This window comes from Mustela nigripes, chromosome 7 (assembly GCF_022355385.1).
Source record: "Mustela nigripes isolate SB6536 chromosome 7, MUSNIG.SB6536, whole genome shotgun sequence".
In the NCBI taxonomy this organism is placed as follows: Eukaryota; Metazoa; Chordata; class Mammalia; order Carnivora; family Mustelidae; genus Mustela; species Mustela nigripes.
The window spans coordinates 85291488-85409661 of record NC_081563.1 but is presented as its reverse complement, the minus strand read 5'-3'; the positions used below and the strand labels follow the sequence as shown (position 1 = coordinate 85409661).

The window sequence follows — 118174 nt, the reverse complement described above, 5'->3', positions numbered from 1 at the left end:
AATTTTCTTTCAGGGGCGCCTGGGTGGCTCAGTGGGTTAAACCTCTGCCTACAGCTCAGGTCCTGATCCCAGGGCCCTGGGATTGAGTCCTGCATTGGGCTCTCTGCTCAGCGGGGAGCTTGCTTCCCGCCCCGCCCCCCGCCTCTCTGCCAGCTTGTGATCTGTCAAATAAATAAAATCTTAAAAAAAAAAGAAAGAAAGAAAGAAAGAAAGAAAGAAAGAAGAATTTTCCTTTATCAGAAGAAGCTGCTGCTAAGTACTATTTTGGCTTCTAGTCTTCTCTAAGTTTCCCTTTTGTTAGAAGAAATCAATTGAATAAGAGATCGTTGTAAGTTCAAAAATGTAAGCATCAGCACAATCAAAATTTAGAAATTCATCTGCAATCGATGGATTTTAAAATACAGTGAATAAGCCTGATGTTTTCAAGAGGCGTTACAATGCTCTTGAATCACCCAGATTAAAAGGGGGACCGGGGAGCAGGAATCCCATTCCCCTCCTCGACCGCTGCGTTTAGCTGCTTATTTGATTGTAAACGACTCCATCTTGTGGTTGAACAACGGTACTCGTAGCTAGAACTCGGGACACTTGTCACCGTGAAAATCTCTGCAGGGAAGTTATGAATGAGCTGTAAAAGATCTAAACCACCCCTAAAGAGAAAAAGTAGAATGTACCGATCAGTTCCTTGTCTAGAGAGATCTAGACACACATATTTTATAAGTCACATATAAGTACCTACTAATTGCGCATTCTTATATGTAAGAAATAGTAGTTACCATTTGCCTGCTTTCACTTAAAATAAATCACCCCATCTCAACAGGATTCAGGAGAGCTGATCAGTGTTTGCTTAACAGGTTGGAGTAAAAACGGAATATTTTCCTAACAGGATAACCACAACTTCGGTGATCCTTGCCTTCCTCATCTGTTATTGGGGGGGGGGGGGGGTGTTGCGGGGCGGAGTCAGAGTTTCCACCAGGGAATCCTGATTCCAGCCCCCAGTCCTTCTGGTGCATGTGGTCTCACACCATTCCGCACATTTATGTTGCCTCCCTGGGGAAGCATTTGGTCTGCAACAGTTAGTAAATGCTTCTTTTTTTCCTTTTTTAAAGATTTTATTTATTTATTTGAGAGACAGCATAAATGAGCATGAGTGGCGAGCCAGCGTCACATGCCTCTGTAAACCCCACAGAGGTCAGTGGGTCAGCGCTCACTTTCTCCTCGAAGCAGTTTGGACTTTTGGGGTCAACACTGAACTTTCTTCCTTTTTAGTCTCTGTTGCTTGGCCTAAATCATTACACCGACACAAAACAGATGAACAGGAGAAAAACGAGTTTTAAAAAGTTTGTACCTATGGGAGATCACAGAGATAGGAGATTCAAAGGCAGGCAGCTTCCGTAGCTTTGAAACAGAGAAACAATTATTTGTGAAGAATTGACAAAGGGGGTTGGGCTTGAGGTAGCAAATAAAGGAAGAAGCAACAAGGTTTGTTCATCCAGCAATGGTGGCCCCGAGGGCCCTCGTTGGGCAATCAGGATGTCTTCTCCCTTCTAGGTGCAGGGACGGTGGGGAGTGGGGGATATTTCCTGCTTTCAGGGGACAAACGAGGGTGCGAGGGTCCTTCCTGCACTGGCTGTTTCTTAAATGGCTTTCATGCAAACATCATCGACATACCAAAGTGACATATTTGGGGGTGGCCTTCCCTGGGCCCCATCAGTTTCTTCCTCTGAAACTTCCCTGGAAAGTGCACCCTTTAAAGGTGAGCTGGTGACCTGGAGAGAGCAGAGTCAGGTTCGTGGGCGAGTGGGAAGAGGCCTGTGAAGGGAGAAAAGAACGTAGACTAGAAGCAGGATGGACAGAGATGAACAGAGGGAGGAACGTGTCCCACAGTCCATTAAACCGCCTCCTAGTCCTGGGACTCCATCAGTCCAATGGACGAGGCTTGTGCTTCATTTATTGGATGGGCAGAGCTCATCTTTCCTTACAGTAAGGTAAATTAGACTCTACTTGACCCATCTGATTTACATAAAAACAGCATTTTTCACCGATGATTGCATACCCTTCTGATCACCGGGCAGTGAGAACAGGATGAATCTGGAGGACAGCGGAAGCGAAGCTGTTAACTTCTGACTCGCTAGCTCCCAAGTCCCCAGTCTCGTATGGAACTTGGACTCTCTCACCATGGAAATAGGTAAGATCACCTTTCGCAATGCATCACTCCCACAGCCTGGGACTAAGGTCCTCTGTGCTAAAAAGAACCTGCCGCGGGGATACCCAAGCCATGTTCTAGTCTAGTGTGGCACGACTTCATGAACAAAGGGGCCCAACTCTGCAATCTGCCTGGTGTTTAAGGCAGTGTCTAGTGACGGAAAGAGTCAGGGGTCTGGGTCCACATTGCCCTGACCATTTGGGTGGGAACACTTTATAGACCTTGTCGCCACATAAGGCCAAAAGACCCGTGTGATTCAAAGACAAGATCAGAGCAGAATCTGTAATATCTGAGATCTGGGGCTTTCCATCACCTCTGCTACTAGTAATGTTAGCAACCACACGTTGTCACTTTCTCTGTAGGAGGATAACAGGTTGCAAAACATCGGCCACAAGAAGCCTGCATGCCAGCTTTGGCAGCTCGAAGTCTCAGTTTTGTTTCTTGGCCAAGTTAGTCCACATTTTCTTGATTCACTCATATATAGTTTGGGGTGTTGGGGAATCTAATTGGGGAGCAGCTGGGATACCCCAAGTCCTACAAGGGTGGCCTATGAACCATCTAAAACAGGGAGTGATTTGGCAAACACCTGTGCCAGGGGACATGGTGCTAGAGTCACTTTTGATGGTCTTGACATGTTCATGGATGCCATCTACAGACTCAGCCCCCAGGGTGTGTCCGCAATATCGTCCTATATCGTCCTGTCATCGTATGTCACCCAGGAAAGGGCCCCCTGGCATGTGTTTTCAATAAAAAGGGAAACATTTTCACCTTTTGTCTTTTTCTGGCCAAGGAACTGTCCTTGAGCTTCTCTATAGGTTTCCCCAAAGTAATTTCCGTAAGTGACCCCGAATACAATTGTAAGCCCTATGGAGGGCTGACAACAGCGAGTCCATCTTTGGGCTCCACATTCTCACAACCTGCAATGACTTTCCTGCAATGACTTTGCCTCCTGTGATGTGGAGTTTCATGGAGGCCCTGCCCCAGGTGCAGGAAAGTCTGCGCTGAGCTTCCCGGAGCACCCAGAAGGCTCCACTTTAGGTAACTAGTGGAGCTCCTCTGGCGCACAGATGGCCCCACTTTACATGGCCTTGTGACCCCCACCGCCATGTTCCTCATGCTATAAAAGCTGGAGATTAAGGCCAGGACTGGAGGTCGAATGGCTGAGAAAGGTTCTGGTTTTTTCCCTTTCCGTAAGTTACCTCGAATGTAATTGGAAGCCGTACGGAGTGGCTTGCTTCATTTTTCTGTCTCAGGGTCCCTTCTCAGGGTGGAGGATAGCTTCCTGATCCTCCTCCACCCTCTGAGAATTGGTGAGCCAGGCACAGAGTGAAAACAAAACAAGCTCGGGTAAAAGGGGGGGTGCTGGGGGCAGCCCGGGGCCCACATGGGTCAGGGGGCAGCTAGGGGTCCGAGCAGGAAATCCCCAGCCGGCCGGACCCCACCTGTGGGGAGACTGGGCTGGTATGGGGATGGGGACACCAGGCAAACACCTCAAGGAATGTTCAAGATCCCATCGGAAACCGTGGGGGAAAAGCAGCGGAGGGGAGAATAATCAAGCTGTTCCAGTGATGGCTTGGTTATTGACCTGAGGGTTACGAGATGCCAGGAAAAGGGAATTTGGAGTAAGGAGAGAATCAGAACGGACCAGGGAAGCGTTGGCTTTAGAAAAGCCCATATGAGCCCCAGGCTCTTGTAATGGGGGTGTTATGTGCAAGAGAAGGCCTCGGAATGCTGGCAGGAGTGGGCACAGGGTCAGGGACCTACTGAAGGGAGACAAGGTGTGTCTCAGGAGAGCTGGGGGCCCTGGGATGGAGACTGCCCTGATAAGGAGAACTCGGTCTTGAAGGAAGAGGAGGAGGCCCTTTGATTCACGTGGAGAGCCAGGCCAGTCGTGAGCCTGGGCATGACTGAGAAGAACGCCAGTCAGAAGACTGCTGTGAGGGAACATTCTGCCATTGAATTAGTGGAGTTAATGAGCCCCTTTAAGCCAAAGGGCCAAGAAGGGGTGGCTGTCTGTGGGTCAGGAGGGGGAGATGGTATTGTATTAAGTGGGTTTGAGATGCTGGAAATGGCCTCAGGTGCTGCTCCACCTGCCTTGGGAGGAAGGTTGTGTGCCTCGGGCTTGGGCGCCAGCACTAACTTCAAGGATGAGATCAGCCTGCCTGAGATTGAGGTAACCTGGCCTGGAGAGCTGTCTGTTCATCCCCTCCTTCTCACTGGCTCTCTCTAGAACAACTACAAGAGATGATACGTGAACTGGGAATGAGGCATGCCATTTATACCCAGCGTTCTAGAGGCCCAGACAGCGAATGGTTTTACTGTGGTGGGAAAGGCTATATCAGGCCCCAGGGGGCTGTGGCACGGGGCTTATGGATCTGCCCTTTCCCCTGTGGTTCATTGGCTCATGGCCATGGTAGCCGCTCTGGTGGCAGTTTTAAGTGAAACCAAAAGATTCTGTCACAAGGGAAAGAGATGGGTTGAAAAGTGGAAAAACAAAGGACACTGCCAAGGACAAAATGGCGGACAGAGGGCCCATCAAATTCTCTCCTAAATAGCTGTGGCAAGATCTAGTATCATCTGGGACCCTGGGAGAAAATAAGGACAAACAATCCAATCTGGCCTTCCCAAGCTCTTGTCTAGGGGAAAGCAGTTTACTCCCTTGAAAAAGCCTCAGGAAAGCCAAGTGCCTCCCTGAGGGCCCTTCCACTAGCAGAATTTCAGGGGTGGATCCCCACAGCCTCCACTCCTCCCAACCCCTCTACCCCCACGTACTAGGGGTTAGATCAGCATTGCCCTCTAGTGCATGCCCTCTTTTGCACTTACAAACACACTGGGCAAGCTCTAATATTCACTGGCTGAATGCACACTTACCTATGGAAACCCCTCAACATTTCAGGGAGAAATAAAGGCTATTAATGGTTATGGGCGAGCAATTATTAATGACTCGAGTCCTTGAACTCTCCAAGCAGTAGAAACTGACTGGAGTCAACAGGAATTTCCAGGCAAGGCTTTCACGGGGGCTCATGCTTAAGCATGGGGGAGATGGAATAAGGGAAAGGATCCTTCCTGCTGGTGTTCTACACGAAGGTCCGGGAAAGGTTGTGAAAAGACTAAGGAGGCGGGCAAGGAGTGATGTCTAGGTATGGAGGAGTGGGGAGAGATACAGGAAGTTGGGTGCACGTGGGCACAGAACATGGTCATCATGCATTGATTAGCTCATTAGCATGTTAAATCTCCACTCCTGGGGGTGATTTTTAGTATCATAATGAGGGCAAAAGTCCATGGCAGGTTAATGCTGGGGTCCACCTTGGTGCAGACTGATTTGGTTGGGTCTTCTGGTCTCTGTAGTTGAGTACCTCCTTCGGTAAGCATCCTGCTTCCACCTTCCTGCAAGACATGCTACTTAGGAGGCATAGAGGGCTCTCTAGCAAGGAATACTGGATTATGTGGTCAGGGTTGAGGGGCCTGGAGTCCAGACCCTATCGGGTCTCAAAATTGTCGAGGTCAGACAAACTAGTCTCTACCTACAGACAAGCAGGCTTCCTCCCCACTGTTTTCTAGTGCATATTTACCCCATTCATGAATGTATTTGGGTTGTAGGCGTTTTACAGGTTCTAGATCCAACTCACTGACAGGTGAATTTGGGTTGTGTATGAGTAGAAAACCCATCGTGGTGAGTCGTGCAGAATGGTAACCTCTTTAGCTGCTGGTTCTCAGGGACAAATATAAGACACCAAAACCTACCCAGAATGAGATTACTGCCACTGTGACCAAATTAGAGTAGGCAGGGGTCCACAGGCCCACTCAAAGCCCATTCAGTAGTCTGGTTGGGCCTGTAAAGAAATCAAAAGGGACCTGGCAAATAGCAGTAGATTATAGGGAACTCAATGAAGTTGTTCTGCCCATCCATGCTGGGGTGCCAATATAGTCTTTCTTATATTCAGAGAAAGTCATGGCTTCTGTTAAGACCTACCTTTTTTTTTTTTTTTTAAGACTTTATTTATTTATTTGACAGAGTTCACAAATAGGCAGAGAGGCAGGTGAGGGTGGGGGGGAAGCAGGCTCCCTGCTGAACAGAAAGCCTGATGTGGACCCAGGGATTATGACCTGAGCCAAAGGTAGAGGCTTTAACCCACTGAGCCATCCAGGCCTCCCAAGACCTACCATTTTTTACTGGGCCTATCTAAAGCCTTTTTTCAGCATTCTGTTAGGGCTTGAATCCCAAGACCAATTCGCTGTCCCATGGAACAAGAGAAAGCAGACCTTCCAGGGGTTGCCTCAAGCATATCTCCATAGTCCCGCGATTTGTCCCAGGATAGTAGGCAGATTTTTGGAAGACTGGATTTGCCAGAAAAGATTGTGCTTTCTCATGATATAGATGATGTCCTGTTAACTTGTGGTGACTTAGCCTCCCTGTCTCAAGCAGTTGCATCTTTCCAGGTGTACTTGAAGTCCCAAGGATGGGACATAAAAAGATCCAACGGCCTAGTCAAATGGGTACCATCAGGCTTGGGAAGACCCAGGTGATGCTGGAGGTGGTCATCCATAAGATCTGAGCCTTCCCCGTCCCTAACGTAGTAAAGGAATTACAAGCTTTTGTTGGTTTGTTGGGTTACTGGAGACCTTTTCCATTTTCCATCTAGAGCAGATATTAAGACCTTTATATGCCTTGGTTAGGAAGGGAAACCTATGGGATTGAAGTGCTCGCCAACAAGAGGCTTTCTTAAAGGCAAAAATGGTAGGAATATTGGTGGGGTTAAATGGTAGGGTATACCTAGGGATATCGGTGCCTGATGAATGAGGTGTGAGTTCATTTCCAGAAGGGCTTGGCTGGGGCTCATGGCAATGGCAAAATACAAAACAAATCCTGTAAGGATTCTGGTCTCTATTATGGAAGGGAATAGAAGCTGGGTATAGTCCCATCGAGAAACAACTAAGCTGTTTATCTCTTACTGCAAAAGACAGCAGGACTGATGGCTGACTTGCCCGTGATAGTAGTAACATCTCTGCAGGTCAGAGAATGAATTTAGGACATGTTCAGCAAACCTAAGTGTGCCTGTGCCCAGGAAAGCACCTTACAGGAATGGCCCTGTTACCTATAGCGGACATGATGGCTCCCCTCGGGCAAGTAAAGGAAGGATTAGACCAGCCTGCAGTAGACACCAGCATACTGACACCTGTTGTCCGGGAAGCCCACCTCTTTGGCATTCCTGGCTATTCTGCTGGATTCTGGTGGACTTTGGTTCAGAAAAAGCTATTTGGGAAGTAGGCACTAAACCCAATGTATTTATCCAAGTACGGGGTGTGTCCGCTCAGTGCCCATGCACACCAACACTGCCAGGCAGTCATGAGGCAGAACCACAGGCTGCTGACTCCTGACCCTGATGGCTCCTCAGGTGATGGCTAGAACATATTGGTTGGACCACACACCATCCTTTCTCGCTGGTCAGTGGATGGCATCAGCCCTCTGTCAGTGCTGGAAGGACACAAATTGGCACTAACCTGTGTGGACACTTCCACAGGGCTTGTATAAACCTTTGCCTGTAAAAGAACAGGTGTGGGAGGATGGGCAAGGGGAGAGAGAGAAGAAGAGCTAGATCTCAAGCAGTCTCCCTTCTCAGGATGGAGCCTGACATGGGGCTTGATCTCACAACCCTGAGATCATGACCTGAGCTGAAGCCAAAAGTGGACACTTAACCAGCTGAGCCACCCAGGTGCTCCTCCACCCAACCCCTTGACATTGGTCAGGGCCTAACACGTGCGTCTGACTTCTGGACCTCTGACACTTGGTGCTGAGATAGAAAGGTTAGTATGGGTACTGACAGAGATGACTGTGTACAAGTGAGTCACACCCTCTCAGATATGGAGGCACATAATATATGGCATCCTCCCTCAGAGAAAATACCTAAACTAACAGGGTGTTGAGGCATGGGGACTGAAACACTACTGCGTTGCTCCAGATTGAAGACTTGTCCATGGCTATGGCCTGTAGAGCATTGGTCTGATCGCCTCTGCCCTCAATTGCTGCTTTTCCTGCCTATCCAGTCAGCAAACCTCTCTCTGTCACGGACCCCCATGTACACTGAAGTTCTCAGTCCCTCTGTGGGAAGGACCTCTTTACTGGTTTGCTGGGGGAACCAGAATTCTGAGTTTTTTCTTTGGGCTTAATGGAATATTAATGTTGCTGTCGTGGCACAGGGATGCAAGTTGCCTCCTGATATGTGGCTCTAGGGTCATTGTGGAAGAAGGGCGTGAGATTGTTTGGGCTGTAAAGATGTTGGGGTGGAGTGGAGGGGTGCTGACAACATGGACTCCATCTTTGGCGTTACATCTTGTTCATGTGCTCCAGTGACTTGCCGCAAGGCCATGTGTTCTGAGGCCCATGGAGGGAATGTGTGCCCTGACCAGAGTGAGGAAGGCTTGTTCTGATCTTCCCTAAAGTGGTGCACAGAGGGCAGAGCAGTGCCAAAGGCCCTGCTTTGGGTGATTAGTAAAGATCCTGTAGCACAGAGAAGGCACCTGTTAAAAGACTGCCCTGTGACATTACCACCGTGCCCCTCACTCCATAAAAGCTGGGGATTAAGGTTGGATGGGGCAGGGAACAACAGTGGAGAATGGCCCTGTACCTCCTGGATTGTCTTCAAGTCAGTCAGTTATCTGGAATAAAACTCTGTGGACAGTATCCCGGGACTTGCTTCATTTTTCAGTCTCAAAGTGCCTTCCCCATATACAGGATGCTTTCCTGACCTCTTCCACCTCGATCACCATCTGTTTCAAGAGCCTGGGAATTCACTCTAGAAAGCCTTCCTAAAGCCTCTAGAAAGCCTTGCAGGAATTGTCTTCTAATTATCTCAGAAGTCATGAGCTGGGCTGTCTTTGGCATAGCTTGTTGAATCTGGGAGGATTCTTCTTCTATGTTCATTGTGGAGTTGGTGGTCAGCAGTACCTCATTAGGTTCTTCCCAGCGAGATAGTCATGTGTGTTTTCTTCTAAAGACCTTGAGGTGTATTGGTCTCCTGGTTGAGCTGGATGGCAAGGCTTGGCCATCAGTGGAGGCCATGCCCCTTTTACCTGTTGGTGAGGCGCTGCAAGTATACCAGTTAGTTCTTGTGTATAGCTAGTCCTCACACCAGATAGTGCGTTTAGGTTGCCACGTGTTCACTTAATCCAGTCATGGAGCTTTATAATGCCAGGAGGCATTGGGTGTCCAAACACTATTTCAGAAAGGGTCAATCTAGGTCTCCTGCTTGGAGTGTTCTGGATCTTTATAAGGGGCAGGGGTAATGCATCTGGCCATTTAAGTCTAGTTTATTGACCAGGCTTTCCCACAGTCCTTCATAGGGCTAAATTTTATGTTCCTGATGATGGAGGATGGTATGAGTCTGAAACAGTAATGACCATCCCCAGTCTCTGCAAGCAGGTGGTTTCTCTCTGCTGTAAAATGGACTCCCCAGCCTGACTTGATCTGTAACAGAATAACAAAATGTGGGATTGTTTATTTTTAATTTCTTTACCACTATTGTGGCATCAGTACATCTGGTCAGATAGCATTCAGTCCATCCACCAAGGATACAGACAAAAACAAAACAAGTCAAAACAAAAAAACAGGTGCTGGGTGGCTTAGTTGTTGGGTGTCTGCCTTCGGCTCAGGTTATGGTCCTGGGGTCCTGAAGCCTGCTTCTCCCTCTCCGACGACTCCCCCTGCAGTATTCCTTCTCTCGCTGTGTGTCTCTGTCCAAAAAAAAAAAAAAAAAAACTTTAAAAAAAAAAAAAAAATAAAAAAAATTTTAACCCCCCCCCCCCCCCAGAACCCAAAAGACAGTGGGAAGAGCCCAACCCCGGGGACAAATCTATAAAATCCATTCACAGCACTGCCACCACAGGAGCCTTGGAGGACCTCCTAGGGTATGTTGATTTTTTTTCTAGAAATTCAGTGACAAGTGGATACTGGGAAATAATACGGTCAGCAATTCTGTGGTTGCCAGAGCAGGATCAATTGTCTTTTAGTTCCTTACCTATCTCCCGTGTCTGCACATATGTCCCATTTGGGTGGGAGAGAAGAGTAAGCCAACAAGTTCAAAGGAAGAGACTATGGAAGTCTGTCTGGCCCAAGATTTAATCCATCTGGTAACTTGTTTGGCACATTTTGGTATCCATTTGTCTTTTTCAGATTAGGATAGGGAGGTGTAGGGGGGGCATTTGCCTGAGAGTCGGTAACACCAGTCAAGGATAAAAGGTGGGCTTAAAAGTTGGGTGGAAAAAGGAAGGGTGTTCTGTTTTGGGCTGCATACTTCGCAGCTCTGGGGGCCCGATTGCTTCCTAAGGGTATAACATCCGTTTCCTTAGTATTGGTTGAGCAGTGAAGAATGGAGATTTTAGGAGGAAGAGAATAGCTTGAAATAAGGCAGGAATCATAAGCACATTAGCAACAGGAGCACTGCAGAGGTGAAGAATCCACATGATTTCCAAATTGTGCCAATAGCATGGCAGACCCCAAATGTCTTTCTGGAGTCAGTGTAAAAAGTGGCAGTTTTCCCTTCCCCCAGTGTACAAGCTGTGGTGAGCACTAGGATTCAGCCTCTTGGGCTGATTTCAGAGTGGGCAAAGAAGGAGTTGCCATCAGTGTTTCGCATGATGGCATAGCTGGTTTTTACATTTTACATTTTGCTGGAAATTTCATTTACAAGAGTCATTACAAGTTAGAAGTGAATCTGGGTTGTCTGAGGGGGTGTCTGGGAGCTCCTCCTATGGCAAGCCAACCATTATGGCAGGGGTGGGAGGGTTGGCTGGTAGGATAGCTGGCTGGAAAGCCTAACAACCATGGAAGATGGAGGATGGTTAGGAGAGCTAGGTTGTAGGTGGTCTGTCGCTATGTAGAGAGGTACCATGTCTTATGACCTTGTCAGAGGGCAGATACTTCATGGGGAACATAGGCGAAAAGGGGAGCCTAACTCAAGGCTTTATCAATCAAGATGGTGGCCATGGCTACAATGCATAAACATGGGGGCCGTGCCTGTGCCATAGGGCCTGACCCACAGGAGCCCCCCATGAGCAGTACCCCACAGGATGAGCCTGAGAGGCAGAGGCTGTCCCAGGACCCCATTGTTTTCATGGGTTATAGACAGAAATGTTTGTCAACATGAGGTAAGCCAAGAGCTGGGGGTGTGGACAATGGTTATTTTAAGGCTTCAGGCTGGCCAGGAAATGGGCTCTGGGGTGTCCTCTGGGAGGAGGACAGACAGGATTAGCAAGGGTGGCAAAATTAGGAATCCATTGGTGGCAATAACTACTTGCCCGTAAAGATTTATGTGACTGTCTTTTGGTTTTAGGGAGGAGGATGGGCAAAAGTGATTCAAAGCATTTTGGGGGAAAGCCTTCAAACACCCTGAGGACATCTCATACCGAGTTTGCACTTACTGAAACTTGGATGGGCAGGCCTTATGGCCTGGTCCAGCTGGTGCCTTTTGGAAATGAGAAGGTGTCTCTGAGAGCGCTGTCCTGGTGTGGTTCTAGCACAAAACTCACCACCATACTGAATGAAAGCAGAGCCCAGTGTGCAGCCTATGGAACCCAAGTCGGCTGCAAGGACTTGGGAGAGCGGGGAGGGAGGCCAGTCGTATCTTTGAGGTATGCGAGTCCCCGTTAACTGCTCCCTAAGGCAGTCTGGAGTCAGGATGCCGTGGGGCTAGAGAGAAAGCCGAGCTGAGGTCAGCTACTGCAAACCAGACGGCCTGCCTGGGAGAGGAGGTAAGAACAGTTAGCTGGATCAGAGCCCTGGGGTGCAAGGGGGTGCAGGAGTTTATGGCTGTCAGATCTGGCACACGTGGACAGATTTGGCTCCTTTTGACCTTCTTTCTTTACTGGCGAAATTGGAGCATCACAGGGTGAGGCCCTAAAGGCCAGGGTGATCTGCTGTCACCCAATCTCTTGTGAGTCCGGGATGGGGCACCAGGCTGCTGCAGGGAAGGACTTGTTCCTTTCCAAGAAACACCCCCGCTCAGCACTCCATCACAACCCAACTTCACTCGTGTGTGTGGCCCAGAGAGCAACAGGGCATCCTTTAGAGACCTGTCCTCTTCAGAGGAATCGGAATCAAGATGAGTTGCAAGTTTGGCGGCAGGGCTGGGAGATGGTGTGTCTTATGGTGACGTTAAGCTTACACAGCAGATCTGTATCAGGAAGGTTTGCTGATGAGGAGCTGGACCCTGGAAAGGCGTGCGGGGTGCCAGGAGGGCCTGAGGATACTGGGCGGGCTCGAGAAGGGGGCCGTGGAAGAAGGTGCCCGGAGTCTCCAATGGCTCGAATAGAATCAGGTGACAGGCAGAGAGGAATCCTCCGAGAGGATGGCGGAGTCCCACCAGGCTCAATTGAAACATCCAGTTCTGGGTCCTCTAGTTCCAATGGAACAGTGGGCTTGGGTGTGAGCAAGGATCGGCTGACCCCATTCAATGATGCGAACTGTCCCACAGGAGGAGACAAACTGAACTTCCGGGGACGTGGGCCCCCGGGGGATGGTTTCTTGGACCTTTCTCTCTGAAGTGCAGGACGTTATTCTTCCAGTGTTGTTTTCTATAATACCTGCAAATGTCTGGAGGCAAATCAAAAGGGTCACAGTGGCCTCAGAGTAGCTCTGAGCATTACAAGTTGCAGAGAAAGAATGGTTGGTTTTAACATTTTCTCCTCCTGCTCAAAGAATTTAGTAGCTATTTCACTTTTAGGCTGGCTGGTCTACCCAACTATATTACTTTGAAGGTGTCTCTTCATATCAGGGAGAAAGTTTCCTACTGAAGGGGAAATTTAAAGAGTTTCTGGGCTCAGAACTCTGGGCTCAGTGCAGTCATGTGTTTGAATGTGTAAAGCATTCAGCAAAGACCTTTGGATATTCTCCTTCCCTCCGAGTTTAGGGAGAAACCTCTAAGATGGTTACCATCAAGCCTCGAATATCTACCTCCTGCTGGGCCATCCCCTGGTCATTTGCAGAAGGACCTTGGAGAATTTCTGGCCATCTGTTTCCTCTGCAAGGGGGTTTTTGCAGGGGGCTGTCTGGCCTGCCTGTAGGCACATCATCATCAGGGGAGGTGTTCTCCAGCCAGAACAGGTCTTTGGGAGTAGGGTGGTGGATGGCCACTAATCTTTCTAATTCTGCTCTAAATTTGGTAGGATCTTCTAAAAGTGGAGGTAAAAGGGCTTTATCATTTCAAAGGTCTGCTGCTGTCCAGAGGACATGAATTCTTGGTGGGGAAGGGGGTCCAAGATGTGTCTGAGGAAGACCCTGGATAGGCAGGCCTGGGTAAGCAAGGTCTGTGTCTACACGTAGAGAGCCCTGGAAAGTAGGCAGGGCCATAGGGGACAGTAAGCGAGCCTCCCCGCCTGCCCTACATGATTCAGCTATACTCCCCTTCTGACCATGAGTGTTTCCACGGGCAACCTCAATGCCCTGGGCTGGGAAGTCAGGCCAGGGTGCCTGCTGTAAATCACATAGGGAAAGGGAAATTAAAACAGGCAGCTGGGGGCTGAACGAATTTTTCTGGGGAACTTGGAAGAGTTTGGCGAGCTGGCTTCTGAGAAAGGGGATTTTGACCCAGGGCCTGGAGATCAAAAGATCTTCTGGAAAGTACGGGGACAGGGAACTTGGGGTAGAGGGGTGCACAAGAAGGTGGAGATGGAGAATTTATGGCAGATGTGGATCTGAATCTTTGTTCCCAGTCTAGTTTCTGTTCCTTCCTCTTATTGAGGGAGCTCCAAAGGTTAGCCATTATACTCCTCGGTGCCCTGCTCTCAGGCCGGGCTTCCCAGAGATACCAGCAGGTAGCTCTGGGGGAGGAGCGCTCATTACTGGTGTTTTTGAATAGAGATACTTTTCCAACTCAAAAGATCCATCATCTGGTCTTGGGCGAGTGGGGTCTCCATTAGTATATTTATTCCAAACATGACTCAATATCCAATAAGCCTTTTTAGTGGAAGGACCTGGAGATAACATCCCACGCTTAGGAAAAAATTCAATAAATCTTAACCGTGGGTGTAAGAGGCATCTCCAGAGTGGGCACAGAAGATGGAACCCCCACAGTCCAAGGTGTCCTGGACTTACTCTGTGAAAACACAGACCTTGGTAGTCACGGGGGAACAGTGTAGTGAACATGGTGTCTCAGGTCCGTCTCGGGAATGCGCAGATCTGCAAGTCTGTGACACCAGGTGAGTGTTTCTGGAATGGGGCTTATGAGGCTTTTCTAGCACTAACAAGACAACGAAGGCTGGGACTCCTTATAACCCACTTCCCTGAGAGCAAGCGTGGAAAGACTGAGAGAGTGCTGCTGCCTATGACCTTGTGTCTTGGATCCCCAGCCTCTTGGACTGGCCACCACTGGTACCTGCCCCTTCCAGATGGGGGCAGACCAGAGGAATACTCTCTCATTGGTCACAAAGCCAAGCTCTCAGGCCACAGAACAAAACCGGAAAACCTCATGCAGTTTTTTTTTTTTTTTTTTTTTTAATTAACATACAAGGTACTCTTTGCTTTGGGAGTACAGGTCTGTGATTCATCAGTCTTACACAATTCACAGCACTCACCATAGCACATACCCTCCCCCATGTCCATCACCCAGACACTCTAGCCGTCCCCCATTCACCCCCCTGCAGCCCTCAGTTTGTTTCCTGAGATTGAGTCTCTTATGGTTTCTCTCCCTCCCTGGTCCCATCTTGTTTCACTTTTCCCTCCTTTCCCCCCACGACACCCCTGCCCAGCCTCTCAAATTCCTCATATTGGAGAGATCATATGATAGTTGTCTTTCTCTGATTGACTTATTTCACTCAGCATAATACCCTCTAGTTCCATCCACATCATTGCAAATGGCAAGATTTCAGGGGTTTTTTGATGGCTGCATAATGTTCCATTGTGTCTATGTACCACATCTTCCTTATCTGTTGATGGACATCTAGGTTCTTTCCAGAGTTTGGCTGTTGTGGACATTGAGAGAGGATCCACAGCAAAGTGGTTCTAAGTAGAGGCCAGTCTGGCGAGAAGCGTGATCTCCTCAGTGTGAGGCCGCTCATAGAGCAGGCTGATGGGGCCTGTGCCTGTGTCCCACCCTATGAGTTTCTTCCCTGTGACAAAGGACCTAAGAGACGGCCAAAAGAAAACCATGACCGCCTGAGGGGGGAACAGAATCAGTAAAGAACAAAGGTACCCCTAACCAACCTTTACCCAAGGAGCAAAGGCACGCAGGTTATTTTCTCCTGCTGGGAAGAGGGCTCTCACCGTTGTGCGTCTATGGGACCCTGCAGGCAGAGCAGGCTGACCTGGGAGGAATTTCACGTCTGTCAGCACTTGTCAGGGGTCCCAGGGCTCAGCCATGACAGCCCCAGGGTGGTGGGTGGTGGGTGGCGGGTGGCCGGTGGTGGTGGGGGCAGCCTCCTGGCCAGCCGAGGTCCCCACCCTGGGCGCCAGCACCCTAGAGAGGAAGAACGTTGTTTCCTCCCTTCCAGGTTCTGTGGCTGGCCTCCTAATTCCACTGACACGAGACAGAGGAAGACAGAGGAACAGGAGGAAAACTTTAATTTTGTCCATATGGGGGTGGGTCACAGAAATAGGAGACTCCCAAAGTGCCCAAAGCCTTTGAAACAGATGATTATTTATGGGAACAGGTAAGGGGGTTGGGCTTGGGGTAGCAAATTAGCGAAGAAGCAACAAGGTTTGTTCATCCAGCGTTGGTGGCCCCGAGGGTGCTCCTTGGGCAATCAGGATGCCTTCTACCCTCCAGGTGCAGGGATGGTGGGGGGGTGGGGGATATTTCCTACTTTCAGGGGACCAAGAAGGGCCCAAGTGTCCTTGCACTGGCTTCCTCTTAAATTGCTTTCATGCAAAATCATCAACATACCTATCTAGGGAGAGCCTACCCTGAACCCCATCACACCTCTGCCCCTCCCATTCTCCAGGACATGTCCACACCAGAGACTTGAGATTTTGCTCAAGTTTGCCGGGGGTCCATAGGACCCTGGAAAGCAGAGCCAGTGGCTCCATATTTCAGACTAGAAAGCTGAGACTTGGTAAAGGCAGTCAGGTTTCCTGAGCACCTATTAAGCACCAGGCCCCACCGGGCTCAGTGTGGAGGCTGCAGCTGTCCCCTCGGGCCTTTGCCCTGGCCCGGTCCTCAGCTCTGACTCCTCTCACAGCCCCAGAATTCTGACTTGGCTTTTTATAACCCTTATTGCTGGCACCAAAGGAGTGCTTAGAGGGACAGAAGGGGCCAGGCTGCACCAGCTGGCACATTGCTCCTTTTGTGATAGACCATATTCTATGAGGCATCAGTAAGGAAGGCCTTGAACTCTGGCCAACATTTATTCCCACCCATCCTGGGAGCCAGGCCCTGGGGCTCTGAAGATAAGCTGAACAGTCTCCCTGCCTTTGTGGAGCTTTATCTCACTGTCTGGTGGGAGATAAACACACAAGCAGAAACTCACTATTGAGTGCTGTGACTGCTCCAAGGGGCAGGTATTGTGGGAGCAGAGGGGAGCCGGTGGGGGCAGCGGGGCCAGGCCTGGGCACCTCAGATGGCTGGTGGGAGAGTGTTGTAAGGAAGAAATAGGCCCAGAAAGGTGGGGAGAGGCCCCCTGACCACTGGGTGGTAGGGAGAGCACGTAGACCGTCTCTACAGACCTGCAATGACGATTTCTATTTTAGGACAACCTGGGATAACACCTGTGAGCGTGGTCCTTTTGTGTGTGACTGCTGCCTTGTGGGGTGGGGATAGGACCTGCTGGCTTCCAGCTGCCCCCCCCCCTTTTCTCTTAAGATTAAAAAAAAATTTATTAGCAAGCACATAAGCATGGGAATCAGCCGGGGGAGAGGGAGAAGCAGATTCCCTGCTGAGCAGGGAGCCCGGCGTGGGACTCGATCCCAGGACCCTGAGCTCATGTCCTGAGCCTTCAGGTTTGAAGGTTGAGCCACCCAGGTGCCCCCAAGCTGCCCCTTCTCCTGCTCCATCTGCATGCTGCTGTGGGAGAGGCCAGAGTTCCTACACCACCCCAGCTCCCTGGAGCCAGCTGGAGGTGGGCTTGAGTGTGGTTTCCCAGCATCAATGGGAAGCACCTTGAGGGCCTGGTGAGATGTGAGGTTTGAGAGCTGGTGGGAGTGTTTCTCACCCGCAGGAGCAGCAGTTGTGCAAGAAGGGAAGGAGGCAGAGGGCACAGATGGGGAGTTCTGGGAACCCTGCATCCTGGAGGCCCGAGGGGCTGCTCCCCCTTCCTGCAGAATAGCTGGGCACCTCTTCATGCAAATAGGCCAGGTTCCCTGAGAGCTTTCTGAGAAACCCTCTTTGCAGGTGAAAGATGGTCCAAGTTTGGGACATTTGTGGCCTGGGACCAGGAGAGTTCTCATATGACTGACATGGTCCTCGGCTCCCTTAACTTCATCCATTAGACCCTACTAGGAAAATCTGCCTTTTCTCAGCCACTTCCTCCCCTCCCTTCGGAGGAGCAATGCTCTAAAATTGCAAAGGAGAAATTCCACATAAGAGCGGGGGACGCCGTGAGAGAAGTGTTGCTTCCAGAAGCCAGGATGGGGAGCACTTACCAGAAGGTTGCCTACAGTGGTGCAGAGCTTGGTGTGTATCTTTTCTGCCTGACCTGGAGGCAGAGATCTCCCATGGTAAGGCTGGCTGCCCTGGAGAGGTTTCAGTCTTTTGGGGAGAAATACAGCCAGGTGGTGGGAAAAGGTAAAAGGAATCCATCTAGATTTCTCATGAACAGATTTCAGAGAGGGCCCCAAAGTGGTTCTAGCTTTTGTTCAAGAAAGCATAAGCAGCAGTGATTTAATGAAAAGTAATAGGGATTTACCCCCTGCCCCAGCAATAAAGGGGTATTCTCGATTCTCTTAAAAACATTTCCTGGAGGGAACTTGACATCACCAGGGTAGGTAAACAGCGAATAGAAATTGAGCGGTAACACAGGAAAGGGATAACAACCCTAGAACAGTCAGAGTGTAATGGGGCCTTTTGAGGCTGAGACCTCATTTGAAGTGGAGATTTTATTATGATTCAGGTACAGGGAGGCCATCAGATCAGGTGACTGCCCCCAGACTGTTCGGAGGAGGGGGCCATGCCACACCACACAGGGCCACGCAGAAAAGAGCCAGAGATGGCTAGGAAGGAGAAAGAGCAAGGGGGAAAACCTGGTTTTTATTGTGCTTTCTCAGGGATGGAGTGCATGAGATGGTGTAAGCAGGCTTAGGGGTGGCTCATTTCGGAGGGCTCTGAGACACAGAGGCTGTCCCTTGTTGTAAGGCGTGTGGCTTTGAGGCGATGAGGGCTGGTGGACACAGCAGGTGGCTGGGGGTGTGCACATGGGGCTGCCTGGTTTGCATACAGGAGGTGGGCTGGCGGCAGGTCCCGCCCTGGTCAGCAAGGCCCCAGGATGTCAAGACTTACCACGGGTCTCTTACTACAGGTCTCTGTTCCATAAATCATTTATGTGATTTACATGGTGAGACTTGAAGTGCCTTCTAATCCTAATGAAATACTCAATTGTTACATTAACTCAATTGTTCATGTACATATCACTAATTTTGTTGATGATTTTAAGTTTAAAAAGCTAATAATCTGTGGCTGAAGAGAAAGCAATACAATGATAGGACTTGAATTCTTTTAAAATCTTTTCCAACACTTGGCTCCTCGGCAATAACTCGCAATCTTTTCTCTGTGAAATGGCAGCAAACATTCTTTGGTAAGACTCTGCACACAGTACTGAGCTTCAGTCGTTTTTACTGATTAGTGTTCAGAGACTGTCTTTCTTAATAATGCGCAGTTTCCGCCACAGACGTAGGCTAAGAGAAACTTCCGTTTTTTCATGAGTTTGTTCACTGAAGGGGCAGTCATTTCTGTGAAGGGGATGACAGCTTCCACTTTTTTGGTTCCTCGCCTGTTAATTCTGGGGACCGTGTTACAGCCCATGCAGGGCATGTAGCATCAGTATTTGTAAAACCAACCTACTGACTGCTCTTCAGAAACGCCCGTCCTACCTTGCTGGTTGGCAGCGGCTATGGCTCTGAGCCCCTCCTGAGGCTGCACGCATCCGACACTGGAAGGTTCCTGAATCTAGTCTGGCCTTGATACTCTCACAGACACGACACGGAGACACTCGGTCGGCAACACCAAATTGCTCCCCCGTTTGCGCCACCGCGTTCGAGTTTTCTCTGGGTGGCCCAAGAAGTCGGTGCTACAGAAGGCGGAGACTCATACCCAAGGACCTGCTCCTTCCTTTCGCAGACCACTGGCTCATACCAGTGCCTCTCCTCTAGCCCTCTTGCAAGCTCGTGGATCACCATGAACTTTTGTTTCACCGCATAGGAGAAGGTGAAAGAGGGATTGTTTCCATGAGAATAACCAATGTTTACAGAGCACTTCCTGTGGCGGTCGGAGGTGTGCTGCTGTCCTCCCTACGTCAGGAATGAGTAGTCGAGGTGGGAGGAGGTCGGCTTGCCCAAGGTCACACACGGCCTCCAGGAACTGTGTCCTGAAGCTTCCTCGTACCACCACTGGGGGTGGCCTTGTACTTACTTTATCCTGCAAGTTTGTGATGAAAACCCTACACGCTGCCTTTGGAAGGTGTATTGGGTAGAGGCCCATGGACATGTCTCCCCAACCCTCTCCCCCACCTGGCACAGCACCCCTCACCAGCATCTACCGCATCTGCTTGGCCTCACCCACAGCTTTCAGTGCTTCGAGCAGAGCCCAGGCTTATTTTCCTAAAAACAGACAAAAACGAGACTAAAACCCAAAACCCTTTTTATATCCATGGTTCCTACCATGACAGAGAAGGGCCCCCCTGGGCATCTTGTGAGCACGATGGACCAATGCCCATCAAAACCTCGGGAAGGATTCTGAGGTTTCATGCATGCCCCAAGGCATGGGGAGCCAAAGAGAGTACTACTTAGGAGTTACACTGAGATAACCCAGTGATACCGAGAGGTGTAGGCAAACTGGGGGAGTCCTCAGTTTCCTCAGGCTTCATCCCTGGACTCACACTGCTGTTCACACCTCACCTGGAACCTTCTCCTACAGGCCCCTGGCCCACTCATTGTCCTCCCAGGGATCCCATCTTGATGGCATGGCAGTGACACCCCTCTCTGATATGATGATGGCTCTAGAGTCCAATGTCACTTGGCCACTCTCTCACTGTGCAACTTTGGGGAAGTGATGTAATAATGTCCCTGGGCACGATTTTTCTCAGCGACTATCTAACAGGGTTGCTGTGAGGATTCAACATGTTCTCATTTGTAAAGTACTCAGAACAGTACTTGGCACAGAGAAAGGACTACAGAAACATTAGCACTAAACTATTATCTGAAGGCAATCATCTTGTCAAATGCCTATTTAAAAAAAGTTCTTATCAGTTCTTCTCAACGCTGCATACATAGTGGGTGTTCAGAACACACTCATCAAGTTTCTGAGCAAGGTGGCAGAGGTCAAGAATCAGAGCGTGGAAAGCTCAGTGCCCAGCTCCTGCCCTAACCACTTGTTTGCCGAAGAGCTAGCCTCAAGCTGAGCAAAGAAACCAGTGCCTGGACCAGCTCTAATCATCTTCCTTGGTGGCCTGATCCCTGCACTCTGAGGGCACAGCTCCTGAGTGGACAGCCAGGGCTGTCCCACTCTGTCTTATGTGATCCTCACCAAAGGGCAAGTGGAGCTGGCAGGGCAGACTGCGACCTGCTGCACACACAGAGCCCCAACTGTCCACCAGCACAGGCAGCTTCCTTCTCCAGGAGCCTCTCTGGTCAGCCCCCGACTTCCTCCTTCCTCCACTGTCACTGGTGCTGCTTCTGGCTCGTCTCCCTCCTTCAGGCTTTAAACTTCTCTTTTGTTTCTCCTTCTTCCTGCCACACATCCCTCCTTGCTGGTTCCAGCCATGTTTCCAATGTGTCACCAGGTACTAGCCTCCCAACCCGGCCACTGGCCTGATGCCCCTTCTGAGTTACAGCCCCTCATTTCCAACTATCCCCAAACACCTGAAACTTCATCCCAGCCCCTCTGGTGTCACTGTCCCCTCTGTCGCCAACTGCCCTTCCTATAGTTGCATTCTCTGCACTACCTGCTTGCTCTCCTACTTGTATCTGCCCCTGCCTCCTACAGCCAATCACCAAGCTCTGCTCCGGCCCGCTCTGGGACATTCTGCACACCCACCCCCATTCTGGTCCCCATTCCTTCAGTCACAGCGGCCTCCTGATGGGTCCCCTACTTCGAGTCCCTCCTGCTCCTGCAACAACTCTGATCTTCCTGAGGTAGACACTCTCCCTTGGAGGTTCCTGAGAGCTGCCTCACAGGGAGGTGGGACCTAACACACTCTTTTGTTACAGGCTGACCCTCGTATAGTGTGGGGGTTCGGGGGCCAATCCCTGTGCAGTAGAAAATCCATATAGGACTTCTGACTCTCCCAAACATAACTACTAATAGCTTACTGTTGACGGGAAGACTTACCCATAACAAATAGTTTACTATGAATTTTGTGTATTATATATTTCTATAATAAAGCTAGAAGAAGTGTTAAGAAAATCCTAACATACACAGTACTGTACTTACTGGGGGAAAAAAAAAATCCAGATATAAATAGACCAATGCAGCTCAAAGGTCAACTGTTGGGCACCTGGGTGGCTCAGTGGGTTAAAGCCTCTGCCTTCGGCTCGGGTCATGATTCCAGGGTCCTGGGATTGAGCCTCACATCGGGCTCTCTGCTCAGCAGGAAGCCTGCTTCTTCTTTCTCTCTTTGGCTGCCTCTCTGTCTACTTGTGATCTCTGTCAAATAAATAAAATCTTTAAAAAAAAAAAAGTCAACTGTACTGTTTGTTATGATCTTACCTAACAGTTAAAATATTTCAGAGTCATGTTGCTTATAGTTTGAAATCCTTGTTCTAATCTCAATCTTCATGGCTATTTCCTTGAAGGAGAGATACCAGGCTCAGGCATGCCCCGTGGGCAGCAAGCGCAGACACTGCTCTGTGATGTCCCAGGTCGCCCCAAACCTGCACCGCACCCTCCACAGCAGCAGCACCCCCGCCTGCTGTGCCCCCCACCACCCCAAACACCCGTGGACTTGCTTTCCGCCTGTCTTTCTCCTGTTGCCAGGGTCTGCACTGCCGCCACCTGCCCTTGCTCCTGTCTCAGCCAAGTCTCCTGTCCTCTAGGGCCCTGGCCCGTGGCTCTGTTACTGGCTTCCCTGCACCAGCACCCTGGTCATCCCCACCCCCCAGATGTCTCCTCCACGAGAAGCACTGGCGGGTGCTTGCCGAGACCTCAGCGGACCCGTGCCACACAATGGCGGGACTGCTCCTCAGTTCCTGCTCGTCGAGGTGACAGCACGCTCTGACAGAAGCGGAACAGAAACTGCCCCAACTCCACAAAGAATGCTGTAGAAAACCTGAGCGCGTTGCCTACGATGCCATCCGAGATGAACAATGCACTGGGTACAATGTGGGGGTGCCTATGCCCTCGTTTTCCTCGGATTACCGTATGGTGTAAGGATTTCCAGTGTATGTACGCATTTTAAAAAACAAACTTACTAAGAAATCAGTTGTCCTAGAGAAAGGACAACTGAACATCAAGGATCTAATTTTTGAAGTATTGTTTTTATTAAAACTATATTAAAATGGATTTAAGGCACCTGTCACCAATTACCTTCCCCCCCAAAAAAAACCTATTGCAAAATTAAAACAAAGTTAAAATCCAAGTTTCTTATATTAAATAACTTTTGAAACCCTGTAACAAGCTCTTCAATTTAATACTTAGCTCTGACCGAGGAGTCCAGCTGTGGGCAGACACCTGTCTATGGTCTTTCCGACCCAATGGAGGCGATCACAGAGCCCACCCCAGGGACGCAGCCCTCCCCACCCCTACCCTGCAAACAGCCAGGGTGTGGCAGTCTCTGGGCAACCTGCAGTCTAGAACTTGCCACCTGGGTCCTCCCCTTGCTGTTCTGCCTCTGTGAACTCCTGGCCTACCCACCTTCCTTCAGAGCCTCCGCATCTCCTTCCACAGGCACCTCTGCTGAGCCCTCCATGGGCTGGGGGAGCGCTCCCCCAGGTTCAGCATCTTGCTTATGCTACAGCAGGAAGCGGTGCAGACTTCACTGTTAATTTCACCTGGCTTACCTTTCCAGCTTTACTGAGGTAGAACGCACAAAGTTGTAATGTATTTAAAATGTACAATGTGATGATCTGATCTGCAGTAGTCCCCACCTGTCCCCCCTACTCCCCGGCCCATCTGTACTTTCAGATACCCAAGGTCAACCAGAGTCTGCAAGCAAATACTGCTCCTCCTGCTGGATCGTCAGAGGGTTGGAAGGGGCCTAATGCTGTGCCCCAGGGCTCACATCCTTCCCCTTACCTCACCTCCTCCCTGTGGGCAGTTCACCATCTCACACCACCATGAGGAGGGTGAGTACAGGACAACAGGGTATTCTGAGAGCTACCACATTCACATAACTTTTATTACAGTATACTGTTACAACTGTTCTATTTGATTACTAATTATTGTTGTTAATTTCTTACTATGCCTTATATATAAATTAAACTTTATCATAGATATTCATGGATAGAAGAAGAAAACCTGTCCTATATCAGGTTCAGTACTATCTGTGGTTTCAGGAGTCCACTGGGGGCCTTGGGATGTATACCTGTGGATGGGGTGGGGGGGACTACTTGTATGTATCCATGGGTTGTGAAAGGTTCCTACCATCCAGTTTATTAACCCACCCATCACCTCCTAGTTACCCCCCAACACTTTTTTTTTTTTTTTGGTGATAGTGCTTCAGATCTACTAGGCAAATTTCCATTATAGAATACAGAATCACACACCATAATCACCACCTTAGATCCTCAGAACTAAGTCATCATCTAGCTGAAAGCCTGTATCCAACCTGGAGGGCACTGTGTTTGGGGAAGTAAGCTGGAGTAGACAATACCACACGTATGTATGTAGCCTCTCAGAGCCGAACTCCTACAAACAGTAGAGTAGTGGCTGCCGGAGCCTGTTGTCTGAGGCTGCTCCTTGGGACACTCGGCAGTTCAGCCCTTTCTGGCTCCTGACAGACTCCCACAACCGACCTCATTCTCAACAAGCATTCTCACCTCTCATGTTGTAACAATGGCTGTAGGGGAAAACAAGAGAATCAGGAGAAATGAGTTCTTTCATTAAGTTAGCAGTGTAGCTCTCAGGTCCCTTCGTTTTGGAGGCTGGGCCTTCTCATCCGCAAACTGAGGTTACTCAGTTGACTATATGCTGTTGAATGTTCCTTTCATATCTAATATGCCAAGATTCTATGAATCATGCTTCTAAAAAACTACCTTCTGAGAAAGTTTAAAAAATAAAGCAGAATGAAGTTAAATATTTTTTAAAAATTATGTTTACAAGGTAACCTTTACAAAATAGCATTTAAAAATAAATCCTCTCCCAACTCAAATGCCTGATAGTGTTGCCCTCATACCAGCCAGCAAATATTTATTGTATGTCTGCCGCATGCCAGGCACATATACACGGCGTTTCCTCTCCTTGCCCGTGAAAGAACACTTAGCGCTTCTTCCAGGTAAACTTTCTGCGGGCTCCCTCTTGGCCTGGCTTCTTCCGTTCTCGGACACGTGGATCGGCAGTCAGCAGTCCAGCTGCGGTGGAGAAAGAGAAGTCTTTATGAACCATGGAAAATGCACGCTGCCTAGCAGGAAAGCAAGCAGACCTGTAATAATTTACCAGCCCAGTATAAGCGTCAGGACAGCAGTTTGCTCTCACTCTTTTAGGATGGTTCCCCCATTTCAGAGACCAACACCAGGTACATCATTTGAGTCTGTTCTTCTCCTAGGAGGCCTATGGCTCCCTGTAGGTTTTTTAAGCCGTTCCACTAAAGAGAAGTCTGCTCTTGGGTGCACGGTCACTATTCACTATGACTGCACTGATACTGCCTGCTTATTATTACTGATGTGAAAGTTCTAACACAGACCAGAAGCAGAAAAAGACACTATACAGCAAAGTAAGAGGAAGTAGGTGGACACTGTAGACTTAAGAACATGAATATACAAACATACATATACAGTATGACTTAACAAACTTCTAGAAGCGTTCACTCTCCTAACCACAAAGAGTGAATATGATTTCTAGGCAAGTGATGAGTTTCTCTCAGCAGACGCCCCGAGTAACATGCCCCTGAGGTGGCCAGAACCACAGATTTCAAGAATAGCAGTGATGAGAAAGCTCTTACGATGCATTGATAAATATGTAAACAGACCATAGTTTTCCTTGTCTTTTTTACTCTTTACACTAAGCACTTCTCCTCCCTGTAGACAAGCTGTGCGTATCTTATTAGGAGTATTTGAATGGGAGGAAAGCAAAGGCAAATTTCAACCACTTGTTATATACCCCTAAGTTTTTGCATTTACTTGTCTTTAATAAAAAGGGCATAGAATAAATATTTTGGACAAAATGCAGACAAGACCTGTCTAAATTCCAGTTTGAATTGTAAGTAATAATGCTTTATTACTTTTCAGTATGCCCACTAGGTCAACCTGGCAGAATTATGAAATAAGGTCCTACAAGTTACTAGAATGACCAGACATGAACCCTACAAAACAGCGAATTGTTTATAAGCGAATGGGTTTTTAGACACTTCAGGAGTCAAGCAGCCTAAGCTGGAAGTGGCGCCTCTACAGTGCAGCAGCTCACGCGGGAGGAGACCGGCCTTCTTCCTTGCCCAGAGAGGCGCTGCATGGCCCAGTGGCTCGGTGACTCGCCCGGGCCACACAGCTGGTTAGTAGTGCCCCCAGTGTTCTCTCCCGCTGGCCAATGGTCCGAAGACAGGCTGCATCAGAAGTGTTGAAAGCAGCGCCCTAACGAGCGAACTGATGGCCTGTCCTTTCCCGCGCCGTGGACGCTTGTACTTGTGGCGAGGTGACAGAGTCACCCAGTACTCAGTCATATCACAGTGGAAAAAAGGAAATCTCCAAAAATGTCGGAAAGCTACAGTATGGGCTTCATCATCACATCTAACACAAGTCCTGTGATGAAACAAAAACAGTCACTGACCCGTCTGTTATCCACCACCACAGAGCGGCGCTCGGACCCTGGCTCAGTGGCTAGGCCGAGGAGGCAAAGGAAAGCTTCCCTGATGTTGGGAGGGCTCTGTTTCTTTTCCTAATTCAAATTCCCCTCACAGAGCCCAGCACGGAAAAGCGCGGGTACGGCTCTGGAACATAGAGAAGGGAAGCCAGCCAAGGGCAGGCCCGTGTAGTTAATGGAATCTTTTCTGATTTTGGGGAACTGGCGCGGGAACCAGCGAGCACTCCCAGACAGGGTGGAGACAACCACCCTCTCCGCAGCTCCTACCTTGTCTCATCCACTCGACCTCTTCCTCGGTGACAAAACTGCACAAGGCTCTGGCCACCGCCAGACGTATGGCTCCAGCCTGGGATGACCGCCCACCGCCCAAGACCGTACAGGTCGTGTCATGTTTTCCAAGTCGATCGAGGAAGTGGAAGGGGAACATCAACTGTTCTCTGGAACACATCGCAAGCAAAGGCAGCTCACTATCGAGATAGTTGTGTTCTCCGCTACTCGCACTGTCAACATTCACAGAAAGCGTATCAGGCACACCGGTGTGCCTGCTTCAGTCACCCCTAACAGGAACACCTCCTGGTGTTTCTGACGTCGAGAAAGCTCTGCAGACAGCCACATGTCGTCGTCTTCTTCCTGGATAGAGCAATACACACCCTCTCACAATTGAACCCTTTTCTCTCATGAGAACCATGCAAAGCTTGAAAATAATCTTGTAAAGAAGTCTCAGAGCTGGGAAATTCCACTAATCAGCGGCATCTCCCTGGATTCGGTGATAAGTTATCGAATGCCAGTTACAGTCACTAAACCAACTGTCCCATTACATACCTGTGTGATGTAGGACACATCCTGACGTGCTTTGTGTAGTTATTAGAACCACATTCAACTCCTCCCCCTCCCCACCCCCAAAACACCTCTTCCTATGACTGGTTCCTGAAGTGGCAGGGCCAGGCGACACAGCACAGTGTCAGGCGACACAGTGCCAGCCAGCCGGGAGTCCATGCCTGGCTGGGCCCTGCAGGCACCCCAGGAGTGGACAGTGGAATTCAGAGATAACGTGGCACCAGACCTTCTCTTGCTCAACCAGCAAGTGTCTGTTGAACACTATTTATGTCCCTGGTCCAGTCACCACTGTCTCTGTCACGTACGTTGATCTTGCTATTTTGCCCTAATATCTCTAATGAAGATTTAGGAAAAGCCGATTTGTTGTGCATGGACTTGCTTTTTCTGACAGTGTAGCTTTCTAGGCCCTGAATAAAAAAGCTTATTATACCACAGTGATGCTGAAAGATACGTAAAGGACATTCAAGTGTTACTCCTCAAGCTACAGATGGACAGAACCTTCTCTCTGAACAAGAACCTTCCACGGTTAATGAGAATCTGCAACAGGGATGCTGTTTTAACAGGGATGAAATGACAACAAACACAGGCTCGAAACTACATAAATCCACACTGTTTTTTTTTAATAAAGCAAACCAAATAAAAAATAGGAATTTTATAAAAAACAGAACTGTTCTAGTAGCCATAAAATCACAATAACTAAAGAAAATTAGAGACTGATAAAGTAATTCCACCATTCCACTTTTCTAGCAGGGCAAGACAGGCCAAGACAGGCCAAGACAGAATCTATGAGATTGCCATGTGGACGAGTGTGTGGGGGTTTCTGGGTTGTCTGACACAAGTAAATGGTTAGTGATATAAGTGACATTACTGAGCAGTTCTGGTCACCCACTTGTTTGGGAGCTTAAAAACTTACCTGTGTTAATTCCTAAAATTCTAAGATTCCCTAACAAATGCTTATATAAAGAAATAGTGACAAATTCAGAAAAAACACATTCTCTAATCTACTCCAGATACATTAGAGTGACTGAGCCAAGGGTCAAGGTAAGACAGACCACCCAGAAGGGTCTGGACAGTTGGGAAGTCGGTGCACACTGAGGAAGAAAATTTATATGTAAGTGTGATCCAAAGGATAACAATTGAAGATGACTGTATATAGCTATTGATTTAACTAATCTGGACTGCAAACAAATCTGTGCAAAAACAGTCTTCCTCTGCTCTCGGGCATCTCCAATGGAATCCTAACTTTAAAAAATCAGATCTATTTTGCTCTTTATTATCTACTCAAAGTTATTTTGAAAAAAAATATAAAACAATCTCATTTCTATCCACTCGGAACAGAACTCCTTATGGCACCAATTCAAAAGCTTATAATTCAGCATATGTACAAATGCATGATCTTTTTGATTTTTCTTCAATTGCTGAGAATGCTAACCTTATCTCCCTTATTACATGGCTAGTGATGTGTGAGGAACATATTTCTTTGGGACAGATGATCAAGAGTTGCATTAGTGGTTGGCTGACAGAGCAAAGGCCTTTCCAAATCAGAAGGGTTATTAATCTTTGTATTCCACAGTACTGGGCACTTAGTAATAAATGTCTGTTGTATAAGTGAAGGAAGGAATGAATGAACAAGAATTTTCTGATAACACTGGGAAGGCAACACAGTCAACGTTCATTCCCAATGATCTATTTGTGCAAAGAGCCTGAAGAAAGGACTCTGCAAAGACAGCTAGCTAGTCATCCAGCTGACTTACAGGTGAGCACTGGAGAGATCAAGTCCAACTCTCCTACGCTAGAAGACAGAACTAGAAGCGAGATCACTTGATAGCCATGCCCAATCCCTACAACCACTTTAACATGATGAGACGGTCCTGGTGCCCATTTCTGCCAAGACTCTTGACTTAGGCTTCCCAGTCAGAGAGGAAGTCTCTTGATGAATGATATAATATCCTAAATAGCTCTGTCTTCACAACTTCAAAAGATGGTATACACCAACAGTCCTCAAATAAATGCCTGCTGAATTCAAATTGGAAAATACGTTCTAAGGATACCACTGAATGATGAGATCAAGCCATAACTGAGATTTATGGTTAAATCATCAGGAGTTATATCTGAAAGCAAACTAACTGGTCAAATGCCATTTCCCCAAGCAGTTTTCTGTGCTGACGTTCCAGGCCTCTCTCTGGCTTTTAAGGGAAAGAAGAGCTTCCTCTACCCCTCTCTCTGTGAGAAGGATGGAAGAATTAGTCTACTTCATTTGAATGGAGATAGAGTGGGTTACTCCTCGACGCAGACACATATACCAATGAAATAAACATACATTTCCCAAAGTCATTATTCAGTCCAGAAACTTCCACGACATTAACAGCGTCCTCTTTTCCTTACATAAGCACTGAGATCAGCAGAGCTTTTGCCCCTTTTCACCCTAAATAGTGCACTACACATTCAGGAAACAGGAAGATTATGGAGGTGGGCCTAATCATGCAGAACTTGTGTTACTTGTGGATAATGACAGTAACTACTAGAAAAATAATAACCGTCTCCAAAAGAGGCCTTTAGATAGTGATTCACAGAGATCGAAGATGAGCATATTTAGAGGACATGAATTGTAATACTTATTTATGATTAATGTCTATTTCTCCACGGGATACAAAGCTCAAAAAATAAAACTGCCATATTTGGCACCGGGAACTAAAGCAAAGCCTGATGAGCTCTTATTTTAACACATCAACGTCAGGTTTCTTTGCTTGCTCAATATGTAATCAGTTTCCTCTGAGTAGGAAAAAAATTCAGAGTGATAAAGCAGATTTTTTCTGGTATTTATGCTGTTAAGGGCCAAGGTTGGTTTGTGTTGCTTTGTGCACATATGCCCTCCAGCTAGGGAAACAGAAGGTGGGACTCGATTCTCCTCTCATTTTGGCTCAGTCTGCATTTCAGACAAAAAGATACATCTAAAATACTCAACTTCCAGTAGGATCTGATGGAGACAGGAAGATTCAATTAATGAGGAATTCTACAGAGGCCTTTTCAAAATCTGGTAAATGGCATAAAAAAGATAGTGACAGCTTCCCTCTAGCTAGTTTGATTTAAATTAATTACATCATTCAGAAATATATAATCAGAAAATCACAAGCCTTTTTAATAAATATAAAGACAAAACGCAAACGCAAAACGAGAAACAAACCTGTCTTGTGTCACTGGAAAATAAAGCAGGTAATCAATTCCATTTACTTTTATTCTTCCACTTCCATGCTCATAAACAACTGCTTCTGCTTTTGCGCTCTTTCTTTTACCTTTGTAAATATAAAATTTCTATTAGTAAAAATCTTCAAGGCGAATGTTCTGAGATAGGTAAAATGACATTAGATTTTCTTCCCCAGAAGGACAATATACTATTACACTATATGTAGGAAAGTTCTACGAGTATTACAAGTCAAACAAAAATAAAACAGGCAAACTACACCATAATCAATGTAATAGAGCTTACTATGGGGTAATTTTGTTCCTCAACTCTATTTTAGGAACACCATAATCATTTAAAATTAGTTTCAACAAGTGATGAAGTAATTCATATTTATTAACCTTACTTTAGAAAAACAACCAATTTACAGTGGTCTTCTTTGATAATAAGGATATATCTAATCACAGAACTTAAAACAAAATATGAGTAGTATGATACAATATAACTGGTAGAAATGAAAAGAATCCCCAGCAAAGGTCCCATTTCTTTGAAGTGCCAAAGGAAGAGTTGAAGGTTTATTATTTATTAGGCCAGGCCTTAAGAGCTGTGTCAGAATGAATGTCTGCGTGGCTCCAAGGAACATGCGAGGTTGATGGCCTCAAGTTTTCAGGTCTCATAGTTTTGGTATCTGATAAGCAGGTTCCCTGAGCATTTTACAGGGGAAACCTTTACTACAAACAGTTTTTGTTTCTGGTAGTTGAAAATGTGAAAATAAAAAGATTTCATATAAATCTGTAAAAATAAAAAGTGTTAACATGATGGGGTAGGTACGCATCCACATTTTTTCTTGGGACATGAGAAGGTTCAGATTTTTGAAACTTCAACAGTCTTAAGAATTAGAATATCCAATGTAGCAGTAGCAAAAAAACAAAAACAAAACACCAAAAAAACCAAATGAATCAACTGAATACCAGGGAGTGATAGCAAGTAAAAATAATTGTTGTTTCTCAGTTTTCACGAAATTTATTTTCTCCCCACAGAATGTCATTACCTTCGCTGGTGCTGAAGGCCATTCCTTGCTCGTCATACTGCACAGGTTCAATCAGGTGTTTTTTTGATTGAATAGTTACACTCCTACGGAATCTCTGTACAAATTCTTCTTCGGCACCACAGTGCAGTGTCAATAACCTTTCTAGCAGCCGAATGAACTGTGCATACTGCAGACAATAAAATCAAAATTCATTAGAAGATGCAAGTGTAATTGCATTTGCTAAATTTTTTCTATTTTTGTATACCTGATCTTTCCAATGTTGCTTTTCCTGATGAATTTTGACAGGATGACACTCCCGCACCTTCATGCTGCTTTTAAAACACAGCATGCAGACACCGCGCCTCCCCGTGTAGCCCTCAGTGCCCAATCTTTTCTTTTGAGAAACAAAAGAGACTTACCAAGCAAAGAAAAATCAGTTTCTCTGTATTATAATTACATGAAATTGAGGTTTAAATTCATTTTCAAAAAATATTTAGATGATCTTCAAGTGTAATTTCTACTCTTTTATTAGCTGGATCAAGAGGAGGTTTAAAAATAATTTCCAGTTATGTATAGTAAAATGGGGAGAGTTTTGATTTCGAGAAAATGCCCCTCTTAAATTATATTTCATAATACATTTGGCAAATATATCTTTAGCTGTTCAAGCTGTGTTACTTTAATGTTTATGATTTCCTTTAAAACCGAACAATCAAGCTATTTAAAAATTCAAGAGATACTTGACTTAAAGGGCAACCTCTTGAAATAAATTATCGCTGCTACTCTGTGCGTTTTTTTTAATAGTTCTCGAACATGTGATTAGAAAGTAAACAACTTGGTATTAACCCCTTAAAATTAGACGCCAGAGTAATCATTCTAAAGTGTTTATGCAGAAGGAGACAACTAATACTCGAGATCCTTAGTTAATGTGGAGTGTGAGACCCAATTTTTGATAACCTTATTTGTGTTTCTGTCGACCCTAAAAATCATATGCCTCTGTCGCCTCTGACTTTATCATGAACATCTGCCATTAATAACCTGAAACATGGAGAAATCTCAACAGTAAGTTTAAAAAGATTGCTTCAATTACTGCTTCCCGTGCTGTCACAATAAAAAAGGGGAATTTTCTAGGTAAGGGTGACAGACTTCGCCACCTGCGGTTCCTGGACTGACACAGCTCTGTTCTTTCCCTCCATTTCCAGGCCTGTGCCCTCTGCTCTCAGCGGTTCTCTCAATTCTACTGCACACTGACCATGAGCATACAGAGGGGTAGCTACAAGTCTGGCACGGCCTTTCTAATGCGCTGGGGGAAGAAGTCCCTACCTTCCTCATCTTGATACCAGCCAGCAGCTTCAGGATTTCTTCTGCTATCCAGTACCCCAAAAGTATAGCAGACTATCATCTACGCATCTACTGTCTATGCATAAGAGATATATACATATCATTACGTGTATATACAGAAAATGCATATATTTGTTTTGTTTTCCCAGTTGCACACCTCTGAAAAAAGTCCTTGGGATGTTTTCAAAATGGAAAAACAGAACCAAGAAACAAAAGCCAAACTTGCATTATTTAAAAAAAAAAAAAATCAAAGCAACCAAAAAACACAGGAAACAATGAAATGATACACTAAATGAAGAAGCAAAGAGAGATTTTTCAGTTAGATCCAAATGCAGCAATAGTGACTTGGCAGTTAGGATATTAGAAATTAACTCCAGATCTACCACTCAACAAATGCCTGACACCTTGTTAAGCAAATTGCAACATTTCCAAATCATTAATTTCTCCAATATGTTAAACGAGAAAAAGAGCAATTTAAATACATGACTTAGAATCAACATGGGTGGCAAGGTACTAACAATGTTAGCCAGTGCCATGGAAGGAAAAAGCCTTCTTGGAACAATTTATGAAACTTACACTCAAATATTCTACAAATAATCTAAATTTAGCACATCAACATATTTAAAACCATCAAATTTCCTCAGATAATACTGGCACATATTAGAGCACTTAGCAAAAGAGCACTCCAATTAAAACCTAAAGCCCAAACTTTATAGGGTAGAAGACTCATCTGGGGAGCTGGTTAAAAATATGAATTCCTGGGTGACACCCCTGGAAATTCTGAGCGAGGGCTGAATCTTAGGAAACTGCATTTTCTAATCAGTTTTCTGGCTTCATTTAAGTGATTCTGACATAGGTGGTTTCGCAGATTCCAAGATGAAAAATACCGCCCTTTTAGAAACTACACACAAGTAGGCCAGGGAGCGGCAAACTGCACAAAGGCAACCATGTGCTCCCTTCTTTTTCTACTTAACCTGTGATAACTCCTTACACTTGTCATTATTAGCTTGTAAAATTAGCTCTCTGCTTTACTGAAGGAGATGAAAAATGACACCTGCCACGTTTCCCAAGAACCGCTGGCAGAGGACTGCAAGGGCACTTGTGGATAGGAGGATCTGGACAGCAGGCATGTCACCTTCCTGACCGCAATAAGGCCCCATGGCAGAAAATGACTATAAATATGTTTCAGAAAGGGAACTGTCTTAACGAACACCTGCCCCTGAGAAACATTGCTGTGAGATCCTAAATACAGCAATTGTCTACATTCTTACTGTACAAGGTCCCCTTAAATTTAAAAGATTAATTACTCACATCTTGATCTGATAGTTTTTCCACTAACATTTCTTCTAGTTCCTCCTTAATCAGCCATCTGCTGCCAATCAGGTCTCTGTTAAAATATCACATATATTCTCTTTTAAATTAACCATGCAATTAGAGTTCTATCACAAAAGATCCCACATGTAGTAGCAATTCTTGATTGGGAAACAAATTTTTGTATTCCAGAGCATTAAAATTTCACCCAAGTGAACTATTTTTGAGAAGTGTTATTTCATTCCCTCACTCTACTTTAAAAAAGACACCCAGTCTAGCAAATGTTTTGCTGGAGGACTTAAACATGCTCTTGTGGAACTCATCTGATACACCAAGATACCAGGTTTCTTAAAAATTAACACTGCACTTATTTTTCACTATTTACCTCAAAGGAGAAGCAATGGACACAGAGTTGGCCTGCCTGTGGAATAAAGTAATCATCAAGTCCAAGTAAAGAGCTAGCGGTCGTGTGTACAATTTTGAAAAGGGATTCTTGAAGACTTGTGTCTTCTGCATAAGAAGTAGTAAGTGGGGGCTGCCTGGGTGGCTCAGTGGGTTGAGCCTCTGTCTTCGGCTCAGGTGATGATCTCAGGGTCCTGGGATCAAGTCCCGCATCAGGCTCTCTGCTAGGCAGGGAGCCTATTTCCTCCTCCCTCTCTCTCTCTACTCGCCTCTCTGCCTACTTGTGATCTCTCTCTGCCAAATAAATAAAATCTAAAAAAAAAAAAAAAAAAAGAAGTAGTAAGTGAAGCAGCAGCCCAAAATCACCCAGCTGACAGATCTATCCTATCCCTGTCTGTCCAATGGAAGTCCAAATCTTAACATTTATAGGCCTTGTTTTTGGCATTTTAGTAAATACACAGCTATATAAACAAAAATTCTGAAGACCTCATCTTCAAATATAAGTGCCATTTAATTCATAAATCTGGAATGAAGATAAAAATAACAGCAGTTACATCTACTTCCTCCCAAAAACTCACAAAAAACTCACCTGTTATTTTGACCCCTAAGTTTAATGATTAATGCTGAAACAGGGAACACACTTGTAAGCTTTAAGTATGCCTAAATACTAAATACCACCAATGACAAGTGGCATGTTTTTCATTCAAAATTTTCATGTATTCTAATGCAAGAGAAGAACTTACTTGGTTTCAGTTTTTTCTGAAAATAGACCTTTGGCTTGCAACTGACTCTGACGTTTTTCTGCTTCTAGTAGCTTTCCATATGCTTCCTGTGGCAAATAAAATACATGCGCTAAAATAAGAGTTCTGGTACATTATGACTTCTATTTCATATTTTCCCTGTGAGCATTCCTCAGTTCAGAAGGGACCTCCTCACAGAATCTGGCTGCACAGCAAATAATACTGAAAATACTTTTTAATTATACTGTTTCTCAAACTAAAGGACAGTGGTGTAATTTCAATGAGAATTTAGTATAATACACAATAGCATACATTAACCGATTTTTAAATAATTCTGTAAGATATTTACTCTATAAAGAACTCTATTAAAAAAAAAAACTCCAGTGAGGTTGGTAAGCACAAAAGAAAGCTACAAACTATTTTTCTTTAAGTTCCACAAACAGGACAAAAAATTATCCTGTTAAATTTATACAGCAATATGCACTTTAAATTCAGGGAATTAACCAGCAAAGTTATGGTATTTACAGCTGAACTACTTATCTAATATTCAGTATTTATATAATATTTAAGTCCTCACCATGTTAGTCTATATCTTAAAAAGTTTTCTATTATATTTGTTTTATTATTTGATTTCTTTCCATTAATTTACTTCCCAACAAAGTCTTGTAAATGTATGTCACTTGTTAACTTGTAATATAAACAGGGGGAAACTGCCATTTTGTTAGAACTTGTAAAATGCAATAATCTGGCAATGAACAGTATCAATAAAATATTTTCCAGGAAATCAGTTTACAAAAGTAGAATCATGCAAGTTGTCTCCTAGTTTTTTGACTGAACAAGTGTTCACTGAGGACTCACATGCAGTATGTGTGTATTCACTTACGATTTAACATAATCTACCACACTGATACCTCATAGTAACATTTTCAAAGGATGAGCCAGAGATGATATAAATGACATTTTTACCCTTGCTGATCATGTCACCTTCCAATATCACCAGCTACTGTCCAATAATGAAGATACAACCAGTTACTGTAGACATGTCAATCCATATCCCAGTCTTAGTAATTGCAGATTTTGGAAGGGCAACTTCTTGTGGGCTCTGATTAAGCTGCCGTAAAATTCACAAGGTTGCTCAAGAAGTTTGCTCTAAAAAAATGGAAAGTGTCTCTTTGCACAGGTCTCTGTCTGTACGAGCATGCATACATTAACTGCGTACATGGGGATCTCAAACAAAGTGAAACCATCACCAGTTCGGTAACTGCAAAGGTCAGTTCCCAGGGAAGCAGCAGCAGCACAAGAGTAGAACTGGTTAGAACCGTAATTTCTCAGGCCCCAACCCAGACTTTCAGATGAGGAACCTCTGGGGTGGGCCCACTGATCTGTTTTAATGACTCCAAGTTACATACACTGACTTTTGGATCTAAACACTAGACGTACCAGGAGCCTAGTACAACATAACATAACAAAGGGAAAAATTCAGTTAATTCTATTCTCTTGTTCATTATTAAGTGTAACAGTCTCTACAGCTATATCCATAGTACAAATCCATTGCCTGTGGCAACAGAACTACAACAGTCTACCCCCAAGAAAGCAAAAATGAATGTGAACCATCCACATGTAATATGTATACCTGCTACTCAACTTAAAACTCTACAATTTATCTCCAAAGAATTGGTAAGCCTCATTTGACTAGCTGTGTAATTTATCTCCCAAGAACTGGTAAGTCTCATTTGACTTATAACTCATTTTAGAAAGCTAAGGTACTGGGTTGTGACCCCAACTGGATACTGTATCAAAAAAAATTCTGTACACCTGTTTCTAGAAAGGAATTCTCAAATGCTCTGACCAGGTAAAATAAAGGAAGAAACAAGAACCCACAAGAAGTAGACAGACTCCACGCACACTGCATCTCTCTGTACACCTGGCCCCAGGCTGTTGGCAGGCCGGGCCCAGCCACACTGCTACACCTTGGGGATCTGGGGAACAGAACAGGTCTCTCTGGTCCGCTCGAATCTGGACGTTCTGAGGGTACGGAAGCCAGAGATGTAGTATCTTTCAAATCCAGCCAGCCAAACAAACAAACAAACAAACAAACAAACCAAATCCTAGAGAACACCACCAACAGTAATAAGATGCCTTCTCTGGTTTGTAAGGCTGTTAATTTCTGGAATAACTACAGCAACTATGAAAACAGTAATAATAATGAACCTGCCTCATCATCAAATTTTGAGTCACTTGTGGACTGCTAAAGTAATCATCATTTTCCAATGACTCTGGACCAACTTTAAGTCCATGCTCTTCTTCACATTTTTTTTTCCACTGTGCCATTACCTTCCATGGTTATATTTAGCTCCAAAATCACTTGTAAATAGTGCAAGTGAGATAATCAGAAAAAATGTGTACTATGAGAAAACCAGCCAAAACCAGTACATGTCAAATTTCAAACATGGTAAATTCACTTACAGCAGATGCTTACACTTTGATGGTTGTAATCCATCGAACTACATAATTCATACATTTCTTTAAATAGGAAAACATGCATCAGTATTTAGCTCAGTGCCTGACCCATGGTAATGGTCAAGAAATGACAGCAGGGGGAGGGATGGCATTCAAGAGTCTAACAATGGAAACACTTTTACTGGTGGACCATTTCTATTTATTCTTTCTCTTCTATATAATAAGACCACTCTAGAGATTCTATCTGTTAGAGACAACAGCTCTCTGGAAAGTAGAGTCTATAGCTTTAGCTCCCTGAAGAGATGTGTACTAACCTGCATCAAAAAATCCCAGAGGGTATAAAATATGTCAGGAACTGTCAGCATCACAGATTATCACTGGTAGCTTCTGGTATATTGTTAAGTTTCCACTTAATTTTTAAAGGACACTAGAGAATTAGCGTGACCCCACCCATACTAAGTTTATATACAGTATTTAATAGTATAATTTTCAAATATGACAGGAATAACCCAGATGTGAAATGCTGAATCATTAATCACAGCTATGATTAATATTTCATAAAATCAAAGCAAGCCTATCCACCCCTCATGTCATCAGATTTCCATAATGTATGAGTCAAATTTAGAAGGTGCCTAATTTGAAAATACCAGATGCTCAGGTTGCAGAAAAGGGATGCTTAAACGAAATCCTTCCAAGAGCATGAGCAATATGATTTTTTAGTATCCTTCTCAAATCTGTTTTGGCTAGGTTAATCATGTAGAAATTCCAATTTTAGGAAGGGTAAACAAATAAAATTTCTTGTGGGGGTGGTATAGAAGTCTATGATACCCAAATGATACCCAAAACATACAACAGTGAACTGACAGTAACTATCCTCTTAGATACTAGTTAAGTAAGAGGAAAGTAATGGACTTAAAATATGCGTTTGTGGAAAAAAAAAAAAAAATCACAGAAAATCAGATTTCCTAAGTAGCAATCATCCCAATTTTTGGCTACTGGCATATAAATGAAATAAAATGAAATAAACATAATACGGAATTCATTTATCACAGTTACTGCTATTTATCTAATGTTTCAAGTGACATATCACACACCCTTTGCTATCACTTTGTGAATACAATACACTGCATATATAGCCTTAACAGAGCAGGCAGAAATGTCACCACCACCCTGCAGCTTTTTAAAAATCAGCACTCTGCACAGTTTTAAGGAGTTATTTCATAATACCTCATTTAGAGAAGGATCACTGTTTTAACTCCATTTTTAAAAGATAAGGGCACGAAATCAGAGATTTTAAATATTCACCACAAGGTTACAATGATGATGCAAACTACGTAAGAGTTCTGTGGCACTAAGTCCCAGGACTTTTGTTTCTTGAAGTCTGGGATCTTCACATAGTGAAGTCACTTCTAGGGCTGTTGTTCTCGTGCTTTATGAACACAGACGGTTACTTAAGTCATTTAAAATAAACCAGATAATTTCTAAATAAGCCAGGCTTCTTTCAAAAGGCAAATGAATCCCATTTATGCATAAGTTATCAGGATTAGAATTACTTGGTTTTCTTTCAAATTTTAACCTTTTTCTTTTCACTTCAGCAGAGTAGTTTAAATAATATATAATGATCTATTTATTCCTTAACTTCCAACTTTTTTGGGAACAGATTTCACCTGTGGCCATGTAATTCCTTCAATTTACAGAAATCCTTTGAAAATATTCCACTGTTTACTATAAAGTGAATCCTAAAATATAAATGAGGCTTATAGATTTAAGAAGCTCAACTCCTGGTGCAGTAAAAACTGCATCAAAAAGAGATGCACAACTGTATCACAGAAATTGGGGTGAGGGAGTTTGTGTGAAATGTCAGCAAATGCCCAAGGTATTTGATAACTGATTTCTTAAATGTCTGTACGGCCTTTTCCAAGCACTGGTCTCATGGAACATTAATAGGGGCTCCGGGCAGCAAAGGTTCCGTGACTCAATGTTTGAGCAGCAGCAGGTTACCGCAACAGGCTTCTTTACTGCCACACTTTATAATGCTATCCCGTAGCTCCTGATGGAGTTTCCCAGGACTCAAGGGGCAGCACTGCCAAACTCACTTCATGGTAGAACCTTTGTCATGAAGAATATTTTATTAACTGTGTTTCTTAGCAAACTTTGGGAAAGGCTGCAGTAGACAAGCCCAGACTAAATGAATCAAATTTTATAAAAGGTTTCCACTTTGGAGTCAAATAATCCCTTCCCGTAATGAATTTTAAATAATTTTCAATTTGCTTATAGTGAGTGAATTTAAAATTTTTCAAGAATGTGTATATATTAATGAGTAAACCTGAATTAACATTTTTCCTACAAGTAAAGGCTTTACCCAAACTCAGCCATGGCTGTCCAGGTTGTAAATGTCTTGCTCATGGGTAAAACCAGGCTCCAGCTGCTGTGGGCAAGGGGAGCCACCCCCCTGCCCCCGCCAGACTGGCAGGCCCCAAGGGCAGACAGACCACCCTTCCACCCTGTCCCTTGACTGTGCACACATGGCTTTCTCCCTCATCTAGACCAAGGCTATTCACAGCTCAGCTGCGCCATGGCATAGCATTTTCTTTAGTGCACACATACCTTTATCCTCTTTAAAAAGTCTTCCCTTTCCTTTACACTTCGGCTCAGTTGTTGCAGGAAACTTCTCTTCTTCTCCCTCTGTTCATTCCTTCTGCTCCTGAAACCCTAAACTCAAACTCTAAATCATGTCTGAGAAGTATACAAGTTCTACTCATCATATGGCCATTAAGGAAATGGAAAGCCATCCATTTCTGGTGAGAAAAGACAGATGAGCCAATGCCATCAAGCGTGGAGCTCCCTTTTCAGTACTCAAGGACCTTCTGAGAAACTTCTTAAGTCTCTTACTTCTTTTTACTTAAACTATTTTGTACTCCTTAAGACACTACTTGTTTGTTCAGTCCTATACTTTTTACATTACATATGTATCCCACATCCACTACAGTGTAAAATAAGTGGGTTTATACTGACTTTCCCAGGAACCTGAAGACATATATTATATCCATAGGAGAAAGGCAATCCCAAGGAAGGGGGGCAACAACCTTTGGAAAGTAACACATTTACAAAAGCTGAGACCGCTACGGATCAGCACGTTTCCTCCACTCCACTTCACGCTTTCCTATCATACTTCACATCTGGGCAGGAACAATAAATTGCTTCTTTCTTCTCGTCCTCATCTTCCCTCAAAAACCTCCCTGCTTCTCCACGAAGACCGGATGGACTGATGACAGGCCAATTGGAAACAGTGTTCACTAAAGCACTGGAGGTTATCCTTAACTATAAGCCACACAGGGACTCTCTTGTATTAGTTGCTGTGAGGTAATACATAAGCCTACTACACCAACAGTGACTAAATACCAAAAAGAGGAACTGGCATTATTACAGAAGACAAAAAGGTTAACTGATGTCAGAAAGGTCTCCTGGCCAGAACTGCACACATATTTGAGACCCATGAGGTTTTTTGTTTGTTTGTCAAAAAGCTTGGCCCACGACTGCCATGCCTCACAAAATTACAGTTAGCTAACCAGAAAACCTAGTTTGCCTTAGGGTCTTTTTACGGTGTCACATGGTAAGAACCTGTATCAAAAGAAATGGCAACGGCAAAGATACACTTCCAAGTGTTTAAGGCCTGCCACAGTCTTTGGGGGTCGACTCCTTGTTGCAGTGGGATCACTCTCCCACAGAATCGAATGGCATCCTTACCGCCCTCCCCACCCCAAGAGGAGGCAGAACAAAGGAGTGAGCTAACACATGAAGCAGTTTCAAGTTTTATCCTTTTTTTCTTTATACCCGATGCCTGGCTTCCCTACAAAACCACTTCTGTAAAGTGACCAGTGGATATTTAGTCACAGTGTTTCAGAGTAGCAGAGGGTCTCTAGGAGGGTGATCAACCTGCACCATCTAGGAAACGAGGCTGGCACGACCACAAGCTGTTAAGAGCATCGGCCATACAGGAAGCTGATGGGCGCAGATTTAGGAAAGCATTTGTCCTTTTTTTTCCACGCATACATTTACTTTAAGAGTCCATAAAAAGTTGATTTAGAAACGTAAGATTTTATTAATGATTTGAATTAAAACACTCAGGTCAAACCAAACAATCTGTCATTCATACATGCAAACTGTTCCCATAAGCACTACAGCAAATGCTAAGCCCCACACTGCCTGGGGAGTCAAAACACCCGACACAATGAACAGACCTAAACTACAGAGTTGAACTAGAACAGAAAAGCCTGAAGAACTCAGATCTATGTAACAGAAACTGTATTACTCAGAACAAAACAACAACAACAAAAGAAAACCCTTTATTAATCAGTTGTAATTTGACATCTTCAGTGAGACTACGGTAGTGAAACCGACCGTTTTCTTGAGCAGTACCTTCCTAAAACACAGAAACCAACCCAAACCGATGTTAGGACCCTTCTACAATGTGTAATTTCTTCATTATGATGGAATGCAACAAAATATCTTGCCCTTGGGTTGCTCAGTTTCAGCCCAAACAAATGCAAATGGCTTGTCAGCTGACAGCTGTTTGATAAGGCTCCCCTACAAGACCTGCATACTTTACTTTTTTCCGTGAAACTCGGGATGAAAGGCAGAAGGCAGGAAGAGAATTAATGTAGCATACAGTCTAAAGGCAATGCTACAACCGTGATTAAGTAGAAAAGTTAAAAGGCACAGATTTTCCACAGCTTCGCTGCGTGCAACCCATCCGTGTAACAAGTTGACAGGCCTAGCGCGTCAGCTCCATCATCCCCTCCGACAGCTAAAACGCAGCATTGCATCCCTTTTCAGAGAAAATTTGCGTCTGCACCATGAAGCGTTGTACATTATTTCTTAGCACTGCAGGGGGCTCAAGTCCATATGGAACCTTCACAAATATTACCACAGATCAAACCAGCGGCGTTTGGAGGCAGATTTGACATACCTATTTAAATGAACAGCAGGAGTCCTCGGGCAGCCTCGGGCTGCGGGGGAGGCTCGGCGGAGAGCCAGCCGCAGCTCCATTAGTCAGCAAAGACACACTCTACATTTATCATTCATTTCATTTCTGCCAGGGCAAGAAGCTCATTTGCCCAAGGTCAACAAAAAGCGAAAAGAAGGTTTTCTTTTTTTTCCCCAAGAAATAAATGTACCTGACAAGTGGGGATTTTGTCCTTTGGGTTTGTGGAGCACAAATAAACACCAGAGAGTTCTAAAAAAGCCGAGTGAATGTGTGCCTGGGATTCAAGCAACCTGAAAGCTGACTGAGGCCGGGGAAGCCCGGTGCATGTTTTTGCAATTTTTTAAAAACCGTATAATGAAGAAAATAAAACTTGACACCATGTTCTTAAAGCAAGATAGGTTCTGTTGTCCAAAACTGGGTATTAGCAGCTAGCCATTTTATTCGTAATACCCTAGGGAACCCCCAAATTTGCATGCTATCAGACACTCAGAGCACTGAAACAACAACGAGAAAAAGCTGCTCCCGGTACACTCAAATGCAGTTGCAAGTCAACGTGTAATAAAACCATTTCTTAGGTCTTTGGAGGGCACAAATTCTAGACTCATAATGCTGCATTCGCCTCTGAAAGGCAAAAACTGTTTAGGATAAACAAAAAGTACAGACAACAATTTGCCCATGGCAAACGCCTTACAGCCCCTGACAGCAGCCTTACCCTCCACGCACGTGCGTGCCTTATGACTGAGCGGAGCACCCACCTCCAAAAAATGATCTCAATTTTTAAATACCAGCATTTTAAAACCAGACATTCAGATATAAATTCTATGGTGTTTATTTACCTTTAGCAAAAATGGTTAGTAAGATATAAAGTCTTTCGACATACTGCCTTACCTCTAGAGATCTTAATTTTGCTCAGTCTGAAACATACTAGGTAAATCCTGAAGCCAAGCAAGATCTCTGCTACAGTCACTTAAGCTTACAGTTCATATTATTAATCATCGATGTAATATACTTACATGCATTAATGAATAATACGACTGTTTGCCGGTATAAAAGAGAAAATGAAATGGACGGCCATCTTCTCCCCACTGGATCGCTAATAAAAAGCGAAATGAAAATAAGCAAAAATAAAAATTTATAGGTATATTTAACTGAAGTTAGGAGACATGTCTACAATTCTGATTAACTTTTAATGACAAAACAGCGTTAATATTTGGAATTTTAGTATTTGGTTCAGCATGTTTAACATGCTGGAAACTATTTAGGATATTTAATATTTCACACTCATTAACATAAAACTGTTCATAACTGATAAAATATTCCTGTGCAGTTCATCATGAGAATTTCTAGAACTTGTTTTAAATAAACACACATAAAATAGCAAAAAATCATCTTGTTAGAACAAAGAATTTAGGTTTGGCTAAAAATACAACACACTCCATATTCTTAAAAAGGGACGCTGATAAAGTCAATGATGTCATACATTCAGGAAATTAGGAAAAGGCATAAAACAACAAAGAAAAAACTAAATGGATTTTTCCATGCCACATTATTTGATCCAACTCTGTGGTAACACACCTCTTAGAACTCCAATGTCTAAAACAGAAGGGCCCCCACAAGGTGTTATGTGTAATTCCTTTTGAAATACAGATGGTCATTCACATCTAATAAACACCAAACAAACTGAGGAATGGACTCACTGTAGTAAATAAACCAAACCTGACTCCACATCCTTTGCCCTTATTTCTACTGTTGTTTCTTGCTTAACCATTTGTGGGAACTTCAATATGTTAAAGGTACACTCCTCTGTCAATTACAGAAGTTGAAAACTCTTTTCTCCCAATCTAACACTCACTTCTTAAAAAAAAATTTTTTTTTAGAGAAAGCATTTTTTTTTTAAAGGAATGAGGTCCTTTATCTTTTTTTTACCCCCCCATGGGGAGGGTATGTGAGACAAACACAGACAGCCTTAATGTGTTGAAATCCTTTGTCACCCACCTTTTACTTTGGTTTCCAGTGTCTTTCATAGTCAAGAAGTTTAAAATATATGCATACTGTAGAATCTGTCACTTTTCTCTAGAGCATGGTTTATTGGCTGTTTCTCACTATCACCCCTACTAAGTGACATCTTGGATTGAATGAAATATTATGAAATCAAGTATATACACACGGACTTCTATATACTCACACACAAAATGAGGCCCACTCAAAAACCCCTCCCAAGTTTCTTTAATTGCCTCCCTCCCCATGAAACTTCAATATCACAAATATACCATAGATCTGTTGATGTATACAGAGGTCCTTTGGAGGGTCATAAACATTCTAGCAGTTCAGCCTTTACTCACCTCCTATGAATCCATTTATGTCCCCTCAGGGACAATATCACTTCTATGGAGAGAGCATGCTTTAAGACTTTGGGATTTCTAAAAACTATTTTCCTATATTTTCTTCTGGAATTTTTATTTTTATCGTGCTCAGAAATTTCATCTATTTGAAATCTATGTTCATCAGGCAGAATCCAAGTTATTACCTTGTGCAGCAAAGAGAGTCTTTGTCCCATCAGTTTTTTGATACTACACTCTCCCGCTGAGTCAAGGTTTTTTTTGTTGTTGTTGTTGTTTTTAAGATTAATTTTAGAGAGAAAGAGAGTGCACTCAAGCATGCACGAGCAGGGGGGAGAGGCAAAGGGAGAAGTGAATCTTAAGTACACTCCATTCTGAGAACAGAGCCCAAAGTGGGGCTCGATCTCATGACCTCGAGATCACGAACTGAGCCAAGACCAAGAGTCAAACGCTTAACTGACTGTTCCCATCCAGATGCCCCACTACGCTCTTGTGTTGAAATACCACCTGTACAATAAGTAGGATATTTCTGCTTCTGAGGGTAACTGACATTACACACAGGACACTTTAAGTGAATATATTTAAAACAAAGACCAAAATTTCATAATAAATTCTGAAGAAAAGTCTTGACAGGGATTTTAGCTTGAAAAAGAAAACTAGATTCTTATATGCCAAAGGCAGTGGATAAATTAAATACTTCTCCAACATCATTCTCAGACTTCATGAAATCCTGCATATTTTCCAATAGTTGTAACTTCACTATGCAATCCATTTGCATTGTATGTAGTGTTAAAGGAGTCAGAAAGTGCCTAAGAAAGACAAATATCATTGCTGCACATAAGACTCTACTGTAAAACTTGGGAGGGGTTTTTGAGTGGGCCTCATTTTGTGTGTGAGTATATAGAAGTCCGTGTGTATATACTTGATTTCATAATATTTCATTCAATCCAAGATGTCACAGATTTTAAGATGCCCCATCATGTGTCTTATACAAAGAAGGAAGGAGAAAATGCTGAACATCATGGTTTACGTTAATTGTAAAATTAATCCTGTGGTCAAAAATGTTAAAACTGAAAAACTCTCTTAGAATTCACAAAAAATGACATTAACAAACATGCTGATGCTGAATACTCTAATCTGGTCCATTGGTCTGTCAGGACACTGCAACACCACCACCTTGGACTAAAATAAGCTTTTGCTACATTTGATAGCTGATAGGGTAAGGTTCCTACATTACCCTTACTTCTTTTTAAAAAGTTCTCTCTGCTTCTTACACATTTACCCTTTCAAATTAAGCTTATAAATATCTCCCAAAAGTCCTACTGGGACTTTGATTAAAATTATATTACGTTCGGGGGCTCCTGTGTTGCTCAGTTGTTATTCATTTGCCTTCTGTTCGGGTCACGATCCCAGGGTCCTGCGATCGAGCCCCACATCGGGATCCCTGCTCTGGGAAGCCTGTTCTCCCTCTCCCACTCCCCCTGCTTGTGTTCCTTCTCTGGCTGTGTGTTTCTCTGTGTCAAATAAATAATAAAATCTTAAAAACAAAACAAAACTATACTACATTTGTTAATTTTTAAGGAAGTAACTTTCCAATATCTTTCCTTACAGAACATGAAATCTTTTTTCTAGCTATTCAGACTTTCACCTATGAGGTTTATAATTTTATTAATTTTCATATTTACTACATAATAATTTTCCTAATTTTCTACATAAAAACTCATGTATATTTTTCTAAGTTTTACCTGTATTTTAGTTTGTAGTGTTCTTGATACTGTCCCTTCATTTAACTATGTTTTCTATAAAATTAATTTTAAGCGATATGCCCTTCTTTCACTATTTTTTCAACGCTTTTTTTCTTTTTTTTAAGAGCAGTTCACAGCAAAGTTGAGAGGAAGGTAGAGATTTCCCATATACCATCTTTGCCCCCAAATATGCATAACCACATCCATCATAAAACATCCCCTGACAGTGTGGTACCTTTGTTACAAGTGATGAATCTACTCTCTCTGGAGAATTATTATCACCCTAAGTCCACAGTTAACAGGGTTCACTCCTGTACACTTGGTGACTTTGGATCCAGTACTATAATATCATACAGAGTGGTTTCAGTGCCCTAAGGATCCTCTGTGCTCCACCTACTCCCCTTAACCACTGGCAACCACTGACCTTTCCACCGTTTCTGTAATTTAGCCTTTTCTAGAATGTCATATACGTAGAATATAGTAGGTAGCCTTTTCAGATTGGCTTCTTTCCCTCGGACATTTGCATTTAAGTCTCCTCCATGTCTTCTCATGGCTTGACAGCACCCTTCTTTTTAGTGCTGAAGAATATCCCATCATCTCTACGTACCACAGTTTCATTACCCATTCAAATGCAGAAGGACATCTTGGTTACTTTCAAGTTTTGGCAATTATGAATCAAGCTGCTATACACCTTTCTACAGGTTTCTGGGTGGACCTAAGTGTTTAACCGCTTTGGACAAATACCAAGGAACACAAATGCTGGATCATATGGGAAGAGTTATATTTAGTTTTGTAAGAAACCGCCGAACTTTCTTTCAAAGTGGCTGTACCATTTCTGCATCTCCATCAGTGATGAATAAGAGCTCCTGTTGCTCATCATCCTTGGCACAATTTGGTGGTGTCAGTGTTTTGGACTTTGGCCATTCTAAAAGGCCTGTAGTGGTATCTCACTGTTGCTTTAATTGGCATTTCCCTGAGGTGAAGCATCTTTTCATGTTTACCATGTATATACCTTCTGTGTTATCTATTAAGAACTTTGACCAATTCTTAAATTGGGTCGTTGGTTTTCTTACTGTTGAGTTTAAGATTAAATCCCTTGTATATTTTGGTTAACAGTTCTTTATCACATACATCTTTTCCAAATATTTCTATAATCTGTGGCTTGTCTTTTCATTCTCTGGACAGGGTCTTTCTCACAGCAGAAAATGTGAATTTTAATGAAATCCAGCTTCTCCTTTGGTGTTGTACATAAAAAGCCATAGCCAAACCTCAGTCTTCTGGGTTATTAATTACTGATTCAATTTCTTTAATTGATATAAGCTTATTCAAATTGTCTACTTCTGGTGTAAGTTCTGGCAGATTGTATCTAACCTACAAGGAATTGGTCCATTTCTTATAGGTCATCACATCTGGAGGCACAGAGTTGTTCATGGTATTCCTTAATGGTCTTTTTAATGTCCCTGATCTGTAGCAGTATCCTTTCTTTCCTTTCCAGTACGAATCATCTGTGTCCATGCTCCCTTCTTTCAGCTAGCCTGACTAGAGGCTCATCGATTTTATTGATAAAATAAAACTGACGTATAAAATCTATTATCAAAGAACCGGTTTTTGTTGATTTTCTTCACTGATTTCTTGTTTTCAACTTCACTGACTTCTGCTATGATTTTTATCGTTTTTTCTTCTGCTTACTTCAGATTTAATTTGCTCTTCTTTGTCAAGTTTCCTAAGATGGAAGCTTAGACAAGTGATTTTTAGATCTTCTTTTCTACTATACACTTTCACAATGCTATCAATTTCCCTCTGAATACTTCATTTGTCCACTGTTTTTATAAAGATTAAATACCAGAATTCCCTTGCCACAGACAAGGCTGAAATTGATTGTTCTAGACTCTTTCAATTTATTTACCTATGTCTACCTACCTACTGATATACAGAGGACTGTCTGCATGTTTTTTAAAAACACAAATGGTATTAAGCTGTATTTACATTATATACTTCTTACAGACTATTTGTCTTCCCCTGCCCCCAAAATTCATGTTGGAGCCTAATCCTCCATGTGCTGGTATTTTGGTATGGGGCCTCTGGAAGGTGATCAGGTCATACGGGCAAAGCTATCATAAATAGGATGAGTGCAGTCACAGAAGGAACCCCAGAGATCCTAGGCCCCCTTGTAAGAACACAGGGAAAGACAGCTGTCCATGAACCAGGAAGCGGGCTCTTGAAGTGAATAGATTTCTTGATTTTGGACGTCCAGCCTCCAGAACTAGGAGAAATACATTTCTTTGGTTTGTAAGCCACCCACTGTACAGTAACCTGAATGGACTAAGACAACACTACACCATTTTCACTTCCTTTTCTCACCCAACAGTGTGTCTCATTTGTACTAATGCAACTGGAGCTGCCTTTTTCACTTTCAATTTGGGGAGTGAAAGAGAGGGAGTGGGAGAGAGCGAGCAGAAACGCATGAGTGAGGAGCGAGGAGTAGGGGTAGAGGGAGAGGGAGAGAAAATTTTAAGTAGGCTCCAGTGTCTGTGCGGAGCCTGATACTAGGCTCGACCGCACAACCCTGAGATCATGACCAAGCCAAAATCAAGAGCTGGCTGCTTAACCGAGACCGAGCCACTCAAAACCCCTGGAACTAGCTCTCTCTTGATTATCAGCACATTACTTCACAGTAGATTCTCCGACATTTAGTTAGCTACCCTATTTAGTGAACATTTAGACTGTTTCTAATTCTTTGCTAACACATACTATTTACAATTTCTAATCTGGTAAGTGATAATGATCTATCATTGTTTTATAAAACACTGTTTCTGATCTGATAATTCTTATGTTTACTGGTTACTTGTATTCTCACTTATGAATTGACTATTTTCCCCTTTGCTTACTTTGTCGGATGCTTAACTGACTGAGCCATCCAGGTACCCCTGATGCTTGCTTTTTAAATTTATACTGCCTTTTTTCTAAAGAGAAGTTTTGAATTTTAAAATAGGTAATTTACAGATCTTTGTCCTTTTCATTTTTTTGTGACTTAAGGACATAATATTATCCATTATTTGATAGTTGTATGTTTAACCTTCAACTAACAACTTTAATTCTATTCTAGAGTGTGAACTTCTTAATTCCAAAATCATAATGAACTTTTAAGTCTTGACCCAATTCTGTCATGTTCTGGATACACTCTATTTTTTTTTTTTTTTACATTCCATTGAGTGGATTAAGAAATAGGACACTTCTGGGCCACTTGTGTGGCACAGCTGGTTGGGTGCCCAGCTCTTGGTTTCAGCTCAGGACATTGCCTTGGGGTCAGGGGATTAAGCCCTGTGTTGGGCTCTAGTCTCAGTGCAGAGTCTGCTTGAGATGCATTGTCTCTCTCTCTCCTTACCCCTCCCACCTGTGCTAATTCTCTCTCTAAAATAGGTAAATCTTTAAAAAAAAAAGGGGGGGGAGTGGGGGACACTTCTGTCCACAGAAATGTGGATGCCTGTCCCATTTATTTTTTAAAGACTGCTACAAAAATAAAACAGAAAATGAGAATAATCCAAATGCTCAGCTGAAGAAAATCATCCTTAGTAAAACCAATGACAAAACAGAAGGAAAGTGAAATGCAACACTCCAAACTGAATTAAATATTTTCAAACAAGCATTTGGGTTTACTGGAGGATACTCTGCATCAAATCTTCAAAATATGAGCCCATAATGGACAAAAAAACTGAAAGTAATGAAACTTGATTAAACTCAGAGAAGAATTAGGAAAAAAGCTAAAATCATCAGAAATGTAGACTGATTTATATAGAAGAAATAGATTAAAAGAAGAAATAGAGGGGCGCCTGGGTGGCTCAGTGGGTTAAGCCGCTGCCTTCGGCTCAGGTCATGATCTCAGAGTCCTGGGATCGAGTCCCGCATCGGGCTCTCTGCTTGGCGGGGAGCCTGCTTCCCTTCCTCTCTCTCTGCCTGCCTCTCTGTCTACTTGTGATCTATCTCTGTCAAATAAATAAATAAATAAATCTTTAAAAAAAAAATTAAAAAAAAGTTTAAAAAAAAAAGAAATAGATTAGAAGAATAGATTGAAAACATAATAAAGGACACTGGAGGAAAAACTACAAAGACCATCAAGAAAATGAAAATGAGACAAAGAAAAAATGAAGATGAGTCAGAAAGACAGACTAGAAAACAACCAAAAAAGGAATAAAATTTACATAACTGGAGTCCCAAGGGGCAAAACAAAGTGAAACAGAACTAATATTTAAAACTATTAAAAAAACCTTCCTGGATATAAAGAACTTGAATCTACAATACCGAAAGAGCTCACTGCCAGCACAATAAGCTAACTTTTCATAATCAACTCAATGTCATACTTCCACAAAGCTACTAAACAAAGGTAAAGAATCCTTAGGACCACCAGGAAAAAAGATTAAATGACTTATAAGGAAAGAATAGCTGGACTGATCTGAGACTTCTCAAGAACAACAGACAAAGCAGGACAACAATAGCACAGCACTTCTAAGAAACTCAAGAAAGTGTGAACCAAAGATTTTTCCCTCTAGCCTAGCTGTTCTTCAAGTATCAAGGCTATAGGAAAATAATTTTAAACACGTCAGTGCTCAAGAAACTTTGTAATCTATGACCTCTCTTTGAAGAATCTACTAGAAGATGAACTCCATTCAACCAAGAGATGACAAGGGAAACTTTAACAGAAGTTTAATAATTTAATTATAGATGTAAAATTAGAACAGATGAAGTGTATACAAAGAAATGTTGAAAAAATAGAATACACCCAGATACCTATTTTTCTATGTGCATATGTAGATATGTATTTGTAAAGCTGGAATTCAATGTTTCTGAAACAGCTCCTGTCCACCAAAATATAGGTGAGAAAAATCACAATTTATTTGTTACCAATGTGACCATTATGTTACTTAAATCATCATTACACGCCATTCCATACTGATTTGTGTGGGTTTGGCCACCATGTTGTCAATCGGCAGGATGCTCATATTATCTCTGTACAATTAGCACTTTGCCCTTCACCTATACTGTGGCATGTTTTTATAAGAGTACCACTTAAGGGGCACCTGGGTGGCTCAATCGGTTAAGCGTCCAACTCTTGATTTCGGCTCAGGTCATGATCTCAGGGTTCTGAGACAGAGCCCCAAGTTAGACTCAGCATAGAGTCTACTTGAGTCTTTCCCCTCTTCCCTCTCCCATCCCCCTTTGTTGCTCTCCCCGACTCCCTGCAAGTGCTCGCTCTCTTTCATGTGTGCCCTATCTAAAATAAAACTCTTTAAAAAAAAGAGTCTCATTAAAAAAAATTACAACTCACATAGTTTAAATATTTTCAATATTCAGATATCCAAATAAGGATATTCTACTGTAATTCTAATATGGTTTTTAGTTTGTGGTCTGTTTTTTCTAGGTGGGCAATCTTAACATCTATGAATAATAACTGACTTATTCCTAACCTCTGTGCCTTTTTTAATCACACTGGTTAAGCCTTTCAAAATAATACCGAATACCACAGGCAAGTGCAGGCATACTTATCTTATTCCTGGACATAAGATAAAGTAATTCCAGTGCCATGCTTTTTAATTTAATGTGTTTGTTTCTCATGATAGTTTTTCTCAAACTAATAAAGTTTCTTTTTAGTTCTAGTTTAAGAGTTTCATCAAAAAATGCTGAATTTTGTTTAATGACCTTTTCTTCATCTATGAAAATATTTACTTCCTGACTCAAGCAACTCATTAATAAATTCCTAATGTTAAACCATCCTAATATTCCTGGGAGTAAAAAGGTCTTCTGGTATTTTCTCTTAATATTTTATTTATATTTATATTTATTTATTTATAAACAAGTATATTTTATATTATAATTATATTAGTATAATTTAAATAAATAGAAATAATATATTTATTTATATAATATTCATATATTTATTATAAATATATTATACATAATATATAAATATATTTATATATTACTTATACATTTACATATTATGTGTTTATATATTATATAAATAAATATAAATATTTATATTAAATATATATTTATATAATATATATCATTTATTTATTAATTATATATTTATTTATATTTATATTTCTTTATTTCGTTTGCTATCATTTTATTTAGTGAGAACAGACTACAAGTTTTTATGCAATTCGTATCCAGATCTAGTAATTGTCTGAGCCTTTAAAGTGAACCTGAAGGTTTTGTTATCTTTCTGCTCTGCAACAGTTCACATAACGTAAAAGTTCAAGCTTTCTCAAGTATGACAGAACTCACAGAACCTCTGGGCCTGGTGCCTCTCTGATTAGATCTCTGATCACCTCTGACTTTCCCAGCTTTTAGTCTAACCAGTATTCTCCCTAAGATTATTACTACCTGTTTGAGAATCAGGGAAGTGTGGCAGTGCTTTGCAGTTGAGATTGTTAGGGCCACTTCCTTGTAGACCTGCAGTTTTGTTCTCTCAGACTGACTTCTTGGGTGTTCAGAATAATCTGCTATTTATCTAGCTGTCTGAAGGATGATGCACGTTTAGGGTCCCACTACTCCTTCACCATCTTAACTCTAGCCCCTCTGCCTCAGCCACTTCCCAGCTGTGTTTTTGGTAGATTACTCTCCAGGTTTTAATTCCTTTATCTGTAAAATGGGGCACGTAACAGTATCTACTTAATGAAACTGTTGTGAAGATTATGAGCAAATACAAAGCACTCAGAACTGCGCCTGGCCCACTCGAAGTTTCAATAAATTCTAGTTATTAATTAGGATATTTTTCAAATTAATTAGAATAAAGCTACCCACAACAATCTTTACTTCAAAAATATCCTCTGAAGGGATGCCTGGATGGCTCAGTCATTGGGCATCTGCCTTCGGCTCAGGTCATGATCCCGGGGTCCTGGGACTGAGCCCCACATCGGGCTCCCTGCTCAGCGGGAAGCCTGTTTCTCCCTCTCCCACTCCTCCTGCTTGTGTTCCCTCTCTCGTTGAGTCTTTCTCTGTCAAATAAATAAAACCTTTAAAAATTAGTAAAAATAAATAAATAAAAATATCTTCTGAATATTATTGAAAATGATTAATATTGTCCATTTATGTTTTTTTTCCTTGACCAGACTTGCCAGATGTTGATCAATTTCACTGGCTTTTTCAAAGAACTAGTTGGCTTCATTTATCCTACCTCATCTTTAAAATTTCTTCATTCATCAATTTCGTTCCTTTCCTACTTTCTTGAAATGAATACTGAGTTCATTTATTTCCAGTCTCTGTTAATGTCTATTAACTATGTTTGCCTCTGCATAATACCTGCCTATATCCCATAGGGTTTGATATGAACTGTTCTCATCTTTCTACATTTCTAAATAATCTGTAATTTCAATTCTGGTTTCCTCTTTAATCCAACAGTTTTATGGTTCTAGTGATCTGAAGTCAGAGGATCTAACCTATATAATCTCTACATTTTTGGAACTTGTTAGATTTTCTCTATGACCTCTTACATCATAATTCTATTAATATTCCATTAGCATCTATACAGAAAAATATATTTTTGTACCTGTATGTGTAAGCTATAATATCATGCTGTGTTATTCGAATTCTTTAGAGCCTTATTTAACAGCTTTTGCTACGAACATTTCAATGCTAAATGCATGGTACAAAAAGGTTCATGGTCATCAAATCCACTTAAAGGATATTAGATTCTATCAATATCAATTAACATTCTTGTCTCATCGAACCACTCCTCGACCCCCCTGAATTCCATTTCATCTGCGTCTGTCATCAATCTGGCATATATCTTTGTTTTTCTGACATTTTTATCACTTGCCTTAAACAGTAGAGCAAGATTTTTATGTTAACTCAATCTGGAAGCTTCCATCTTTTAATAAAGGAAGTGGTGGCACTTTACAAGCATCATAATCTATTCAAATCTAAATTTTGCTGATTTTTTAACATAAAAATTAGTCTGTCTTATGTTTACAAAGTATAGCAAAATTGGTAGGTAGGTGGCAAAAAATATTTTGCTAATTCTAAAGGAATTCTGTCTAAATATAGTTAACTGCAGTATGTAATAAAACCCCACCAATACTGACAAAATAACAGAAGCATTTTGCAGGGATGTCTGGAAGTTTCAGTTGTTACATTCTAGCTGATAGTAACGACAAATTTCTAATACTGAGAAGCTGGTATGATTTGAAAGAACAGTTTTAAAGGCACAGATATACAAGAGATGCAAAGAGACAAAGAGACAGGACATGTAAGTGAGGAGCCTGTGAGGCTGATATATAGAGAAGCTACTAAAAACAAAAAAAAATCAGTTACCACATTTACAGAAAAAGCCATTAAGTTTCTATGTCCTGTATATACAGTTCTACTTCAATAAACTTGAGCTGCACCTTTAAAACGGATGTGCACTTGTAACACAGCCTTCGTTTATTATCTCCCCAAGAGCTCTCAGTTGAAATGATGTTATAGTTTATAATCAACTATGTCAGAGCAATGAAGAAATATGAAAGACAATTCATTTATAAAAGGGCCCCTAATTTTTTTAACAAGATTCAAAATAAAAGTTATCATTTCAAAGAGCAAAGTAGAGAAGTAGAATGAAAGAACATCTAGCTCTGGGTGCCTCTGGGTGGCTTTCAGTCAGTTAAGTTTCTGCCTTCAGCTCGGGTCATGGTCCCAGGGTCCTGGAATCGAGCCCCACATCGGGCTCCCTTCTTGGCAGGGGGTCTGCTTTTCCCTCTGCCCCTGCTCATGCTCTCTCTCTCTTGCTCACTCTCCTTCAAATAAATAAATAAAATCTTAAGGGGAAAAAAAAAGAGTGCCTAGCTCTGAACACAGGTTAAGACTTAGCAGATATATCAGTGCAAAAGAAATACATTTTTTTATTGAAATATCTTCTCTCTTACCAATCTCTACTGAATCAGCTCTAAAAGAGACTGAGTAATGCAGCCTGTACAGTAAGAATTTGTGGCTACCAGGCTCTTCTCTATGAAATCTACACATCTTTGCTGCAGAGTTAAATGCTTTGGAAGAGTCAGCTGTGTCCATTCCCAAATCTATTTATTACAACTGTATTTATTTCTGTAATTATGTGAATTAAGTACTATATAAGCAGATGATATATGAGTAGAAATAGAAAAGACGATTTTTGGTGCTGTGAAAACGAAATTGAATGCTTCAGAAAAACGGAAAGGCAAGCTACTAAAAAAAAAAGTCTGTTCCACTTCATTGTGGTTAGAGGAAAAATCTGTAGAAATACAGAAATATTCTGCATTTAGATTTCTTAGAAATTTAAGTTCTTTGTTCCACTGTGAGGAAACCAAAACTAAAAAACTTTGATAATGGGGATAAAAGGAATGGGGAGAAATAGATACCTACTGAAAGAAAAAAACCATCTAGAGTTATTATAGCAAAAGATTGATGAATAAGTATAAATTTATACTGAGCGTTTTAAAGAAGTAATTTCTAGCTTTAGTACTTAAAATTTTTTGTTGTTGTTTTTTAAATTAGGCTCAATGCCCAGCATGGAGCCCAGTGTAGGGCTTGAACTCATGACCCTGAGATCAAGACCTGAGCTAAGATCAAGAGTCCAAGGCTTAACCCACTGAGCCACCCTAGCTTTAGCTTTTTAAATTAACCGATAATTACCACCAGTCAACACTGGCTAATAGGCTTTCTTTTAATGTAAATTGGAAAACAGTAATTATTATTTCCTGGCAACCTTAAAGCCTGATGTATGTTTTCTTCAAAATTTAATTTTACACAGTTAAGAGATAAAGAGAAAATCTTAGAAGAAATCAGAGAAAAGAGAAGGCCAGACAGGATGATGGCTAACTGCTTATCAGAAACAATGAAAGACAAAAGACAATGGAATTATATCAACAAAGGAAAGAGCGGGGGTGGCAGTGGGAGGGATGGGGGGTGGGAGGGTCTATACTCAGTGCTTCCAAAATGAACAAAAATTTTCCATTTTTGAATAAAGGTGAATTAGTCTCCAGCAGATCTATACCAAACTCTTCCTCAAAACGGCATCTTAGAATGCAGATAAATGAGTGTAACACTAGTATAGGCATAAACTCTAACCTGATCTAATTGTAATATCATTTAATTAAAAAGAAATAATTTGTAAATTCTAGTCATTTATTATTAGTTATAAAATATTGCTGACCAGCCTCACAACTGCCATGACACAGGGGCATGTCCCCACCATATGTGGGTGGCTGCTGATACGTAACCTGACATTGCAGTGAAGGAAGCACTGCTCATTCATTCTTCAATTAGCAATAATCAGCAATAATCGCGCCTCAGATAAACCTCATTGGCTACAATACTGCCACTGTGCAAAGCTACTGCTCATTCATTAGGAGCAAACTTACTTACCTCTTTGTTTTGGAAAAATCTGTTCAGGATGCTGTAAAATAAATTACAGTGCATTAATTACTCTAACATATTACAGACCTAAGTGAAATTTTAAAAATATTAGTGAAGAAAATTACCTTCATTACTGGCCTGGCTTGCTTCTCAAACAAACCACTCGGAAAAAGGTAAGCAATAGCTCTCTGAAAATATACACAAAGGTTAATTAACAACTGTTATAAACACAAGTTAATGTTATGACTAATACTTTCTGAGTGCTTAGTACATGCCAGAGATCTCATAATCTTTTAAACAGGAGAAAAAAATGACCACATACACATCCCCCAGAGAAAAATTATTTGTCACTATTAAACTGTTTATTAACAATTTTCAAGTGTCAGTTTCAAACATGCATGTGCTCCCACGAATCCCTCTTTTGTTTTTTATTATTATTTTTCAAGATTTTTATTTATTTATTTGTCAGAGAGAGAGAGAGCACAAGGGAGCAAGCATAAGCAGGCAGAGGCAGAGAGAGAAGCAGGCTCCCTGCCAAGCAAGGAGCCCAATGCGGGGGGCTCAATCCCAGGACCCTGGAACCATGACCCGAGCCGAAGAAGGCAGTGGCTTAACGGACTGAGCCACCCAGGCGTCCCCAAATCCCTCTTTCAAAAGCAAACGAGAGGTGCCCCTCTACAACCTCTGTGGTAATGTGCTCAGGAGCCCCACTTTGGACTCCCTGTTAGCAGTGCGAGTATCAGAGACCGAATACTGAGAAGAGCAGGCTCCAAGCCTCACCCACCGCGACAGCCCCAGTGTTTTTAGATGCTCTCTGAACTCTTCCTAAGAAGTTTTGAGAGGTTTTTATACTACATTTTCCCAACCGGGTTCTCTGAAATGTCTCTCAATGGGGACACTATTGGCATTCTGAGTGTGACAACTCCCTAGTAGGCAGCCTTGTCCTTCCCTGTCCTGTAGGTCACTTAACAGCCCTGGCCCTTCTCCACCATCTCTGCTGGTAATAACCCTAGCACCTGTGACAAATCTTGCCCGCACACATTTCCAAAAGCCCTCCACCTCCCAGGACTGCCACCAACTTGAGAACAACTGTGTAAGCCATGCCAGTGTCTTCGCCAACACCACTCCTCACAATCAAAAGCAAAGCACACGCGTTTTCCTTTCTCTCGAATGGTATCAGATGAGAAGTCTGTGGCCTTGGATCTTATTAGCACTGCATCTGAACTCTAAATGAACTGGCAGCTCACGCAGACACAGCGCTGCTCTGTGGAGAAGCTGTTCTCAGGATGGGCCTCTGTGCCCGCCCACACAAAATGCTAAGACCGGATTCCACTCCCGAAAGTCAGGGGTCTGTAACCTGGGGCTTATCAATTCAGTTATCTTAGGGAGCCCATCTGTGTCTCTGAGTCAAGCTTCATTCTCCCATTTGGGCTTCTGGCAATAAAATGGACACTTAAGAAACCCTTCGATCACACAGCAGAGTGCTAATTTTGTGAACATTTTTTTTTTCTTTTTTAAAGCCAGGGACGACTCTGCCTTTCCTTCTCTGAGGGAGAAAAGGTGGACTTTTTAATAAGTGATGTTGAGACAACTGATTGCCATTTGGAAAAAGATAAAAGTGGACGCAAACCCGACACCATATACAAGGATAAGCCGCAGATGGGTCAGACGGTCGAACACAGAAAATCAAACAAGTATGAGGAGAAAACATGGCGAATTCCTCTATATAAGCTACACCTCCACAGGCAAAACCAACACCATCACAGGTTATTCGCTGATTTACAACCGCAAAATATTAGAACCCCCACTCCAAGGTTGGCTGCATAAATGATGGCATGTCCATGCCACCAAGCACTCTAGCATAAAAAAGGATTGATAAAAGCAAGACACAAGGGAAATGTGCTTAGAGTGTGACCTTTGGTACAAGAAAAAAAAAATAAGAAAATACATATAGGAATGGGGAAAATATACATAGGTTTCATTCCACAAGGAACGGTACAGTGTAAACAAATAAAAATGATCATTTATTAAGGAGTAGGCGGCAGTAGGGTGAGGGCTACAGGGATGAGTAAGGCTTTCCTGGGGATGCCTTTATTCAGCTGAACTTGGAAGCACAGATATGCTGTATGTATTAAAGACCAACATTTTCAAAAGAAACTCTAAAACTTAATATAAACAAAATAAACAAACCTCATCCGCTAAAGTAAATGCGGATACATTTCTTTTTTAAAGATTTTATTTATTTGACAGAGAGAGAGAGAGAGAACACAAGCAGGGGGAGTGGGGAGAGGGAGAAGCAGGCTCCCCACTGAGTAGGGAGCCCGATGTGAGGCTGGATCCCAGAACCCTGGGATCATAGGCTGAGCTGAAGGCAGAGGCTTAACAACTGAGCCACCCAGGTGCCCTATACAAACCTAATTTCTAATGACAAAAACAACAACAACAAAACACCACAACAGCAAAAGAATTCTTCAACTTTACTCAGAAGGCTTATTGTTAGTAATATTAATATTAAAATTCTGAAACATTTTGTGTCTGTTCTAGCATAAAGTAAATAAAGGTATCAATTTTATGGTGACCAAGATGTTACTCAGGAGAGAAGATACAAACATAAAAGAAATGTAATGTTAAGTTTGAATTAGACAAACCAAAACATACTTGGGATCTTTAAAAAATATTATTTCCTGGATTATTCCTATAATATTTAAAAGAGATTACTTTTTAGTTCTGTCCCCTCAAAGAGCACAGGCTTAATGAAACTCTAGAATCAAGGAGTGGACTCTAGCAACCAAATCTTGGTTTCTAAATACAGTTTCCTAGTATAAAGAATAGAGCATCTCAGGAAAAGGATTAATCCTAGGCCTAAGGCAGGGAAAGTAAAGAATAAGCCTGAGACACCTTCCTGTGCCAGAAAACAAGGAAGTGCTCGAAAGGACAGAGAAACCAGCTTCAAGAAGCTTCCACGGACTACACTTGCGACAATGTGAACATCAAAAAGAACAATGACAATGCCTGGTAACATACTCAATACATACATGTTGAAGAGTGTGCCTCTACACACACACACACACACACACACACACACACACTCTCTCTCTCTCTCTCTCTCTCTCTCTCACTCTCTCTCTCTCTCTCTCACTCTCTCCAGGGTTCTGAGGTAGGAAGCAAGGAGAAAAGGAAGGCCTCTTTATGAAACAATACCAGTTAATAAAAGTAGAAGGAATGAAAGATGTAGAAAATCACCGTTTTATAACCTCCAAAGTAATCTTCAATTTCAGCCAAGGATCACCAGTGGATGAAAAAGTCATTGGCTAAAAGGTTACTGGGCCCTAGAATATTCAAATGGACTTCAAATAATCACCCTACAGATGACTTAGTTATGAAGGGAAAAAAATCACTTTTACAATAAAGAGGTCAGTGGTCACCACATTAACCAAGGGGTCAGATGTACATCAATAGTGGGACAAGCTCATTATATACCTCCTGGTGTGAGAGAACAAGAAGTATACAATATCACACAAGTATTACCCTTTATACATTCTAAATCTAATCACCAGGAGCAAGCAGAAAGCCAAAATGTAGACAACCATGTAAGACAAGTGGTCTGGATTCTACAAAACTAGCTAGCTATAAAGACATTTTCGGGAAAACTGACGAAATTTAAGTATAGACTATAGATTATAGAGTGTTACAGATTTATTGTTAATTATACTAGATATAAACGTGGTTACCATGGAAAAATGGTATGAAGGATGCATGTATGTAGGGCTAAAGTAAATGCGGATACATTTAGGAGTTAGGTGATATGATACTGCATTTTCAACTTACTCCAAATAAGTTTTATATATACAGAGAGAAAGGGAATGTGGCAAAATGTTAACTGTCAAATCTATGTAAAGGTATGTATGTGCAAGTGTCTTTGTATTCACCGAATATTCAAGTTTTCTGGAAATTTGAAAAATTTGAAAATAAAAAGATGAGAAATGTTAAAAATTAAAAAGTTAAGTCCATCGGATCTTTCCCAATCTAACCTGTCTCTGCAGGGCCACCATGAGCCTACAGCACCTGTAGTAGCCCAGCTAGCCTTCAGGCCTGGTTCCCACATCAGCTATGGCACTCCCAAGGCTGGTCAGACATCTTAGCCTAGGGGCTACTGACTCAAGGCCTGGGTGAGAATAACAGCATGGAAGACTGATGTACAACTCTGCAGCCCGGGGTAAGCATGCCAGGATTACACGGCTGAAAGTCCAACCAACTTTTGAATCAGGTTCAAGCTGTCACTGGTATCATTTTCAAATATAAAAATTACTAGTACTACATGAACAATGAAAGAGTTCAAGAAAGCAATGAAAATGTAAAGAATTTCAAACCACAGCAGATTTCTCATGAAAACTAAGACATACACAAGTCATGAGGAAGTTAATCAATAGAACTTGAAAATAAGGAACTGACTGCAAAGGGTGTCTAGGTCTTACAGGCAATCTCTGTATTAAAAAAAAAGTTAGTAAAGATTTTGGTAAAAATATTCTGAAATTTCCTAGAAGGATCAGAAAAAGTAGCACTGCCTTAAAAACAACAACAACAACAACAAAAACCCAAAAACCTCAGCTAAGAAAAAACACGTATTTATTAATTCATAATTCCTCATTATATTAGATGATAATGTTGATTTTATTTATTTTAGAAAGAATGTGCAATGCAGAGGGGGTGGGCAGGAGCAGAGGGAGAGGAAGCAGACTTGGTGCTGACCATGAGCATGACACAGGGCTCAATCTCATGACCCTGAGATCATGACCTGAGCCAAAACCAAGAGTCAGATGCTTAACCAACTAAGTCACCCAGGTACTGTAGGTGATAATAATAACACAACCAACTACACTGTATTGTATTAACTATATTATACTATATTATATACTCTATTACTAATTACTGACAGGGCATGTACAAGGTGCTCTGCTATACTATACCAACTATATTATATTTGTACCAAATTACATTAGGTTTTGTACTAAGTACTGTGGAAAAGGTCCATAGAGTAAGACACCATGTTAGATAAACAGCAAAATCACAGGCTCAGTAAAAATAAGAAAAAACAAAGGATGGCAGAAAAAAGAATGAATGAAGATACAGAACATAAAAGAGTTATCCCTCCAAATCCGTATTACATCTTTTTCACCAAATTATGAGGAATAGGTTTTCTAATTCCAGGGGAGTTATGATGTATTAGTCATAAACTGGTTACTTTTTAACCAAACAGAAGATACAAAACAGGAAAGGCACAATAGGAATGTACATTTCGTCATCCTTCCAGCATGCAAGGGAGAGTGGGACCACCACCTAAGGCAGCACTTCCATTTACCTACTACGGGCACTCTGAAGAGATTTCTTACAAATTCTGAGGCTAACAAAGGACTACCTGGATTTTATGAAGAAATAATTTTGTTGGCTTTCTGGGACTGCAGTTGTTAAAACTCAAGTAGGTGAATACCATTTTTTAAAAAAAAAAGAATTTATAGGAAGAAGAGAATTTTGAGTGTGTGCATGAAGCTGCAATGTTTGGAGCAGAGCACCATGTGCTGTAACAGAGTAAAAACCCTTACTCGCGCTGCACTTCAGAATTCACAACAGAGAGTGCTAAATATCTAAGTAACGTAAGACTTTACTACATCCTATAACCACAAAAATATTCTCCAGGAACACCATTCCCAGTGATTTTAACTTGTGAGAACATCGGCTTTATCTAGTTGTTGTGAGGATGAAATAAGGTATTTGCAAAAGCACAGCACCCCACAGGCACTAGACAAATGTTAGCTATACGAAAATGTTCTATGTGAAACACTTTCCACATTATTTTGTATTAAGACTTAAAGTAGCAAAGATAAGAACCTGGACCTCCTGAAATTTAGTATCTGAATGTGCTCTTCCCCGCCGAGGTCAGGGAGCCAACCTAGGTTTCTCAGAAAACGGATTTACTTCTCCACTGGCATCAAGGACATTCACCTCGTTAGAGGTAAAATTAGGAGAATAGCCTAACTATGCTCAAAGGAAAATAAATTGACCATTTACTGTGAACCAGTTTTACCTCGACCAATTTTATTCAACAAATACTCATTGTACCTAAGTTACAGGGACTCTGTGAGTTTAGGAAGCTATAGTTCCTGACCACATTCTAGCAGCAGAGACAGATGAATACATAATCTCAATTACGGGGGTCACTGTCACAGTACACATGGAATAACATGGCTTAGTAAAAGGATATTTTACAGGACCTGTGCTGCAGCTATTTCTAGGTTACACAGATGGAACCAAGGGAAGTGGTCACGAGCTTTTTTCAGCAATACTTTTCATCTGACTTCTTAGCAGTCACTTGTCCCTTGCCAAGTCAGGTCTTTTACATACTGTTTTCTCTGCCTGGAATACCATTGTTCCATCTAACATTTTCCTGCTTCTCTTTTGAGACCTAGCTCAAATGCCAGCCCTCCAGAGCGACCTCCCCTGACTCCTCAAGGGCTCTGTCATTTCCCTTCTTTGTTTACACCTGTGGGAGTGCTCTCCACATTTGTCTCCTTCCCTATGACGTCAGTCACAATGGACAGAGCTCTCACGTCTCTCTAGAGACTTGAGAAGATCACTGGCCAGTCTGTTATCTTCTCCTCATCCTTCCTCCTGGCTTGAACTTCCACACTTCTTGCAGCAATCACAAAGGCTGATGCTCACCTCCTTTCATTTACATACCAATTCCTGCCCTGGGTGTGAGCCACCTACACAAGACTCCCAGTGTCACCCAGGCCAATAAACCCCCTCAATTCCCATTTCTATCCTTAGAAGCACACAACCACTTTCTCAACGACCTTACTCTTCAGCCCAAATTCTGACCCTGCGATTGCTTGGGCTCACCAAGCCTTCCTCTGGAACCTCATGACCTACAGCCAGGTCTCTACCACAGAAGGTTGCTGTTTTCCCACTCACAGCCATGTTCTCCTCCTACCTCTCTCCAAGTTCTTCCATGGTCTCTTGTAAACACAGCTCTGCTCCTCGCTTAAAAGCTAGTTCCCTCAGAGCTCCATCTTTGATTCTCCTTCTGTCAAGCAAATTCATGCAGAGAGGCTAAATCTATTTCTTTAGTTTCCAAACCACTCCCAACTGTCAGTTGTCTTTAGGATTGCTCCACTGAAGTATCCTAAAAGCACATTCATAGCTGCTCCTCAAATAACTTACTTTTGCCTCCTCAAAGTTCTTTCTCCCAGGCCCTGTTACCAGTTCTTTGGATTTTACCTTGGTCATATGTAGAAGGTGCTCTCGAAGGCAAAGGACCTTGGTTTCTTAGTCACCGTTGCCCACCCCAGAGGGAGAACATTGGCAGGTATCATAGTCCCCCTTACTTGCGGATGATACGTTCCAAGACCCTCAGCAGCTGCCTAAAGCCGCAGACAGTACTGAACCCTATATATACTATGCTTTTCCCTGTATTACATGTCTATGATAAAGGTTAATTTATAAATTCGATACAGTAAGAGGTTAACAAATAACAATATACTGTAATAAAGTTATGTGAATGTGGTCTCTTTTTCAAAATACTTTATTGTACTGTACTAACATCTTGTGATGGTATGAGATGCTAAAATGCGTATGTAATGAGATAATGTGAAGCGAATGATGGAGGCACTGTGATGTAACGTTAGACTACTAGTGATCTTCTGATATGACAGAAGGCAGATCATCTGCTTCTGGATGGGTAATAGAAACCACAGAAAGCAAGACAATAGGTAGCAGGGGAAAACAGTACGCAAAGGGTAAATAAAGAAGCAAACTGAGTGCACAGTCCTTGAGTGAATCAACTAGACTATGTAACACTTTATAGACAATTAGGGAAATTTAAATACAGATTAATATACAAATGATCCCATACTCGGTCATATACTCAGCCATACTGAGTCCCATGCTCAGACTATATTAAAATTAATTTTGTTAAATGTGATAATGGTATTGTGGTTATATAGGAAAATATCCCAACTTTTTGGAGATGTATACTCAAGTATGTAGGGGTAAAGTATCATAACGTTTGTAACTGACTTTAAAAGAAAATAGTTCAGTGACACCTGGGAGACTCAGTCAGTTAGACTCAGGTCATGACCTCTGGGTCCTAGTATCAAGCCCCAGGTCAGGCTTCCTGCTCAGTGGGGAGTCTGCTTCTCCCTCTCCCTCTGGTCCCACCACCATACCCTCCCCATGTTCTAAGAAAGAAAGAAGGAAGGAAGGAAGGAAGGAAAGAAGAAAAGAAACTAAGAAACAAAAAAAACAAAGAAGAAGAAGAAGAAGAAAGGAAGGAAGGAAGGAAGAAAGGAAGAAAGGAAAAAAAAACAGTTTAGCCACAAAATATACAGGGGGAGCAAATATGGCAAAATGTTATTTAAACTAGGTGATGGTCACATGGTATGCATTATACAATTATTTCCTCTTTTCTGTATGACTGAAATTTTTATAAGAAAAAGCATACAAATTAGTGTTTATGGCTATCGCTATTGGCTTAGACTATTTCAGTTTTTCAATTTTGGTTCCTACTCCCATGTAATATACATACATAAATACATATACATATGTATGTATACATGGACATATATACATATATACACACACATATAAGTCATGAAGCTTTTGCTCGTTTATAATTGAATAACCAAACAACTGAAATTGTTTTAGTAAACCTGTTGTTTCAGTCAGGTAAAAGCAACCATTTCCTACATTTCTAAATTTCTATTTATTCTTACAGTGTATTTTTGAACTGTTTTCAAAACCAATTCTTCGGATATTTAGAATCATGTCATTGAAAAACAATATAAAAATGAAACTGCAGAATATTACTTTTACTTCCAAAGTATTTCCTTTCTTTCAAATAACACAAGGCAAAAAAATACAAATTCTTACTTATGGGGAGATCACGGAGCAATCCTCTGGTTAAACAGTCCAGAAGAACTTTCTCCAACAAAGGAAATGTCCGATAATCTGTGGGCTGATATGATATGTAGCCCATGTGGTTACTGTGCATTTGACATATGGCGAGTGCAACTAAGGAATTAGACTAAGGAACTAAATGTTAATGTTAGTTAGTATTAACTAACTTCAAACAATTCCACACAGCTAGTGGCAACCACACAGCTCGACTATTTTAACCAAAGTCCTCATGCAGCATGACAGTCTTGCACTGATGTTACTACTGTGTATCTCAGCAAGGTTTTCAAACTCCATTAAATTGGTACAAAGTTATAAGATCTGTGATTTAATTTTACTGCTCTACCCAACAAATACCCACATTCATAACAGAGAATATTAACAACCAAATTGTCTTTGAATAGAAGATTTCTAGAATGAATCTGGTCATGATAGCCATCCCTCTTTTTCTCTTTATGAAGTGAGAGCATTTTAATACTTCAGATTTGTGATTTGATTCCCTGAGGGTTTGAATGGAGAACTCAGTATTATGGAAACCACGTAGAAAGCTGAATTTCCTGACTTCTCTCTTGGAACTACTGAGGCCCTATTCTACTAACCAGAATGACTTTAACTTCCTGTGTCTAAGGCAAGAGCACTTGGATTTTATACCTCATTTCAGCCTGGATTTCAGAGCTGGGGGTAGGAAGTAGAAACATTTACATACAGGAAGTTGCAGGAAAATATAGGTATAATATACATACAAGTACTCATATGGGACAAAATGAAAGTAACATCACAAAAGACTCCAGATACCCAATGAGTCTTCTTGCAATGTTTATTGATTCAGGACAGCTCTCATTGTCCTCCTCCCACCTTCCATATTAATCGTAACTTGCTATGGGAAAGAAAAAGACATAAATATCCAGTTGTGACCAACACTGAAAATTCCCGCTTGTTGTGCATCTCCTTTCTCCTAGAAAAAGCAGAAACAAAACAAAACCAAACTGTCAAAAAACAAACCAAAAAAACCAACCAAACTAACAACAAAAATGACAAGCATCCACTTCTTTCTTAAAGCCTCGGAACGCCTACCTGAAGGAACAAGGTATCCTCCAGAGCCCATGAGGACAGAGCCTTGTCTGCAACATGCCCTCCAGGGGACACTCCAAGCCAGACTCTGCAGGGCCTTCAGTGCAGGTCCACAGTAACTGTCCCCACCACCATGTCAGAGGCAGGAATGGTGAGGGGAGGAAAGCACGTGTCAACTTTCTCTCCAAAGCCTGGTGCTAGTAGGGACACGGCTTCTGGACATTCTGCACATTTGCCAAGTATGAGAACATGTGTGCTACAGTCTGCTGTTCCAGAACCAACCTCACCGGCATGGCCTCACTAAAGTCCGGCATCTCCTGTTAACTACTAGAAGCTCTGCATTAGCTATGAGGGCACTGGTCTCTGCAGTGGGAGCAAGACCCATCAGGTAGCACAACAGCCTTACTGTTTCCTGCCTTTCATACCATCTTCTTACCCTAGGAGCCCCAATGATAAGATTATGCCTTTCCTGACCAGGATTACTTGGTTTTAATTCAAGGTCAGGCGAGGAGAGGTTAGCTCAGTGGCCGGCACATCCCACACCATAAAGTAGTCTGTTAGGCTCTAGTGACTTCACACCTTATTTTAGTAGAAAGGCATTTGTGCAAGCCCTTCCAAATATGGCATTTAACCCTCCATCTCCCTCCATACCCCACTAAATTTGCCCCTTTGGCTTCCTCAGTTGCTTTCTATTAATAGCCACAGGCTCAAGAGACTTCCTCAAGCTTTCCTTGTAGGTGGTAGACAATATCCTCACTCCTTACAACTGACAGCCTCTGGCCCAAACTGGAAAAACATTTCAAAGGCTGATGTCTTGAGTCTTTGGGGCTTTCCAAAATACCCAACAGGAAAATACTATTCCCAGTTCAACATAAAGCTGTAGATGGTATTTCAAAGAAGAGAATTATAATAAAAAGTAAGTAACAAAAGTGGTTAGCGGCATAAGGGCTTTTCCCATAAAATTTTTAATTAAGGTAAAAATTTAGTTGGGAAAGGTTCAGAAGTACCAGAAAACAAAAACAAAAACAAAACAAAAAGGCAGGCAAAGAAAGTGTTAAAATACTTGTCATTTTTAAGCAATTTTCCTGATATAATTCAAAAATATCTGTATTAGGATGGTAAAAGTGCAGAATTTAAATATTTTGATAAGGTGAAATTAAGTCAACCAGAAAATCAGAGGAAGGTGACGAGAGAAATACTTGACTCTCTGCTAATGTTAACCCATCTATCAACTATAATGTTCTCGAATTCCCAGGTGCATTGGGCACTTAGCAGGTGCTAGAGACGCACCAGCAAGACATGGCCTAGGTCTTCAAGTATCTTAAAATTAGAGGAAACTGGGCATTTCACATGTGAATTGTGGTTCTGCCTGCTTAGACTATGTTTTTCAACAAAAGAACTAACAAATTTCCTAATTATCTGGTTATGTAAACTGAGAAGCACCCAGTTCTTCCACAAAGACAAAAGACAAAAATCGATGCATTTGTCCCATGAACAACAGTTTGAACTTCTGAGGGTTCATGTATGTGCTGATTTTTTTTTTTTTTTTTAGAAATTTTAAACATCAAATTTATTCATAGATGTTTTTGTGTTGATTTTTTTTGATAAATTAGCACAGTACTGTAAATGTATTTTCCTTATGATTTTCTTAGTAACATTTTTTTCTCTAGCTTGCTTTATTGTGATTATACAGTATGTAATAGACCTCACATGCAAAATACGTGTTATCAACTGCTTATGTTATCGGTAAGGCTTCCAGGTAACAGTAGCCTTTTAGTAAGTAAAGTGTTGGGAGTCAAAAGTTACATGTGGATTTTGACTTTAAAGGGGGTCAGTACCCCTAACCCCTGCGCTGTTCAAGGGCCAACTGTCTATCAGTTGGGACTCAACTCCTCAAGAAGCTTGGAAACAGTATTACTAACCTAATGTTGTTATTTGTTTTAGGTTAGCATTTGTGTTTCAAAAGAACATTTTCTCAGACTAGGAACCAGATTCCAGATGTAGACTGTAGTTTAACACTGGTATGCAAACACCAAATCATTGCCTTACTCTGATTTTGAAGCTGTTGATGACTTACTCTTTCAGTCTGAAGTTCAGTCAGAAGAAACTCTGAGCCAGAGGGAGAGAGAGAGAGAGAAAAAAGAGCATTTTCCTATAATAAGTTCTAGCTTAGTATTTCCTATATTAAGTTCTGAAATTTGTATGGAATTCAACGTGGCTAAGTTCTTAGGTATTTTAAACTTATGTCACACTTGAAAAAGTCGTTTCATATTTGAAGTAGGGTTCAACGGTTGTTATTTGTTGTCACAATAACGAACAAACAAAAAAAGCCATACTTCTTTTGGAAATAAAAAAGTGGAGTATACATTTAACGGTAAGTATAGGAAACTTAAAAAATTTATTAGACCATAGTAGTGCTTGCCTGGATCTAAAACAAAAAAATGCTGACAAAAATAAAGAATATAAATTAAAAAAAAATTAATCCAAATAAATCATGGACTATGGCAATTCTCCTTTGTGTATATGATTCCTACATTTTCAGATTTTTAACTAGAATACAGGGAATTCACGGGTTCCCTAAAATGAAGGCAAAGTATTTAACTACATTCTTAGGCTTAAATCAAAGTATAAAAGGATTGCAGGCTCAACCCAGGAGGAGCACTGGGTCAGGAATGCAATCTCTATTAATTAGGTATCCCAGCTGGGCAGTGGGTCTGCAGCTGTTAACTTGATCAATGACTTACCTAAATGTCATCTCTACTGATTCGCTTATAAATTACCAGCAAGTGAGACTAATGTACAGGTGCTAATTTATTTAAACTGTTCTCTACAGTTCTACATAGCTTTATAAACTGCATCTGGCACCTAATGTTAGCTGTCAGTTGCACTTAGACATGCCTGTCCTAACGACTCTGTTCATTAGAAGTGAGCACAAATTATGAAATATTGTGAAAAATGATACATCAAATGGAATGGGCACAGCAAATCAATTAGAGAAACTTCATACAGCATATTCACACTTAGGAGAATAAAACATTCTGGTTTCAGAATGAGGTCTATAATACCAATTAAAAAGTAATTGGTAGACTTCAGCAGTGTTATATATCAATTTGCTGGCTTTTTTCCTGAAATTCTATAGTTATGGAGAACTCAACTTTAATTCCCAAATAAAGACATTAGTAAATGCAAGTGCAATTTTGTATCCATAAAACTTAATGCAAGTGAGATGTCTCCAACTTAAAATTGGTAACTGCTATCACTTCATTCAAAAAGGAAAATGCAAACAGCAGTGGTTCTCAACTTTCTTCTACGCTGACAGCAGATTTCGAAATTGCTGTCACCCAGTGTCTGCTCCAGCTTAATAACACGTTACAGGGTCACCGGACAAGGCTTTCCCTTTGGGTCACTGAAGGAAATCGTTGCAGCCCCGCCTCTGTTATAGGCTCTGGGGCTGATTTCTTTACAGTCTTCAAACATGCAGAGTCTTCCCTTGGCCAGACTGTAACCACTTTGAGCTGAGTTACAGAATCCACTCCAGTGCAATGTTCAATCTGATGGTTCAGTTCTCTTCATGGTAACTATAGGGTGAGAGTCAAAAATATTTTTTACACACTGATCAACACTTGGCAGCAACCTGTGAAAGGCTGAGGAATGAGAGTTGAGAACCACGGCATTAAGATACATTTTCAAAATGGCATGCATGTCAGCACTTGCAGCAATGGGAGTATATTGTATACATGGACACCTGTATATGTGTGTCACCGTATATACTACTCACTGCCAACAAGGGGGCATCCGCTTTCCTTCAGCCATATTTCCCAGAGGTGGTCAGGGGCATCATAGTGGTTCAGTGGGAAATTGCAATAGGTGGTTTCTTTACAAAAGAATTTAAAATATTAGGCAAAGATGAAACTATCTTGAAATGGGGAAAATCTGTACTTGCCCATGACTAATTTCTTTCCAGTTAATTCATTGTTTCACAAACCAAAAATAACTTTTCATATAAATGCAATACCAAGACTGAGCATTAAATATAAAAAAGTAATTTTGTAGAAACAATTCTAGCAGATACACAATGCTGGAGCTTTAATAATAAACTTCTAAATAATGTTAACTTTTAAGTAAATATTAAAAATGACAATCATTTTTATTCACAAAATTTTATGTCATATCCTTTCTATTTTACCAACTCACATTTGTACTCTTTTTAAAAGCCTTTGTAACTGAAAGAACACTAACATGTAAGATTAGCCGGGTGTAATTTTCACATGTTCTATATGCTGGACTCAAGTAAAGCCAGGGGCCAGATTTCTATTCAATTTCAACCTTCTGGAATAAAGTTCTAAACCTAGAAATCCACAAAAAAAAAAAAAAAAAAAAAAAGCCCATGAAGAGCTAAAATAGATGACCTAAATTCATGATTTTACTTAGTAGGAAGGGCACACAGGTCCTGACGCCAAGTCCAAGGGCTCTTACATTTTAATTCACAGGGCCTAAAGTTTAGTTATGCTAGAAGCCTGGAAGGCGAGAGCTGCCAGAGGCAGACACACGCAGACATCCTGACAGGAAAGGATATGTCAGGAATCAGTCAGTACAGGGACAAACAGAAACTACGAGCCCCAGCCAGGGTATCAGCTTAACAACCACACTAAAAGGAAAATCCTGAGGCACTGTAAGTTTAAATTATACTCACTGTAACAAAGTTGGGGGAGAACCCTATTTTACCCAAAAAATTAATCTTTGAAAGTGTGGAAAAACAGACTTTGCATATAGGAAGACCTTGTATAGCTCTGGATTCCTATTTATAACAATAAATACCAACCCCATAATGTTTTTCTAAAGACTGAATCTGGTAATGTAAACCAGGTTCCCAGATAGCATCTTGAATGTATATAGGAGGTTTTCAATAAATGGTGATATTTTTCATTACAAGTAACAATTAAAAATAGGTTTCCCTTTTCTGGAAACTTCACTTGTGCGGAATATCTAATTTTCTGATCACACATAAAGTAAGAGAAAAATTACTGTACCTGGTTTTAAATTCTGTATTAAAAGCCAAACACATTACAAAAGAATTACAAGCTCTAAATATAGAAAAGCAATCATGATGTTCTTCCAAAAATTATCTGGAAGCTTAAAATATTTTCCTGGTTTTGGATATCAAATTATTTGGTTTTGTCTTTGGAAATAACTAAGCATTCTGTTAGTATGAGAACACTACCTAAGACTCATTAGCTATATACTCTTTTTCAGGTTACACCAATAGCCAAATCTCAAACAAAGGTAAGAGTTTTGAAAAGACACAAAACCAGGAACCACAATGGGTATATAATTTTAACACTTTGGTAACAGTTGGCTGTCACTGTCCTCTTTTGCTTTTACATCTACTTAGACGCCAAAGAGAGTCCACTAAATTTAATAAAATGCCCAAAGAGTTCATTGATATAAAATGTGAGACTTAAGTGAGGCAGATCAATTACTAACACAGCAGAATTACGTCACTGGTGTCAAGGAAAGGGGCTAACACTTCCTCGTAGTATTTAGGCTGGGTGAGACAAGATCTCAACCTGTGTGTATGACACCACCTCCACTGTCAATCACTCCATGATAAACCAGTATGTTCAACAGTACTTCCTATTGTTCTCAACACACAGTCATAGGTGGGATGGAAGATTTGTGTGACAAAGGCAATCAGAGAAGGAGTGAAGGATTCAAATTATGGTAGATTTTACTTACAGCATTTAATAGTAATAGTAATAGTAATAGTAATAGTAAAGGTAATAGTAATACAATGGCACCTAAATTACCAATGTGAAAATTATACAGTGAGCCTAGGCTTTCAACCAGGTAAATGAATTAAATTATAGGCCATGTCGACTACCTGGAAGTTAAATCATCTTGAAAATATTTTTAACAGCCCAAACAAATAATTCTGATTAAAGATCCAAGCACTGAACTAACCAAACAGTTTTTAATATGCTATGAAAATGGTTATCTTCTCAGACAGAATTACAAAACCATTGAACAATTCTATTTCTTTCAATGAGCTAAATATGCTCCATGTACACCCAAAAATGTAGTAAACTCAGTTGGGTAGTAGAAGCCTCTTGCTCAAAACAGTTACTCAGGGACACACAAGTCACAGGGAGAGGACAACGGACCAGTTTTAAATGCAAACAGTAATATAAAAAAAACTACCCCAAAAAATCCCAGGGCCAAATGATTTCAACCAAACGTTTAGAGAATTAATACCAACTATTCGCAAACTCTTCTAAAATAGAGGAAAACACCTACCAACTCTATTGAACGAGGCCAAGTATTACCCAGATATTAAAATGAGACAGAGACACATATAAGAAAACTATAGATCAGTATCAGATGCAAAAATCACAACAAATACTATCAAACCAGGGCACCTGGGCGGCTCAGTGGGTTAAAGCCTCTGCCTTTGGCTCAGGTCATGATCCCAGGGTCCTGGGATCTAGCCCCCCACTGGGCTCTCTGCTCAGCGGTGAGCCTGCTTCCTCCTCTCTCACTGCCTGCCTCTCTGCTTACTTGTGATCTCTGTCTGTCAAATAAAATCTTAAAAATCTGTCTGTCAAATAAAATCTTAAAAAAATAATACAATCAAACCAAATCCAACAATGCATTAAAAAAATCATTCACCACAATTAAGTGATGGATTTATTCCCAGATGCAAGGGTGTTCAATATTCACAATCAAACAACATGATACATCACATCAATAAAAGAAAGGATAAAAGCCATATGACCATCTCAATAGATGAAGAAAAAGTAACAAAGCACAACATCCAGTCATAATAAAAGTCCTTAATAAGGCAGGTTTAGAAAGAATATACCTCAACATAATAAAGGCCATAAATGAAAACCTACAGATATCATTATACTCATCAGGGAAGAACTGAGAGCTTTTCCCCTAAGGTCAGGAGCAAGACAAGGATGTCGACTCTCACCACTTTCATTCAATATCGTACTGGAAGTTGTAGCTACAGCAATTAGACAACAGAAAGAAAAAAGGCATCTGTAAGGAAATAGTAAAACTTTCACTATTTGTAGATGACATAATACTACATATGGAAAACCCTAAAGACTCCACCAAAAAACTACAAGGACTGATAAATGAATTCAGTCAAGTTACAGGATACAAATGTGTAGAAATCTGTTGCATTTCCATATGCTGATAATAAAGCAGAAAAAAGAAAAATTATGAAAACAACCCCATGTACAACTGCACCAAAAATTATACGATACCAAGGAATAAACCTAACCGAAGAGGTGAAAGACCTATACCCTGAAAATTACAAAACACTGATGAACACTGATAAATTGAAGATGACACCAAGAAATGGAAAGACACTCCATGCTCATGGACTAGAATAACAAACACTGCTAAAATGTCTATAATACCCAAAGCAATCTACGCATTTAACACAGTCCCTATCAAAGTACCAATAGCATTTTTCACAGAACTAGAACAAAAAAATCCTAAAATTTATATGGAGCCACAAAAGACCCTGCATAGCCAAAGAAATTTTGAAAAAGAAAAACAAAGCTGGGGGTATCACAAGTCCAGACTTCAAATTATATTACAAAACTGTAGTAATCAAAACAGTATGATACTGGCACAAAAACAGACACATAGATGGAATGGAATAGAAATCAATGGAATAGAACAGAAAACCCAGAAATAAACCCACGGCTACATGATCAATTAATCTTCAACAAAACAGGAAAGAGTATCCCATGGGAAAAAGACAGCATCTTAAACAAATGGTGTTAGGAAAACTGGACAGCCACATGCAAAAGAATAAAACTGGATTGCCTTCTTTCACCATACACAAAAATATATTCAAAATGGCTTAAAGACCTAAATGTGAGAACTGAAACCATAAAAATCCTAGGAGAGCACAGGCAGTAATTTCTCTGACATCGGCCATAGCACCATTTTTCTAGATATGTTTCCTGAGGCAAAGGAAACAAAGCAAAATTAAATTAATGGCTCTACATCAAAATAAAAAACTTCGGTACATAGAAGCAAACAATCAGCAAAACCAAAAAGCAACCTACAGAATGGGAGAAGGTATTTGTAAATGACATATCTGATAAAGGATTAGAGTGTGTGTGGGGGGGGGATTATATATATAAACACAAATGTACGTTCTTTATATCTCATATATATATTACATATAAAGATCATACACAACTCAACACCCAAAAAGCAAATAATCCAATTAACAATAGGCACAAGACATGAACAGACATTCTTCGAAATAAGACATCCAGATGGCCAATAGACACATGAAGAGATGCTCCAACATTACTCCTTATCAAGGAAATGCAAATCAAAACTACAAAGAGATGTCACCTCACACCTGTCTGAATGGCTAAAATCAACAACACAAGAAACAATAGGTGTTGACAAGGATGCGGAGAAAAAGGAACTCTCGTGCCCTGTTGGTGGGAATGCAAACTGGGTAGCCACTGTGAAAACAGTATGGAGGTCCCTTAAAAAGTTAAAAGTAGAACAACCCCATGATCTAGCAATCACACTACTGAGTATTTACCAAACAAAAAACAGAAAACCAAAAACCAAAAACACTAATTCAAAGGGATACATACATCCCTATGTTTATAACAGTATTACTTAAAATAGCCAAATCACAGAAGCAGTCCAAATGTTGTGCATGCGCACATGCACGCACACACACACACCTCTCCACACTGGAATATTATTCAGTCATAAAAAAGAATGAAATCTTGCCATTTGCAATGACATGGATGGAGGTAGAGTGTAATGCTGAGTGAAAGAAGTCAGAGAAAAACAAATATGATCTGATTTCACTCATGTGGAATTTAGGAAACCAAAAAAACAAAAAACAAAAAACACCCCACAAAACATGAGCAAAGGAAAAAAGAGAGAGAGAGAGAGACAAACCAAGAAGTAGACTCTAAACTATACAGAACAAACTGATGGTTATCAGAGGGGAGGGGGTGAAGGGGCTGGGTGAACTAGGTGATGGAGATTAAGGAGGGCACTTGTGATGAGCACTGGGTGATGTGTGGCAAGCGTGGAACCACTATATGCACTATATGGTATACCTGAAACTAATACAACATTGCACATTAACTACACTGGAATTCAAAATAAAATTGTAAAAAGTTACAACAAACTTCAAAGTGGTTAAATTTAAGTATCTTTGCTAGGTATGTTGGGATGTTTGACAAAAAGTCTTTTTTTTTTTTAAAGATAAAAGTATTATTTATTATTACTACTTTTATCACGGTTAGAACAACTCAAGAGTGGAATAATAACAGAGTTCTAACTTTAATTCTCAAATCATTTAGAACATGCCCTGACTTTGAAAATTCACATATTTTAGTTAAGATAATAAAAAACACTCAACTCAGGTTTACTTATGGGATTTCTATAAACTTCACTATATTTTCATCACCATCTGTTTTACCATTTTGTAAGAAAGCGGAGTTTAAGATTCCACAATAGGATAAATGTTTCCAAATTGTGTATGAGCATTCACAGTGGCTCCTAAAACCTTGAATCAAGAAAATTATCCATTTCTGATTAAAATCTAAAACTTACTACGATTCATAATGCTTAAAATACAAAGTAGCATCTCTCTTTGAAACCTTGGTTCCAACTTGCAATGCATAGTGGTAGTTGTCCTTATTCTGACAGTTTGATGAAAACTAACACAGAGCTAGGGGCACCTGGGGTAGCACAGTCGGTTAAGACAAAACTCTTGGTTTTGTCTCAGGTCGTGATCTCAGGGTCATGAGATCGAGCCCTGCCTCCAGGCTCCGAGCCCAGCACAGAGTCCGCTTAAACTTTCCCTCACCCTCTGCCCCTCCCAGCTAGCATGCTCTCTCGTTCCCTCTAAAATAAATAAATCATAAAGCAACTCTACAGCAATTACCTTCCCAACCGACAACTGCACTTACGTCAATGTCCTCTTGCGTGAAAGTTTCTGGATCTTCTCCCATCATGTTGGCTAAATGTCTCTTTCCTATGTTGAACTCTTCAATTTGCTTTTTAATAAAATCCACTGTGTAAGTTTCACGTCTTAAGGCTGCAACATTTTTCTTTGTTGTTACACCTGTGGTGTGCCTTAGCCTTAATATCTAGCAAAAAATATAAACAAAAAGAGAAAAGATTTTAAATTAAAGATTATCTTTAGGCTACCACCTCTAAATGAAACAGGATGTTCAAACAGTTCTCTTTATTATAGTACTCAGTTGGCAAGAGTCTGGAAACAGGTAAAAAGGATTGTTAAGAAAGCCACTGGAAATTGTACTCCACTTATAAAAGCTTGCTTTTAAAAGCCTCTGCTTACAGTTTACTGGCATTTCAACACATTAAAACCCCCAAAAGCCCAAATATGTAAGTGATATGCTACCTCCTTATCTACTACAAACATCCACATTTGATAGCACTTGGCCAATGTCAACTAGTTGTGATATTTGACACACAGGCAATGAAAAGTAAAATGACACTCCCTCAAAAAGAGGCAAATGCACTTGCAGACAGAACTGAGCAGGCAGAAGACAAGAGAAGGAAGAAGCATGTACTGGGGGACAGCACACTTTGGCTACTAGAAGTCACCTTGTTGTAAAGTACAAACATGGCCCATCTTTCAGGGCCTCAAAATAATAGTTTAGCTTAGCTTGAGACTATTCTGTGGTCCTATAAATTGATACAGGGAAGAAACTGCTTCACTAAGCACTGACAAGATTTATCATTAACTTGGTTCAATACACTAACTTACAGAAATAAGGGCTTTCCCATCCTTTTAAACTATCAGTAATGATATCACAATTGCTGCTGTTGATCCTTTTATGCTGTAGCACTAGGAATTTCCCCTCAAGGCATTAACAGTTCACCTACAATAAAGGGTGCTAAAGAACCAGAAAAATGTTTTCAAATGACTGTTCAGCCACATTCAGTGGCTGGATATAACTAGAAAAGATATTTCTGGTCCTGGCTTTTCTCAAAATCTTAATCTGTGGTTCTCTACTTTCATCCCAGCCTCAACAATTTTAAACGCTCTTAAGCAATTCAGACCTTAAGAACTATAATTCTTAGTAACTCCTTCACTTTTCTTTTTATTAACATAAATTTTCTCTGGCACATACCATCACCAACCCATCCCTGCCTCATCCATTCCCTGACCCTTTGAGAACCAGAGATTTAAGTAACTATAATAATTTGTCACCACAGTAACAATAAAAAGCAGAAGAAAAAAATACAGGACAAATATTATAATACCCTATTAATAGTAAAAATTATGTTCTTAAATGCTCACAAATCTAAACAGTGATAAAATGATTTCTTGTTACTCTTAAATAAGATAGGGCCATTTAAAATTCCATGAAACCATCTAGTTTATTTTTCCTCAGGGGAGCACAAAGAACTTTCTCTCTTTATATTATTAATTAAGAATCTTCTTTTTTTAAGATTATATTTATTTATCTGAGAGAGAGAGAGAGAGGGAGCACGAGCAGGGGGAGGGTCAGAGGGAGAAGCAGGCTCCCCTCCTAGCAAGGAGCCTGATGTAGGACTTGATCCCAGGACCCTGCAATGATAATCTGAACTAAAGGCAGATGCTTAACTGACTGAGCCATCCAGGTATTCCATTAATTGAGAATCTTAAGATGCTTTATAAATATACAGTGCTGCTAACAATTAGTAAAACACGACTCAAACTTGCTTACATACAGTGAGCCTGCCCTATTACAGCGTCTTTGTACACCCCTGCTATCTTTCCCCACTGCCAGTGCCAACAGCACCAAATCCTCATTATAAGTTTTGCCATCTTACTCTATTTTTACTTTTTCCAGGGTTTGCTTCTGGTTTTTTTTTTTTTTTTAATGATTTCATGTTTTCTTTGAACACGGGAAGATGTTGCTTCCCGTGTTCAAAGTGAAGAGAAAATGCCTGTCTGCCCCAAGAATCATGGCAAAGCTGCGGATTTGGAGGAGAAAGCCGCTGTCCCCAATGTTCCCCTGCCAAAAGGATGATTACGAGGCTGGTTTTGTAAGTCATATGACAAAAATGTTTTTGTCCACAACTAAAAGAATCCATTCATAATACAGGTGAGCCTACTACACTTTTTACCAATCACCAACCACAGCCCTCAGGAGAAATGAGTCTCCCAGTGAATATGGGAGACTTCCCCTCACTGAAATAATGAGTTCTAAAGGAAGAGTAAGATTAGGAGGGAAGTGATGAGTTCAATTTGGGGCATGAAAAGTTTGAGATGCTTGATGGGCATCTTGGGAGATATAAGTGTCCTCAAAGCAGATGGCTCTGTGGGTGAGTATACAGGAGAGACTGGAGCTGGAGATGCCGTCTTGTTAATAATCAGCACGGGACATGATGTGACACCATCTAAGTAGGGGAAATGACAGGCATTAGTGTTAAGAGTAAGAAACATCTATTTTACTAGGCAAAGAAACAACACAGTTTGTGAGGGAAAGCATAAGATTACTTATGTATTATGGCCATTATTTTTATGAAACAGGACAAGAGATGGGTCTGCAGAGTTAAGTGGGGGGACAGGTTTGATGGACTGAATACTCCATATTCAAAGAGCAATGATACAATGGTTGTAAAGAAGACAGAACAATTAAAGGAAGAAAATAAGAAAAAATCTTAAGCACCCCTTTATACTGGATGTGGGCCAGGAGAATAATGCCAAAAAAACAGTTATTGAATCTATATTCATAGAATAGCTATAATATTTTATTAATTATCTTCCTGTTTCCTATATATTTCCTTTGTATGTTTCAGTGGTACATTCAATGTACTAATTAATTCAGAAGAGTTCTATCATAAGGCAAACTGTACCTTCAAATTATAAAGTATTCCATTCTCAGGCAATACTTTTACCTTGAATTTAATTGCCGAATCACAATATTGCAACCCTTTCAAACTTCTCTTTGCCTTTTCCTGGAATATCACTACCCATATTTTTCATTTAAATTTTAAATCACTTCAGGTTTTGAGTCAATCTGACTTTTTTAATACATGAGAATATCCTATTTAAATGGACTTAATAGATACTGTCTCATTTTTTCATCTTATTTTGTCTTTATCGTTTTTATGTTTTCATTCCTGTTTTCTTTCTTTTGCTAGATGGTCTATAGTTTTTTATATTTGTCTTTTGATCCAGCAATTTAAATACCAAACAGCCTACTTTGATTTTAATAGTGATCACCTATAAGTCTCTTAAGAAAGTGTTTTAAATTATTTCTCCTATCAACTTCAGAAAGTAATACTCATTGAATTCTCACTTATTGTTTACTTCTTCGACCATAGGAATTATCTGTTTTTCTGTCCTCCAACCATATCAGCTTCTCTCAGTCTTACTTCTTATCCCTTTGTACTGCATCCTGTATGATTGTTAAACCTTTACTCCTTGGGTTTTCTGTTTTCTGCAGTGTTAATTCTGCAGTCACTCTGAATGTCACTGGTCCATCTCCAAAAATCTTTCCTTAACCGTTTCTTTAATTGTATCTTGTCTTATAGCCTATTTCATACGGCTCTCCCTCACCCAACCTTTTAAGAATGTCCCTGACAGTTAGTTATAGTTAAAATAATTCTTCCATTTTGTTCAGTAAATTTCCTTTGTGTTTTCTTCATCTCTCTTTCCCACACTGTTCCTTTTCTTTTGTTCCAATAACACTTTAATATCACCTCAAGCAAGAGAGTTGATTATTGCCTTGAGGATTCATTTTCTTCACTTGATTTAAAATTATCTTGTATCTATATTCTTCAGACTTTGTGACATGTGGTGGTTTTCTTAGTTCTAATATAAATGAGGCTTAAAAAACTAAATTTTTTTATTGTTGTTCACTTCAGAAAGAGTTTTGGTTTTTTTTTTTTAAAGCCCCCACTTTGCTATTTTTCATAAAATCTCTTTAGGATCTTTAGGATCTTTTCAAAGACATTTGTATACATTGCCAGAGAATATGACACTCTGGAAATTCCTATTTATTATAAAGCCATCACAGCATCAATGCCAGATTACTGAATAGATTTATAAATGTTCTAAATTATTCCAGCAAGGATTCACACAAAAATATTTACATTCAAAAGAGTCCATTATTCATTAGTACAATCCGTTAAGTAAGATGAGGTTAAATGTGAATCAACTAGGTCTTTAGCTAGGAACAGCCAGAATTCCTGGAGAGAACATGCTTTGCTGATTGAGTACAAATCCCCAACAAAATTTTCTACAGGTTCTACTTCCAACTGAAAAGCTGTAACAGTGAATTTTTCTCACACTTTGCTTTTAGGGACTGGTATAGATACAACTTGACAGATTTGTTTCTTTTTTAAGATAATCAGTGGGTCAGACAACTATAATTTCAATCAAGCAGGTTGCCAAAGAAGCAGACACATCCTGACAGAGCAGTGATGTCCCAAATTTGGCCAAATGCCAGTGCCACACACTACTTTAATGATATTACGAGTATTAAGGAGTTTCCTTTTTGTTCAATTGGATAAAAATGGAACAAAGAAGAACTGCTGCTAATTTTAAAAGAAATGGCAAAAGAAAAAATACTTTGAGGAATAAAAAAGAAAAGTAAAGACTAAAGTCAGATTAGAGAAAACATGGATAGAAACAATATAAGGACATCAAGAGAGAAAGGATAGTAACCCTTTTGAATGAGTTTATATTTTTATCAACTAGCATTCTCTAGATGCAAGCAAAAGAAAATGACTTTGCTTAAGGAAAGGAGACATTTCTTAGAAGACCAAGAGGCGCCCAGGACTATACTTGAAGCAGGCAGCTAAAATCAGGTACTCTAATGATACACAACACATTCAAGAAGTCTGTGGCCATTAAGATAAAATGCTATTCCAACTTTCCTTAGCTCTTTGCTCAGGATCTCACCCGCGGGACTATCTAATGAGGCTACCTTGGGTCAGATGCCCCAGATTACAGTTCTTCCCCATTGTATCTAATGGGGAGGAACTCATTCCTCCTGAGAAAACAGGAGTGCCTGGTGAAAGGGAAATGGACACCAGGTTAAACGAACAAGGAAATCTACTACACTACTTGAGCAAAATTTCACCATTTATATTCTTTCCACAAACTTTTAAAACTTAGAGCCTCAACATACTTCCCAATCAAATGAAATATAGGGGCTTTGCTTGAATTGTACTTTAAACAAACCAACTATAAAAAATTATTGCTGGGACAACCAGAGAAATTTGAACATGGAACAGGTAATAGATGATATTAAAATTATTGTTCATTTTGTCAGATATTTGCATAGTGGCATGGAAGCTATGTGTTGTTGTTGTTGTTTAAGATTTATTTATTTATTTGAGAGAGATAGCATGAGTGGAAGGTAAGAGCAGAGAAAGAGAAGCAGACTCCCCACTGAGCAGGGAGCTGGATGCAGGGACTCGATCTCAGGACCCTGAGATCAGGACCCAAGTGAAGGCAGATGCTTAACCAACTGAGCCACCCAGGTTCCCCCATGATGGGTTCCCCCCCCCTTTTAAAAACTGCCTGTTAGAGATGCACATTCAAGTGTGTGTGTGTGTGTATGGGGAATTGTGAGATTTATATAAAAGCTCACAGGAAAAAAAGGGAGACAGATGAAACAGGATTGGAAAACAGTTACAATTATTGAAGTCAGCTGACTTATACACAGGGTTCATTATAGTATTCTATTTTTATAAATGCCTGACAGAACATGGTTTATTTTTCATAATAAAATTCTAAAAAGTAAACTATTTTACAAGTTCATTTGACAAATTTGGGCAACTACAATGGGCCAGGCTATCTACAGAATTTTAACAGAAATAACTGTCAAGCAGAACCGAGTTGGTGTTAAAATGAGAACACTGCCATACCGAGAGAAGGAAATACGAAGTATGGTCAAATTGCAGTTTTCTTACTTAAGTTACCAATCTATCTGGCAAAAAGAAGTGTGGCAGGTGATCACATGTATACACATGTGTATATGCACATGTACACATGCACATAATCCTATATGTAAGAACCCTTCCCAAGTTCAAATTCAGGAAATGAGTGAGCATCTAGGAGGTATCTATGGGCACTGTACTACGCATCAGAATAGGGATACAAAGGTTATGCTATTTATCTCAAGAGGTTTACAGCTAGGGGAAAGACCTAAATACACAAGACACTTATTTCATAAAAAAGAAGTAAATGTGGGTCTTTCATAGTTGCAAACAGCTTTCAATGGCTCCCAGTAATTCTACCATTGGTATTCTTTTTTTTTTTAATTAAAGATTTTATTTATTTATTTGACAGAGATCACAAGCAGGCAGAGGCAGGGAGAGAAAGAGAGGGAAGCAGGCCCCCTGCCGAGCGGAATGCCCAACATGGGGCTCCATCCCAGGACCCCAAGACCATGACCTGAGCCGATGGCAAAGGCTTAACCCACTGACCCACCCAGGTGTCCCCCAACCATTGGTATTCTTTCTGTTGTTCAATCTCCTCCCCTTGAGCATGGTCTTCTGTAACTTGCTTGAGTAACCTCTTTCTAATGACCAGAATATTACTAAAGTGACAGAGTGTCACCTTTAAGATTATGTAACAAAGACTGCGCTCCCTCTTTTTCTTTCCTGTCCTGATCAACCTGATGGAAGCCAGATGTGGTATGCTGTACTACAGAGACCCACATGACAAGAACTGAGGGTGGCCTCCAGCCAACAGCCCATCCAACAGCCTGCAGGATATGAATCCCACTAACACCCACAATGAACAAACTGGGAGGAAGATTTCCACCCTCCAGCCCCGAGACAATTAGAGCCACAGCCAACACGTGGAATGCTACATTATGGGTGACCCAGAAGGAAGACCCGGCAGATTGCAGATTGCCTGCAATCCTGACCCATAGAAACCATGAAATAACATATGTTTGCTGTTTATAAGGTGCAGAATTTGGGGGTAACTTGTTAGGCAGCAATAAGTAACTAATTCATCATCCTACTTACAACAATGAAGCATAATAAAAGTAGATTTAGTACATTAACTCTATCCTTAAAAGGACAGGATGAGATCTCAAAAAAAAAAAAAAAAAAAAAATACCCTTATCCTATCAAAGGAGTTTTAAATTCCATTGCTAATAAAATGGGATTTTTAAAAAATTCAAAAGTTACCTAGGGGAAAACATAACCAATTTACCGAGCTGCAGACAGCATTTGATACAAATGGAAGTCAATTTTTAATTTCAAAGAGTTTTTAAGCAATTTATCAGTAAACTTTATTAAGACCCTATCATAAACCAGCCGTATGCTATGATAAATACAGGACATTATAATCTCTAGGCACCCATAAGATGAAAGAAGGAAAGAACAGATACTTAAGACAAGAACAATGTTTTTACAATAAAAACAAAATACACAAGGGCTAAGCCACCAAATGTTATTGGTCATTCCTTGGCAGACAGTCCGATTCAACAAGGGCGGCGGGTATTGACCCAGTGAACACGGAAAGTTTAAGCACTAAGTGTTTGGTAGAAAATAAAATTAAAAGGATGTATCATTGATAACTGGCTTTCAAAACAGGAAACTGGTCTACTGGTTTTCCTTATTATAAAAGTCAAAGGGGTGCCTAGCTGGCTCAGTCAACAGCATGCAACTCTTGATGTCTGGGATGTAAATCCAAGTCCCATGCTGGGTGCAGAGATTACTTAAAAATAAATCTTAAAAAAAAAAAAAAAATCAAGGGCACCTGGGTGGCTCGGTCAGTTAAGCATACCACTCTTGGTTTCGCTCAGGTTATGAACTCAGGGTCCTGAGATGGAGCCCCAAGTTGGGCTCCGTGCTCAGCGGGGGGGCGGGGAATCTACTTGAGGATTCTCTCTCTTCCTTTTCCTCTGACCTACCTCCCCTGTGCTCACACACACTCTCTGTATGTAAAATAAACAAATCTTTTTTAAAAAGTCATAAATATTTCAGAAAGCTAAGTTAACATTTTTACATTATATTGATAGAGGATTTGGGAATCCATGGGTAGCCTTTGTAGGACATCATGACTGTCAACTGCTTATAATGCCAGTGCGGCTCTCACTAGTTTAAGACAAAAAAACAAAACAAAACAAAAAGCCCAAGTACCTTAGTATAGCAAAACAGATCATAATCTGGGCCCTGCCAAAGTTTCTTATCTCTCACCATTCTTGCACAAATTACTACACCAATTATAACTGCTATAACCAATTAGTTGTTGCTGCTAGATCCACTGACTGTAGGTCTCTGTCCCTTCTGTACCTATTAACATCATCATAGAACAGAACACCTCTTTTTTCATGGAGCTCCTAACTGCTCCTGAAGACTGTATCATCTCCTTTGAGAAGCTGCCCATCACTCTATCCATTTCAACCCATTTGCACTAGGTACTGCACTTCTGTGCTCTTCTGTACTTACCTCTGCAAACCTTTATGGTAAACTGTGTGTAGGTCACCAATATTCAGGGGTTTATAACCTGAAGTTTCACCATTCACAAATAAGATTCCCTCCTCCATCCCGAATTTGGTTTACTTAGATATTTGTAATTGTAGTGGCATTAATACAAAGCATGTATATAAGATGGGTACACAAGAGGAAGTCTGCTAGTTAGGGTCCCAACTAAGCACACAGGAGTCATAGTTTAATGGAACTTGTTTCTTTTTCCAGATGGCATCAGTGTTTCTCACTTTTTTGACTGTGAACCATAGTAATAACTACTATTTAGATCACCACCTAGGACACACTTATACATATAATAAAATGCAAAAATACCCTATGAGATGTATTTGTTATTATTATTCCATCCTTTTGGAAATATGGCCCCTAAGAAAAATGTAACTATATTTTTCTTTTCCTGAGTGAGAAAGAGAGCATGTTTGTGTGTGCGCAGGTGTGGGGGGCAGAGCGAGAGAGGGAGAGAGAACCCTAAACAGGCTCTATCCCCAGCCCCCCGGTTTGATCCATGACCCTGAGATCTTGACCTAAGCCCAAATCAAGTTGGATGTCCAACCGACAGAGCCACCCAGGTAGCCCAAGAAAAATATAACTATTAATGTTAGATACAGAAGTGAAGGAGTATTAATATTTAAGACAGACAAAAAAAAAAACTTTTATGAATATCTTTAATCACATATATGGTAATAGTAAGGGTCTGAGTGGGGTCAGTTAAGTCCTTTAGTTATACGTGAGATGCGCTTCTTGTGGTAAAATATAAGCTGTGACACTACAAAGGAATTTGGGGATTCGGCAGTTTCAGGATCATCCCTGGAGAGTACTAAGGGTCAAAACTGTCTGGTAATATATTATTTGATAATGATTTGTTTACTTCACAGTGGCTGGCTCAAGTAAAGTGCTCAGTAAACATTTACCATATGGAGGGGGGAAAAAGCTTTATTTTAGTCAAGGAGATGAAAATTAAAGTAGCAAGGAGAAATCGCTGTTCACCCATCTTCCTGAAAAAAATAGCTAATGCCAGTAGAAAAGGGGGCATGCTCATATATCAGTGATGGGAGTGTGGATTGCTACTGCCTTCCTGGAAAGCTGTGGAAATATCTATTCAAATGTAAGATGTACACATACTTTGCAACAATAAACTCCCAACGGGAATGCTCTTCTACACAAATAAAAGGAATAGTACCTAAGAATTATTACAGAATGTTAACATATTAATGGTAAGAAATCGTTAACAAAATAAATGGCCATCAACCATTACCACTAACACATATGTATGCATATGATAAAAAGGATCATAGAGAAAGACAGAGGATACACAGATTCTGGAGTCTGAGGGAGGGAAAGAAAGTTAGCACCCCTCCCACCCCACACATACATACATAAAGTGTCAGCAATGAAAACATTCTATATGCTACAGCCCCTTTTATAGCTAACTAAGCATATGCAGGGAAAACATACTCAAAAGAGATGCATGAAAAGATGAAAGTTTCAACATATTTTCCAACAATAGAGTATTAAGAGGTGCCCGGTTGGCTGAGTCGGTTATGCATCCAACTCTTTTTTGGCCCAGGTCATGATCTCAGATCCTGGGCTGGAGGCCCAAGTAAGGCTCCACGACTGAGCAGGGAGTCTGCTTCTGCTTCTCCCTCTGCCTCTGTGTCTTCCCATACTCATGCTCTCTCTCTTTCAAATAATAAAATCTTTTTTAAAAGTATTTAAAAATAAGTGATGGATAAATGAATAGATGGACTGGTTGATTTAGATTAAAATATAAAAGATTTAAAAATTTGATTAAAATATAAAAGAAAGATAATTTTTAAAAGCATTCCTTTTTTCAATAGTTTTTATATAATATTTGACTTCTTTACAATATTTGGTACTTGTTTATCACTTTCCCTACTTAAAACATTCGCCTGTTTTCCAGGACATCACACTGTCTGGTCTCCACCCTACTTCTTTAGCAGTTCATTCTCAATCTTTAGGGTGTTCTTCTTTCTTGACTGCTGTCCTTCAGGACCTGTCCCTCCATTTATAACAATTCAGGACACGTTCACTAGGTGTTTGAATTCACTTCCAGAGCCTTGATTACTATATACAAGTTAACGGAGGCTTTGTAAATCAGATCTCTCCTTGAACTATAAACCTGTCAATCTTTGGGCCTACTGGAAATCTCCTCTTGGACATCCCAATTAAAACTGTATAATAAACATAATTACATCCGAAACTTAACTCATTTTCTTCCCTCTCAAAACTTTTCCCTTCTTTTGAGATCCCATGTCAGCAAATGGCACCATCACCCAACTGAGTTCCGTGAAGCTAAAATCTTGGCTTCTCACTGCTCTCAGGAGTCAAGGAAATGTGAAAGTTCTGGTCTCCATCTCTCCAGAGACAAGATTTTGGGGGAAAATTAAGAAAACAGAAACTGCACAGATGCAAGGCACTTTTAAAGTCACTACTGTCCATCTCATCCACTGTGACTTTCTCCAGTAAGTCTTCCAGCCTACTGCAGAAGTCCAGTTCTCATTTACCTCCCCTGGCGCGGCCCTCCTCCACACTGGACCGCAGGCAAGCCGGAAGGACCCGACCCACCACACCTAAGGCATGGACTCCCCTCAGCTTGGCAGCCAACTCAAGGAAGAGGGGTGGCTCTAGTTCTGTCTGCAGACAACTTCCTCACTGCACCCTACGAAAACCAGAAACAACCTGGACTGGCCGCTGCAAACCAACACCCATTTCTCCTCTCTCAACCTCAGACCTCAACTAAATACCCCAGACCCCTAAGTCCCCGTCTGAGGGCACGTGAGACGCCAGAGGAAGGTTGCGGCCGCGTATCCACATCTTTGCGCTACACGGACCAGTGCTTCTCCCTTACCTGGAATCCAGTATCTGTCTGCAACTCAGCAGCCGCGGCTTTCCAAACGCCTTGTCTCCGGGTGAGGCTAACCCTACCTCCGAGAAAGAGCCGGTAGAAAGCTGCTGCGCCGCAGAACACACAGGGAGTCGCCATATTGGCTACCAGAGAGCCCGGCGGCCGGGCAAAGGGGCAGGACTTGATAAAGCCTGCGCAGGCGCGGGTGGGAGCTGGGTTCCGGGGGCTGTCGGGAAGAAACAGGGGGCGTGTTCTGCAGGGCGGAGCGGCTCGTCGCTGGTTGGGTGTGTGAGCCCTCGGGGCGTGTCCGACTCCACCCCCTTGCTCGTCGTAGTCCTAAACTGAAGCGCTTGGCCTCTTTCCTCTCCCGCAGCTCCTGAATTCTCTGGTGGTTTAAGTCTCGGTAGACTTTCACGTGGCTCTTCAACCAGCCCTTCCTTCCCTGTCTGGGGCTGCACCTCGAGCCGGCTCTCCTCGAACGGCAGAACTCGCGCCAAAGCAGAGGCTCTTGTTCTTGCTCACGCAAGAATGAACTCCAAGCCTTGGCTGCTTTATATGTCTTTCTACCATGGGTTTCCCCTTCTCTCTACCTTTCCACGCTTTCAGGGTCCAGGGTCTCCACCTGCCTCCAGCAACTGCCAAACCACTCTACTTTCCATGGCGCTCACACTTCTATTGTTGAACTGTATAACGCGCAGGCTAAACCATTCACAGATGAGGACGAAACAGCCTTAGCCATGTTTACGCGCCTCTCCTTGCAGTGTCAGCACTAAGCCTCGCTTGAAACCCAATCAGAATTAAATGCACCGTCATGGAATAAAAATGAGTATAACTTGCTTCCGGAGACTTGTGGGCCCTTGAGAGTAACAAAATACATTTTTCTACAAAATACATTTTTAAATGATGCAGTAAGCCGCTCTGAAAGGATTTCCAAACATTTAGAATGGAAGGATCAGTAAAATTAAAACACAAACACACAAAGTTGTCAAGAAAATACATATACCATCATTTCTTAAAACACATTTAGTCATTAAAAAGGTAGAAATGACATAATCCCAGAAAAAAAAAAAAACTGTTCTTTTAAATGGAATGTATTTTGCTGAATTGAAAACTCACTCTTGTTCTGTTACTACCTTTTAGAATAGTAAAACTTTCATCAGAAATTGGCAGAGGTTCACAAATTTGGGAACCAAAACTTCATAGCTCATTCAAATAGGTGCCTTTAGACAGCAGTTCCCACACATTGTCACAAAAAGGTTTTTAACTTAGTTGTGGGTATTTAGTTAAATAGAAAACAAATAAATATGTGGAAGCAGAATTTTTACTATTTCTTTTTAATAATGACATTCTGGAACATATAAGAACTAAGTAAGTTTGGAAATTAAGGTGAGGGATTGTAGGGCTTTTTTTCTTTTCTTTTTTTTTTTTCTCCTAAAATCCATGTTACAATATTTCATTAGATTACAGTAAAGTGAATGTAATACATTTCCTGCCTCTAGGGGCAACACTTGGACTGCTGCATGAAATTTCCCATGTAGCCTTTGAGTTTGGAACAAATATACCATTATAGGTTGACATTAGGTACATAATTTGGAGTCAGAAGAAAAGACTGGAATCAGGAATGTGCTGGTAAACTTCTCAGGTCATGATCCCAGCGTCCTGGGATCGAGTCCCACATCGGGCTCCTTGCTCCGCAGGGAGCCTGCTTCTCCCTCTGACTCTGCCTTCCACTCTGTCTGCCTGTGCTCGCTCTCACTCTCTCTCTTACAAATAAATAAATAAAATCTTTAAAAAAAAAAAAAAAAAATAAAATAAAATAAAATATGTAAAAAAGAAAAATTGTAGTTTTACCACACAGCTAAAACTTAGATTCATTTAAGTTTCCTCTCATTTTCTGAACACCTCTTATGTCAGTGGCATCAGGCATCCTAGGCACAAGGCTCATAAGTCCCGAAGGTCCAATATGGTGGAATCACATCTAATGTGAGGGTTTGGTTCTAAAGTCAGCTTATAGTCAAAATGAATTAACAAGTGCTGCTGAGATGTGAGGTAGCAATAACTTGTAGATGCTTCTGGTGGGAGTACAGACCTCCTGAAATCAACCAATCAATCAATGATGTTAAAAGGACTATACCCTACAATCCATCAATTGCAGTCTTAGGTATATAGCCTGTATTATCATAAATTCTTGGGCAGTATACCAGAAGACATGTATCTATGTCATCAGCGAGACCACTGAACTCGAGAAACTTCTAGAAGCTCTGATTAATTGTAAATTTTATCTTTTAGAAAATAACAAATTGTCAGAGGCAGGCCTCTGGCCAGGGCGGCCTCCGCCATTAAAAGATGGCGCCTGGCTAGTTGCCAGGTTAGGATTGCCTCCTGAGACTAAGCGGAATGCCCAAAGAGGAAGTAAACAGCATTGGTTGCTAGCGAAGTTGTTCGTTTAGGTGCACAGCCTGATTCGCTCCCTCCTGTACCCTGCTCACTGATTGGTCATGTAAGCGTATATAAGTGTGTAGACTTGCGGAAATAAAGAGGGAGAAGATGCATCCGAACTGGGGCTTCCTGTCGTCCTTGCGCGTCGAGGGCGATAATAAATGGCTGGAGCAAGAAAAAAAAACAAAAAACAAACAAAAAAAACCTTTGAATACGACCCTCCCCCCAGAACAGACACCTGGGCAGATGAATCATGAAGTATCTGAGTTTCATTATAATGTTAAAATCCCCACGCTGAGAGGAACATAGCCTCATTAGCATAACATACAACATATGTATAGACATGTTTTCTGAGTGGGAATGTGTAACTCTATGCCTGACCATTGCAAGTGACGATGAAACCTTCCCCTCTAAATATCCATCCCAAACCCTAATAAAATGAACTTCCTTATCCCTGCTCTGGGAGACACAGCTTTGGGAAGATTCACATGATCTCAGGCAACTCCACCTGGTGTAGTCTCTGTGGCTAAGTCACCAAGGAGCAGACACACATCAGTGCATAAACATAAGAATATTCATAACATTCTTTTCTGGGTTTTTTTTTTTGTAACAGCAAAAGTAACCATTTATTGATCAGAGGATGGATGGATGTCAATGACAATGAATGAACCACAACCACACAATATGGATGGGTTTCATCAGGTAGAGAAAAAAAAAGTCACATATGCTTACCTAGTCTGATTCCATTTATATAAAGTTCAAAACCACGTAAAATGAAACGAGATATTGTTTAAGGGTCTATCCCTATCTGTCATAAAACCATAAAGAAAAGCAAGAGCATGATCAACACCCACTTGGGAATAGTAAATAACCCAGGAAGGAGGGAGAGGGTGCCGTGAGCAGGGCACACAGAAGTGTCAGTGTTCCTGCTAATGTTCTTTGTCTTTAGATGACTGGTGGACATACAGGTGTTCATTTTATCCTTGAATTTCTAAAAATATAGATACACATAACAGGTAGAGCTGATTTCATCTCACCTCCTGCCGTGACTCACACCAGGAGATGTGGCAGGCTATGGCGGGAGTGTAAATTGGTACCAATTGTTATTTCTTTTTCCTGTGTTTCTCATATCCCATTTCCTTACTCTTCTCTTCTTCAGTATCCCTTCTTCATCTCTTTCTTCCCCCTCCCTGTGTAGATTGCTTAATGATGAATGATGTCATTTCCAGAAAAATCGTACACACACGCACACACACACGCGCGCACACACACATACACACAGACACACACCTTTAAAAGATTCCTGGAACTAGAGTTTCGTGAATCAGTGTGAAAAAACTTAGCCTAAGAAAAGCACAAAGTCTTCATGGGTCCACAGATAACTGAGCTCTTCAGAGAACTTCAGGTCAAAGATGAACAAACACTCCATGGTTCATGGAAAGTGCACTGAATTTGGATTAAGAAATATGTGTTATTGTCTGAACTCTGCCACAAACTCTTTGACACTTGGTGGTTCGTTTAGCTTATGGAAAACCTACGTTCCTCATTAGTGTAACCGAGGGGTGGATGAGATCAGTGGTTCTCAAAAGTATGGTCCTCAGAGCAGGAACCTCAGCATTCCTAATTACATTGTATATTAAATTGTGTCCAATTCAGAAGATGATGAAGTCCTAACACCCAGTACCTCATAACATGAACTTTTTTGGAAATAAGAGTTGTTCCAGAAGTAACCAGGTAAAAAAGAGGTCATTGCCGTGGGTCTTAATCCAATATGGTAATATTTTAGGAAGTCTCAGACCTCCAGCCTCCAGAATTGTGAAATAATAAATTTCTGTTGCTTAAGGCACCAATTTTATAGCACTTTCTTACAGCAGCCCCAGGAATATACCCAGTGTATTGTTTTTTTAAAACGTCTACAATTTTTGGTACTCCTCCTTTTTTATTTTTTAAGAGAAGATTTTATTTATTTGAGAGAGAAGGCATGCACAAGAGGGAGTATGAGTCAGAGGAGGGGCAGAGGGAGAAACAGAGTCCCCACTGAGCAGGGAGCCTGATGCAGGACTCGATCCCAGGACCCCGGGATCATGACCCAAGCCAAAGGTAGACGCTTAACTGACTGAGCCACCCAGGTACTCCGGTATGCCTCCTTTTAAAAGGTGAAGTCCTTCCTTTAATATATGAGCTGGATTTAATGACCTATCTCTGAAGGATAGACTTTGGATACTAGTCACAAAAGCTGGCTTCCTGCTTGCTCTCTGTCTCTTGAAGCACCCACTCTGGGGAGAATTTAGATGCTGTGTGGTGAGACAGCCATCCGGAGAGATCTGCCTAGGGAGGCACAAAAGTCTCTTGCTAAGAGAGGTGGGAGTGAGCCATCCTAAAACTGGGTCCTCCAGCCAAGTCTTCATATGACTTCAGTCCCCAACCAACAGTTTGATTACCACCTCATTAGAGATCCTGAGCCAGAGACACCAATCTTAGACTCTGGGACATAGAAATTATGCAAAAATATATGTACGTTCTTAAAAGAAGCCACTATGATATGGGGTAATTTGTCATGCAGCAATAAATAAAAAACACACCTGGGAATTCCTTAGAAATGCAAATTCTTCAGTCCCAGTCCAGACCTACTACATCTCGAAGTGAGACCCAGCATAAAGCCTTCCAAATCATTCACAGTTTTTGTCGAGAATAGATTCCATTACATTTCATCTGGTGTCAGTATCCTTTCATCCCGGCCATCTGGTCTGACCCTGCAGATTCCTATGTGCCTTTTGTGTGCATGTGTGGTTAAAAAATACATAATATAAAGTTTACCATTTTAACAATTCTGAGTGTATATAGTTCAGTGGCATTAAATACAGTTACAGTGTTGGGCAATCAGCACCACCATCCATCTCCAGAATGTGTCAATCTTCCCAAACTGAAACTCTGTCCCCATCAGACACCTCCCAGTCTCCCTCTTCCCACTCCCTGGTAACCACCCTCCTCCCACTTTCTGTCTTCATGTATTTGACTATTTTAAGTACCACAGCTAAGTGATATCACACAGAATTTGTCCGTTTGGGCCTGCCTTATTTTACTTAGCATACCATTTCCAAGTTTCACCCATGTGGTAGCATGTCTTAGGATTTTCATTCCTTTTTAACGATCAATAGTATTCCATTGTACATAGGTTCCACATTCAGTCTATCTGTCCATCCATCATGGGACACGTGAGTTGTTTCCACCTTCTGGCTATTGTGAATAATGGTGCTATGAACACTTGTGCACAAGTGTCTATTTGAATCCCAGCTTTCAGTCCTTTTGGGTACATGTCCAGAAGTGACATTGCAGGATTCATGTTTTTAATGGGGCCAGACTTCCAACTTAACCTACCCAGGCAGGTGCCCACACATCTTCAGTGAAATTTAAATCTACAACTTAAAAAGTTTTTATTATCTAGACCAGCTAAATACGCGGTATACATGGAATAAGGAAATGAGTAATGCAAATTTCACTGAAGTGTAAAAATATTTATGAGAGGTAATTTTAGTACCTAATTGCTATATATGAAGCTTCTATAACAGTTTAAAAACTGAATCCATCTCAGCCTGCAAGTAAATCTATTCTCCCCAAATGCATATACTTTACAATATTAATTGCATTTTAATTAATAACAAAGAGAACAAATATCTTCTTTGGTGTTTTCCCCCACTGCGTTCAATGTGGACGCAATCCATCCACATATGCTCTTTACCCACGAGCTGTCAATTATGCTTGCTATAAAAGACACAGCACTTAGGGAGCTGTCAGTCAAGGCTGTTATGATGCTTCAAGAATCATTTCTCCAGGCTTCGTTATCAAAAATAAAACAAATTTACATGGAGCATAAAGGTGGATCGATCACACCATTTGCTGTGCATTGAAAATGATTTCCAACATACATAGTTTCACGGCAATGTGCTTAGGGCCAGTGTCTTCTTGACCATATTTGTAATTATTTTGCATAGATTAAGACATTTTTTTTTAAGTGCAAGTAGCCAGTAGAAGTAGATACTCTGGGTGGTGGAATTAGAAGTGGTTTCCATGTTAGGAATAGTAGCATGTACAAAATGTTCTACGACGTTCTGGGTATTTCTTTCATTCATGCCCTCCCTTCGCATGGATTTGACTCGGTACAGGACTCCCTTGTGATGAGCCCTGAACAGAAGTAAAGAAGGTCTAGAAAACGGGAGCTAAACAGCCAAGCTTATAGACTGAATATAGTCAAGATACTGGGATTTCAGAACAAAACAAAACAAAAAACGGTTAGGAAGGAATATAATTGGAACCAATAAAATCAGTGAGGGCCTGGCTAAAATAAATATAGACTTAATAATCCAATGCCAGAACACTAGAGCCAAAATAAACTTCCCCAGGCATAAAGAGACTATTTTAGGACAAAGAGAGGAGGTGCCACTTTACACAGCAGGGAGTCGATTTTAAAAAGTGGATTGTGGGGAAGAAGTTGATGCAGCCTGAAAATGTAAATAAGTAGAAGATTGTCATCTGGGCCTGAAAAAAAAGAGATGTTCTGAAGTATATTCTTCATTCTTATGCTTTTGAGGAAGTGAAGGTAAGAGCAACATATTGCCAGCATTTCTGAGAAAGCGCCTGCATTTCGATGGACCATGAAACACAATTCTAAGAAATATGGAAGAGAGCTGTATAAATTATACATCGTATGCAAGTGAACACACACAAAATATTAATTGAAAGAGTATTGTGTAATATTACATGGCAGTCGCTGGATAAAACTATCTCATCTCTTTATGAATAGTTTGCTGTGATTAGATTGTAAACACCTGCGTGGTGTTATTTTGACTTTAGACTCAAAGTAACAGTTTTATCCAGGGTCTAAGTTTTGCCTCATTGGATCGTAGCAACATCCTTACGAGGGAGCTACTATTATTATCCTCATATTAGACATAAGGAAGTTGAAGCATGGCTGTGTTAAGTAATTTGTGTAGGGTCTTACAGCTAAGGAGGTCTGGAGCCGAGCAACATGGTACCAGAAGACTCATGCCTAACCACACTTCCATATAATGTCCTGTCCCAGGAGAATTGTGAGTTAGTTAACCAGCGTGTCTTGAGAACCCTAACTCTCCCCTTTATATGTTCTATCTGCTTGCTGTTCATCTCTTCAGGGACCCATTTCATTTGTCCTCTTGGGTTAGCATCCAACCCTGCTTAATTCTGTCTGTTGCTCTCACGCTTCTCACCCATCCCATCTCCTGTGTAAGGGCATGAGAATACATCTGTCTACGTCGCTCTTCAGATACATTTTCTTTTGTTTGCACAGTGGTGTGTGTGTGTATGTGTGTGTGTGTGTTGAGTTCAAATGTGCAAACTTTGGGTTGACCACATACCCTCCATTCACCGTGTCCCCTCCACTCTTGGAGCCCCACTTCAGGCTGTTCCCACATATGCTCATAGTCTATCTTGCTTTCTGTACTGCCCACTGTGGCTGCAACACACATGAACTTGAAAAATGTTTCCTGATATAAACATGAACCCCAGCACTATTCAGATTTTGCCGACTCAAAAATAGCTAGGAATGCTGGGGCTCTAGGGCTCAAAGGATTTGACCAGAAGGGCCAACCAAGGAACTGGTTATTTCATAATCTGGAGGCATAGATAAATCCACCTAGGAACTCTGCTGACTTTGCCACCCAGCTGAAAAGTGGAAAGTTATTACTTTAGGAATTGAAGTGAGAATTCAGTCTATACAAAAACTGTGTCTTTATCACCCAATATGTATTGATACCTACTTTGCAATGCTCTGTGATAGAAACCATCTGAGTATTAATATGATACCTGTCTTTCAGGAGCTTATAAACTTATAGGCAGAAAAAGATATTTACACAAATATCATTCGAGAAAGACTGTGATATGGTCACGAAAGAACCGCAAAGTAATTTGGGAGTTTGAGAAGGAAAACATTACTTCTTGCCAAATGGATCAAGATGGCTTTATTTCCCAAATCTTTTATAGAGCTGTAAATCAAAATAAGAAAACTTTCTAACTCATTTCTTTACCATATTGCAGAATCACTTTCAAACCCTCTCCGAAAGCATTTAACCTACCCCATTTTATAATACCTACCAAGTAGGATTTTCTATCTCAATTTATCAGATCAGGCGATTAAAAATTATTCTTCACTATCCTTAAATGACACTTAAGCATTTGCATGTCCTTTCTCCAAATTCCACTGAAGACACATTGCTGGCCCATTTTCCAAGTGTTTTCAAAAATCAAGTATCATATCTGAAATCTGAAGTTGTGTCCAATTTCCAGAAGCATATCACAGCCTACTGTCTGATTAAACTATCTCATCTCTTTATGAATAGTTTGCTGTGATTAGATTGTAAACACCTGCGTGGTGTTATTTTGACTTTAGACTCAAAGTAACAGTTTTATCCAGGGAAATACAGATTCCTGAAATAAGCATATCCATTTTCAAAACCAAGCTTTTAGAATTACATTCTTAATGACCTTTGAAACTTACAAATGTTTATGCCTCTGTGTTAAGTCCGTGATTTCCTGTCATTTTATATATACATCTGGCACTTTTAAGACATAGGTTGCTGACCTTAAGGCTCACACTTGTCAAATATTCATGTTTCTTAGAACTTCTTATCCAATCAGCGAAATGTATTTCTTTCTTTCTTTCTTTCTTTCTTTTTTTTTTTTCATAGAGAGAAATCACAAGTAGATGGAGAGGCCGACAGAGAGAGAGAGAGGGGAAGCAGGCTCCCTGCTGAGCAGAGAGCCCGATGCGGGACTCGACCCCAGGACCCTGAGATCATGACCTGAGCCGAAGGCAGCGGCTTAACCCACTGAGCCACCCAGGTGCCCCAGCGAAATGTATTTCTTTATGCAAGCAGAATCAAGACTTCAGTTTAAGAATTCAACGACTTGTACAGTTATTCCAGAGAAGATAGAATTGATACTACGAGGTAGCAGGACTTCCAAAGTTTCTAAAATACATTTGGCCTGTTGGAAAGAGAGAATGTAAGAAAAGAAACAAGATTTTAGTTTTGATCTTCTATTGTGTGTCCACAAGCGCGCATGCGCGCGCGCGCTGGTACACACACACACACACACACACACACACACACACACACACACACGATTTCATTGTAGATTTGCAGCTTCCTAGCAGCTAGGAGGAATCCTTCCTGACAGAAGGTACAAGCTTGGGTTAATTACACTGTGTCAGTTTCACTTTCAGGCACTGGTATCCACTCTTAACTGGTTTCAGCAGAAAGGGATTTACTCAGGTATTCAAAAACTCATTGAAAGGGCCGGTGGATCAAGCCGCAGCTGCACTTTGAGGAACATCTCCCTGAGGACCACATAGCTATTACGTGCACCAGCCAACTGGATATGCCTCACACTCTGCTCATCTTCTCCCACTTAAACCAGTTACAAATTCCAGTCTCACATGGATACCTCTGATCAGCGGAAACGAAGGCATCCCTGGAACTCAAGCTGCAAGGGAGTCTTTAACTTCCCTGCTTTAACAGTACAGGGAAAAAGTAATTTTGTAATTGCTCTGCTCACTCCTAACCCTGTTTCACACAGTACCCGGGATCTGGAATATACAGGTTGGTGAAAGGAAGGAAATTGGAAGGGCTGTTGAGCAAGCTAATACGAGGTTTTTGCAACAACCACTTAATAGGGATATCACAAAGGGGACTTACGCCTCTAGTAGATGCTTACATGAGATGAATCTGAAGTCCTTTTCAAATCCCTCGAGCACAGGGTCCATGTGTGTTTTGTTCATATTATATCCCCAGCTGGGCTGTGCCTGGCACAATACAAGGCAATCAATAAACGCTTGTTGGTTAAATGAATGATTACATGAAACATAAAATAGCTTTTTTCGTACTGCCGCCATCCTTCAGGAGTCTAGGGTCATATACAGATTATTTTCCAATTTTTGTTAGATGTCAGTTAGATAGCTCTGATAATTCTGTCATTTGATTTCCTTTTCTTAAGGAGGTCTAAAATTGAGAATTTGTGAGCACTTTCGAGTCCACCTTCTCTGTATACTGTCAGCTACGTTTATGTTGATGCCTGGGTAGCTCAGTGTAAGTGTACTGGCCACTACAGTAACAGTGTGGCTGCCCATTGGATCCATTTCTACTTTTATTACAGAAAAGGACCATTGATGATTTTTACCCCTCAGAGAATGCCTTCCTTCTAACCTTAGAAAGTGGCATCTTAGACCTCGAAGCAAGTCGAGGGCAACATGATGAGTTAGAAAATAATGATCCTCAGATCTGTATCCCAAACAGCATGTCCTCCATATGACTGTCTCTGTGATTTGGGGTGAAGGATAACAAAGAGAACTGCCGTTTTCTTGGTAAATGCTTCTCTCTTTTGTTTCATATTCATAATACTTGAGGGTTTGTTTATTTTTTTTTTACTTATTTTTTTACTTATATTAAAACCCTGGTTTTTTTCATTTCCTAAGAAATTTCACTGATGTTTCATTTTCTGTCCAGACATCTCCATTATCTTCTGTGTGAAGACCCAGTGTGTACATATCTCCATAAATGAGTTATTGTAATGATTATTTAATTGAGGTACCCAAAGTTCAGCACCTTTAGGAATTAATTAAAGCAAATGGATTGCTCATTATACACAACTCCATGTTTTATTTTACAAATTTCCACTAAGATTTGTCTTTCTCTAAAACTAGATTTATAACCATATCTAGACCAAAATGTACACTTTATTCAATAAATTTATATTTTTCAAAGGGTTTTTTTTTGTATTTTACCTCATTCGATTCTCACAGCAATCTAATTAGAGTTTAAGCATACCAAGAACTGTCAAGTTTGGATACCCTAGCTTGCATATTTTAAGTGTCAAAAGCACATATTAACATTGGGAAAGTGTTATTTGATCTTTAGAAAGAAAAAAACCCCATTAACCCTATGAAAATAAAATACTTCAAAGGAAAAATAAAACATTATCTAGGTAGATTGGTTGTGAAAATGGAATTTCTTAAATTTCTTAGATGTTCTCAATTTCTTCACACACACACACACACACACACACACAATCAAAATACCCTGAACAATGTGAAAAAAATACTACAATGATTTTTTTATATAATTTCATGACTGTAAACACTAACTTGCCCTAAATATTGGTATCCAGGTTTCATGACTACTTCCTTGGCCAGGAGTTCAAGCTTATTCTCCAAGTTCATATTAAGTAAGACTGAGTAATTAAGAATTTAGAAAATCAATTGGCTGAGATATCCCCCCCGCCACCTTTCTCTTTTCCTGGCCATTTTCCTCCTTTGACTTATAATCCTTTCCACATAAACCTTTTCTCTTATAACTTGATATTAATATCCCTCTTTTTTTTCATTGTGGTAACATACACATAATGTAATATTTACCGTCTTAACTATTTAAAGTGTAGGTTCAATGGCATTGAGCACATCTGAGCTGTTGTTAGACCATCACCACCATCCATCTCCAGAACTCTTTTCATCTTGCAAACCTAGAGAAAACATTCCCCCCTCCCAAACCCTGACAACCACTATTCTCTTTTCTGTCCTTACCTTGTGAATTTGATGACTTAAGGAACCTATATGCCTTTTGGTGACCTGCTTATCTCACTTAGCATGATGTCCTCTGCAGTCTTAGCAGCTTGAATATATCAGCCCACTGCCTCCGGTTCCAAAGTTTCTGAACCAAGTCTGCTGATGATTCCATTGAGGATTCGTGTTTGTTAAGAGCCACTCGTCTTGCTGTTGTCAAGATTCTTTCCTCATCTTTGACTTTCAACACTTTGATTATAATGTGTCTTGGTGTGGTTCCTTCAGATTTATTCTGCATGGATTTCATTGAGTTTCTCATTTATAACCATGTCTTTCATTACATTTGGGGAGCTGGGGCCCATTATTTCTTTAAATAATCTCTCTTCCCCTTTGTCTCTCTTCTCTCTTTTGAGATGCCCATTATGTGTATGCTGGTTGGGTTATGGTGTCCCACCAGTCCCTCAGTCTCTGTTCACTTTTCCTCAATCTTTTTTTTCTTCTCTCAGACTTGAGATTTTCCATTTTTCCATACTGATGCTCACTGAGTCTTTCTTCTGCCTGCTCAAATCTGCCTCTGAATCCCTCTAGTGAATTTTTCATGTCAGTTCTATTACTTTTCAGTTGAAGAATTTCTGTTCCTTTCTTTTTTTAGGTTTTCAAATCTCTTTTCTGTTATTTTTGTTTTGTTTACACACCATTTTCTTTATTTTCTCCATGTCTGCCTTTAGCTCTTTAAGCATCTTTAAAACAGATGTTTTAGAGTCTTTGTCTAGTAGGTCCATCATATGGTCTTTCTTGGGGACAGTTTCTGTTGTTTCCCCACCCCCCACCCCCTTGAAACGAGCCACACTTTGCTATTTCATTGAATGCCTTGTCGTTTTGTTTTATTGAAAACTGGGCATTTGAATAAAATAATGAAGTAACTCTGGAAAGCAGATTCTCCCTTTTCCCAGGTTTGCTGATTTGGGTTTTGTCTTTAGTTTTTGATTGTTGTAGGCTGCTCTGTTTGAATAAAATAATGAGGTAACTCTGGAAAACAGATTCTCCCTTTTCCCAAGGTTTGCTGATTTGAGTTTTTGTCTTTCTTTTTTGATTGTTGTAGGCTGCTCTGTCCTGGGGATCAGCCTGAGGTATAAACTAAAGGTCTTCTCAAGTTTTTTCTGAGCCTGCTCTTTTTCCTGAGCACGCATGACTTTCGAAATTCCCCACTATATATGTGGTTGCTTTTAAATATCCTAGAGCTTAACTATCTGGCTCCCAAAAGAGGAAATGAGGTGTGGGGTGGGGGGACAAAAGAAAATTTTAAAAGACCTTGGCCCTTTAAATCCTCGACAGTCATTTCAATCTGAAGAGAAGAGGTTTGTAACAGTGAGGGGACGAAGGCAACAATGCCTCTCTGTGTCTGCACTCTGCGCCTGTTCTTCTGTGATCAGAAACAGCAATCAGTGATCACAGCACAGATCCCGGATATTTGGAGGCAGAGTCCTTATTATCCACCCTGGCTCCCTCAAGCTGTACGCAAGCTGCTCTTGAAACATGTGCACAGCTGTCTATTGTAGGGCCAGAGGATGGGAGATGGGTAGTTGCTACAATGAAATTGACTGAAATTAAGTGCAATTTACCATCCAGAAAATTTACTTCCCCTGGAAGTAGCAAGCCTTCAATAGACTCCAGAGTTCCAAAATAGTTATAGCAGACAGAATCTGCCAGTGCAATTACTGTCTAGGTGGGGAGACAGATTCCTGGTGCTCCCCGCTCTGCCATCTTCCCAGAATCCTCCCTTCATTTTTATAAGATACAAGGTGGCTTTCTTATTATTTCTTAAAATAGTTCTCTTTGCTTAGTATTTTTAAGACAATGAAATGTTTCCTTGCAGATTTCTGCAAAACTCTGACTAGCTTGTCCCTGCACCAATTAAATAATGTTTAAATAAATACCAAATAACATATTAATAGGGAGATAGTCCGATATTTTTGCCCAAAGCAAGACCTTTTCCTACTAAAATGGTATCATATTAAGGAGTAGATTTTTGTTTGTTTGCTTGTTTTGTTTTTTATAGACTATGAACAAAAGCCATATTAGGAAGGGCAATAGATATCCGTTTGCAAGCGCCATCGATATTGAGACCATATTCTATGCCAAAGGTTCTTTACATTGCCTGCATGTTGAAAAAACACTGCCATCTGGCCCTAGGCCCAGAGATTGTGATTGAATGGTCCGGGGTATGTCCTGGCCTTTGGGAGTTCTAAAAGCTCCTGGGTGATTCTAACGAGCATGGGAATCTCTGCTCTATGCTCTCTTTCTCTTGTGGCAATGAGCATGCCACTCAAAATATGACCCCTCAGGCATCTTTGTACTCTTCCAGGACAAAACTTATGATTTCTGAATGAGCACTGTCCTCATTTTACAATTCCGGGATATTGTCTAATGTTCCTCTGTGTATTGGACATAGCTGGGGCTCAGCCAGATTCAGTTGGATCTCTTTTATTCTTCTGCACCCCTCCTTTGGCTTCTGTATGCTTTTGCTTGTAACTGTCCACACCTGCACCTTTCTTTGGAGGTCTGCCCAAGGTCGGCTGAAGTCACTTTAGGCACAAGTACGGAAAGCAGGAAATGCCTGGGAGGTCTTGCCTCCTCCGGGAAGCCCCTAGCCCATGGCTGACTGGTGCAGACAATGAAAGCCCAGGCTTTCTTGCCTGCAGTTGGGATAAACTGAGGCAAAACCTGTAACCCAGTTTCCCTGCCAGGTCAGGTTAGTTCCTCTCTTCAGTGAACTTTGCATGAGATCATACCCTCGCTTGCTTTTTCCCTTTCCCTGTCTTGCTTCCCTCATACCTCATTAGTTTCTTCGGGGAGCACTTCCAGAAATAAACTATTTGCATGCTTATCTTTGTCTCGATATCTGCTTCCCGTGGTTCCCTGGTAACTAACCCTAGAAGTAGGTTAGTTAAGAGAGGAAAGAGAAGGTAAGAGAAACAGAGATTGGAAACAAACGAACCAACTTATTCTGCAACGCTTGAAGAAATTTTAAGGTCAATGAAAAAGACTTTCTATGTTTAAACTTTTGAAAGTTTAAAACATTATTTTGTGTGTTTTCAAAAAACTGCCCCAGGCTATCATGCCACAACTGCTGATATTTTCATCTATTAGGAAACAGCACCAATAGCGAAATATTTTCATATATGTGATCATTAGTATCAAATTTGCAGAGATGAGGATATGTATTGTGCCAGCATGACTTAACTGGGCTGACTTTGGCAAACTTACACGTCCTAATTATGTTCTTTGGTTACTGGCATGAAAAATCATGACATGCCCATGCAGGGACATAGCTCCATGAAAAGTCAGGGCAGACAGGATTTCTCTTCCACTCATGCAAAGAAAACATTGGGTTACTTTTAAAGAGGCCATAAGAGCTCAAGAATCATTTTGGACCAGTTGCAGGTAAAAAGCATAGTGGGCTTCAATCTTCTTTCTGACACATAGCATTTCTGTAAGAGATGCTCATTTTCACCCTGAAGACTGTAACCTTAGCAAAGAAGTGAATGCAACCTGAAGGTTAAAAGGGACCTGAGCCTTCAAGTCTCAGTAAGGAATTGAGGCCAACAGCAGCATCGAGGTAGTTCTTTTCTCAATACACAGATTCTGAGCCTGAGTAAAAGGCTTCATTTTCCAGAGCTGTCAGTCTGATGCATTTCTTGACAATTAGATTTACTAAAGAATTTTATAGAGAAAGAAAAAAAGAGAAATTAAGCAAAATGCCCAGATGTCATCTGTTAAAAATGTTTTATTGAGACAATAAACAAATAACATCAACAAGTACTAAAATTTTAATTAAAATATGATTTACAATGTTGCTATACACCATTAGAAGCGTTCTTATTGATAGGAAATAAGATTGCATTGTTTGTATCCTTAGGACACTCAAACATCCCATTTGACTTTGTGGGTCTCCCCCCAAGTAGGGCACTCTTACGATGTACTTTCCATGCCCATGAGCATGAAAATTTTCTTCAACACTTTAAAACACAATGGCGGTATCAATCGTTGCCTTTCATTGCTGGCTACATCACTAAATAGATGTATATTATGTTCTCGTGCCTTCTGCTCAGAAAAATCTAAGTATTGCATTTCTGTCAATTCATTGATTGAAGAGCTTCCCCCTCAGAATGTTGACAGCTGTTTCAGACGTTTATAAAATAACTTGGATAACAGCTGCAAACGGATTGGCTAAAGAAGATTTGGAAGCATGTAATTAGCATTCATCAGATGCACACATTTCCATTGAAAACCCTCTCCAACCCAAAAGTTGACTACCAGGAAGCTGATGACTCTTGTTCAATCTGGGAACAGGCCCTGCTAACACTTAACTTTCCATTAGCTGATTTAAAAAGGAGCATATTAATATAGTTACTATTGAATAGTATTGAATGTGTTATTGGTGAATGCCGTCTGTAACTGATTTTGTCCTTTATGAAACCGACAAGCATCGTGTGAGAGTGGCAGGCCATTTCTTAATAATGTAAATAATGGATAAATTTCTTGTACTTGAGCAGATGTAATTCCCAGATATAAAGTAGAAATACACCCAGCTAATTAATTACCTTTATGGACCAAAAAATTGCCCTTTGCAAGAAACAACAACATGTATATCTTTGTCACCCCTGTGTTAAAAAGTGCCTTAAAAGCCTCCAAGTAGGGGTGCCTGGGTGGCTCAGTGGGTTGAGCATCTGCCTTGGGTTCAGGTCATGATCTCCAGGTCCTGGGGTGAGCCCCACTTCCGGCTTCATGCTCTGTGAGGAGCCTGCTTCTTCCTCTCCCTCTGTCCTGCCCCCAACTCTTGTGCATGCTCTCACTGTCTCTCAAATAAATACATAAAATCTTAAAAAAAAAAATCCTCAAAGGAAATGTCAAAATGTTAACAACGGATGGTTAGTGTGACATGACCGTGGGAGTTTTCCCCTTCTTCCTGTATATCGTAGGTATTTTATTTTAACATGTGATTCTTACATGACTGAGAAAATAAACTTTATATGAAAAGTCTTTGAGCACTTCCAGGATGCTACAAGCGTACCTTCGGAAGCCAAAGGAGCACTAGTCTTTCTTAACTGTCTTGAAAGGCCCTTCCGTTTAAAAAGAACTTCCCCAGGCACTGGGGTCCTATGGACATGTAAGTAGATATCACAGTGCTTGCTACATAAACAATGAAATGCTTATCAAAGGGCTGGAGTCTTCCAGAGAACGAGGATGTGCAAATGGGCTCACGTTAGGAAAGACGCTATTTTCTCTGATTGGTAGTATGACTACAGATCTGAATATCCATATAGAAAACATGCTACCAGAAGAGGTGATGCTACTCGGGAGCCCCGCCCCAAAGCACACCCAAGTCTGTGCATTTGTTCGGACTGTCCAGTCTCTCTGGCATCCATTCCTTCTTCCTCACTCAGTATGACTTCTTCAGGGTTCCTTTGGATTGTTGGCTTCTTCCCTGAGCTCGTCCCTCTTTCCTGGACGAGTGTGCCTTCCCCTCCTCAACCCCATCTCCTCTCTTCTCTAATACAACTGATTTGGTTCTGGGTTCATTCTTAGAGACCATGAATGGCTCTCTCACCATGGCCAGGAGTTTTTAGAGACAGAACTGGCTTCTTCATCACTCACTCACCATGATGAGATATCATCTTTTTTATCTTTGTCAATGATGCCTGTATTTATTTTAATTTTTTTACCAGATATGAAGGACTAATAATTTTTTACAGCTTTATTGAGGTGTAATTGACACACGCAGATTGCACTTCTATAAAGTGTACCACTTGATAAATTATTAGATATGTACCTCTGTGAAATCTCCTCACAGTCATAATAATGAACAGATCTACATGCCCAGAAGTTTCTTTGTGCCCCTTTGTCATCCCTCCATTCAACCCCAATCCCAGGTGACCACTGAGTTGCTTTCTGTTACTAGAGTTGAGTTAGAATTTTCTAGAATTTTTTGTAAATGGAATTATGCAGTATATACTTATTTTTCAGAGAGAGAACTCTGATTGCTTTAACTCAGCTCTTTAAACGTTCATCCACATACTTCTGTATCAATAGCTCATTTGTTTTTATTTTTGAGCAATATTCCTTGGTAGAGGTTAATCAAAACTGGTTTATCCATTTGCTTAATGTTAATGGGTCCTTGGGTTCATATGTGTGTATATATATATATATATATATATATATATATATTTTTTTTTTTTTTTTACAAATACATGTTTGTGTATTTATATATCTATAAATATACATACATATAAATAAACATACATATATATTTATATATTTATAAATATACATATATATGTCATTTATAAATACAATGCAAGTTCTTGTGCAGACATATGCTTCCAAATGTTTAACTTTTTAAGGAAGTGAGTGTTGCTCTGGATCCTTTCCAACACTTGGTGTAGTCAGTCTTTTTATGGCTAGCAATGTGGTGGGTATGAAGTTATGTCTCATGGTTTTCATTTGAAGTTCTCTAGTAACTAATAATACAAAGCATCTTTTCACGTGCTTATTGGCCACCTGTATATCCTCTTCTGTTCATATCTTTGCCCATTTAAAAAATTGCTTGCCTTATTCTTGAATTATGAGTTCTTTATCCTTTATCTTTTGTCAGATATATGTTTTGCAAATAACTTCTTCCAGTATGTGGCTTGCCTTTTCATTTTCTTAATATTGCCTTTTAAAAATTTTTTAAAAGCTTTCATTTGTTTATTTGACAGAGAGAGATCACAAGTAGGCAGAGAGGCAGGCAGAGAGAGGAGGAAGCAGGCTCTCTGCTGAGCAGAGAGCCCAATGCGGGGCTCGATCCCAGGACCCTGAGATCATGAGCTGAGCAGAAGGCAGACACTTAACCAACTGAGCCACCCAGGAGCCCCTTAATATTGCCTTTAGAAGAACAAAAACTTTTCATGTCAATGAAGTTCAACTGATTTGATTTTTCCTTTTATAATTCATGTGTTTAGTGTCATATTTAAGACCTCTTTGTTGAACCCAAGGTCACTAGGTCTTCTCTTATTTTTTTTTATTCTGGTTGTATTTTAGTTTTTGCTCTTATGTGTAGATATATGATTTCAAGTTAATATCTTTACATGGTATGACATAAAGATTGAGGCTATTTTCTGCCTATGGTTATCCCATTATTCCAGCACCATTTGGTGAAAAGATTATCCTTTTGTTGATGAATTGCCTTGGCACTTTTGTTGAAAATAAATTTACCGTATATGTATAATTCTATTTCTAGAACCTCTATTGCATTGATCTATTTGTCTAAACACCAATACCACACTATTTTTTACTGTGACTTTATTATAAAGATTAAAAACAGATAATTTAAGAGGCACTTGGGTGGCTCATTTGTTTGGGCATCAGACTCTTGATTTGGGCCCAAGTCATGATCTTAAGGTCCTGAGATTTGAGCCTCACATCAGGCTCTGCACTGAGACTGCTTGCGATTCTCTCTCCTTCTCCCTCTGCCTGTCCTTGCTGGCACACTCTTTCTCTCTCTCAACATAATTAATTAATTAATTTTTAAAAGCCCAGGTAATTTAAGTCCTTTATCTTTGCTCATCTTTTCCAATATCATTTTGGTTATTCTAGGTCCAATGAATTCTAGGACACCCACTTGAGCTTCAGTGACCAGGGTCTTTCTTGGGTCTTCATTGCATAGGCATGATTGATAGATTGCCATGTGGTTGACCTCAGTCTTGAGGCCAAGTGTGTGACCACATGCAGAAAAAAGGAGGTAAGGATTTGGGAAGGAGAGGCAAAAAAAAAAAAAAAAAAAAAAAAAGGAATGCTAGTTGGATGGTGAAAGTCTGGACACCTCTTGGGGAACAAAAACTGATTAAAATCCAGAGTGGTTCAAAAAAGGCTTTTACCGGGGGTGCCTGGGTGGCTCAGTTGGTTGAGCAGCTGCCTGTGGCTCATCATGATCTGGACTTCCAGGATCGAGTCCCGCATCGGGCTCCCAGCTCCTTGGGGAGTCTGCCTCTCCCTCTAACCTTCTCCTCTCTCCTGTTCTCTCTCACTCATTCTCTCTCAAATAAATAAATAAAATCTTTAAAAAAAATAAAGGCTTTTACCCTTTTTTGGGTAAAAAAAAAAAGGTAGAATTTTTTACCAACAGTAAAAAATGTTGGTGGGAATGCTAACTGGTACAGCCACTGTGGAAAAGAGCATGGAGTTCCTCAAAAAGTTAAACATAGAACAACATTACAATGTAGTCTTACTAGATATTTACTTAAAGAAGGCAAACATACTAATTCGGGGTGCCTGGGTGGCTCAGTCACTTAAATGTCCAACTCTTGGTTTTGGCTCAGGTCATGATCTCAGGGTCCTGAGATTGACCCCCAAGTTGGGCTCTGCACTCAGCATGGTGTCTGCTTGTCCCCCTCCCTCTGCTTCTCCCTGTGCTCATTCGCTCTCTCTCTTGAATAAATAAATGAAATCTTAAAAAAAATACAAAAATATTAATTCAAATGGATACATGTGCCCCTATGTTTATAGCAGCATTATTTACAACAGCCAAATATGGAAGCAGCCCCAGGGTCCATTGACAGATGAATGGATAAAGATGTGGTTCTTTCTGCCTGTGGACACCACCAGGTGAGAATTGTTAAAGTCTCCCCAGTTCCACCACCATCATGTCAAAGTCAGTCTCTCAAAGAGCCTGAACAGGTGCGGAAGCTATTCATTGGAAGTTTAGCTTTGAAACAACCAAAGGAAGTCTGAGGAGTCATTCTGAGCAGTGGGGGATGCTCATGGACTGTCATGGTCATGAGAGATCCAAACACCAAATGTTCCAGAGGCTTTGGGTTTGTCATGTATGCCGCCATAGAGAAGGTGGATGCAGCCACGAATGCAAGGTCACACAAAGGGGAATGGAAGACTTGTGGAACCAAAGAGGGTGGTCTCAAGAGAAGATTCTCGAAGACATGGTGCCCACTTCATTGAAAAAGATTTTTGTTGGTGAACTTAAAAAAGACACTGGAGGACATCATCTAAGAGATTATTTTGAGTAGTATGTGAAAATCAAAGTGACTAAAATCATGACTGACCAAGACAGTGGCAAAAAGAGAGGTTTGCTTTTTTAAAATTTGATGACCATGACTCTGTAGACAAGATTGTCATTCAAAAAGCCCATATTGTGAATAGCCATGACTATGACGTAAGGAAAACCGTATCTTAGGAAGAGATGGCTAGGGCTTCCTCCAGCCAAAGAGGTCCGAGTGGTTCTGGAAACTCTGGTGGTGGTCATGGAGGTGGATTTGGTGGGAATGACAACATTGGCCATGGAGAAGACTTCAGTGGGCAAGGTGGTTTTGGTGGCAGTCGAGGTGGTGGTGGATATGGTGGCAGTGGGGATTTGATAGTGATGGAGTCAGCTATGGAGGTGGCAGGAGCTTCAATGATTCTGGCAATTACAACAGTCAATGCTCAAATTTTGGACCCATGAAAGGAGGAAATTTGGGAGGTAGAAGCTCTGACCCTTATGGTGGTGGAGGCCAGTACTTTTTTGCCAAACCACGAAACCAAGATGGCTGTGGTGGTCTCAGCAGTAGCAATAGTGATGGCAGTGGTAGGCAGTTTTAATCACTGCCAGGAACCAAAGCTTAGTAAGACAAGAGAGCCAGAAAAGGGACGGGAAAGTCATCAATTATGACAGATTTGTGAACTCTGTCAAGCAAGTGGGGGCAGGGCCTTGCTGCCACAAAGAAGCCAGGTTTCAGACAATACTTACCTGCTCTGGCAAAAAACTTGAGAACTGGATTTGTGACTAATTGTACAACAAGTTATTTTAGTTTCTGTTCTGTGGGAAGCATAATGCATTCCAACAATGGGTTTTAAGGTTAGATTTTTTTTCTTTTTCCATCCATGCTATTGATTGCTAAATACAACAATCTGATCATGAAGCTGAATAGATGTGTCTAAAAAAAATACATATGCATATATATATTACTCAGTCATGAAAAATAATGAAATCTTGCCTCTTGCAATGACGTGGATGGAGCTAGAGAGTATTATGCTAAGTGAAATAAGTCAAACAGAGACAAATACTATATGATTTCACTCCTATGTGGAACTTAAGCTACAAAACAAAATAAGTGAAGGAATAAAAGAGAGAGACAAACCACAAAACAGACTCTTTATTACACGAGAACAAACTGGTGGTTACCAGAGGGGAGGTGTGTGGGGGATGGGTTAAATAGGTGATGAGGATTAAGGAGGGCACTTGTATTAGATGGAAATGTTGAATCACTACATCATACACCTGAAACTAATCTTACACTGTATGTTGACTAACTGGAATCTATTTATTTAATTAATTAATTATCTATTGATTTATTTTAAAAAGATTTTATTTATTCATTTGACAGAGAGTGACACAGCAAGAGAAAGAACACAAGCAGGGGAAGTGGGAGAGGGAGAAGCAGGCTCCCCATGGAGCAGGCAGCCCTATGCAGGGCTCAATCCTATGACCCTGGGATCATGCCATGAGCCAAAGGCAGACATTAACCGACTGAGCCACTCAGGTGCCCCGACTAACTTGAATTTAAATAAATAAAAACCTTATGAAAAGGTTTTAACAATAGGAATGGTTAACACACAATTTAATAACTTTGCTGTGTAATGCATATGAAGGCCCCCTTTTATAATCACAACGCTTTATAGAATTTATATTCTCATAAATGTGGGCTGAATTGTGTTATCCCTAAATTTCTATTGTAGGGGGTTTGATGTTCTAACTCTCCATTTCCTCATAATGTGACTGTATCTGAATCAGGATCTTTGAAAAGGTAAATTAAAATGGGGTCATTAGGGTGGGCTCTAGTCCAGTATAGCCGGTGTCCTTCTAAAAAGAAGAGATCAGGACACAGACACACACAGAGGGAAGGCCATGTGAAGACACAGGGAGAAGATGGCCATCCACAAGCCAAAGAGAGAGGCCTCAGAAGAAATGAACCCTGCTGGCACCTTGATCTTGGACTTCCAGCCTCTAGAATTTTGAGAAAATAAATTTCTGTTGTTAAGCCACCCAGTGTTAGGTACTTTGTTGGGATAGCCCTAGCAAAATGATATACAAAATACAAAATATATACAAAATACAAAATAATACACAAAATACAAAATACAAAAATGATCACAAAAATATAGTGAGAATAGTTTAATAAATACACAAATCAATGAATGCCTTATGTACATAAACCAGGGCAGACCAAGTACAGAACAGAGGAAACCCAGGCAAAGCCAAAGTCTAGAACTAAAATTCACCTTGAGAAATCTTGAAATCCATAAAAACCTGGGGCGAGGGACTGGACACCCAAAAGGAGATCGGGCCAAAATTACCCAGATCCAGCCATTTATCCAGACCTGGTGTTCATTTTGGCAAGTGCTTGCTTACATCAAACCCCAGCCTGTGGGCCAGCTCCTTCTCACTGGCTGTTTTTGTAAATAAAATGTCATTGGCACCCAGCCATAACTATTTGTTTACATATCGTCTAGGGCTGCTTTCGTGCAAAATGGCAGAACGGCACGGTTGCTACGGAGGCCATATGGCCTGTGAAATCTAAAATAGTTCCTAAACTTTACAGGAAAAGTTTGGAAAGTTTGAAATGAAGTGGATATTAAACAAAGTGTTTCCCAACGGGTGATGAACTTGCAGCTGTTCAGGCCCCTCAAGTTCAAGGTGACTCACGTACACCTACAATGGAACTCTGGGAGCCTTGCCTTCCGGGGCTGGGGGTGGGGCAGGGGTGACCTCATGGAACCCTGAGCTGGAGAAGGTAAAGAGGCGCCCTCAGGGCACTTTGGAAAATGCTGTTTGGACAAACGGAAAGAAGGAAAGGTGAGTTAATAAAGCAGACAGGCTGAGTACAGGGGACTGAACCCAGGACGTTTTGAGAACCCAAAGGTCTGGAAGACTGTTGTCGGGGACTCAGGCAGAGAGCACCCAAGGTGCAGGAACGACTCTGGAGAGCACCTTTCTGTTCTGGAAGCAGAAGGGCCAGACCCCCAGATGTCAGCAGGAAGGAAGTCTTCCAGACCCTGGCTCTCCCAGCGGGGCTGACTCAAAGCTTTGTGGATGTCCTACCCTCCCTGCTTTCCAAGATTTCTAGAAATTCCTGAGAGCTTACTTCCCTTTGGTCACGTTTGTCTCCAAGCTCCTCATTTCAGTGAGGCTGTCTTACCTGCTACACATCAACCCGGATGGAACATCCAACTGCTTCTGTGAGTTCATTTCATGCACATGCGTGTATACACACACACTCACTCACTCACTCACAGAAAGCACTCAGCAGAAGAAAATATTTTACTGTAAATTTCTGAACCGTGGCTCACAGAGTTCTTCACAACTGTTGTCCTTAAATAGTCTTTGGCTGTTTAACCAAGTGGTACATTCCTCTGGGCTGCGTTTCACTGCATCCTCTCCAGCCTAGACCAACGCACTCTCCCCCACCGTCTTCTTCGTCCACATCCTTCCCCTTTTCCTCTCCACCTGCCTCTCAAGAGTCACGAAGAAATGCAGGCCTGGTAGCTATCCTCTTTGAGCATCCTTAATACGTTATCCCTATGTTCTTGGTGCCAGCGATATTGAAAATCTGATATACTTTGGCCCTTTGTATGTGATTTGCTTTTTCTCTGTAAAGATCTGAGAATTTTTAGTCATAATTTTCTTTTTCAAATTCTTCCCCTCTGTGTTTCCCCTGGTCCTTTCGGTACTCCTGTTACCAGCACATCGACTCTTTACTACTTCCTTTCTTTCTTTTGTTTTAAAATTCATTTCAGAGGTAGAATTAATACTTTCTGCTGGGAGGGTTCCTCGACCTGATCTTTCACTCATAAAAATCTGCTTTCGATGGAATCCATGCTGACTTTCACTCTACCCATTCAATTCTTGATTTCGGCAATTACAGTTTTCAATTATTATTTCCACTTGGTTTCTTTTTTTAAAATAACTGCCTGTTATTAAATAGAATTTAATATTCCATTTTCTAGGAGGAAAGGAATAATGAAAGACTGCAGGTTGGAAAAGTTCACAGGCTAGGTAATAAAATCAATTCTACCTCCGAGTAGAGTACAGTAAAGTTGAGAATCTCAAAGACAAGAAAGTTTAGTGTGTTTTCTTTTCAAAAGGGAGTAATCTGTAAATAGCAGCCATCTTTCTCTTCTTCTTTCTTTAATAATGATAATGTGAAAGTATGGTATTGGCCATTAAGTTCAGTAGTCTTTTTCATAAAAAGTTTTATTTACTTATTTTTTAGTAATCTCTGCACCCAATGTGGGGTTCAAACTCATGCCCTCCAAGATCAAGAGTCGCACGTTCTTCTGACAGAGCCAGCCAAGCACCCCTTATGTTAGATATTTTTTATCATGTCCAGGAGATAGTATTTTGTTTTTAGCTTTCCAAGAGTTTTTATCCCCATTACAGTTAGATGTTAGTTTTAACTATATAATTTCTAAAACCTGCATGTTATAGACTAATGCTGTTTGTACCTACTGTTGGTACCAATTGCTTGCCATGAGCAACTTTTAATTCACACTCTGCAATTTATTAGACAATAAATGTCTTGAATTCTCTTGTAGGATAGTGCCGAGACTCTTACTTAGTCTGCCTTTTTCCTTGAAGCCTGATTGAAATTTGACATTTCAGGGCAGCTGGGTGGCTTAGTCAGTTAAGTGTCTTCCTTTGGCTCAGGTCATGATTTTGGAGCCCTGGGATGGAGCCCCACTTTGGGCTCCCTGCTCAGTGGGGAGTCTGCTTCTCCCTCTCTCTCTGTCCTTCTCCCTGCACCTGCATGCTGTCTCTTTCTCTCAAATAAATAAGTAAAATCTTTTATTTATTTATTTTTAAAGGATTTTATTTATTTGAGAAGGAGAGAAAGAGAGCTGGCCCACTGCTAACTGGATCAGTTGAATTTTATTTTATTGATTTATTTTTTAAGATTTTATTTATTTATTTGACAGAGAGAGATCACAAGTAGGCAGAGAGAGAGGAGGAAGCAGGCTCCCCGCTGAGCAGAGAGCCTGATGTGGGGCTCCATCCCAAGACCCTGAGATCATGACCTGAGCCGAAAGCAGAGGCTTTAACCCACTGGGCCACCCAGGTGCCCCTGGATCAGTTGAAATTTAAATACTGCTTACTGTGTTCTTCCCTTCTGAAAGCCCTGGTTGACTTTATTCAGAATTGTTTGCTCTTCTGTCATATTTCCAACTCTTTCTTGAGCAACACATCAAACACACTTGCACCACACACTGGATCTTTAAATTTAACATTTGTTTTTTTATTTATTTGAGGTAGAGCCTGCAAGTAGAGTGAGGAACAGAGGGAGAAGCAGGCTCTCCTCTGAGCAAGGGAGCCCGATGTGGGCCTCGATCCTGAGACTCCAGGATCATGACCTGAGCCCAAGGCAGATGCTCAACCGATTGAGCCACCCAGGCGCACCTAAATTTGATATTTCAAGCAATGGTTCCTAAACTTGAACGTATATCAGGATGAACTGAGAACTTGTTCAATCACACGTGGCTGGGCCTCACCCCTGGAGTTTGTGATTAGCAGATCTGGGGCAGAACCCAAGAATTTCTGTTTCCAAGAGCTTCCAGGAGATGTTGATGCTGCTTAGTCTAGGAACTGTGTTTTGAGAAGAACTCATCTGAAGTCAGGTGAGGCTTAGGTCAGGCTGAGCTAGGTCAGGCTCTTCTAGCTCTGGTTGGTTCTCTCTCTCATGATGCTTGTGCTTTCGTGGCTTGGTTTGGTTTTGACAGAAAGCTACTCATTATCCTTGTTTGTTTCTTTTTGCTTATTTATTTATTTATTTTTGGAAGGGGGAGAGGAATTCTGGGGACTTGGGACAAAGGGGCATTTATGAAGAAAGGATTTGTGTTTGCTTTTGCTAGATTTCTGGGGACACTAGCAGACCATTCTAGATTAAATTCTTGACTTGAGGTTTTTTGAAAGGCCTAGTGAAGATAAATTCAGGCTTTTTCACTCATTGCCTTAAGGGTGGGTAATAGTTTTGCTGCTCAACAACCACTTTTGAGACTGGCCATGTCTTTCCAGTCCGATGAATAGGGGAAGTGTTATTTCTAGTTTAACTCTACTGTGATGGTGTCACCCTTTCATGTTTCAGGTTGGCGGGGTAGGAGTTAGGCTCCTATTTAGCCCCTACTTTGGACCTTTTCTTCCACCCCTGTCTGCTGAGCTGCTGAAAATTGCTGATTAGGCTCACGAGTCACCAAAGCTCTCAGACTGAAGGTAGAACGCAGCGCCCTGCTTCTCTGTTCTCTGAGTTGTAAACATTTTCTCTTAATCCATTTTGTCTTTTCACTTTGTCTATGGTATTTTTTCGACATAGAGCAAATTTAAATTTTAGCGGGAAAATCTAAAAATTATGTTCAATTTTCTCTGGCTTCTGGATTTTATGTAGAAGGTCATTTTCCCATAAAGGTTTTTAATAAAACCTTTCTTTAAAATTTTCTCTAATAATTTTGTAAACCATCACAGATAAATACACATATGTACATAGAGATATATGTATCTCACAATGCAGGAATCAAAGTTTAATTTACTTAAAATGGATATTCAGTGGTTTCATACCCACATATTGAATAATTCCTTCTTTACCTACTGATTTAAAATGTCACATATTTCATATATCGAATGGATATGTATTTCTGAATTACATTATGATATGATAAACTATTTGTCTATTACTGACATAATAACATGCTACTTTAATTGTAATAGTTTCTGAGGACATTTTCATATTTGATAAGACACATCTCTACTCATTATTCAGTTTTTCAAACATTTCTTTGCAATTCTTATGGAATTACTGATCCAAATGAAATTTTAGATCAATTTATTAAGTTCCTTCAAAAATTCCTTTGGTATTTTGATAGAAAAAGCATGATGCTTATATATGGCATTGGGAAGATTGACATCTTTATGTTATTTGAGTCTTCCTATCTAAAAGTACTGGGTTTTCCCATTCGGTGGGGGCCTTATTTCATGTTTATCAATAAAGCTGTGTAGTTTTTCTTTTTTTTTACAGGTTCATATATATATATATTTTTCTTATTGAATTTTTTTTAGTTGTCATTTTTGCAAATGGGATTTTGTTTTCAATTCATTTCTAACTACTTATGGCTAATTAGAAAAAATGATATTAACTTGAAAATGCTTATTTTTTATGAGATACAATTAACATGTAACATTATATTCACTTCAGGTGGTTTTGGTCTAAGTAGACAATCATATATTTAAATAGTATTTAAATTTTTTTGTTACATCTTTTTATAATGGATATAGGATTTTATTCATATTTTGTACCTATAAAAATCACTACCAGTTATTTGGCTTTTATTTTTGATTTATTAATGTAACATTTTACTTTTTTTAGAGAGAAAGAGAGACAGAAAGAGAGTGTGAAAATTGGGGGGGTGGGCAGAGGGAGAGACAGAATCTTAAGCAGTCTCCATGCCCAGCACAGAACAGATGTGGGGCTCGATCTCATAACCCTGAGATCATAACCTGAGCAGAAATCAAGAGTCCAGATGCTTAACCAACTGAGACACCCAGGGGCCCCACATTTTAAATTTTTTAATGCTGAAGCATCTTATCAATCCAAAAAATAAATCTTATTTAGTTATTTTATATCATTGTAGAATTTACTGCTTGACTATATATGCTGATATCTTTCTTAGAATTTTGGTTATTTATTCTTATGCTATTGTTTTCTCATGCAGAACATGGTATGTGTCTGCATATAACTTAGGGCAAGTTCATTTTGGGTTGTTGCTCACCTTTAAATGAGATGAGTTCTTCCCGGACCAGTTATCTATGGGAAGTGCATGTCAGACAGCAGGCAGGGTCATGTTCCAGGCTGGCAAGAATTCCTACAGCAGTGATCTATGTGATGGTTTATCCAGCATCACTCTTCCTGCTTCTCAAAGCTTCCAATCAAACCAAGGCCAGGGACATCGCAACAACTAGCTCTCAAGAATGATTTCATTTGCCCCTCTGAGTGTGTTACTTACTTCTGAGGATGGCGCTTTTATTTCAATCAGGATTCAGTGGGGAAAACGGAATTCCACCAGTTATTTCAGCAGAGTGAGTTTAATATTTGAGCTTGATTAAACAGATACTGGAAGATGGAAAGTGAGAAAAGGGACACCGACTTAACAAAGCAATAGGAACTGTAGGAGGCACCTACCACTCTCAGCACAGGAGGAAGTCAGGAGAGAGCCTGGGGTCATCACAGCGTAGGAGCTTGGTGGGCGGGGGAAACAGACCGCTCAGACGGAGGTCAGCCAGTTGGTTGCTATTTCAGAGGGGATAAGATGATGTTCTAGAACGCAGAAAAATCTGGAGACTGAAATCAACTCTTTGTGGACCCAACGGCCACTACTGGGATGAACCCCAGCCCTGGACAGACCCTTTCCTCTTTCTGTTCCTTTTCTAGCGCGCCCCTAGTGGCAGACTCCAGCAGGAGAAATGTGCCAGCCCCACGGGATGAGTGGGAAGCTGAGAGCGGCTTCACGATAGGCCTGGGTCACTGGGGATCTCTGGACACCTCCCACTTCTGTTTCACCTTCCCCACCTTTGCCAGCCCTTCCTCACCGCTATGGTTCAGGGTTACAGAGGTGTCCTCATTTCAGTGGAAACGAATTTTTCTTCTGTTTTTCGTTCTTTGAATATTCTCATTGGT

General features: G+C 41.0%; 1 protein-coding gene and 1 non-coding gene across 3 annotated transcripts; both read right to left on the bottom strand.

Moving 5' to 3' along the window:
• Positions 1-24561: 24561 nt before the first annotated feature.
• MRPS9 (mitochondrial ribosomal protein S9) lies at positions 24562-88597 on the bottom strand. 2 transcript variants are annotated; one of them, XM_059406362.1, is made up of 11 exons: positions 88403-88595; positions 77025-77204; positions 57153-57215; positions 57037-57067; positions 43589-43668; positions 35132-35217; positions 33987-34062; positions 31359-31524; positions 30311-30419; positions 26557-26726; positions 24562-24845 (listed from the first exon to the last, which is right to left on the bottom strand). In XM_059406362.1, the coding sequence occupies exons 1-11, from the start codon at positions 88535-88537 to the stop codon at positions 24754-24756; spliced, it is 1188 nt and encodes a 395-aa protein (XP_059262345.1). In that variant the 5' UTR covers positions 88538-88595; the 3' UTR covers positions 24562-24753. The 2 variants fall into 2 exon arrangements, with proteins under 2 accessions (XP_059262345.1, XP_059262346.1); XM_059406363.1 differs by lacking the exon at positions 24562-24845 and adding an exon at positions 24852-26228 and having other exon boundaries at positions 88403-88597.
• LOC132022864 (U4 spliceosomal RNA) lies at positions 56864-57004 on the bottom strand. Its single transcript, XR_009405758.1, has one exon. It is a non-coding gene; the product is annotated as a U4 spliceosomal RNA (small nuclear RNA).
• Positions 88598-118174: the final 29577 nt, after the last annotated feature.

Coding starts and splice junctions, on each gene's coding strand:
- MRPS9 (XM_059406362.1), bottom strand. CDS start 88,537: ATGGCGACTCCCTGTGTGTTCTGCGGCGCAGCAGCTTTCTACCGGCTC. Junction 31,525..33,986: donor AAAAACTATCAGATCAAGAT/GTGAGTAATTAA, acceptor TATTGTCTGCAG/TATGCACAGTTCATTCGGCT. Junction 26,727..30,310: donor TTTCCAGTGACACAAGACAG/GTTTGTTTCTCG, acceptor GATGTGTTCCAG/AGAACAGTTGATGTTCCCCT.